Here is a 141,979-nt window from a genome sequence, read left to right as displayed (position 1 = left end):
CCCACTGAAGCTGAGGGGAGTCTTTCTGCTCTCTTCACCCTATTTTGCATCAGACCTTTACACAGTGCAGCTGATAGAGAGTATAACCAGCTCTTTGCGCTGACTGGCACCATTTTATTTGATAAATAATTAGCCTGCAGCTTCTTGTCAAAATCTGGAAGTACTTTAAACTAAAAATGTAGCAGTTAATGGTTGATTCTGCTTTTAACTGGTTTTGAATGCCAAAAACCACCCTGGGACTTTTTAATGAAGGCTATTCCATGAATACAGGATGTTCTTGCCAAAGCTCTGCACCAGATAGCTGAGCAGTCTTCGTTTCCTTTTTCCTCTGAAGTGGGACTCCCACACGCCACCACTGTAAACACAGAGCTTGCCTCCATAAACATGATTTCTGATGCTTAGCACAGCAAGGAGTCACATCTACTGTATGTAAACTGCAGCAAGCTTCTCACATTTTGAGTAGCAGCCCTAAAAATAGCTGTTTATGGACAACACCAGATGGATATTAGGTATTACCACAGTCATGGGCAATGATTATATTTCTTTGTAAAGAAGCTCAGCTTCATACCATCCAATAGGGTTGGTGCAATTTAATTTGCTGCCTTAAGCTGTAATAGCTGCTTTTTCATAAATCAGAAGATGGATTAGTGAAAATCAATTTATTACAGAACACAGAAATCAGCATCAGCCAAAATAAACCAAACTGCTGTAAGTACTTCATTGGTGTTACTTTCTGTTAAACAAATATCACTGAAGCATCCAAACCCTGTTCTGTTTGTAAAGATCGCTGTTGTAAAGATGTGTAAAACACATCTGAAAGCAGCTCTGCATTCAGTATCTGTGTATAAAGCAGCACATCCATCTGTGCACATGCACAGCTGACTCTGTGTGATTACAGCATCATGACAGCATTAACCCTGGCTGCAGTAATTGACAGGGCAAGCATTCTGGTTTGTTATTTTTATGACTACCATAATGAGTGATTTCCTGTGGATTTCATCAATGTTCTTAATTTTTTTTTCTGAGCCCACATCATTCCCTCAGATGGTTAGCTTGCTTTAACAGCTCAGCTTTCCCCACTGAAGCCAGCTGTGCTTTACAAATCACTCTCTCTTACATCTACAAGATACCAGAAAATGGGTAATTTCCATTGTATTTATTTGCTTTTATAAACAAAAAAATGGTTTTCTGTATGACCACAATGTCTGTATAAAAACACTGCATTTGGAACCATTTTATAACTGTAAAAATGCATCAAGTTTTTCCAGTTTGAAAATAATACTTCTAGCATTTGGATATTTCATATCTGAAAATGGATGCATAATGTATTCATTTCTATTCACCAATCTAATGTTCGGAATATTTTCATATTCAAGGCAATGTCTTGGGAGAGTTTGCTGGTGCATTTGCCTGAAAAATTCCATAAGCACATGCTCCCATGATTATTTTTCACTGCTTTTGACAGTGATGTAGTATAGTAAAGGCCCTCATTTAGGATCTGCAAGATCTGCAACAAATGTCTGCAAAAAGAGGAAGTAATATCTCTATAGACAAAATACAGAAACACTTTTCCTTTTTTTTTTTTTCTGTTCATTGTCTCCTTTCTCTCTCACTCTCACAACTCAACCTCTCCCATAAGGGAACTGAAAAAAAAGTTAGGAGTTCAGGTTTGGTTTGGATAAAATCCTGAAATGTGGGTATGTCTCTGAATTACCTCATCGTCTTGGTTTGAGCCCTTAGCTGAACTTTGTCCCAAAATCTACCTCCAACAAACCAGTTAAAAGTTTAGTATAGACTTAAAAAACATAGAATCAAAATTTACCTTGATATAAACGTTTGGTTTTGACTTTTTTTTTATTGAACAAAATACATATTTGTATTTAAAATTATAGGAAATTGAGTTTTGGAATTCACTTCCCCCCCCCCTAGTTTAAGGAATGACCTCGCAGTTCCTTGCATCTGCTAGATGGGTAGCCTCATTCATATCATATATATAATTCTACTGTATTGGCTCCAAAATAAAGTTATATCCTAAATAAGTGTTTAGGATAAACCTAACACATGTCACACTTTCTGCTTCTTAAAGCTTTGTCTGAGAAAGCAGCAGCCCATGGGAACAGTGTCTCTTTAACCTGAATCACCAAGTAGGGTGCTTCCACAGCTTGATAAAGGCTGCTCCAAACCCCACAGAGAAGAGCAGTGGATGAGGTAACCAGGATGAACATCAGGAGCTCAAGCCCAAGCACAAGATGCACGTGAGCCCCAGGCACCTGCAGGCCCCTGTGCTCCTCTGTGACCATCAGCCCCACCAGCCTTTCCCTCTGGGCTGGAAGATCTCAGTCTGCTGAGCTCTGGAAATAGACTGTATCTGCTGCCTTACTGTTGTTGGTAAATCAGCCATGGCTCAGGCTCAAAATTATAGAATTGTAGAGTGGCTTGGGTTGCAGGGCACCTTGAAGATCATCTAGTTCCATCCCCTCTGCTGTGGGCAGGGACATCTTCCACTGGACTGGGCTGCTTGGAGCCCCATCCAACCTTTTGGATTGGAAATGACCTTTTATTATGTGGATTCAAACCACAGCAAACCACACTTCCTCTGCTCTCCCTGTCAGTGGGAAGAGCCAAGCATTAAAACTGTATTTGTAACAGTAGAAGGTGCAGGAGTTCCCCTTCTGGAGGAAGGAGAAGCCTCCATCGACTGTCCATCGGAACTTCAGTAGATGGCACTGTCACACCAACGGTCACTTCTGGGCACAGGAGGGGACCACGTACAGGTCATACTGTCACAGATTGACTGTGCTTTTCTTCAAATAAACTACCTTTTTTTCCCCTCTCTAGATGACATCTGATTACATCTATTTGGTTTTTCAGAGTAATAATCCAACTATTTAAAATATATATAATGGAACAGCTGACCACTGAGCAATTTGTTGACACATGTTCTGTTAGGTGGTATGGAGCAAGACTAAACAACACATTTTTCCTTTATAAATCCCTAGAAAAACAACGTGTCCATTACTCTTCTTTTTTTCTTTTTAAGTTTTCATATTTAAAATAGGTACGTAATTCTATTTTCAGCTGTGAAGCGTTCTGATTTCTGCTGTTACATGGATTTTCTTTTTTTCCCCTCAGTCTTCTTTATGGACATAGAACTTTATGGGGTGGTTATGAGAGGGGATATCTCCACTCCAAATTTTGAAAGTAATGCCCTTTAAAAACCCTGTTTAATCTCTCTAGACATCTGATCCAGAACTTACACTTTTATGTGTGTTTCCCATGTACGTGACATTAACACTGCCTTAATCTGACTTTACACTTGCCAAATTTGTAATCTATCAAAAAATGGTAACCCTCAGAGCAACCACAATTCCTTAGGGAAAAGCAGTGTTAGCTAGTCCGGACTCATATTCTTGTCAGATTTCTCCTGTAGCTATTGTATTTATTTTCTTTTCTGCTAAATTGTATGAGAACCCTGGCACATCACCCAGAAATTCTGTCCAGCATCTGGATTGTATAGTCAACCACAGGAAATCTCATGGAGGGGCAACAGAGTTTTGTTCTGTTGTGTAGTTCTGCTGGGATCACCATCATCTTGGTATGGGATTTAGACTAATTTCCCGTGACTTGATCTCTGGCATGCTGGGGCTTTTGTCTAAAAATCTGTCAACCATGCTGATTTTTCTTGGTAATCAAATGATTGCCCATTTCTTCCTGTTAACCAGTGACTTGGCTGTGAATTTGGAACAATTTCCTGACAAAGCACTCTGTGGACTTTCACGACTGAAAAAAGAAAGGCACCAATTTAAATTAACTCTTTGTTTTCCCATATATGTGGACACAGCCACATTCCAGTATCAGCTAGAAAGATGTCACATCTGTAGTAAAGCTATCACCACCAGAGGTGTCATCTATATGCTGGGTGGCAGATCTGCCAGCTTTTCTAGGAAACCTGTGAAACTGAGTCAACAATCTGCAAATCACAAATCGCTCCATTTCTCCAACATCACCCTTACTTGCAAAGCTGTAATTACTAGGATGTGGCTTTCCAGTACAACGCTGACAAGCAGCAAAATAATTACTCCTGCTGCTTCCCTCCTCCATGTCTTCTTTTTTTTTTTTCTTTTCTTTTGAGATTAAGCCTGAACTTTAAGGAATATATAAAAAATCGGAGACATTAAATGGAGTATCTGTGATGCAGAATAGTCAGATGTTTTCTACAACATCCTAGAGCAAGAACAGTGACATCAAATGACCTAAAGAAGAGATCATGAGCTCAGAAACTTCTTTCATTCAGTAATTTAAATTGGTGTACTAAAAATACCGCCTCACCACAGATTTTGCTTCATTGGTAGCTGATCATATAATTACAGAAATTAAAACGCCTAAAGAGTGGATTTTCATTTTAGCAAGTGTTGTTGTTGTTCTAGGCCTAAAAAAAAAAATCAACACAAAATTTAAAAAAAAAAAAAAAAGAACAACAACAACAAAAACCCTTATTAATAAATTAAACCCGTTCGCAATTCTGTAGGTCTTTGCTGTCAAGCCCTTCAGGAACACCCTGTCCGAGCTTCCATCAGCCACGAGCGCTGCTCCCGGCCGGTTCCCGGCAGGAGAGGCCGGGCCCAGAGCCCTCCCTCATCCCAGCGCCCGCAGCTCCCACCGCTGCCCCAAGGCCGAGGGATCACGCGGGGCCCGAGTCGCAGCCCGTCCCGGAGCTGCCCCTCGGAACACAAAACCAGCTTTCAGGGGAATGCCGCAGGCTCCGGCTTTTCCCAGCGTGGGAATCACGAGCGCCTGCCCGCCCTCCCGGCCCGGCGGCCGGGGGAGGAGGGAGCGGGGAGGGGGCCGGGGGGCGGCGGGCAGCCCCTGGCACTGCTGACGTGCTGCGGGGACGGGCTCGGCTGGCAGGGCTGCGGCTCCAGCAGCCAGCGCCTCTCCTGCCGCAGCCACCTCCCTCCGAGCTTCCCGTGCCTCCTCCGTGCCTCCCTCCGTCCCTCCTCCGTGCCTCCCTCCGTCCCTCCTCTGTGCCTCCTGCGCCGGCACAGCCGCGGCTCCCTCATCTGCGCCCCCGGCCCTGGGCGAGGCAGAGGCAGAGGCAGGGGATGGCGGGGGTCGCTGCCCGGCTGCTCGGGGCACTGTGCCTCGCCGCCTGCCTGCGCCCGGCGCTCGGGAGGGACGCCGGAGCGCAGTGGACCCTGGAGAAGGTGGGTCGCGTTTGCCTTTCCCAGGCGCTTCTCGCCTCTCCCTTGGTGCGGGCAGGGGTCAGCGGCTGGGCGGGGGGACAGCCTCACCCCTCCTGCCCTGGCCTCCAGCGCGAATTCGGGCTGGGGTCACCCTTGGCGCGGTCCCGCAGGTGAGGGTGGGTGCCATGGCTTGCCTCTTAGCCCGAGCTTGGTGGCTGCAGAGAACAAATCTTCACGCGTTTGGCTTTGTCATCTCGCACCGCCTGGGTCCAGGCAGCAAGAGCGATAAGCTTTGTCAGGGGCAGATACTGAATTTAAGGGGAAACCTCTTAAACAGGACAAGACGGATCGAAATCTGAAATTATATTCCTTATAACATTCTACTGCACTCCAGCTTTCATTGTGATTATGGTGAGTCAGAGGACAGTAACTTAGTTGGAGAAGACAAATAGCTCTTTCAGCAGCAATGCAGACGAACCTAGGAAAAACAAGTACGCATGGCGCTGATAGCCGGTACAAATTTGTTTTGAAAAGATGTAATGCATGTAATACATGTTGTAGACCCATACTATGTTGTGTCTAATTTAGAGCGGTGTGTGAACTAGTGAAAAAAGGAATCTTGAGATAAGGTTTAATTAAACAGTGGTAAGCCTTAAACCACAGATTTCTCAATGTAGCAGCTCTTAGTATTCCATTATGAAACATTAACATAGTTTTCTTCATAAAGAATTAAACCACATGAAACATAGGAGAGAATGTAACTGCAAATCACATTGGACTAAACATTTCAGGAATTTCCAAACAGAAAATATACTTCTAGGGCCCTTCCCCAAGTGTTTGTAGAAGAGCTGAAGTCAAAGTTCAGCAAGAAGCAACTGAATTCCACTACTCTAGTGCACCATTCTCTTCACCAACAGATCGGAGTCCAGGACATGCTGGTAAAATGAAGCTTCCCTCACACCTTTCACTCCACATTCCCCTTAGTCATTCCCTTTCTCCTTGATTTTATTCATCCCCCATTCAAGGAAATGTTGGCTTGTTTATCTGTTTGTTAATGAGATACTGTGTCATTCTGTTCTATTAATTGTACCTTACAAAACATACATGTATGTGTGAATAGCTCACTATATAATATATATTGCTCATGTACAGACTATATATCAGTAACATAATACATCTGTAACTACGCACAATACACGTATATGTACATATACTGTATATACATAGGAACACACGGGGCTAAATCTTTAGTCGCACTGGTCAATGAACAGTCATGTAGTCCCAGTGCCCCTTTTTCAGCCCCCTTGAGCCCCAGCACTTCATTCTTTAGTTGGTTTCATTCTGACCAGTCAATCTCCTTGCCAGTGCTGTCAGTAGTGTCATCCAGCCACAGAACCATCACATCTGAGCTCCTCTGCCTGTGCACACACTAAGCAAGAACAGCTTCCTCTTCCTCATCAAATTCTTGTCCTTCAACAACTTTTGTTCTTTCTCCCTGGAGGGATGTGTGAGCCAGAAATTCAAAGTCCTACAGGTAAGCCTGGGCTACTTGTAGAACTTGAAGTTTTGCAGTTTTATTTGGCTTAGTACAACAGGCTTAGTGACAACCCTGTCAAGAATATATTCTTCCACCTCCCTGCTGTGGCAAAATAGGGATTGACCAACACTGTAAAGAATCACTGTAAAGAATGAGTCACATACAAATCTTATTTTTCTTCTCTTTTATTTCATAACCACTTTTGTAACTCCTCTTACTTCCCAAATTTGAAGATATCTCCATTATTAGAAGTGGAAATTGATTCCTCTCTTCTCAAGTATTTTCATGCATTTCTACTTTAATAATGTTCCTTTGCAAAGTGCTTCGATGACCCCAATTGCCAGGCATACTCTTCACTTGTTCAACTGCAGACAGATCTTCTGAACTTCCTTAATTGAATTGTCCTCCTACACTTTTCTGAAGTACATAGCTTTAGCTTTTCAGTCTCCCCTTACAGCCTGCTTCTCCTAAACCAAACCACTCCTTGACATTTTCTCGTCTGTGCCTCTTTTACACTGGTTTAAGTTCTGCCACATTAAACTTGTAGTATTTCAAAAGACTGTTTTACAACTTCCATGGTACAATTTCAAAACTTTCAAAAGTTCATCTTTATATCAGATGAAATGCAATTTTTCCTTAATTTATGTCTGAATTTGCTAGCATTAAAAATGTAATTTGCCCATCCTAAATTTTGGTGTCCTTACAGTCTTAAAATTTAGCTTTAAAGACTGTATTAAAATTGGCACAATGAGATTCAGTGTCTTTGTGTCACTCCTCTACTAAATTTCACTAAGTAGAATTAGAGAAAAGGTTCACACGGAGATAAACAGCTAGGAAAAAGAGAAGGGTAGAAGTAAATGTTTGCAGTGAAGTCTAGAAAATACTCACGCTCATACTTTCTTGTACAAACACAAATGAAATAGAAAAGAAGACAAATAGCGAGGCAACCCCCGTTTTTTAACAATATTAATCACCTAGGGTAATAAGATAACAGGTAATAAGATATCTGACTTTTGAGGTCAGTTCACGTTCTGGCCAGGTTTTAGGTGTTATTTCAGACACATGTGAAATGACACACATGAGTAGAAAAGGAGAGTGGATTATTTTTTGTTAACACATACAATGGTAGGGTTAGACTACTAATTTATGACAATTTATTTATGATGCAGGAGCAGCCTAAAAGCAGGTCAGCTGTTAAACAGTTTGAAGAAAGAAAAATAATAAAAAATACCATTGTCCTACAGTATAAACTATGATGTGCTCATGTTCCTGTTTCTCTCCTTTTGCTCATCTCAGAAAGGATGGCATAGGCAAAGTACACTGAAGGACAGCAAGTCTTATTGGTCATGTAAGGCATATTTTTCATTAGAAGGAACACAGGAGTAGGGGGAAGACCCTGTGATATAAATGAGGAATGGATATGATAGTGCCTGAAATAGGAATCTATAAAAACAGTAGTGGCACAGGAAGTTTCTGAGGAGACAAATGCTAGAGATTGGATAGGTTCATACCTGCTGTATAAAGGGGCATTTGAGATGTCCTTGGCAATCCCACCCGGCATTCAGCTCCCACTCCAGAGCGCTTGGGGCTCTTGCACATCAAAGATGTGCATTTGCCAGCTACATGAGGATGTCTCAAGCACTCTGGGTCACCTGATAGAGCCCCAGAGGCCTGTGCTTGGGCAACAGAAAGGAAGTCACTGGGGAGGTAGGTCACATACCAGTGGCTGTCACAGCAGACGGGCTGTCGGGCTGTTGGTTCTGAGGTTAACCCATGTGTCACCAAGCTGACAATGCCCCAGTTAGCCCCAAACAAGCCACAGCATTCTGTGCAGTCACACTCATGTGGCCAGAGGCCACAATGACACAGCTCACTCCCTCTGGGATTAAGTTACCTTGAGCATTTCTTTGTAGTACTGCATCTTATAATATAGACACATTTAGCATAAAGCTAAATATTATTGCTACTAGAAACAAAGCTTCTGGTCTTTGTCTCAATAGAAACCTCAGTTGAAGGTGGCATGGTTGCAGACATGACATGTAGAATTAAGATACTAGGAAACAGAGGACCCATTCATAGGCTGAGGTTTTACAGCTAGCTGGTAGGTGAAACTTTCTGCCATACTTTTAATACTAGCATATTTTGCATGGAAATGAAAGATTTCACTTTTCTGAGTGAAAAGAGTTTTTTAAAAGTTACTTTTTTTTGGGAGCAAATCAAAGTAGCCAAATATACCACTTTTACTGTAATTCTGAAGGAAAGTATGGTTTAAAAGTTCTATTAATAGTTAGAGCGTTTTTTCTTCTCTCTACCTTCTACAGTATTCTCACCAACCAAGAATTTTAAGTTCTGATGCTATTCAAAAAGTTGTGGCCAACACAGATATTTCTGAAATGTGGGAGAATGATTTGCACCCTATCCTGATAGAAAGATACCCGGGATCAGAAGGAAGTTACATTGTGAGACAGGTAAGACAACACTTCCTGACAACCCCTAAGAACATCTTCATTATATATTATAATTATTATTTATGTTCTGGTAACACCTTCGGTGACCCCCCACCAAAGAGACAGTCCCACTAAAGTGACAGTCACATTCCTTTCATTCACTAGGATGAACTCTGTCATTGTTCAGGTCTAGACCGCATAGTGCCTACATGACATGGCTTGCACATTAGCTGACACTGTTTCTCAGGGCTGCATAGCATGATGAAAAAGAAGTATTTTTTTTTTAAAAAATCATGTTTTAAATTAAAAAGTTTGCTCCAGGTTTGGTACCCAAAGTGCAACACAATGGGTGTCCTTTCCCTCAGATGAGCAGGTTTTTGGTCACTGTTTCAAACCTGAGACCACGCATGGGATGAAATAAAAGACACCCTGCCACTTTTTTCTGGAGAGGCCCTGTGCTGTGCTGTTACAGTGCTGTGGTTGGGTGCTGTTGCTTCAGATGGGTGTATCCACACAAAAAGGGATCACAGAGGGGCCCAAAGGGGCAGGAAGATGAAATGGTCAGCACAACAAAGTGCAGCCCTGGTCCACGAACCACACCAGCTCCACTGGCCCAAGCACAGCAGTGTCCTAGTGCTGGGCTAACAAACCCAGGCTGCAGCTGGCCCCAAGGCAGGAAAGACTCCAGCACATTGTCTTTGAGCCACAAGAAATTACTACACAACTGGGTTGGTGCCCTGTCAGCACCTCTGCTCTGCACTCACAGCATCCATCTTCAGGACAGTGTCCATGCTGGCTCTGGATCACATTAGGCAAGCAGGAGACAGACAATGGTACAGCTGAGTTTACTAAAGACATTCACATCATCTCACTAGCCTTCACCTGCCCTTCAGACACTGGCTCAAGAGCTCTAGGACAGTCCCAACTACAACAAATTTATTTGCTACTCTGCAATTGGTAGATTGGGAAAATGTAGCCTTTTTATGCATTGTGTGTGTGTGTGCACATCTCTGTAGATTTAGTTTTGTGGTTTCTTTAGCGATACTCTGGAAGGCAGCCAAATGAAAGGGGGAAAAGGAAGAAAAACAAAAAACCAGCTGAGCCTAAGCTAGAAAACCACAGATCACGTTCAAAATAGGATCATCCTGTTACAAGGAAACAGCATGTATTAAAAAGAAGAGTCCTCTGTCGTCAAGACACAATAATGGAGTTTGAAATGGTTGACATTTCTTTTTTGAGACACAAAAAGCATCGGACTCCCATAAGGGGAAAGGCTACTGGGAGCTCCATCCAAGCTTATAGTCCCCTTGATCCTTAACAGACATTCTTTACTCTGCCTACTGATAGCTGATGGACCACGCAACGTTGTAAAAGCTTTCAGAGGGTGACCACAAACAAAATGGAAGTTTGTTCTAGCATTAAAATCTATGGCAATATTCCTACTGAATACTGACTTCCCTAGTAGCAGACCAAGTCTTCAAAATCTATTTTCCCCTCAGAGGCTTTTCCTAATGTTTACTTAAAGAGAGAGGAATCTGCCTTGAAGCAGCTCTCTAGGGACCCATAAAAACAAGTTGCTCAACAGAGAAACAGAGATGTCCCTATAATATGAGTTAGCCAGAACTCTGGTTGAAGTATAACTGGTGTTGTTAGAGGTATTGTCTTCAGGCAGGAAGATAGCTAAAATTAATGATTTGCCTTATGGATGGTCTTAATTCTTACCTTTACATGAGCTATGCTTACAGAATTTCATTTTCAAAACACTGTTCTGAGATGTTTCATCCTTTCTTTAATTTAAAGGAATCTACCTGTTATGGCCTTGTAAACAATTTATATCACTTGAAAGGCAGATTTCTCACAGAAGCTTGAAATCCCAACCGCCTCACACCAACTAATCAACCCAAACAGGTTTTTTGGTTTTTTTTCCTTATACTGGTTTGGCATCTCTGTGTGGTAATTGCCTAAACAGCCACAACAAGGTCTCTGCAGCCAGTTCTGACTTTTAATTTAAGGGCACATCTGAGTTAAGCTTTGAATATCTTAACATTGAATCTGCTCTAGTTACACCTGAAAAACACACTGGCCTGAAAACTTCATCAAGATCTTAATGTGTCGTAATAATTGGCAATAATTCAAAACACCTTCACACTCTAAAGAGAATGGTCAAAAGGAAGAAATAAAAAGCAAATGAGGCAGTGAAAGGCTCAGGTAGCAAAGTTACACAGTGGTATTACATTTTTTGCTATAAAGTTTCAAACACCTTGAACTTAAGGTTAGGAGCCACTATTAATTGGCTAATGACAATTCGTCTGAAACATCTTTCTGAAGCAAGAAATATTAATCTGATTGATTTTTATAATTGCAGCATATCGAGCACCGTCTTCAAATGTTAAAGGCTGGTTGGGAAATTGCGGAAGATACATTTCAGAGTTACACACCATATGGCTATAAAACATTCTCAAACATTATTGGCACTCTTGACCCCTCTGCAAAACGCCATCTCGTACTCGCTTGCCACTACGATTCCAAGTTCTTTGGACAGCACTGGCAGGACAGAGTGTTTGTGGGAGCAACTGATTCAGCTGTGCCTTGTGCTATGATGTTGGAGCTGGCACGTGCCCTGGATAACAAGCTTCAGTTAATCAAGGTAGTTTTTTTGGTTTCATTTTCATTTGCCTTTCCAACAGCAACAGGCCTCAGGGCATTTCCACATTCTTTTCCATAGCCTGCATGCTGGGTTCTCTGATTGCTATGCTTGTAATAAATCTCCCATTGACTCCAAGAACAAACAGAGATCAGTATCTACTACTCTAAAGTACATTATTACATTAACATTTCTTATAAAAAGGGTGGATATCTAGAAGTTATCTATATAAACATATATAAAAATAACAAATGATACATGAATAATAGATGTTTCATTGACTTGGAAAGATATAAAGCTGCTTTCTATCTAAAAGGCACGGAACCTGACTCAGAAGTCCCGATCATATCCAGTAACATCTAGTGTCATTGAAAAGTTTTGTTGCATTCTGAATCTCTCAGTTGTATTCTGCTTTGGGACACTGATGAACTAATTGTTGTGCAGAAGAGTCACACTCAGGTCCCCGAATCCCACAAGGATTTCAAGTTTTTCTTCTTTTTTTTTATGAATTTGAATAGTTTACTTATGAAAGGAGTATAATGTTATCAGTCTGTGTCACCTGTGCTATGAAAATCTGCTTCAAAGGACAGCAATTGCTAGGCACAAAAATCTGTTGAGCCTACAAACTCGAGAAGCTTGTAGGATTACAAATTTGTAGGATTACGGATTCACGAGTGCCATCTACTGGTTCAGTTTTCACTATTCACAGAAAAATAGTTCTCATATGTTTACAGAGCTTTTACAGGAAAAGGTCTCTCAGATGTGAGAGACACTCTACAAAGTACCAGGAGTACACTCAGCTCAGGTATTAGGATTACTTGTAGACAGTAGTTTCCAGAAACTGATTTGGTGCCTTCTGATATGTGAATATTTAAGAATGGGAAGATTAAGAATATGCCAATATTTTTAATCACAAAACAGAACACTCCTGTAATACATAGGCTTTCATTCAGAAGCTTCATTTATAATAAATTTTGCCTGGTCATTATTTATGATACAGGCTGCACAGTGACTTTAAAGACTGGCCTTTTTTCACTATGAATACACTATTTTACAATGAAAATTGGTTTTTATCATTTAAGATGACGGCATTTGACAAAAAGGCAACTACGTACTTTGCATAGGCCACCAGTTGTACAGTCTGTTAACAAAATATACTTTTGGATCCATCTGCTTAATACATTAGCTATGATGTTTTTGCCCTGCTTATGGTAGCACAACAGACTTTGCTATGTTTTCAGCCACATCTATTTATACTTTGACTTGAAGCTGTGATTTTTATCTTGATGTTTCTCCAATTATACAAGTAAGTTTAACATTAATGGGCAAATACATCTCTCCACATTATTAAAATGTGTTAAGCAGTAATAATAACAGAAGTATTACTTTCTAAAACTCAGATAGGACTGATAGAGTTTCCTACAGAATGTAATGCAAAATGACTGCTGCCCACAGCGCTCTGTCATGTGCAAAGGACAAAGGGCAGCAAACCATTGGCATTAGAGAAATCAATATACCACTGTGAGCACAATCAATACCATCTTGCCTGTGTGAGCAACATTCTATAGAAGCTTTTCACTACTGTTTATATTACATCAGCTCCAGCCATTTGGGAGTTGTAGCCCATACAGGACACGACTGCTGCCAGTGACCCCACCTTTTTAACCACATCCTGCAATTTTACTTGAAGTAGTGTTAATTCATTGAGGGGTTAAAATATTTATGGCAACTGTCAAGACCACAGTTCCCAAAACTGTTCATTTAGTGGAACCAGACTGGGATTTGCTGTGCTGTGGATTATTAGGAAATTCTGACAGTTCAAACAAGGCTTCAGATAGTAGACTCCCTCTAGATTGGGAAGAAATTTCATACAAATGTCTTTTTTGTGACATTAAATACATTTATCCTATATATTCTTACGTTTTAGTGCTGTTATATTTTTGGTTGTTGAAAGGGAAAGATATCTGACATACCTACTCTCTTAGCTTTGCTTTAGCATAAAGTTGCCTCAGTGATTGCAAATTCCCCTGAATGAAAAGAAGGGGCTCAAAGTGCCATCAACTTGTCAAACACATAATTCACCTCCACTGATGCACAGCTGTAGCAATTACATTAATCCTTGTGATGCAATCAAATAATGTTATTAGCACTCCCATCAGGTGTTGTTACTGACACATCTCCTTCATTATTTGAGATAAGGTTGCTGCAACCTGGTTTTGCAGGTCTCAACACTCAGCCCATGTCTGAAGTCCAAAGTCAGAAATGAAACTTTTATCCAGAACCAAACTTACATGAGACTGGAGAATGTGCCACTGTGTTATATCAATAACAATTACCTTGACTGATCACTACCACTATTACACCGTAGTAACAGCCAAAGGAAGGTTTGCATAGGGAACCTTGAAAATGCACCCTCATTTGTGTTACTTACATGATTACAGTATTTGCCCTTTATTTAATGCTCTGGCCAGAATCAGTTATTTCACTTTTAACTTCCCCCAACAGGCAAGCTCAATGTCAAGACCAGACCTTTCACTTCAGCTCATTTTTTTTGATGGTGAGGAAGCCTTTGTTCGGTGGTCCCCTTCCGATTCCCTCTATGGATCTCAGCACTTGGCTCAGAAAATGGTATCGACTCCACATCCACCTGGTTCAACAACCACGAACCAGCTGCAGGGCATAGTGAGTGGCTTTCACCTCCTTAATGAACAAGAGTAAATGGCATTTTTAAAAATATTTAATTAGTAGGTAACTGGCCAAATTCCCAAGAAACCATGACCCCACTGAAATTAAAGGAAGAAGCTTCTGGAAACATGAAATATGATAAGAGAACTGGCAAGAGCTTTTCAGGTGATTAGACCTGCTGCATGCCAGTACAAGGAGGACTCATATCAAAATACACAATTTATTAGAATATAAACTAGGATACCCACCTTCTTCAGGAAGAGATAATTCAAAGTGACAAGGAAAGAGCACAAACAGTATTGGCCTCTGAACAAATCTCAGTACTCAGTACTAAGCTACAGCAACCTCTGTTTTCCTTTGATTCCTACTAACGTTCTGGTCTGTTCCTTTTGACTTTCCCTGTTTACTGCTGAGGCACTTCTGTCACTGCTTCTTGTGACTCATAAAATGTCTTTCCCTTGACAGACTTGGTTGTTCTCAGGGGAAGAAGCAATTTCCTCTTCTTTCTCCCCACCTACCGTCATTTTTCTTTTAAAGAGATATAACGCACAAATTGCACACTGAGCTATGCAGCCTGCTTCAGCTAGAGGAACAGAGGAATAGCCTATCTTTTCCCTCCTTGGAAAGACAGCAAAATGTATCAGATCGGAATCAGGTTCTGCTAGTGAACTCTTCTCAGGCACCACAGTAGAAAAGTCAGATCTTTGGCCAAGGCTAGCAAAGACCTGCTCGTGACCTATACAGGAAACCAAGAGTTTCATTGCTGCTGCTGATGTTGTAGGAAAGTTCTGTACTAAAGATTCTTCCTTCTCCAGGACCTGTTTGTACTGCTGGATTTAATTGGTGCACCAAACCCAGTCTTTCCCAATTATTTTCCAAACACTCTTCGATGGTTTCAGAGGCTTCAAGCAATTGGTAAGCAGAAGGATATGGGCTTTGAATGAATTTCAAAACCTAGTGAGTAGTTTCTGAATGAATTAAGCCCTGTAAACCAGATTTTTAGATTAATTTTATGGTTTACAGTAACAATCTTTGATAATATAAATGTGAAATCGTAAACCTATATGAAGATTTTGATACTTAGTTAATAAAACAACTGAAGGAAGACTCTCAGACATTTGGAAGCAACAAAGCAGATTCTATTACTGATTGTCACTCTGTGACACTTGGCAACTGCTTCATTTCCATGTTTTAGTTCTCACTTCTGTAAAATGATGGTAATAGCACCAATCCTGAGGTCTTCCAAGTATTAAACAAATGCAAAAGACAGTCACCACTGCCTTTTTCTTCTCTGACAGAAAATGAGAGGAAAAATAATTCCAATGTGCTAACATGCCTCACTGTCCAAAAATTGTAATAATCACTTTCATTGTGCATTACAGAGCAAAAGCTACACAACATGAATCTGCTGAAGAATCACCCTGTTCAAAGTCAGTATTTCAAGAGTACTTTACATCGAGGCTTGGTTGAGGATGATCACGTTCCATTTTTACTAAGAGGTACCAGAAATTCTTATATTTTGAAGTATATGTTCAGTAAGAAATTTAGTAAATGAGCAAGTGTATATGCTCCTGTTTTTCAAGCTTATTTGCCCCAACTTGAGGCTTATGAATCCAACTTTAGAGATCTGATGTAACACCTAATGAAAAAAATCGATTCCTTAGTGCTATGCAGCTGAAAAATCAGAGGAAAAGCAGGTAAACAGGAAAGAGGCTGAGAAAAAAAAAATGCTCCTCCCCAAAAGCAATCAGGAAGCAGAAGACTGATTTAATTCCTGAAAGTTGCAGTACGTGTAGGTGCCTTGATGTGTATATATACATACACATACAGATATATATATACAGTGAAACAGTCCTTTTAAGTGCAAGTTCCTTTATCTGAGGGCAACACTGTCTCTATTATAGAGTAAAAATAAGACACCCTATTTTACAGTTTATGTAGAGAACTAAAAGAATGCTTCAAAAATGTTCAGTCTTAACACTTTCACCAAAACATGGTAATCGGTTTTCAGTTTGAGGAGCTGCAGTGATTTCTCTTTCTTTCGCTCCTAAACAATGCAAAGAATCTCAAAATAAAAAAAAATAATTAAAAAAAAATAAAATAAAAAACAACAAAAAGGAGCTACAGATTAATTAAAAAAAAAAGAAAAGAGGGGAAGTATTCAAAGGAAAGGAAGGTGGCAGCTTTACACAACACACGCTAATGATGGGATGCAGTCACAAGCATCAAAACAAGAGAAGGCAAAAGGAAGCTGCAGTGACACACCCTAAAAAGCAAGTTTATTGAGTAGTAACCTGACTGTTGCTAAATGGTGAATTATCAGTCGGCTTAACAGAACTTCTCCAATATTTCTTCTCCAAATTTCACTTTCCTTTTTATAGGGGTTCCAGTCCTCCACCTGATTCCATCCCCTTTTCCTGCAGTATGGCATACCATGGAGGACACAGAAGAAAACCTTGACAAAGCCACTATCGACAATCTCAACAAAATCCTGCAAGTGTTTGTGCTGGAGTATCTCAACCTGTGACAGACAAAACATCAACAAATAGTACTCCATTCACACCACTCTTTGCCCACCTTGACACTTGCTATTTAATTGCATTGGAGAGTATCAAGGTGAAGAAGAATATGATAGTTTTTGCTAGACTGATTATTGATTGAGCTGTTCCTGGCCCATTGGTCCATTAGCTAAATAAGATACCATTAAATAAGATCTAGTTCAGCCTGGAAAGAATTTGATCTTTCCATGTTTTATCTCTGAATAAAAAAACTCCAGAATTTTTCCAGATTGTTTTCACTGGTTTTTGTCACGTGTTGTGATCCCAGGAGGGAATGCCTCATGACTTAATTGTATGATACAGTTTTTACAAGGTGTGATCAACTTCTGCACTGTTCAGCTATGGAAATTTACACCATCTTATCAAGAGGCAAAAATCACACCACAGCAGCCTTCTACTTTGGGCGGAACTAAACCACCTCGGCTGGTATGAGTTGCTAGAACTCCTGACACACAGATGTCCCTCTCCTTCCCCTACAAAGGTGCTGCAGGGGTTTTTCTCTGCAGACAGCTGACCACCACTAAAACAGAGCAATAACCCAAATTCAGTTTTGCACCTGTAATTTGTTGGATACTTTTTGATGGAGAAGGGTGATGGGGGATGATGCTAACAGGAAGGTATGTGGGGGTTTCCCTGTGCTCTCACTGCAGCATAGGAGATACAAACAAAAGATCAGGTGGTGTGTGGGAGCAATGACCCAGTACACACCATTCAGTCACATGAGAATCATTTGCAATTTGACCCAAGAAACCTCCAAAATATCACCCACCTGCTGTTTTTAATACAGACCACAACAAAAATAATCATACAAGGAAAGTGATCACTTTAGAAACTATAGTTTATCTAAATACAACTTTCAAGGCAAAGTGCTATCAAAAATAAAATGTTATTAAAAGCAAGACAATAGTTTAGGCACCAGAAAGATACCAACTTAACAACCCTGTGCTTTTACATTCCTAACTGGAATTATTCAGTAGGTTTAGTGTAACACTGGCAAAAAGAAAGCCTGGAATGAGATCAGTGAAAGCCAGAAGAATAATATTCAGAAGGTACTGGCAGAATTACGGTTTCCACTGGTGAGAGAAGGATTGGAGCATTTAAAAAAATTATTTAAAAAATATCAAGCTGATAGAAGATGAACTGATAGAAAAACAGTCAGCATTTTACTGCTCCAGACTTCTTCCCTACAAAGTTCTACCCTGGGCAAAGAGATTTAAAAAGGAGGTAAGCCATGGAGTTGTAGGCTTGTCAGATTTGGCCTGTATTTTACCATTTTCCTAAAGCAAACATTTTGGAGCCTAAGACAATTCTTATATCCTTATCATAAAATTGTTAAGAAAAAGTTATTTGCAGCAATGAAAATTTGTAAAATTTCACTATTACGGGATAGCCTGAAAATTAAATTTAATTTGATTTTGGTAGTTCAAGATGAAACAAAAGCATTTTGTGTTTTCATGTCACTTTAATATTGATGAGAAACGTTTGTCTTACCTTCAACTTGTGAAACAGAATACTATGAAAATTCTAAAAAAATAGATGTCTTTATTTTCGGGTATTACTGTACATCTGTGTAAACATAATGAAAACTTCTTGAACTCTTTGCAATCATCTTCTCCTCTACTTCAGCCCCCATGAGAAAATAGTCTAAAAAACTACATTAAATCTTCTGAAGTTTGAATACTTTCAGCAGTGTAAGGCACCTTCCACACCCTCCTAAGTGGTGAAGAAAGGTAACGGAATGGTTAAATACAGAAATATTAAACATAAATTCGTGTGGCTGATTTGTTTTGGTGAACTATTGTGGTACTTCATATTTTGCAGGACCTCTGAAAAATGCAGTACACATTTGCAGTGTGGACTGCTACTCTGCTCTTAGAGAATTTGAAAGTTAACTTAAAACACACTTTATTGTGAAATGTTGGATTAGAGGATTGTTGTAACTGGGAAAAGCCTGGGTTTTTTTTAAATCTCTATTAAGACTTAGTTCAAACCATAATTTAACCGTGTAGTACACCAAATCATGTGAATTTTGTCACTTAATTTTTACTGCCTGAGCATGCAGCTCTCAAGTTATATTTACTCAGTCCAAGGAAATGAGATACAGGTTGCTGAAATATGATTCAATACTTCTCAAAATGTGAAGAAAACATGAAAATGCTTGCTTTTTTTTTTTTCTTCCCCTTTCCCCTGGGTTTTGTGTTTGGGGTTTTTGTTGGTAGAGGAAAAAAGGGCCATCTCCTAACTGGATGTTAGCCCTGGAAAAGTTTACTTAAAGAGGGGAGGGTCATCATCTTAGCAATTTATATGATCCATCATTCATTTAAAAAATAATTGCTGGAAGGAAAACTTACATCAACCCATGTGAATCCAAGAATCTAAGCTCTCAAAAGCACAAGAAGTAATCAGTAAGGCAGATGGTATAAGGTGGGTTCTCAAGGCAGGGGAGAACAAGCACGTAGACAAAGTCAAAGCTATTTCATAAAATGCCCAGAAAACAAAAAATACAAGTGAAGAAACCAGGACTGGTATCTCTTCTGCTCCCAGTTTCAACACTGAATGAGACTAAATATCCAGATCCGCTGGGTCTGGAAAAGCACAGGACAGATAATCACTTCAGAATTCAGAGAGAGGCTTTGTGTTGAAGAACCTATGGCCAGATAGTTTCTCCTTCCCTGCTGGCTGGTGGCAGCAAGGGTTAGAAATCAATAGAGGACTTCAATTAATCTGATCAGCAGAATTGCTGCACAGGTTCTCTCCTTGAAATGGATTTGTCACATCTCAGCCAAGGGGAAGGGAATAAAATTCAGTTTACCAGCCACAAAAGGCTGTCACTGGCTTTGTGTGCCAAAGGTGTCTGTGGTTACCACCTGGGTTAAGGGAATCAGAACAGAATGAACTCATGAGCCATCACTCAACATGTAAAGCTGAAAAAAAACCCCAAAAAAACCAAAAAGCGTATCATGGTAGTTATTCGTCTTGTAATAGGGGTTCTGGCTCCTTTTGTATCAGGACAAGACAGTTTCTCACAAGAATCTGAAGCCAAATAATGGTACACACCCCTCAAACTCTCTAAATCTGGATGCATTTACTTAAAAGTGATGTGATCCTGTGTGATCACAGCTGGAACAACTTAAGGGAGTAGCAATGCCAAATCCTCTAGCAGACAGAAATGACAGCAAGTACCAGTCCTCTCTAGCTGGGACAGCATTCCTAGCGTTAGGAATGAAGATGATATAAATTATCAATTCTTATCCACCATGGATCAAATAAACATTTAGATTGTGACCACGTAACAGCAAAATACAGTTAGAAAAGACAAAATGTATAAAAACCCATTTTCTATAGAATTATTCCAAGGACCCAATCTACACTGGTAGTAGGTCCAGCAAAACAGTTCTGAAGTTTGACATACCTGCTCATTGAGATGGAAGTATCACCTGAGAGCATCACTCAAACAATATATATAGAACAAAAACTATAAAATCTTGTATACACAAATTACCACTTTTTCCTTCTCATTTACCAATTACACTGATTTTATTTTCTTCATATAAAAGGAGACATTTTACTCTGTGCTGATTTAACAAATACTCTTAATATATTCATAACAATAAAGCAGCTAAAAAGCTGTTCTAGTATCTAAAAGAATATTTATCATCTGCACATATTGTAAACAATCAGTCAAAAAAACTATTTTTGTTAAAGTGAATATACTGCACTCAGAATTCTGGGATTCTCATCACCGTCCCTTCTCATTTTAAATCAGAGATCAGCTTCATTTTTTAATAAAATGGAGATTTAATTTTCTACTGAAAACAAGTAGCATGCATTCAATATTATACAATGTATTGAAAATATCAGAAAAAGGGCATGTGTTTGATTATGAAACTGGAGTAAGGAACAATTCTTAACCAGGCCACACAAGAGTAGTGTATTGTAAACATTCTGCTGGCTCTAAGGTGTTGCAGATGCTGTAGAAAGTGCAGTCTAGTTCAGCACCCAAGAGGTAACAGAGAATCTGTTCAAGTGTTCTGTACTTCAGTGAATTTCCGTGCAGCAATGGCACATGTAATAGACTCACAGAAAGACAAGATAATGGACCAGAGGTGATTACTGAGTTAATGCTGACCTCATAGAAACAGAGCCAATTGTTGTAACTTCATTGCAATCTTTAAATGAAAGTTTGCCAGGTCATTACATTTTCTAACAGAGCAATGGAATTTCCACTCTCGTTGCAAATGAAGTACAGAACTAGATTCTCTACTTGTAGCTTACATGGACAGCATCCAAGTGGCAGCCTGGACACCACCCTCAGCCTAAAACATCCCCAAAAGATACATCTCCATCATGCAGAATGTCACCCTGCTTTTGCAAGAATGACTCTGTCCTCCAAGGACTGGCTCAAGAAACACTGGTCATGGAGCAGGGTGGGGGGAAAGAAAAAAAGCGGAATGTAGTGTTCTTACACAGAAAAACAAATCTTCAGCCAGTGAAGAGGCCACAGATCTTTAAAATTCAATAGAAGATTGTTTTCTCCACTTAGATCTGCATGAGAAAGATTTCTTCATCAAAGCCATTATCTTCAGTTAACAAAGTATCTTTGGAATCCCTGAGATACTACAGCTCCGTATAACCACCTCACAGAAGTGGAGAGACTGACTCAGCACACAGATGAACAAGGTGGAAGCCAATATAAAGCACCCTGAGTTGCAAGTGGAACAACAGCAATGGGCAACCTAGATGGCCAAAAGATGCAGAAGAAAGGGCAGAGGAGCCATTGTAACATGGATACTGCACAGGGGAGCAGACAAAAAAATTAAAGTATTTCTAAAAGGCCTTTCCCTGTTGTCAGGGCAGAGAAGGAAGACAGCAATGAGAGGGAAGAGCTCTCTGAGAAAGGCCCTGGAGAAATGCAGACACCTCAGTGTAGAGTAGGACAGCAGCGCAAAAGCAGAGACAAGTGAAGTGGTCTCGTTCCATGTGTGCCCCAAAGGTTAAGCACTCCAGCCGTGACTACAAACTCTCAGTGATCACTGACCTGTACTCTGGATATAAACCAGGAATATAAATAAATTACTTTTCCCCTGAAACTACAAAAAAAAATTACAAAGAGGAAAATACAAAGTCACAAACAAATCATAGAATACGTCGTCAAAAATGAAATACTGGCTTCAGAAACAACAGTCATCTGTTCTGTATCCAAATAGGGTTTAATTGTAAAAAAGAGGTGCTTTGTAAAATCTTCAGTTTTAAGTATTTTATTTCCCAGTATATTGCTAAATAATTCTGCAGTTAAACCAAAAAGTAAAAAATATCAGAGATGAGTATGGAATACTTACAACTAGAAAATGGTTGCTGAACCATGTGAATTTCTATAAAAGCATCAATAAAAACGTAAAAACACAGTCTCACAGAATCAATTATAACCTGAAATGCCAGATTGTCTTCACAATGGCCACAACATGAATATTGATGGATTCTTGCAATCAAAAACTAATTGTGATTTGGCCCAAACATGGCATAATACAGCAATCAAACATATCTGAAAATTGGGACTTGTATTTCTGCCATTTCTTATTCTCTGAGCTATTCAGCATCCAGTAATTCTCATTAGAAAAAAAAAAAAAGCTACCTGGTCACTATTTTATTCTCTTACGGAGTTGTGCTGTATCTCAATACATTCTTGGATAGATAAAGAAAAGTGGATAAAAAAGATGAGTAGAAATAGACACCCTATAAAAACTACTTGTAAAGTACTGTAAGTCTGCAAAATATCTGTGGCATTACACAGGCTACTGCTGATGCGAAGGAAAAAAATGCTATTTAACCACTTCATGAATATGAACAATGCACTTGTTCCCAGCCATTTAGAATGATTTGACATTCCAAATGTTTATAAAAATTGGGTAATAAAATAATTAAGTCAATACCCTTAAGTATAATAAATAATGGTGTTTATTACGGTCGGGGCTGACCACGAGCATTTGTTCCATATCTGCTTGGGACATTTGCAAAACCAGTTCTGAATCCTTGAGCTGCTCCCATTCCCGGTATTCCAAGTCCTTGGCTGAGTACACTGTTGTAGGGTGCAGATCCATGATTAAAGCCCAATCCATAGGGCTTTGTCTGAGTGTTTAAAAGGATGACTGGACTCACATTTTTGCCTGGCGTGTTAAAAGAAAATTCTGGTGGTGGACTGCTGGGCTTAGCTGGAGTGGAGGTAACAGGGTTCAAATTGTCAGCAGCTTTCAAAGATGGCATTGGAATAATGTGATGATCCGAAAGGTTCAGAATATTGTTTGCAATAGGCACAGACGATAAGGTAGGTCTGATCCAGTCATCTTTGAAAATCTGAACAGTCAAGGTAGAGACCAATGTGTACAATCTGTTAGTGACATGGGCAAGTACCATTTGCTCATTCGCATCTCTCCGAATTCGGACATGGACCGATCCAGCCTAGAAAGTGATAAAAACAAATTGGCTGTTAATGGTTACTCTAAGAAAGATTCCCCACATGCATTCAAGAGGAGGTAAATTATCCTGCAGAGAATTACACAAAGGCCTTTTGCAGAGGAAACTACTGACTAAATTAAGAACCTTATTACAGGATACATTCTGATCTTTCCTGATACGTTGCTCTCTTATGAACATATCAAGATCAGCGTTCAGGAAAAGTGAGTCTTAGAACCAAACTATACAACACAACACATCCTGGCAGGACAGGCAACAACTGGGGGAGAAAAATGGCTCAAAAGAACAAAGTGCAAGTTTAGGCATAAGTGCGAAAACAGTAAACTGAAAGCTATTTTTACATCAGAAAGAATGAACTGCTGCCTTTTTTGTTGTTTAAAGAAAGATAGCATACTGGAAGGAATCAGTGAAGAAATATTTTTAAGAGCCTTAATTTTCCAACTGTCACAAAATACCTACATCAACTTAGGAATAACCAAGCTCTGTGTGATTATTCTTTATCACAGAAATTACCCTTTCATTTCTTTCAGTTTACAGAATTATTGGTACACAACTGTAGTTATTTTGTTCCACCTTCTCCCCTAGAAATGCTGAAAACATATGATTCTACTGTCTACTGCAGACCTTTGGTGCTTGAAGGGTTATAGTTACTTCTGTCTTCCCAGACAATTTACACTAACACATCATTTTGAAAAATGTTTCTTTCTATTGTTTGTCATTTTCTTCACTCCAAAATACAAAATAAATTCTACAGTTACAAAAATGCATGCTTTAAGCCAGAACTGCAGGATACATTAATAACATTAACCAACAACAAAGCTTTAAAAAAATGTAAAGGACAGGGGAAGAGAAGTTTTGCAATAAACACAAGGACTGTGGAGTACTGACTCCATCACATTTTTTGATAGTTAATATTTAAAAAAAAAAAATCTTACTTTATGTAAATTAAAAAATTAAAGTAGTGTCTGACAACTTTGTTTTCAAAGGCTAGAAAGATAATAGAGACATAACTTACCAAAGTGCCAAAACCTAATGTCCAGAAATGTTCATTTCGAACTTCCAACACACCATCCAAAGTCGAAACCTAATTTTACACAAACACCCACAAATATAAAAATAAATCAGAAGTTTCAAATCCCCTTAGAAAAGTAGTTTTATACGTAACTGAATAACAAATAATTTTCAGTAGTGAAATAAAAGCTCCATACACAGGACAGATGATGTCTGTTAATGTCACTAATGCTTATCTAATGCACTTTTGCTACCCTTAAACATCCAGATCCATCAAAGAAGTTTTAAGGAATGTATTTCAAGCAACTCTTGCTGCCAAATTGCAGTATGTTCTCAATTTGCTATGCTGTAATTCAACAGCTGCCTGTACTCCTTCACCTCCTTCAACTCACATTTATAAACCACTTCAGTAGTAGATGAAATTAAAATCAAAACAGCCTGCACTACTTAAACAGATTTGCAGCAGATACCTAAATGACACTATTCATCTTGGAAAGCAAGGTTCGTATTTTCTACATGCAGCTAAAAAAAATACTAAAAAAAAAAGTAGCAAACTTCTTGGACTAGTCAGAAAAATTCTTCACATTCCTGAATGCTTATTAGCTGTACATACTGTGCTATGTATTATACACTGACTTACCTCTCTAAGAAGTTTATCTAACTGGCCAATCACATGAGGCGGGGTTGTCTTCAAAAAGAGGAAGAAAAGAAAATACAAGTTATAATAAAGATTAACTGGCCCTGTTCAAGTAAGAGAGCCTTTAAGTCTGGTCTACCCACACAAGAGACCAATGGCATTTTCATTAAATTCTTATGACTTGGTGATGCACATCTGCACAACTGTTAACATTCTTGTAGCACATCACAAATTCCCATGGGAACACTTCCTATTTGCAAGCTTAAAACAGATTTCAAGGTCTGTTTTTAAAATGAGGCCATTTAACAAAACCAAAACCACAAAATCTGGTTTTTTGTGAGGCTGCCTTACCTGGAGTAGTACTTTCCCACTGTAGACACTCATGGGATACATGGTACCAAATGTCATCAAAGCAATTGCTATAGCAGAGGCTGTGTCCACAGCAAAGTAATTGCTAGGGAGAAAGAGCAATTTTAAAGAAACACTGGTAATTTACATTTTTGAAAGGCAGAACAGCTTACTTATGATTCTTTTTTCATTCTTTTAAATTATACATACTCACAGAATTTTACACATACTAATCTCACTTGAACTCTCATTCATCTTGGACAACAGACAGATGCATTCAGAGAGTTGCCATGCGAATCACACAAAATGCAGCCCTAGATCAGATCATTCCTTTCATGAAACAATTTATTTTCCCCACAGACTGGATACAAGAAGAGCTACTGTTTTAAGACGACAACTACACGTACTTGATTTCAATGAGCATGTATGTAATGCAAAGAGCCAGAGCTCCAGCAATATCAATCAAGACAAAAGGGTTCATCCGTGGCAGAAAGATGCTACTCAATCCTGGGATGATTCCACAAATACTGCAACAAAACAGAAAAAGCAGTTGTCAGCCAGCTCTTCATCACTACTTTTAAATTCCCAAATTACACCCATTATTTAGCATTTGCCTTCTAACACACCTTGCTGTCATAGCATATGATGAGTACTGTAAAGGTCCCACCAATTCTGTTCAAAGGCTGCTGTCAGCAAAAATTAACCAAGTGTTTTTTTCTGGGAACACAGCTCTATGATATAGCTGCACCAGCTGTCTGCAACACAGGCACTGCATGGGTTCCATGTTGGTATTACACAGGTGTACGTAGTGAGAGGTTTACATGTCACCAGTCTTCACTCCATCTGCCACCATGGCGTGCCAAAGTGTGCTAAAGCCAAAGCTAACTAATCCATGGAGTCTGAGAGGAGGAAGAAGACCAGCTAGTTGAATAAGAGAAGGCCAAAAAAATGCATGAGAGAATGCTGGAAAAATTATTTCTTATAGCTATTTCCTGTCAATGGGAATATGAAGAGAGAAACGAGTTTCTGTACTTCCCAGTGAATGTAAGTGCATGTCATGTCCTGAAAATTTCAAGGTAAAGACAACATGAAATGTTTTGTTGCTATGGTTAAAGCCAACCTATGTTTAGACATCACGTGCTGGCCTGCTCCTGTAAGAATTTTAATCAACATAATTATATACAGGTGCAGATATTTTTTAATCAGCACTGCTTCACATAACACATCTGAAATAGCTGTATACACCCTAATTTTTTTTTCATACTGGCTTAACAGTATATAGGTTATCTCAAAACCCAGTAGCAATTATATTACTCTTGATCTGGGACCCCTTCAAGTTATCCATCGGTGTCCTTCCCCTTAAAACTGTATTTCTACACTGATAAGAGGAAAGCTGTGCTACTGTCTGTGATTAATATCCAGCTGTTTTTTTGGGGGGGGTTTTGTGGGGGGGTTGTTTTTTTGGTTTTTTTTTTGTTTGTTTTTTTTTTACAATAAAACTTGGGCAACCTAATTATTAGTCTTCCCAAAATATTTCACAGATTTTGGTCATGATGATGTAACATCTTATACCCATAAAAAAATCAATTCTTCTGTTATCAAGTAAGCATTCTCTCCTTTCCTTAACTGTAAAAAAGATCACAAGATGCAGAAACAGATGGGTTTTGAAGCACACTTAACATGTTTTACAACTTGGTTTAACATTTTTCTTTTGATGCTGACAGATAGTTGGAAGAACATGTATGGATGAAAATAAACTTCCCTGACATCTGACAAAACTATTTGCAAACAATGTTATCTTGCATTCAGATATCCAATACAAGCAAGACAGTTAACAGACAAGATGAATGAGCAACAGTGCTTACATCCCTGGAAGACACAGACTTTCCAGTTTTCCTGCTGGACAGATGAAGAGTTTCCATAGCTATGGTTCAGTGAGTAACCTGTCTCATATATCACATTTAAACTCAATCTTCTGAATCTTTGTCCAGCCCACAAAGTAAAGAAACATCATTTATTACAAAATATATCACTCAGTAATGCATGTTGTGAAATGCAGTTCAAGTCTGTACAGGATAATGTTAGTTCTCCTATTCTCATCCAAAGAGAATTACATACAATGTACTGAACACATACATTGAAAAGAATAGATACCCAGAAATATGTATTTCTGTTAGACTGATGTATCTGGGAAATATGGGAGACAACATTTGCTCCAGAGTTCATACATGAGACCTACAGTAAGTAAAGCTATTTTAAAAGCTCTAATACAAGTTTATCCCTCAATACCCCTCCAAATTGACACTATACACACAAAACCAACACTGCCTTCCGGAAGCTAATGACTTTGAAAAACAGTATAAAGCTTTACCTTCTACTAAGATCTGCAACATGTTCCTGAAGCCAACTTGTGCTGGCAGCTGCAAAAGAAAGAAGGTAATAAAGTTACCACAATTTTAAGTATCATTTTAAAGTTACTACATTTTAAAGTACACGTAAGTTCTGTTTTAAGGGAAGAGTCTAATAATTACACTGTGAATGAGTAAATATATCTCAACAGATACCCTGGCACTTGAAAAAAGCCCCAAGTCTGTCTTTTCCAGGAAGGAAGTACAACATCCATCTCTCATAATAATCTGAACTGATTAGATACAAATATAATTGCAGGTCATAACAATTATCTTTTATATAATATAGTGTATAATATTTATAACTATGCACAATTTACAACTGCACGAATGACTGCAAACCTACTTCACAATAAAAAAGGTTGAAGAGCTTTTAAAAAGAACTGTTGCATTAACTTATTTTTAACCCATTAATACATCCATAAGATGTGTTGAAAGTTCTGGTATCTGTCACATGACCTTCACTGGTTGAATTCAAAAGATTGAAAATAAAGGATACTGCAGCATTAAAATAATACTTGGTTTATCATATTAATGACCTCATACTACTCAGAGCTTATAAGAAAGTTGGAGTTGAAAATCAGATGGCAATTCTACTGCACAAAGTTACATTAACAGAGGTAATAGTAATATACAGCCACTAGGTTAAGAAAGTTAGCAGACAAGTTATACCTTGATAAAAATAGGAACATTAACATTTTTTTCTCAATTCTTGTTACAGTCTAATTTATCACATACCTTCAGAGACATAAGCAAAAGGCTTATTCTTAATGGAAAGCATTGTAAATAAGTTGAAAAAGAGAGCCACGAAAGTACCAACCAGCAGCCGTCCCCTAGGGAGAGGAAAAAAGGTGTCTTAAATTTCCTATCATCACAGAACATGTCATCAAGCTCTAACTACCAACGAGAGTATCAAAATGCTTTGCTTGGTTTCATTCACTGAGGCTGAAAACAAGTAGGATAAACTAGTGTAATACTTAATAACCAGCAGTGTATTATCCTTGTAAGGGTTAAATGAGATCACTGAACTTTGTACATTATTGTTACCACGTAATGATCATCATGTTGAGTAACAGCTCTTAACAAATTGCATATATGCACACACATGTATTTGCCCTTTGAAGATACATTGTCCCCTCAGCAGCACAGCTAAGAAGGTTTGCTTTCTATGGAATTATGCCATATACCCTCAGCCTTTTCCTAGAACTACTTCAACGTATGTCCCATTTCCCATTCCTTTGCTCCATAACACCTTCTTTTCCTCTCCCTGTGTTCTTTACAGTCTGAATCCTCTTTGCAAAACTTTCAGTTCCCTGTTGACCAGAGATCCTTCCCCCCAACATACCAGGCCTTCCATGAGGCCACAAGAAATAAAATGAACTGAACTAGGAAAAGCAGCAATACATAGTTAGATCACTGCTTGAGAGAACATGAGCGTTAAATTTCAATTGTACCTTGAGAGGAATGGTTTGCAGTATAGTTTGCACATGGTTTGAAACAAATGCACCAAGGCAGCAAAAGCAATTTGAAAGTACTTGCATAACTAATATATGCTAGATTAGAATCATAAAAGGACAGTAACACATTTTACATGTCAAAATAATCTCTTACGTGTGTATCTCAGGCTGTTCCAGAAACCGCTCCACACTACAAGAATAATTGAAAATTGGAGTTATATTCATACAGTAAAGCCTTGATACCTGAAACATGTTTTTACAGTTCCATAGCATTAGCTGCCATTTATAAACAAAAACTGATTGATAGATAGAGTACTGCAAAAAATTGCTTAAATAAACACAGCAACTTTTATAAGCAATGAAAGCATTTAACACTGAATCAAAGCAGATGTGATTTAGATTTCTCAAATATTTCCAAACTGTGCCACATATGTGCTAGCTACCATGAATGCTGCCTACACAATAAAAATATGCTTGTAAATGAACATGCAAAAAAAAATTGCTACTGGCACCACCACCAGTGTTGGTGACCACAACAAACTAAGTCTGAAATTCCTGACTCACAGCCTCACACTAAGCAAGGTCGAATAAAGTAGACATTGGATACTGTGGTGGAGATAGAGATCTTTTTTCACGCACCAGTGAGTTAACAAATGAGCTTCAGCAGTAACAGAAAAACCTGTTAAGTTTGTGGAATTTCCTAAAATTGATGTCGGAAAACTTGGAGGTTTTGACAGAGGGTGATTCATTCCAGTGCACTGTGAGTTCAATACACTGACCTTACAGTATAAAGTTGCTAAGTTGTTAATACAGCCCTTTACACAGAAAATTGAGCACTTGAATAGAAAAAGGGAAGGTACATTGCTGCAGTTTTAAATTCCCGATGTTAACAAAAGCCTCCTCATCTTTAACGACTAAAATAATGTTTCAGGCTAACCTCCTGAAATACAAACGCTTCCAAGCATAAGATGGTATGGCAAATTAATACTTGAGTGAACTTTGAGGGAGTGAAGAAGTTGATGCTTTAAACATTCAGACCCTTGATACACTATGAAGCTGCTATGACTTCAACAACTAACAGAAGTAAAAACAAAAAAGTTTTGCTCATTAATGAACTTAAGAAAGTCAAGACACATAAGGAAATGCATTTAATTAATTACATAACCTTTTAGAAAAAGTATTCTTAAAACCATTAATTCTTTCCCTAGAGAGCTTTTTAGACACATTTATCAATTCCCATCTTTACATCTAAAGCCTACATGTAGTGTAATAAATGTAAGCAAGCAGTAAGGTTTAGCAATATATTTTTTAAATCTTTAAGTTTTTTCTAAAGTCTCTTTCTACATACAGCAGTCGTAGAATGCATGTGCTTTTGGTTGATCTGGACTACATCTTCATGTGTTAAAAAATTAAAGAAAACAGTACATAACCCTACCTTTCTTTCAGTATAAAAAGAGCACCAAGCTGTGCCAGAACTGTAGATGCAAATACAGCTAGAACTTCAAACCTTTCAAACCTGAAATTTGAGAATTAAGTTTAGAAACACTGAACATTGAACAACGCATCCAACAGAATCTTATCTGTGCAAGAACCAGCAGGATACACCTACTCTTTCCAATTCATTTAATTGCAGACAGATGGGAAGAAACTGGAAGTTTTATGGAATAGGCATTATTTTCAGGGGTTTTTTAACACTCCACTCATCACAGGCACCCTAAAATTAAGCATTTCTTAATTCTTCTTCCTGTCTGTCCCTTACTCTGTAATTTACAACAAGTCTCGGCCCTCCTCATTTTTAGGCTTTTTCACATACAGAGTATTACTGATGGCTGTTCAGGGATCCAGGCAATGACAACGAGCAATGTATGAAATGCTGTATCAAACACTACACCTTGTTATTGTACTTACCCAAATGAATAGACTGGGCTGGGTTTCTTCATCATTACCCAATAGCTTATTAGACATGTTACCAAACTGAAAAAAGGGGGAGAATTAGACTGTGATAAATAACAGCAGCCTTTACAAATTGCACAATCTACAAAGACACACTTGAGCCACCAGAACTCAACAAATGAGCACAGCCACATCTTGCCCTGAACTCAACCTGCACCACTGTCACAATGATGTTCTAAATGCTCCTCATGTGCTTTCTGAACTTGCCTAGAAATGCTGTAACATGAGAAAGGCTGTTTAAATGAGAAGGAAGCTGATAAGCAAGACAGAAAAGTGAAAGAAAAACCAAAGAAATCTCTCCATTAAAATCTTCTTTTAGATATACCATGAATTACATTTAGTACTCTGGAGTAAGTCTCAGGCCACACCAAGTATTGCCTTTCTTTTTCACAGTGTAATTTCTCTATGTATAGGCCAAAACAGATTAACTTTCTTTGGCTGCATTCACCTACACAAGCTCTAATCTCTGTCATTCATTGACAGCCACAGGTCTCTCCTGCTATCTTCTGTCCAAAGTGTTCTCATACAGAACATCTAGAATTCCAATTATTTTGGAACTACCATGGTAGTAGTCAGAATGTTTCAAGTATGAGTATAGTTTCCTTTGCCTATTTTTCCTCTACTGAACAATTTTTTCTCTATTGAACTTTTTTTTCAGTTGGAATCCACATGGGTTCAGTGCCATCTGTGCTTTCATGCAGTCCTTTTGTGATTGATAACAACGTTAAATCAGACTGGATCAGGAACTCGTCCCTACAACTGATGAACAATCACATCCTCACAACTTGATTCTCAGCTGTGTAGAATAAAAGTAAGAGCACAGGAAGTAATCCCGTTCATATACAAAGCCATAAATTCATAATCTCAGGAAGACTAATATATACAACCAGGAAAATGACAAAAAGAAAGCAAGCAGAAAGTGATTTTTGCAGCAGAACTACTGAGCATTGTTCTCCCTTACAGCAAATCAAAACTCTTGAAAGAGATTGCTGAGTTAGAATAATTTTCTAGTCCAACCCCTAATTAACCTAAGACAGGAGTGCCAGGGGTGTTCTACCTTCTTCTAAAACAAAAAGAAAAAAGTTTTAGTACATTCCCATATGAACGGGAAGTACAACATCAACATTTTCCCCAATTTCCCCAAGGTGAAAAAGGCATTTTGAGTCAAGACAACAAAAATTCTGTAGATCCAAAATTCTAAGATAAATACAAGATTCATTAAAGTTATATCTTAATTCTAATGCAGTCACAGATCAATTTTTTTTTTGTGCCTATCCCAACAAGTCATTTTTGTTTCTGCATGTTTGCTGATGTTATTTTTGAATGTTTTACTGTAAGTCAGATAAGTTATAGTATGTAGTGGGCATCCATATGACTGAGAAAGTTGATCCATACCTTTTATAAGGTAGTGAGATAGCAAGGAAGATAATGTAGGCTAATATTTTAAAAAGATATACATTTTATTTCCTAATCACTGCTACCATTCTGTATCTTAGGTAAGAACTAAATGTATTTCACGTCTGTATTATCAATATTACCGGAAGTGTTTAGAACTATCACACTAAAAGTTTTTTTTAATATAATTTTGTTAGAAAACAAGAAAAATACTGAAAATATCTAATGATCTTATGTGCAGACTGCTTGGTATCCAGCTTGTGAAATATTTTTGAAATAGAATTATTATTACATGCTTCTTGTTTACTGAAGTTAAAACTGAGGGTTACTTCACAATCAGTGACTATGGCATTAGGAAAATGTTCTGAGAGAACAACCAGAAACAGCTTTGTGCTATATTGTTTTATGTTGTCACACATCTGCACAGAGAAATCCGTAACTGAACTGATGAGTTAGTTACTAGTCGTTCTCAATACAGCTATGGTGGGTTCTACAATCTGTTTACTGTGTGCAATTTTATACTCACTTAAGCTGTATTTAAACCAGTTATTGTTTCTATACAGATGACTAACTTACATGTCTTTGAACTCGTAAGTAAATTTTAAATGTATAGAAATATACAGACAAAATGAACAATAAGACAAAAAGGGAAAAAAACTCACCTGAAAAGGTCAAAGATTGTCAAATATGTGTAAGCAGTTAAAGCTGTAAAGAAAAGTAAATATTAAAACTTAATACTTGATTTTTCAATGCAAAAATCACTTGTATTCCAAGTCCCTTTTGTGCAGCTCTTCTCAATCTTCTACCTATATAAACTGCCTCGCTGTTATTCTAAAAGCACCAATATACTTTATGTCATAAGAAGGTTGATTATACAATCCTAATTCAACTAAAGCATGTAATAAAGCCCAGATACAACAGGCATCCCACTTGTGACTAAATTGTGACTAGGAATTTAAGTACTGGAAAGTCAGGAGATCTTCCAGAAACACATCACTTACCAAAGTAAGAGATCTCTTATGTGAGATTTTGCAGTGAGAAGTAGGTTGAACTGAATGTTTTACTTGTTTTGCATCTCTAACCTATCCTGAAACTGCAAGAAAACCTGTACCAAAAATTAAAAAACTAAAAAAGCATTCCATTCTCAGGGATGGGAAGCACATCAAATCCCCATACAAAAGCAGGAGGCACACAAAACTGCATTAGGTCCAGCTGATCTGGAGTCCATTTCCCCACAGCAGCCCTCACTGAGCTGTGCTCTGCAGTGGCAGCTACACAGGTTTTGGAAACACTCCACTGTTTTGGATACTGCTGGGCATTCCTCAGAGGGAAAGAAGTCTTAAGCCTTTTCCACACTACAAACATACTCATTCAACTACAAGTGAGGGTCTCTGCATATCACTGGTGCTACTTATACAAGCAACATGTTTGAGGACTCCTAACTCAAAAGTCTACTGGCTTTCAGCCTTAAAAATGAAGAAGCTACTGCAGGAAGCAAATGCTCAGCTGGAGTAAAGAACTGTGCACACTTTGAAGGACTTGCACCCATCCAAACTCGTCTGTGAAAAATGCTTCTAAGCTGACTGCGGCAGATCAAAAGGAAGCACTTTCTGAACCTGGCTGAGCAAATCCCTAACTCCATCAAGTACTGGATTTGGCTTTTTCAGGCAGCTGAAACTTCACAAGCTAAGAAACACATGGTAGTTTGTTGTAGAGCCACCTACCTATGCTGTTTGTAGAGCTGCACCACATGAGCAGGAAGCCAATACATATTAAATTTATAGCACCAAACAGTAAAATCTTCCAGGACTGTTGATGAAAATAAATATGTATTTTACACCTTCCAAAATGCACAAGACAGAAATATATCTATCTGGTCTTAAAGAACAACATTGCAATATTTGGTCATGCAAAACCAGAACTGGCTTCTCCTCCCTCCCAAAAATTCACCACTCATTTCAGAACAGCAAGCCCTTACTCTATTTTATACTTTACAGATTATTTTAAAACTCATTTATGAATGCCACCATGCTTAAAATACCTTTTTGGTCTAATAAAACCTCCACCCATCTATAATATTTGCATTGCACGTGACTTTTGAAGACCAACTTGTGCAACTTTATATTAGTGGGTTCCCTTTTTTGTGCGGAAACTTCAGTCCCAAAAATATCTGAACACATTCAGTTCACAGTTCTACTGAACCCATCAGACAGAAGAATAATTCTGGAGAACACTAATTCACAGTGACAATGCAGAGAAGCAACACAGCTTCAAAGATTTTTTTTTTAGCACAGCTAAAAAAACTCAAAGAAAAATTTCTTAATATACTTAAGCTAATAGGGTATTTTAACTTACTACAGCTAATGTATTTTTATTATAATTATGATTCCTTTTAAGCAATACTTACCCTTCTGTCTGCTGCAACCAACCTGAATTCGTGTGTTAACTTTCCAACCACTGATCTCTGTGATTTGCGGAACAAGTGTATTGTCCCCTTAAAAAAAACCAAACCAATAGTTTAATTAAAAACTTCACTTAAACCATAATTAAAATTAGCAAAAAGGGAATCTTCATTTATGAACCATTTTCACAATTACATCAAAGACTCAGGTGAATTTTTTCTTATACAGAAATATCACAAACTTTAAACTCAACAATATTTTGGTAACCATTTCACATGGTTATTATATTAGAAAATGACAAATGACTTAGAATCAAGCTTCATTTAGACATAATTCAGAACTCAGGTTTACTGGAAAAGGCACTAAAATATCATTTAAAGAGCAGGTTTTAACTTTTATTTAGATGAAACTACTACAAGACAGTCTGAAAACACAAACATTTTTCTTCATCAAAACACACTTCCCATCCAAAGGCAACGGATTTATTAAACAGGAAAATATTGTTTATAGCTCTATAAAGGAGAACTCACCACAGAAGTAAATACAATGCTGGTGATGAGGACACTAGGCCAATAGCAAAACGAGACATACCAACAATCTTGGCTCTGACTTCATCTAAAGGGGTGCTACATGACTGTCCTGCAAGTGTGACAGGGAGCAGACTACCAGAGAAATTCACCTGCCATGACACTTGTCTCCCTCTCCTCAGAGGGTCTAAGCTTCTACTTGGCTGTCCTCCCTTCTGCTCTCCCCACAAAGAAGTAAGCTTTCCACATGAAAAGCCCTTCTGATTTGCAATAGAAATTCGTGGACTTGTAATAGATGGTCTGTCATCTGCAGCAGTTTGGGGCCAGATTAAATAATGCTTGATTTTAAGCTATTGTACCTTAGCTGCCAGCAGAAGGCCAAAAGACATACTAATGGGCTCTTCACCAAAATAAATACAATTAACTTTCAGATATTTTGTCAACACAGCTGCATTTCACATTATCTGAGAAATACAAGTGTGCCATGAATTAAACTTTAAGCACTACTACAGACACCAAGTTTAGCTCATCTGGCACAAAACATTGGCACTTACTCTTTTCTTTACTAGCAAATCATCACGTGATTATTTTAATTCTCAATAAACACATGCAGGATGCCAGAACACCTCGGAAAGCTTTTCTAACAGGCAGTGGCCTGCTTATGAAAGCTGCTGTGTTACAGAATCACAAAGAATCACAGAATATCCTGAGATGGAAGGGACCCACAAGGATCATCAAAGTCCAACTCCTGGCCCTGCACAGGACACCCTGAGAGTCACCCCAGGTGCCTCAGGGCATTGTCCAAGAGCTTCCTGAACTCAGTCAGGCTCAGTGCTGTGACCACTTCGCCGGGGAATCTGATCCACGGCCCAACCACCCTCTGGGTGAAGAAACTTTTCCTAATATCCAACCCAAACCTCCCCTGACACAACTTCAGCTCATTCCCTCAGGTCCTGTCACTGTCACCACAGAGGAGAGATCAGTGCCTGCCCCTCCTCTGCCCCTCACAAGGAAGGTGTAGCTGCAGTGAGGTCTCCCCTCAGTCTCCTCCAGGTGACATCAAACACTCCTTTCATGGCTTTCCCTCCAGACCCTTTACATCCCCGTAGCCTGTGCACCCGCTGCTTTCCCACACTGTTGGCACCGTGTCCATTGCCCAGCCGCACCTCCCTGTTTACAAAGGAAGCCGTGCAGCAGAGCTCTCTGTATTCTGTGCCACAGGCGGCTTCGTCCGAACTCAGGCCACAGGCCACCGCTGGAAGCGAGCTCCAGCCCAGCACGTGTTGCACGCTGCCATTAAAGCATCCCTAGATCCTACAGTAGTGCCGAGAGAGGGCTCGGTGCCGGGCAGGGCGGCTGACCTACACCTCAGCCCCCGAGGCGCTACAAGAGCTCCAGAAGACGTGTTCCTGCAGCGAGCGGCGCCGTCTGCTCCAACAGGTGACAGCACCTGTTATTGACACCGATGTCACTTTAGCGGCGCTCAGCAAGAAAAGGGAACATTTAGCCGCCCCGATGAACACGCACACGCGGCGGTCGTTCCCAAAATAACGGGGTTTTGTCTTTGAGAAGCGAGCCGCAGAGTGACAGCCCCGACACTGGGGAACGAGGGCACTGTAACCTGTTTGTCCTGCGGCGAGTCCCAGCCCCCTGACCGTTGTGCCGATGAAGGAGAACTCCGAGGCTCAGACGCAGCCCGGCGACGTCGCTCGAGAGGCAGCTCCGGCCCAGGGGCCCCCCACGGCCCCGGCACCCCCCCAGGTCCCGGCCGCGGCCCGCTGACCGCACTCAGGGGCGGGCGGAGAGCCCCGAGGAGGAAACACGGCACGAGAAACGACGCTCCGCGCTGCCCCGGGCCCGCCATGGGCCGCGCCTGCCCGGACGCCCCGCGGCGCCGCCGGCCCGGCGAGGGAGCGGGCACTTCCAGCAGCCTCCTCGCCCCGCGTGCCACACGCGACTTTCCTTCCCCCTTCCCTCCTTGCCCGCAGCAGGGGCCACTCACCATATTACTCCCCGCAGCGGAAGAGACGGCGCCATGCGAGGCCGGAAGGGGCGGGAGAGGTTCCCGTCGCCGCGGCAACCAGCGGGCCCGGCGGGACACGTGGCGGAAGCGGCGGCCCCGTCCCGATCCCGCGGGATGTGCGGCCCAACCCGCCCTTCCCTCACTCCTCCCCGGCCGGCGGCGGGCGGAGGGGGCGCCCTGCCTTGAGACATAAAGGTCTCGTCTGCCGCCTCTGCCGGTCGTCTGGCCGCTGTCTGCGGGGGTCCAAGGAAGGGGCTCCGACGGGTGGTCACCATCACAGACTCAGTCCAGCCTGTGACCAAACACCACCATGTCAACTAGACCATAGCACTGAGTGCCACGTCCAGCCTTTCCTTTAAACTCCTCCAGGGATGGTGACACCACCACTTCCCGGGCACCACCCCCCGCCAGCCCAATATCTAACCACCCTTTCTGTGAAGAAATTCTTCCTAGTATTCAACCTAAACCTGCCATGGCACAGCTTAAGACTGTCGTAGTCCTAGACCTGTCATGGTCTGTCACGATACTCCACTACAGCAATTCCACAAGGATGGGTTCGCTTCCCAGTACGAGCATTGCTCCGTGCCCGCCGCCAGCCCTCGCCTTGCCGCGGTGCTCGGCGCTAAGGGCGCTCAGGACACAGCCTGCAAAAGGCATTTCTTTTCCCCACCAAAACCCCCAAAGGACAGCAGCTCTCCAATCTCCAGGAATTACGTTGAAAATTTAGCCACGTTGTTGTGCGCTGAGATTGTTAGAAGCGCTCCCGTTGCTCTGAATATGATAAACATTTGAAGGAAGCATCACAGTGCAGAGGAGGGATTTATCTGCACGCCGTCTAACCCCATCCCAGAACCTGCTGCTATCCAAAGCAGACTGTGAGAGAGGATTCTGCTGCTGACTACTGCTACCGAGGCTCTGGAACACCGACACGCGAGGGCTGCGAGGTGACAGCAGTGCCAAGTGTGGGGGGCCAGCAGATCGCTCCACTGTGCCCGAAGTTCCCCCATCAGAAGGAACGTGTACGGCAGCACCGCTTTGCATGGAAAGGACAACGAAAGGCAGAAGTCATCTCGGAAGTTCGGACGGCTCGTAAGAAAAACTGTGCTGCAAAGCACCTGCATGGAATTGAATGTCCCGAAAGATTTATTCACAAAACTGCTTCTTTATTATTATTTGCAAAGTAAGTGGAAAAGAGAGGAATAAAAATTGAAGTGAGGTGTTTTATTAAGACAGATTATTGTGCCTAGGAAGGAACTTGGAACAGCCTTCTATAACACTGCCTCAGTCTTTGTTCTTTAGAAGAGTCTATTCATTTCTCCAGTACCCATAGTTAAACTAGTTTAAAATGTTCTGTAGAACATACCAAAATGCTTACCTGTGGGTGAAGTGGTAGGTCTGTACATCAAATTAAACCAGGAACAAGCCAGTCTTTAACCTGCTTCACAGTTAAGTGGGCTTCACAATTAGCTTGTGTGTATTTTTCCTGTTCCTGTGCATTTGCAGAGCAGGTGATTTTATTACTGATTAAAAAAAAAAGATAAAATAAGTTTTATTTTCCAGATTTTGAGTGTATCTGGTCCTTAGAGGACACAGTATCATTCATTAAGAACAACTATCAGATTGATCAGGTAACTGTACTCTAATGTCTCAGACCTAATTCTCAGCTCTTGGCTGTAATCAGTAGGTTTTTTTACGAGTGTACGGAAGTAGTTTTGGAAACTATTTGCAGAAAATAGATTTGTGCTTTATAGAATCTGGATGACAGGCAAGAAATTCAAACTGCAGCTGCTGCCTCCATTCACATTTAATGAAGAAATCAGAACTCGGGCAAAACATTGTATAATTTGCTCCACAATGTTGTTTGGTTACTTCATTATTGACATAGTGTTGGGCTTTTTGATTTATTTGATGTCACAGGGTATTTCTTCCCAGAAGAGGCCAATAGTTAGTTGTTAGAAAGTGTACTTGCAGATGTGTCTTCACAGCAGTAAAATTCTACAATAGCACAGCTAATACTTGCATTCTGCATGTAACAAAACCAAGTCTTCAGGGATGTCTTACAACTGAGGCAAGTTTGAGGCCTTTTAGAAATTGCTAAAATGAGATTTGAAAATAACAGAAGTTACAGACTTAGAAAGAAAACATTGTTCTTACAGTATACACTTGCCAAAAAAGCCAAATTTTCAAAACTATATGGTAAAAACATAACACTTTGTTCAACAGGTTCTTTGTAGGCTGATATTCTGAAAATCGTGGGTTTTTTAAATATAGCTACAACACAGCACCTGAAGTAATCCCACAAGTATGGAGAGATGAATTTTAGTTAAATTGTATTTTTCTGCCTTCACCACTACATGTATTTTCTGTTTTATCATGATGCATAGAATAAAAAATAACTTAGAAAAAGTTGCATAACACTCTTCTCTAGATCCATATGAACCCTTGTAGGAAACAGGCTGGATTTCATAAGTTCATGACATATTTGGAAATTTACAGAAAGATGGCATGATGGGGAAAACAAAAACAAACAAAAAAACCCAACTACAACAAACAAAAACCCACCCCAAAACAAAACAAAACCCACCCACCCAAGCAAGCAGGGGAAAAAAAAGTTTTAACTTACTTTTTTTTTTTCACCGTTCTCTGGCAAACTTAGAGCACTAAAGTACAGAAATAAATAGATTTCCATCTGATATACACTAGTATCTAACACCAGGCATGCAGCCTTGTCTCCCCACCTTGGATGGAATAAGAACAATTTAATGAGTCCAAGATAAACTTCAGTCCAGGGTACGTATGCTGTCAAAAACAAATCTCTGTGGATTTCAAAATAGCAAATGGTGGGATATATTTTTTCATGCTCTTCTTTCTTCACTAATTTATCTGATTATCTTCTCTACAAGAATATTTGAATGTCTGTAACCTATACACAAAATTGCCAATAGAAATAATTTTAGTTGTTCAAAATCTACCTCCAAGCAGTAGTACTTCAGCCAAAGAGAGGTACCTTGGACAGACACCAGTGATGTCTTCCTGTCCTAAGGAATTATTCCTTGACAGAAGCAGGAATAGCTCATATGCTTCTGTCCAAAACACTGGGGTTTCTTCCTCCTTGCCGTATTGATTTTTATTTGGTTGGTTTGTTTTAGCAGTGATTTGACATGATGATGTGTGGAAGGCAGTGGTCATGGCTGTTTTTTGGGACACCTGTAATGCTGCCAGATGTATAATATTAAAATGAGTCTTTAAAAAGCAAAATGTGATTAGTTTTATCTTCAGGATGTGACAGTAATAATAGAACAAAGCCGTGGCTGTAAGCAGTCCAGATGCAGCCTCAAGACAAAGAATTACAAATGGTAAGGAAACTGGCCTAAGTAAAGAAATTACATTGTTAATTCAGAATTAACAGCAGCACTCTCCCGAAAGCAAAAGAAAAGCCATTTTGAAGCCAAGTAAATTTGCTCCAAATTTTTCAGGACTTCGCCATGACCTCCGGAATTAGTTATGTGAAACCTCCTGGTTTTCACCATGGTCTAGCAAGACTAGGATAAGCACACACTTTCAGTTTAAGCACATTTATTTAGGAAGTAGCACTTCTGTTTACATGAGTTTTAAGAACTTGAGTTATGTTCTTTAGAAACTGATTTATTTACATATTTATTGTTCCATCATCTGGTATACAACACCTGATGTTTTTAATTTTTTTTTAAAACCAGCAGCAATTTAATAGGTTTCAAGTTTAATGAAAAGGCTTTTAGTTTTGCACATTTAACCTGATAAACAGACAAGAAAACAGTAATAACAGGACAAATGAAACATTTTATTGTGAGCTAAAGCTATGTGACTGCTCGTCATGCTTTTTTTACATTGCTTATTAGTAAAATGGTGTTTAACATTTCAGAAAACATTCTTAAAAGAACAATGAAACAAAAGTGCTTCTAAACAACAAAATACAAAAATTTATCCAATACCAGACTAGAGTTGTCAAATGTATTTTATGGGGGTGGGGTATGGTGTTTTGTCTCCACCTTTGGTTTTCATCAATTGAATACAGATTTCTGAAAAATACTGATTAGCCCTTCACATGACTAAAAATTGGAATCATGTGGCAAAAACACTTTCTGTGTTTCCAGTCCTTTTGACAGGTGTGCGACTATGAGACAAAGTACTTTCTTCCCCACTTCTAATGGGAGAAAACCCTGCACAACTGAGAGGCCACACCCAGGACCATGCCTGTATTAACAACAACAAAGAACGCTGATCTTTTATCCTCAAAGCCACTTCTCTGAAGAAAGGATTTTTTAAGAAGTGTATCTTATGAAGGTAAGGAAAGTCTTACAGCAAGACCAGGTTCATCACCATAGTTTCCAGAAGTAATGTCAAGCATTTTCAAATCAGAACATCAGACTTTGAAGAATCTGTAGTGTTGAGCCAGTATATTGAATCCACCAGAGGAGTGTATACCTTGCCAATTATTGCTGAACTCAGGAGGTAGTTATTGACAAGGTAAGAATTTCCACTCTAAGACAGTTAATGATTTACACAAGAAGCAGGAAAAACAGAATACACATTTCCCTGTATTTTACAAGATGATTTTGTACTTGCAGGGAGTCACAGCTTAACTCCCTCATCCTGTGGAATTATAATTACTATAATTAAAATATATTGAAAACTATTATTAAATAAAAAATTCTAAAAGAAAATAGCTGATCAATTGGTCATCTCTTAGGATGTCTGCAGCTCATCCTAAGCACAAAAATTCACAAAGGTCAGTGAAACAACATTCTTCAGCACTAAATAGCAGCTCAAGAGAAACTAATAATAAAATTGCCTCTAATTAGCACAATGACTGAGATAACTAGTTGCATTCACTACCTGCTTGCTATGCTTCATTCCATTTTTGATATCTGGTAGAAACGCCAACAACTTAAAGCATCACGAAAGCTTGAGGCCCCCGCAGAAATGAATGAAGAACTGGTCAGGTAGAGCAGCACTGGCCACCTCCCAAAGCTGCCACATGCAGAAGCATCACTGAAGCGCTGGAGAAACTAGAGAAGCACGTCCTAGGAACAACTATGCATCATCCATGTCTTGGGTAGGAAAGCACTATGAAAATCTAGGGCACAAAGTCTCACCACAGGTGATTAAGCAAACCCTAAGGAGTATGCTGCTTTCCAGTTGCATGTGTCTCAGTTCTATCTGCGAGTATATCTGACTTCAGTATTCCCAGTACAAAGTATTTAAATTTCACAAGAGGGACCTGACAGCAGTGCCAAGCAGTGCTAAACCCCACTTGTTTAGAATAGAAAAGATACTATTTATTCTACACCAGAAGGTAAGGTTAATTGAGTTATATGTATAAAAACTGTCAGTTTAAAAACATTTGAGAGAAGGGAACAGTAAAACCAGCAATAGCCTCTAATTTAGTGCAGTGACAACATACCTTCTCAGGTTACAGATCCCATTCTTATTCATTTTAAAGCGTTATTATCACATTTTGTTACCTACGTGAAGTTGCAGGGCCATATTCAACAGAGCTGTATTAGTGACTGGCTTTGAGTCCGTAAGGTATCTCAGGGGCACAATGCCTATTTATGATACAACAAACGCTGTAAAGTCTAAGAAACTAACAGAACAGATATTTATTTGTACATAAATATCCTAGTTTAAGGCTTATCTTTACTATTCTGTGTTAGTTTTGTCTTAGCATACACAGAGAACCTGTACAGGTTTGCTGTAGTCCACAGAAAAGTCAACATTAGTAATGGGAGCATCATAACATGTAACTAATTCTCATTTTAAGGAGAAAGAGCAATCTACATACTATTTCAGTATGTTGAAAGAAAAAAAAATGTGGCTCTTGCTTAATAAAGAGCAGGAACCTGCTTAATAAAAGCAAAAAGATGTATGAAGAAGGTTGTTAGGAAAACACAAGGGTTTGAGGTTGGTTTTATTTTCTCCCTCCAGTAACTGCTACACTTGAAAGTCAGTAAAACACACTTGCAGAGAGCCAGACAAGCTGCTTAGTACTCATGTCCAAAAAGTGGGTCAAGTCGTTCATTCACTAGCAGTGGGCAGATTCACAGAAAAAAAAGGGGGAGAAAGAAAAAAAAAAAAGGAAAAAAATGGTTCAGAGAGCTAATGGAATGGTAGTCTTCATAAAGGTTAAAAGCACCCCAGCTGCTGTCCTGTTTATCCTGATTCAAGACATTATATTAGAACATAACCCGATTTCATGGAAAATATAGTTGTAAAGTTCTATGTAAGTACTATAGACTTAGAAAATAAAGGTAATTTGAGGTTGATCAGGGGGCTTTTTTTGGGGGGGGGGAAGGTTTGGTGGTGTTTTTCCGTTGTTGTGGTTGTTTTTCCCCAGATGTGCTCTTACATACAGTTAATCCAACATATAGATGGAATCAATGAGCTAAGACTTAGTACATGTAAAACAAGGAGTAAGATGCAAGATAATACCTTAAGTGGAATGCCTTAAAAGACACTATTCAGAAAATAGCTTAAGACAAGACATTTAAAGGAGACTGATGAACCAAAAAGCACCTGGCCATGGGCTAAGAATCCAGCAGCTGTGGGGAAAACTGATGTTGCAGAACAAAATTTTCTAATTTTTACTGTGTTCCAGCATTAATTTATAGGGCTGTAGTTCAGCCACTAAGCAGAAAACAAACAGGCATAATAGAAGACCAAAAAGCAGCTGTACCAGTCACACAGATTCTCCTGACCTAAACTGGTTGTACAAACTGGTGAAAGGGCTGATCCCTTTTCTTTTTATGTAGCAGCTGGTGATTCTGACTCTGTGCTACATACTGGCGCTACTTTAGGAGATGGGGACTTCAATCTCAACATTTCAAGTACCTATCCCATGCCAGTGAGTATGCATTTGAAATAAATAACCAGTAAAATCTTCAAAATTAAGTGGACAAAGCCAAGAGTTTTATAGCAATCATTTAGGAACACTCAAAACCAGAAGTGTTATCTTCAAAGTTCTCATTTGCAAAAGATCTCAAAGAATGTTTACCAAAGCTCTATCAATAAAACCAAGGCCCTTTCTTAACTGCAGCTGTTTGGCAGATGCTAACAACAGCAATATTCATACTTGACACTATGAAGAATATTACAAATGTGGATCAAGTCAGCCAGGAATCTCCAACAACAGAGATGGTCTACTGAAGGCAGAACTAAGGCAAAGCAAGACGTGAGATTTAAGAATCTGAAATCTTTTAGCATTTCTCCAGAAAAGTGAATCAGGGGAACTGAAGTCACATTTCATTTACGTAAGATGTACATTTGAGAGAGAGTCCTATCCTTAGAAGGCTAAAAGTGGTTTGGTTAGACTATTACAAAAGGCAGAGTAGTGGAACACAATCTTCTCTTATTTGATTGCTTTTAATCTTAAGATCAGTTAAAAGCATCTCTGGTTGAAAAAAAAATAAGAACCCCAAACATATTGCATATGTACATCTCAAAGGTTTGACAGAGTTTCTGCTATTTATACTCAATACCACACCGTGAGCACAGTCCTCTCAGAGTATAACTATACCTACAACTGCATCTAACAGCTAGGGTTGGGGTTTTTTTTTTTTCATATATACATATAATATATTATTTATAGTCAACTTTCAGGTAAGTAGTTCCAAAAAAATAAGTTAAATGAAAAATTATAAACAATTTTTCTGTTAAGACCAAAAGCAAATGACATTTACAACTTATTTTCATTAAAACAACAGTAAACAATATGCATTTTTGCAGTATCACTAAGTTGGGAGAAGTGTGAAAAAAATCCCAAACCAACAAAAGCATACAAAAAAAAGCCCCCAAAACCAAAAAAACACCCCAAAAACACAACCCAACAACCCACAAACCTGCTTTAACAAGGAACTAGTGTTCTTCCTGGCAAACATCTGTGTTTAATCTGTGTAGAATTTGTAAACAAGATGTTGGGCCTTCAGAAGTAAAGGCAAAAATGCTTTCCTTTATTATGGTATTTAAAGGCTATCATGTACGAGGTTTTTTTTAATAGCTTGTCATTTATATAATAAAAAAAAGTATTTGTACAAAGATGCACTTTCTTTTTAAAAAAGCAGATCAGTTGAGTGTTTCATACTTTAATATATAAACCAAAACATATGAAAGCTATAAAAACATTAATGTGTGCCATGTATTAAACATGTAGCCTTGTATTTTAATGCTTACATGTGGAGATTAAAAAAATTATCACAATGGAAATTTTACTTTCAATTATCAGACTAAAATACAGAGTAGAAACACATCATTTCTGAAACTCAACAATTAGCATCACTTACTCTCTCAAACATCAGCTGGGCTTCAAGTTGTACACTGTAAGCATAAGCTAACATTCTACCAATGAAAGCGTTACAAAATGCATTAAGAGAAAATACTGCCAGTAAGTGAATATCTCAGTCTGTTTTTTTATTTAGTAGTTTTTCTTTTAAAAGGCAGTTTGAATTGGTTTTGTAAGTTGGGGGTTTTTTTGCTGTTCTACTATCAAAGGTCTTCTTTAAACCAGTCCTGCGAACAATTCAGTCACATTACAACAAAACAAAAAGACAAATAATAACAGACCAGCTATATCAAACATTTTAATTATCGTAATTCCCCAATGCTGTTCTTCCACTCTGCACAGGGAAATTGTTTTATTTGGCACATTAAGGATAAAAAAGTCAAAAAAATTAACTGAAGTTTACAAACCTCCAATTGAACATCATTGTTCCAAGTTCATTGTTCATCAATGTCATGGCAAAATTAAAAACAAAAAAACCACACACACAACATAGGGAAAGGTCCTCCAATGATCAATATCATCAGAGCCTTGTAGCAGAAACAATATACATATATTAATGTTCAAACCAGAATTGGATTGCTAGGAACCTTATCTCAAGTCCTGTTGTGCTCTTACTTACAGTGTGTCAATCCTCACTAAATGGCAAGGAGGCTTGGATGAACACATTTCACATTGTATAATTTTCTCTTAATCTCAAGTTTTTATGCAGATACTTAGATATCTGTAAAGTCCTGTAAACTCTGGCTGCTCTCCAGGCAGCAGTGTGTTCACTTCAAGTAGTGTCTCACACTGTGGTATCTCCAAAGTCCTTGTTCCAGCGAATGTACGCTTCCAGGGTCTGCGGGCTCAAACTGCGCTTTATCTTCTTCAAAGATTCTGTGAAATCCGACAGTTTGATATTTCTCATCTGAACAGAAAAGAAAAGGCATCAGGGTCACAACTGGTTTATGTACTTTGGTTTATTCAAGAAGTACTTGAGTATTCACATTAAACAAAACACATTCTACGAGTGCTGCATCTTGATGTAAGAACAAAATCTTTTTACAGCGAGAACAGTCATTTACTGCAACAAGCCCCCAAGAATGTGGTAGAGTCTCCCTTGCTGGAGGTTTTGAAGGTATGACTGGGCAGGGTGCTATATAATCATCGAAGTTCCCTTTCCCACAAAAGGATGGACCATGTGATCTTTCAAGGTCCCTTCCAACCCAGGGTGTTCTATTATTCTATGACCTGATAAGACTACCAGTATTTACCATTTTTAATGAACTAACACTTGCTAATATCAAGATCTGTCTTGATACTTAATAGCTCATGAGACTGTGTCATTACTTCCTGTTTCAGTGGGCGGTGTGAGCTGCTGCATATGAGGACATCACAACACATTATCACAGATGCTGTTATTCTCCTGCAACAAATACTTCCAGCTTATAGCTTTAGCCACAACCTCAGGCTAAACACAAAAAGCAACTGAGAAATTACGTTTTGCTTCATTTTCCCCTGTGTAACCACAGTTTGCACACACACCTAAACTGAAACTTTCGTACACAGGACCAATCGCTTCGTTTTTTTGTTACGTTTACAACTGCAGTTTGTGGTCAGGAGCTTAATCTTTTTCTTTATGATGATCCATGTGAATGAATGCAAGTATTATACATATACATGCACAAATCTGTTTTAGGTTCTCCCTAAGTCAACCTGCTTTATGTAAAGATGGGGTGGAGGGGGTAGAAGTAGTTTCATGTAACACTTCTGGGAATGTTCTTGTGAAGTAGCACTGTGAGAAAATAAAAGCCAGGCCTCTGACATCATCAGCTAGGTAACAAATACTGCAGTTCAGTGTGAAGGAAAAGACAGGACAGTCAGCTGAAATGAAGAACAAAATACTTACTAACAGAAAAAGAAGTGCTCTGAAGCCTGAAAGCCAACAAACTATCCACGAACCTCAGATATCTGAGGACAGATTTTTTCAATCACTATTCTAAAGAATTTTCTTTAATGAAGAAATGATTAAAAAGGATAATACTCCCCCAAATTATGCTATTTTGTAGGATACTACACAAAAAAAGGACCTTAAAAGTTTCTAGTGAGAAAACCATCTATTGACAGGGGAAAATACAGCTGCTAGAACAGCTTACCTCACTGGCAGACATGTTCTTCACCTGTTCTGGTTTTAATTCTGTAAAAATAAAGACAGATGGGTGAGTTTTACTAGAAAACTTTCATCATTTCTGACAACTAAAACAGGTTAAAAGCACTTCTATTCTGAAAAAGAACCCCTGCAGCTAAAAATTACACCTTTCTGCCTCAACAGTCTCCTATATAGGAAGGTACATGGTGTTTTTGCCTCCTTCTTCCCCATTTATCAGCTCCTCAACCAGGCTGCTCCCACACTCAGTTACTGCAGATGCAGTACAAAGGGGTAGCAGAATTATTCCTTCTTCCTAAAGCATGGAAAACAGCACACAAGCCAACAGAGCTACCTTCTCCCATATTATTCGTGGTATCCACAACCTCCCCTACTAAATTTCAGGAAGCAGAAGGGACAGTCAGCCAAGAACACTGAAATAAAATCAGGCAGGGCACATCAGAGTGCTTCTTGCCCTATGCTGCACTCATGGGATCTAAACATTCTTGTATCATCCACCAATTTTTTTTAGAAGAAGAATTTAGGCAGGACTGGCAAGGATGGTACCACAAAACATTTTCAAAAATATACTGTTTTATATGGAATACAGGAGCAAAAGAAAGAAATGTGTTGCACGATGTTACAAGGTCTCTTCTTGAAATGGACTTGTGTGTGAAGCAAGTTGTTAGCAAAGTAAAGCCTGCATACCTAAATGCATACATTATTAATTTCACCACTCTAAATAAATGTATTCAGATTCTTAGGAGACATGATGTCTCTTAGGAGAGTCATTTAATGCAGTTCTGTTTCCCAGTTATTATGCAGGACTGTGAAAGATGTGCTTTACAAACTCAGCAGCTGAAAGAAAGTGGGTAAAAAACATTACATTCCAACAGCTGCTTTCAAAAGAGACAGTGCACTGGCAAAAATGCAGGCTACAGGATTAAAAAAATAGTAACACAAACACAGCCACAAAACACATGAACAGACCTCTTCTCCCCATAAATAATTGAAGAGAGTTGCAACAATTTTTATTTACACATAATAGGCTGGTATTACAGATCACTTCTGCTCTGCCTGCCTTTAGTACCTTTCTGTCAAATAGGACAATGTGTCTACTAACAGAAAACTAACACCAAATCTTCACAACCTTTCTACACAAAAATCCCACAATTGTTCTCCACTAAACAAGATCAGTTCCCTCAGATACGGCTACTGGACACATAACTAGCTAGTTAAACAGAACAAAGAGAGGGAAAAAAGTATTCACTTTAAAACTGGGTTTTTCCTAGTTGTATATGTCAAAAAAAGAACAAATATAAGTAAAACTCTAGCTCATTCACAGTTGCCATCTGGATCAAAATTCAACATTAAGAGTTAAAAATATAAAAAGCTATGCCATTCAAACTGCATCTAGAAAAACCCCACAAAATTGCTTGTTTCAGTTTTCCTTCCCTTGGACTTGAAAGAGATTTGACCCATTTATAAAGACAAGTAATGCAATCAGCAATCGCTATTCAAGTAATAACTTAGCTACAACAGAACTGACACCAGCCTCAGAATAACACTAGTTAAAAACCCTACAAATCAGTGAGAAACACTTCACACTGCTTTTCTCCTATGACACAACAATTTTCTGTTTCATATGGTGAGATGCTGAAGGTTTTTGTGTAAGCAAATCTTATGAAGATGCTATTATGAGGAACAGATGAAAATACAATGTAAAAAGTTAAATTTCAGAGGTTTGAGAATTATAAACATGTAAGAAAATATATCTCTGATGTCAAAACCTCAATCAAAATCTCCGCAGCTTACCTCGAATGGGGCCCAGTGCTGCATCCTTCGCTAATGCAGTTAGGTCACTTCCAGAGTATCCATCTGTCATTCTTTGTCAAAGGAAAAAGTAGGGTCAAGGAGGAAGGAAAAAAATCAAAAACCTGCTTCAAACCACATCAATTTAATTGCAGATAATCAAAATTTTACTTAATCAGAAGAAGTACTACTTTGATTTTATTTTGCAAGTTTAATAAATCAGAAGTGCATCCACTATAAGTGATCCATATTACACTATAAGTGATCTTTCACCGTTTAAATTTAAAGTACAGATATTCAAGTCCCAAATAACATTCTAGAAACAGAAGAAAGGTAGCAACTATGATTTGTAGATGAAAACTGATCCCAAGCACATTTATTATTTCTGTTACAAGAATTCTGTGCCAGTAGTTGATCAACATTTGTCAATTACGGTAAAACCAAGACCTCAACTGTCCTGTACTCTTTCAAACCAGTCAGTAAAATGAGAGAAACCAATACCACATGTTTAATATGATACAAAGTGAACTGAAAGGAAGGTAAATTCTGCTACCCACTAGGGTTTGTGTTTTAAACTGTGGGAGCTGTTCCAGAATCAGGCTTAATATCCAAGTTAACCAATGAAATACTCTGGAGAATGAAGGCCTCCACTGAACCAGGAAGCCACCAATACAAAATGCCAGCCAAGTGAAAATGAGTAGCACAGGCTACCTAAAGCAAAGTTTAAAAACAAAACCACCACCCTTATAGAGCAGTGGCTAGCCGCAGCAACAAGAGCTTAGTCTTCTGGAGATCATGAAGGCTGTTATAGTTTACAGAAAAAGTTACAGAGGAGCAAAGGAAAACAAAATCATAATGGAGGTTAAATACTTCCCTCTTTAAAACAAAGAAAGATGGCAAAAGAAGCAGGCAGGATACTCAACTTTTACATTTTCTTTAAATCCATTTAAAAAGGTGTACTTAAATTGCCTTTGTAATTTGGTTCTTTTATTTGCAGTTAGAATACAGGAGAATGAGTGTGGTTTTCCTCCAGTTAGCTATTACTGCAGCCTAAATGTGACCTGAGCTAGCAATCTGCAAGCACAGAGGAAATATATCCACAGCTGGGTAACACATCAACTTCTGCAACATTACTAAGAGGCTGACAAATGCTGTATCCAAGACTGTACTTACCTCTGGTGTACTACCACAAAGAGAAACAGACTGAAGTACATCCACCTGCCTATCTTTGCTATTTCATGCTCTGCTTTCACTCCTTCCTGCCCTGCCTGCTTTTTAGTCTAATCTCCTCCACACCCATTTTGAGATTTAGGTGACTAAGAGCAGTACTGTGCCAATCTCAATGATAAAAAACATAAAAACTGTTTCATAACAGAAGGGAAAAATTAACCCACATTTTCCTAATCAAATTTGAAAGTGAAAAGAAACTAAAATTATCCAGTTCTTGCTCTGCTATGTTGGTAATACATTCAACAAGCCTAGCAAGGCACCAGCAACAAGAACTTGCCTTTTATTTGAAATTAATGCCACATGCAAAACTGGTGCTATCTTTTTGCATCAGGGAGGAGAACTGGACTCCTTGAGGGACAGGTGGGAAGAAGCATCCTCCTCCCTCTTCCTCAAAGGAAAGAGCTGATGAGCATGTTTCAACAACATAAACCTGACTGGGTGTGTCCTGCACATGTATATATAAAAACACTTTCATAGAGCCTGACAGGGAACCATCTTCCCCAAATGCACGCAATTCATGCTGCTGTCGGATGATTTACATCAGTTACACTTGGAATGAAGTAAACAGTCTGAATGAATGCAGTAGAGGAATTTATTAATTTAGTATGGTTACAAAATACTTACCTAGCTAGTTGAGCCAACTCTTTTTGGGTTAATGGACTTCCTTGCTTGCTTAGAAGATTTTTTAGTAAAATTAATCTTGTCTGAAAAGAAGATAAAATTATCAGATGTAAAACTTGTTTTCATGGAACACTTAAAATTGTGCTGCAAGAACAGAACTACGCTTTTGTCAGGTTTGCTTTTGTGCTTCACCAGTTTAAACTTGCCTGTAGTGCTTGTGCAATTAGGCTGTACAGTATCATCTCTCAGGAGCAGAGACAAGGACTGGGTAAAAACAAGATCAAGAGCCTAACTACTGATATCAAGAATAAGTCATTAGAATCTTCATCAAAAGTCCTATTGAACTAAAAAACATTAGGAAAATTACTTTTATCTCTTGCAACAGAACACTCTCCTTCAGCCAAACAAACATGTTCCTGTAAGTCCTACTTCAGACTTGGCCACATCTGCCAGTTTGTAAGCAACTCCTCACTAGTCAAGAAATACTGAGTAGCTACCACCAGATTTGCTAGTAGTATGACTGGAAAGAAAAAAGGCAAAAACTTAAAATAGTTCCCAGAATTAATGCACAGTGTATATGATCAAGGTGAGCCAGAAGTAAGTTCACAGAATTGTAACCATCCACAAGGGCAAGTTTAAGAATTACCTCTAAGTGTCTTGAAAATATGAGTGGAAAACAATACTTACTTCCTCGTTTGGTAAAGACACATATACCCGTTTGGTGAATCGTCTGAAAAAAACCCAAACATGTGTACATTGTTCACACTATTCTGTAACTACATAGCACATACAAATCTAACATTTGGTTTGGTTAGGTGACAAAATTTCACTTCCATCATCAAATTCTAGGAAGTAGAATTGGAGATTTTGAAAAAAACACCAACAATCCAACAAAAAATATGTACAAGCCACTGGTACCGCATTATTCTTATCTGAAGTTATAAGACTCCTCTCAGAGGGGAAACACTCTAAAGGTAGAAATACAACTGATTACTAGCAATGAAATGAAGCATCTCTTAATTTTTACACAAAAGAAGTCTTTGGAATCATTTCTTCAGACAGTGCTGACACATCTAATTTCCTCAATCAAGAATGAAAAGAGAGTAATGTATGAGTACTTTTAACAAAAAAGTCCTAAGGCAAAACCCCAGCAAGATCTGTAATTGCATGGGATGTCAGAAGACAATATTCACAGAGAAGAAATACTGGATTTCTTGTCAATCTGGAGTACTGATCAAATTTTCTCCTTTATTCTGCCATTAAGATTCAAATAACAAAAAAGTAAAGTATTAAATTCAAGAAATTTAAAAAACACTGACTTGATCTCAACAGGTACTACTGTTTCAGACAATTCCGAGACAATCATGATTGTGCAGATGCATCTTAAAAGAAAATAGTAAAGCCCCTCTTTGAGAGGTTAAATAATTTAGCCTTGCTGAACAGCTTTTGCTTATTACAAAACTTCACCAAGATAGTAGGCAAAACCTGTTCTGCATAATGAGTATCATCCTACTGTATATTCAGAAAAAGAGATGTTTTGATACCTGAGAACAGCATCATCAAGCTCCTGAGGCCTGTTTGTTGCTCCCATCACAAGTATTCTGTCCTCTCCAGAAGACTGCACCTATATAATGGAGGTAAGACAGCTTTCAATTTACACAGTCTACATCAAGCAAAAATATAACAAAACCAGTTAGAGACTTGCCATGTATTCAGTACACTGATGGGATCTTAATACATATACATGTTTTGGGTTTTTTCCCATTAAGATAAGTTTAAAATATTCCTCGGACAAATGTAAAGTCAAACCAGGAAAAGGTAGAAAGAAAAAACCCAAAAAAGTCTTTCTGGAAAAAACTGAGACTATAAAACTATGAAAGGCACTCATAAGTTTTGTCACCAGGAGATAATTATGTTGAAAAAGTCAGAGACTTTCTGCTGTTCTGGGGTTTTAACACCAAACATTGTTTTGAAGCCTATAGGGTGAGAATCAAAACTTTAGTTTAAAGTATAGAGAGAACCACAAAATCAGAACAGAGATCCATCTAATGCAGGCCTTGCATGAATCCAGTAATCAAAATACACTATAAAATAACCATAATAGCAGAAAGACACAGCAATTCACTCATACCCAAAAATATGGAAACTTGGAGCTTCCAAACTTCAGGGAAAGCATTGAGCTATCAGAGACATTATTATTCACTTAGTGTTCAATTCATAGATTTAGATTCACTGCTACCATACCATGTTCAAAAGGTTCCCCAAAAATACTGTATGACATGGCTACATCTTAAATATTAAGTCAACAAACTTTGCATTTTATTTTTTTCCCTTTTCATTTTAAGGGAAAACTCTGCATGTGTGTGTAATAATTTCTGCATATCACTGTCAAATTGTCTTGATTCATCCATTTTGGAGTTTTTCCCAACCTTGCTGTCTCTCCATATCGTTATCTGCTCTTCCCGTGCCTCATTACTACTGCTTTACCACTGCAGCAATATTCCATTGCACTAATGGAACACAAACTAAAATTATTCAATACAAGAACAGTGCTGTGATAGAAAAATATTCTGATACTCATTTGTGTTTGTGTCCCACAATGAAATCCAGTTCCTACTCCTGGGTATTGTATTCATGCCATTAAATACTTCTTACTGGATTCTGTCTTCTCTAGCTTTTGATGCCAAGAAAAAAGTTATAGTTCAATAAAAGGTGTACTAACACAGAAATTAGTATTTCTGATGTGTCAGAGCTGTGTATGCATGAGATACCTATATGTACGTATATAATCTGAACTAGTCTGTTTGAAATCCTCATCCCCCAAGTGTCCCCTCTTGAGAGTGCATGCTTGTGACACATATTCCTTTGAAAGAAAAAAAATTTTAAAAGCCATTTAATCTTGTTTTGCTTTGCCAGAATAAAGAGAAGTGATTCATCAAGCCATGCAATTGCAAACATGGATTCAACACTCCATGACCCTCAAATGTCCCTCTTGTCCTGTTAGAACAGTTGTCCTCACAGCTCCTTTACTGCTGCCCTCTGTTATCCTTTCTTCTCTGTCCATAATCTTCCAACGCATTATTACAGCTCATCTCCAGACTGCTACCTTTTAGCACAGACCTCATCTTCCAAAATACAACAGGAAGCAGGCAGGAAATTAAAAACAACCAAAAAAAGCTGTTTGACAATTATGGTGAGGTGGGAGGGAGGCTGAGCTAAGCCCCAGCAACCAAACCTCTTGTATAATTCACCTGTAGGTTGTACTGGTACCCACTACATTAGCCAATTTTAGCTAAATCAAACAATACCAGGACTAAATACTTACACCATCAAATTCTATTAAAAATTCTGTTTTTAGACGCCTGCTAGCATCATGTTCACCTTCCCGTCTTTCACACAAAAGGCTATCAACTTCATCTAAAAAATGAAGAAATACATCTTAATTAAGCATACAACATCAAAGTCTTTGTATTTGCCTAAGTTCCTTTGCTAATATAGGGCTCCATTAAGAAAGACCAGATCTTTATTCTTTAGGAGACAGACAGATCTTAGGAAAGTTTAAAAACTTGTGTGATGTGTTGGCCTATGAATACGTAATGCAAAGCACAGATAAGAGGAACAAAAATATTCTTTCTGATGATAAACTGCTACTCAGAACAAGAAAAATGCATTTCCATGTTTGAAGTTTAATAAACTTAGTCTGTAAAGGCGGTACAGTATTTTTCTTTTTGAGAGCACCTCTTCCCACTATCACCACCAACTAAACGATGTAACAGTAATGTAACATACTTTTTATGCACTACTGATTGGCCAGCAGGTCATATCTGAGACACCTGTCCTGCGCTACAGAATTATCCAAAACAGTTACTTACTTTGGTAAGTAAGATTATGCAAGAAAGTAAATAAAAGTGAACATTTAAGGTCTTACCAATAAAAATGATAGAAGGTTGAAGTTCTCTGGCTACTGCAAATAGTGCACGCACCAGTTTCTCCCCTTCACCCACCTAAAATAACAATAAACTGGTTTTAGAGGAAGTTAAAAATTTTTTACTATGAGACAGCTAACAGAAGGATCTATAGAAAATCTTACTGGTAACCAACCTCACTCAGTCCATTGATACATATTCAGATTATCACTGGTTCAGTATGTACAACAGTGTGGTTTACATCTTAAAAGAAACACTACAACTTCTCTTATGATCACAACTGAGTTAACTGTCAGGAGATTTTGGTTCCTAAACTACCAGAGTGAAAGAGAGCTGGGACCCAACTAATTCACTTTTCAAAGACAAAAAAGCCCCACAACCACTCATCTGCATTACTGCCAGTGCCACAGCTGAGCTGAAAAAATCTTAGACATTGATTCACCATAAGCACAGAACAATTTTTTTTTTTATTTCACAAGTCACTTTTTATAAACTATGTTCATTATAGGCTAACAGTTCACCAAGGACTCATCATAAGTCTCTGGCTTTCTTAAGCCCCAGTTAAAGCATGGGTGTTTCCAAATCAATGTAATTTACAGCCACTACTTACATATTTTGAAGTCAGGCTCGCTGCGCTGATATTAAAGAAAGTAGCATTTGATTCTGCAGCAACTGCTTTGGCCTAGGAAAGGGGGGGAAAACAGAAGTACTTTTAAAAACTATCATACTGAAGATAGTTCTCTGCATCTGACAGACAGCTTTGAAAGGGAGAACATTGTAAAAATGGTACAGAAAACTTCTGTCCAGGTCACTTACAAATGAGAATGGCTATGCAGTCAAACCAATAGAGAAATTTCGAGACTCCCATAGACTTCTCTAATCCCATTAGCTCCATAGCCAACTACAACTTGCTTTTGGAAGCATAAAAGTCTCCATTTCCTTTCAATTTCTCCTGAATAGACATCTAAGCCAGTTTTAACTCATTTAGGGTGGTAATTTAAGGCATCAGTTGGATCAAATCGCATAAAAAATTATGGTGTTTTTCCCCCCTCCCTTATCTATGCAAAAGCTATTTTCAGAGGAAAGCCAGAGAAAACAATCAGTCAGAATGCTCATTCAGACTACCCTCCTCTTTAACAGTTTCACTGCATTCAAGAAATTACGATTCCCTGGTTATAGAGTCTAATTTTAGTGATTAGCAATTATATTCCAGTATGTCAAACATAACAGATGAGCCTACAGGAGCTGCTCTACATTCACCCTCCTGCACTCCAGAGCTGATGCAGCTCCAGTGTCAGCAGAGTGTGCAGCTGCAGCCACACCACGTGATCAGGACGATGCACCCGGCTCAGCTGTATCAGGACACTCGATGCTCCCCGGCTGATGCACAGCCACGGTGCTCCACTTCCTGAATCTAGCACATCAGCCTGAGGAAAAAAGCTGTGGCCAGGCAGTTCCACAGCTCTTGCACAGCAGTGTGCAAGTGAGACAATCCCTTTATTGCTACTGTGCTCTCTCTCCATTTCCAAAATGTACTTCTAGTATGTTTCAGTGGAGAGCAGGTAATTTCTGATTAAACACTGCTGTACAAAACAATTAACCCATTTCCTTTTGCTCTCTCTGAAAATGAAACCTGGACTTGCTGGCTTAAGTTGTAAAACATTACTTGTCATAATGAAAATGATTAAAGAGAGAACAGTTTAGAAATTCCCTCCATAAAATCCAGGATCAAGAACAATTTTGCATTTTTATATACACAACACTGTAATACGTATTCTTTAAGAATGTACAGTTTATTAGTCCAAACCCCAGACTGAAAGCCACCCCTAGTGGCTACATTTTAAGCCCACCACCTAATGCATGAAGTAATTTTCTCACCAACATTGTCTTCCCATTTCCTGGTGGGCCAAACAGCAATAAACCACGTGCGGGAGCTCTCAGACCTGTAAATAACTGAAAAGGACATCACAATAAGTTATCATCGAAGACTTGAATAAAATGTGGCTTTACCTTTGTAAGAGAATGGTTTAAGACTGAGGACACTGGCTAGCACTGACAGTAACAGCAGCAGTGAGTGCCGCAACAGTACAGGCTTTGAGAGAACTACACTCTGTTACTAACTTGACCTAATGCACACCACTATTGTTTCCCACACAGCAGCTAAATTATGTTGTAATTGTTCTGTGCCTGGATGCACTGTGAAAGCAGTTTAAAACACTTTCCACAAGACAGACTAGCCTATCAAGTTTAAAGCATCAATTCCAGTTAAAAAGGGAGTAATCCAGGTATACAGTAGGAGACCTAGAGTAGTGTTCTTACTGAGTCCATATGGGAGAACTCCTTCATTTTTCCTTATTAAATGAAACTTGAGAAGACAAGCTTTCAACAAAATTATTTAAAATATTACTTAACAACCACCTACTCTATGCTACTGATAGTCATCTCTCTCTCACTTTGCACTAGATTCTTTTTTCTTACTCTATAAAACTGCCCCCACCATATGTAGCATCATAGCAAGCAAGTCTACAAATTCTCAGAGAATACATAACTTTTAGTTATTACTCTTTCCTGTTTTCTCTAGCACTTTGTCTGTATCCCTTCCCTCAAAAGTTTCACAGTTTCTCTTTTGGTCTCACACTCACCCCTCCCTTCCAGCTTCCAGTAATACCAATAAACAAGCAAAAGCAATAGGAGGGTATCTCATATACATCCCATGCGTAAACAGCACTGTGGGCAGGCATTTCTTTCCGCAATATCCATGACAGCAAACAGCTCCATTACCAGTGCTGTATTTCTGTCATGACTGACCAACACGTGTTTTCTCTATTATTTCATCACCCATGGCAATTTGGTTGTTCTTGACTCTGATCCCTAAAAGTAGTTACCCAGCTATTCACTGAGTGAACACTCCAGTGTTTCTGCTTTCCATGCTGCCTACCACCATGTGCATTCTTTGACTTCTTTTGTTTGAAATAATTCTTGGAGAGTTCCACCATTTTCACACAGCCCAGATCAAATTAAATCTATAACTCTTCATCACCTACAGTTCAGCTGCACTGACACTTATTACTGAGAAAACAAAAACTTGAAAAGCTTCATGTAACAGGCTAACTATACTGAACATGGTCTGAACTAACTGCTAGCATTTCATCAGGATCTTACCACTGAGATGGCTGCAGCCAATGTTTCCTGCTCATGTACCTCAATTTTTGCTCTCCTACTAAAATACCATTGGCTTGTTAAATATGAATTTGAGTTCAAAACTCATTTAGATTAAGACTGAACTAGTGTCAATTTACTAAGCATCCCCCTACAGTTGCCACATCTACCGTGTTCACTTACAAGGAATAAAACCAACCCCCTCTACTTCCAAGGAAAGTTTAAAAATTCATGGGACTCTCTGTCCTTATTACATCTCAACGTAAACCAAGGCCAGGCCCATTGCTAGCTACAGTAATATGAGAAAACCTTACTAAAGATACCACATAACTGGAAAACCTACTCCAAACCTCACATCTCCAAGTCCTTCCCACTCAGCTCACAGTATTGGTGTCACTGAACAACACACTTGACATACTACTGCACTGTAGTAACAGAGATGCTATAATGACATCTTCCTTCTGCATAACAACATCTGAGCACACACATTTGTTGCCAAAGCTTTGTTCTCCTTACAGCTTGTATTTCTGTGATGTTCTGCCAGGTTTAGGGATTCTTTCCCATGCTGCTTCAAAACCAGTAGCTGCATTTAAGGGGAAAACAACAGAGCAACTCTAGTCACCTGTACATTTAACAAATGAGACCCACAAGCAAACAAAAAGTACAAACTGCAATTTTTCTTCAATAATCATAGAATCATAAAGTGGGCCTGAGTTGAAAGGGACTTTGAAGAGCATCTACTTCCAAATTCCCTGTCATGGGCAGGGACATTTTCCACTAAACCACACTGCTCAAAGTCCCTTCCAATCCAGCTTTCAACAACTCCAGGATGGGACATCCACACCTTCTCTGGACAGCCTGTTCAAGTGTCTCATCAGCCTCACAGTGATTAATTTCTTCCTAATATCCAAATCTAAACCTACTCTCAGTTTGAAGCCATTTTCCCTTGTTCTGTCACCACCTGCCCTTGTAAACAGCTCCTCACCAGTTTTCTTTTGTATCTCCTTCAGGTACCGAAATAACGTATTAAGGTCAGCCTGGGGCCCTCTCTTCTCCAAGCTTAACAACCCCAATTCTCAGCCTTTCCTTTCAGGACAGGTACTCCAGCCCTCTGATCATCTAGCTGTTCCTCCTCTGGGCTTGCTCCAACAGGTTCATGCCCTTCCTGTGTTGGGGACCCCAGAAGTGGACAGAGCACTCCAGGTGGGGTCTTACGAGAGCACTGCAGGAAATCATTGCACACAATTTCCTCAAAAGCACTGCAACTTTTAGTAAGTACAGCTTTAGAAAATGACCAATTTAATTATTTCTTAGAAGTAGCTCAGAAAATTCCAGCAGTATGCAAGCTAGGCCTGAATCTAGGCAGCCACAGTAGCTGAGATACCATCTATGATAAATAAAAGCCTAAATGATCAACTTCCACACAGCAAAGTAAAGAGGAAACCTGCCTTCAAATGTCATGTATCTCAGTGTACTTGTTTGTTCACTACACTTCTTTACATCCTCTCCATCTGTGAATAAACTATTCAGTGTTTAACCAACATCCTCACAGAGAGGTTGACCACAAAAACAATAATGTTCTTCCAATCAGCTAGACCTAATTTACCTATACAAATCTCATTTCACCCTTCCAGCTGTGGGTTTTGTCCTTTACATGGCCATAGAGGGTTGGACACACAGCTATAGCTATCTGGAACAGTCAGCCTGACACACAGTGAGAAATTTTGTTTGTTTGCTTCTGCTGTTTGTTTGTTTTATGGGGTTGTGGGGGTCTTGTGGTTTTTTGTTTGTTGGTTTTCAGGGGATTGTGGTTTGCTGATTTGGTTTGGACTTGGGTTTTTTGGGGATTTCTTTTTTTTTTCTTGCTCCACTCACTTTCTGCAACATTGATTAACCAGAAGATAAGGAATTTCATGGTAGCATTTTAACACATAAATCCTTTTCCAAGATGATTAGGACCCCACAGCTACCCCTAGCAATCCTAACCAGTAAAAAGAGGATCCAGGAATCGTCATTTCATGTGTGAAGCACAGTACATTTCTTTCATCCTGTCACAGATTGATAACAATACCCAGTTGCTTACCTCAGGCCTAAGAGAAGGAAGGATAACAATTTCTTGCAAAGCTTGCTTAGCCAGTTCCTGCCCTGCGATATCATCGAATTTGACAGCTGGCCCACTAACAAAGAAATGGAATACTAATTAGTCTAACAATGAGATACTCTTTTTTCAGCTGCAGCTGACTAATTTAATGCATTTGACTATTTATACAGAATCCTTTTGAGAAAATCTACAACTTATATTGTGAAGTGATTTAAAACATCCTTTTGCCAAAGTAACAATTAAAAAAACCCATCCAAAAAACCTCAAAAACCCCCAATGAAGTAGAAGTACTAATTTCAGTCCAAGTGGACTAAGATTGTACTGAATGCAAAACTGATTTACTGGATTGAAAAGCCTACTTTTCTTCATGCTTACCTATCAACAACTTCATTTAGGATAAGATTAGCGAGATTGCTGTCCACATTTCTAAATATCTTTGTGTCTTTCTTTTTTCGAGGAGCAGTGGTAGGAGTAGAAGGCTTATTTGTTCTGCTATTTTTAGGAGCAGCCTGGAGAGGGGCGAAGAAAAGAAAATCAAAACCCCCAGATTAATACTTTGAAAGTGTAGTGTTAAACAAAGTAAGATCTACATTTCATTTGCTTCAGTAAAACAGCATGTTAACAAATACCCAATATACTAATGCTGTATTTTGCTATAAATCATACTATCATATTAGTCAACCACAAGTAGAGTATCTTAGGCTCCAGTGGTGAAGGGTCTTTGGTTTGAGGTTTTTTTGTTTGATAATTCATTTATTTAACAACATTTTCCCCAGCATACTCTGGAAATAAGCATCACAAACCATCTCAGGTCCTCAATACCTACAAGCAAGAATTCCTACTGCTGTCATACCTTGTAACAGGCCACATAAAGCTGTCTTATTATATTATAGCAGCAATAATGTTTTAACAGAACTATTATGTTTAGTCCATTCTACTCTTTATTCTACTTTACTGGGTAATAAGGATGAAAGGGAAAAAGATGGGTCAACAAAAACGCTGTATTTTTCTGTATTCTTACTATAGGACTTACTTCTGTGTTTCAGCCCCAGCCTAACCATAATTTGCTTTTCAATGCGCTTGCAAAAGCACCTGTGCATGCATGCAATGCTTTGGAAGAGAAGAACATGTAGGAAGAAAAATCTTCTAGTTCTGGAGTAAGAGATTTTTCCCTCCATCTTTTACATGCTAGAAGTAACATTTATTTTTCTTCTAGGTAACTTTCACTCAGCTTCCCACGCAATTTTAAAAACAAGTAGAATTTATTACGGTGTTTATACTTAAAATCTTTTTGCCCATGCACCCACCTGATGCCCTCCAATTTCTAAATTCCACTCTGCAGCACACCACAAGAGGCCTGGCTAAAAATGTGGAGTTTCAGGTTTTTCAAAAAACTTTCTGCTGCTGCAACACTGCAATTACGGCATTAAATCCAAAGCTTCTTCTGGAATTTACAGTTAATTTTTCAAGTGCATACTTCCATATTTATCCTCACTATACCTTGTGAGCTGAAGGTGTAGGATTAGGTGTTGGTCTAGACACAGATGATGATACCCCACTGTAGCTGGGTGTTCTGTGGTGACCCGAAAGGCCAGTGGATCCGGTTTTTGCAGCAGTCTTTGAACGAGGAAGGGAATTACTCGTGTGTGTTAAGGGATCCTTCTTTTTTGGAACTGCTCCACTTTCTATAAAGAAAACCAGTGGCATAAGAACACTTGCAGCAATCATACTTTTACCATCAAATGCAACTAGAAGATAGAATTGTTGAAACAATAGTACGGCATTATAGAAAAGTCATGCACATTTCTGAAGAGGTTTAGTGTTTTTAAGGGGATATTGACTGCTGTTTTCACTTACAGTTAAAATTCTAATTTTTAGAAGCTCTCAAAATGAACCCTAGTTAGCCATCTTAGAAAAAATAAATATAACTTAGTCCTGTTACCAAGGGAAGAACACCATCTACTCCTTAGTATGCCAAGTCTTCTGGCTTGTGTTCTGCTGTCTTCTTTCCCCAGAACTCTTAAAAATAATCATTACAGTAACCCCAAATTTCCAGCCTGTAGATTCAGAATATTGATTCTTTAAGTGATGTTAGCAGGCTAGTTAATTGGATGTCAGCTAACGTTATCTAGGCACCTTCCACACAGAGGCTTCACCAAAGCATTTCAACGTGGAAAAATTACAGTAGTAGTTATACTTGCAAGTGACTGTCAGGTGTTTTTTCTTTCAGCTTGCTTTCACTTTAGGAATCTCGAGGTGTAAGTAAATTCTCAATGGACAACTCTGAAGCAGCTAACCTTCCTACATTAAAAATTAAGTCTTAAAATATATTTAAACATCACTAGACGTTCCACTCACACTACTTATTCACCTCCATGATGAAGCAGTAAAGTCTCAAATTAGGTGACAGATAAACTTGAAATACTGGCCACAGGCCACCAAACTACAAAAAGCCATTTTGATCCAGAGGAAACAAAATAGCACTTGATGTCTATGTTCTCTGTATGGGATACACAATGAAATAAAGTTCCTTGGCACAGAAATGGCACGTGAAAAACATCAAAACAGAGATTAAGAGGTAAGAAGGTGATACAGCAAGCAGGCACATTGGTCAGGCTGGTTAACAATTAGGGCATAGCTTTAGATTAGGGTATTTTCTGTGGTGGCAATACACTATTGGAAACTGTCCAGTACAGTACTGTTGTCTGAGATGAAAACTATAAATACTGTCTTATTTTATATCCTTTAAAAATGATTAAGGAGTCTTTTGATTAGGTAAGAAAAATAGGGCATCAGAAGTAAGGAAAGTCAAAACAGATTTCAGCTACAAGTGTCTTCACTAGGATTGCAGAAACCTGCAACTCAATTTGACCTGCTAGTCTTAAGGAACAAGCCAAAGAACTCTGATTTTTAGGGAAATTAGTGACTCGACAAAGGATTAACTTATAACATTGCAGTTCAATGAAAAATACTTTAAGTAAAAAGCCTTGTAATTTTAAATGTTGTGTTTAAAAAAACTCCAAGAATACTTCAGTCAAACAGTATTATGGAAGGATCCATTAATTACTACACTGTTCTCAGCCTCTTTTAACATACTACCAGGACCAAATCTCTACACAGCCTGCAGGTATCCTTAACAGTTCAGTGAAAAAGTTTCTAAAGGCCTCCTTCAGTCACAAATCTACCCCTTTTTTAGAGCTACAGAAACTCTGCAGGGGTCACAATAAACAATGCAGATACATCAATATGCAAGAAACAAGGCAACTCGAAGAATATAAATAACTGTATTTACCTGTAATATGCTTTTTGTTAAAAACAAATGAACGAACAAAAAACAGAACAACAAAAACCACCAAAACTGGCTACTGACTAAACCACCCACAGCTCCAGAGCTGGATACATTTACTTAGTCATTCCTGCACAGGAATTTCCAAGTCAAATACTCTTTAAAATTAGGCATACTTAGTAACTTTCAAGTTCAGAAAGCAGTATATGAATCTATTAACACAACCAGCTCCTCAGCACTTTGACTGGTCCAATTTAATCAAAAGGTGGCACTCAGTTTGGTTGGGGTTTTTTTAGCCCACCTCAACCTCATTTGCACAGCTGGCTTGAAGTCAACATGGGAAGGCTTCAAAAATCTAAGTTTTTCTCCATGTCCTTCACCCTAACTTGCTGCTCAATTATCTCACTCTCCCAGAACTACTCCCACACATTCAGAACGATACACAGATAACTTCAATTTTGAGAGTCATAAAATTACACAGGTACGGAGTATTTCAGGAAGCTGGAAACAGAAGGGAGGAAAGAAGGGAAAAGAGACAAGGTTTAACAGAAATTATGATTTCCTCTAACTGCACCTCCAGGACTCAGGACCAGTAAGTTTTGCACATTTTGCATTTTGTTGTCAGTCCTGATGGGTAGCACATAAAGAAGCACTGATGAACAGCTCCTGAATGTAGTTGTTTGTTGAATGTCAATTCCAGAGGGAAGCTTCATTTTACATACAAATTTTCAATGAAGTAACAAATAAAAATGTTATCAAATCGTTCAGAATTACAGTTTATCTAAAGCTTACCTATTTCTAAAGCATGAGGTGTGTAAGTGAACACCGCAAGTCAGACAGCTCCTACTGTTCCATTATGCAAGATACATATTTTGCCACAACAAATGCAAAGACCCCCAAACACATTTCTTACCCATTTTCATTTGTTATCTACTGAAAGACTGGAAATACGCAGCAAGTGACTTTAATGTCTTCATAATATCTCCAGCAGCCTTTTGCCAAATGTTTCACTGTTCTGTTTAAACAGTAAGGAAGTACCTAACACGTGTTCTAATCACAAAGAGACAGCATGGAATTTTTTCAAGTGCGTTTGAAACACTGAACAGTTCAACTATCTACTTCATATATACTTACAGGATAGCAATTGATGCTTAATCAGTTTGATTTTACTCTCTAATTCTGGACAGAATAATTTACTTTATAGCTCCAGGCTAACACCACTGGATTACACAGACATAATAGCTGTCTGGTCCTGAAAGCATCCCTGCAATTTTAATCTGCCATCCAAATACACACACAACACAAATTAAAAACAAGCAAGCAGCAAAATTTTGTCTGGGGCTCTCTATTGGTTAAATTGTGATAAGCTGCAGACACAGGGGCTCAATTTCAGACTCTCTTACAGAGAGAAATGTTAAAAGTTTATATTATATAATATAGATACTTATTACACTGGTTGGAAAGAGAGTACAAATATGTTTGTGTGTATGTATGTATAAATCTAAGAGAAGCTTGATTATATAAAATACCTGGAAATGCAAAAACATACTTAAAATTATCCAGCTGTAGCTCATTTACTTAATATAACAACATCCTTTATATTTCTAAAAAGCAAAACCATTACATTTTCTTCTCTGCATTTAAACCCGATTAAAGCACGTGTCAATAAACAAGCTTCTACTAGCCTCTAACTTCTCATGCATCCAAAAGAAAGTTTAAATTCAAATTAACAGCAGCAATTCCTGTACTGCAGCAGAACAATTTCCAGCCTTTAGTTGTGACTTCTTAGAAATCATCAGGGAATATTCCTCAAATTCCCTACACATGCGTACTGACAAGTAATATAAAGGGACTAAAACAAGTTATTGTACACAGTCTGTGGACACCAAGTTGGAAGAAAAATCCACCAGTCTAGAATTATCCATAACTTTATGTATGTAGTTTCTGAACAGACAGAGCCACATCAGTCAATGATCTGCTTTTGTCAAATTCTGCAGTTAAAAACAATTTTATTGCTACTCGTTCTTCTACTCGGGGAACTCCTTTGGAAACTTCAGTATTAAAAATACAACTTTTGCACCATGGCAAACATTGCCAATATATGTTTACTATTAAAGACAAGCCAGCAACTCCTCCCATGTGAGAACTGAGATAAAATACTAGCTAGCTGCACAGTATTCATGTTGAGGTAATAGAAACGTAATGCTTTCTCTGGCCATCCATCATGCTGAGATTTACATGTAAAATGGTATACACTGGCATTACTGTAATACTCCAAGTATTGTATGACTAGTAAATGGGTTCATAAAACTCAAACTCTGCCTTTGACAAGACTGGCATAATCTCCTTCCCTAGCTTGTTTAAAAAAAAAGGAAAACAACAATCCACAATGCAAAGGAAAACAAGCACATTTGAGAGGAAAAAAATACAGGTAAATTGTTTTACATCTAAATTAAGACTGCTATGAGAAGAAGGATGAATATAAAATTAATATTATTTCCAAGTAAAAGTTTGGCTACTTGTTATTACTCTTCAGACAGGTTACTGCATAGCCCTCTGCAACTGAAGGGCAAATGATACTACTGCTATGAGGTCTTAAAAAAATCTCAGTATAAATCTGGAAGATAAGCTTTCAATAAAATCTCTAGCTACTAATGTAAGTTTGGAAACCACAAATGCTGAAGACGGGGATAGGCAGTCATTTGTGTTAGAATCAAGTAAATTGGTGAGGAAGGCTGACACAAATAGTATCTTGAGAGAACAAAATCTCAAATCACACTTTGGAAACATAGAAAATGTGCAACATAGCTGTGAGAATAGACTCTTACACAAATTTATGAAGCAAAAACATCTGTAAAGACTTTGGCCTTTAAGGGCAATTAAAACAAAGCAATGTAATTTTAGACCAAATGATGGGCAAAAAGACACTTGTTTTATGTTAAAACTAAGAATGACCATGTTTCATATGTCACAAAATCCTGACCTTTTTAAAAGCCCAACCTGATTAGGCAACAGGGCAGGTAAAACCTTCCATAGACAGAAAACTAAGCTTATGCCAGAGCCCTGTGACTCAATACCTCCACCTTCTCAGGCAGAGACAACAGTCCCCTTATCTGAAGTAGCCTGCAAACTGATTTTGTAGTTTTCTAAGAAATTCTGTCATCTACTTTGTGTTTTTAAATTATTAGAGTTATCCACATGAAAATACTGTTTTACATATATAAAGGAAGAACAACAGCAAGATAATTAACAGATTGAAGCATAACCACCTTTTTACACTGCTTATACGAAAAAAAGTATTACAAGTATGTTCTTGCAAAAAACCTCCCTTGCCCCACACCCTAAAAAGAGAAAAAGCAAGCACAAGAGCATAGGCACCAGCCATTTAGGAAATCCAGATTCCTGTTAATAGCCTGACTTTCATGGTATTGTACCAGGGATCCCAGAGCTGCAAACACTCTGTACACTTCGGGTAATCCTCAGACTTTCACAACTTTACACCTTGTTTATGAACAAAAAAGTTTATTTCTGCTATTTTAGCAAGTTTGGTTCAGTACTCTGGGCAAACATTAAAACAACATTCTTTGACAAAAATGCAAGAGCTGCTGTCATTTCCCCCTCGTTTCAATTGCATGTCACTTTCTTGATGTAAAAACCCCCTGAAATTTAAAGTTGCTTAATGCATATTCACAATATCATAAAGGAAGAGCTAATTAACGTAGGCTCTATATTATACAACATATAACCTATATATCCAACACTGACACTTTCTAAAACAGGTTTAATGTAATTTCTTGAAGAATATTACACGAGAAGTATTTTCTAAAATGTTGCTTTAGTAAATAGATTTGAATTCTACGACAGTCATTGTAAGAGAAAACTGAATGCTACAGAATTAAACAATGTTGTCAAAGCCATGGAAAGGATGGAATGTAATTTACACAAAGCCTTTAAAAACCAAAATATAAATAATTTTATTTTAAAGCTGGTGGGGCCAGAATGTAGCATTGCATTATTTTGCCTTGCAATACACCAGGAAGTGAGAGACATCCCCTCAATAGGTGCTGGTAAAACCAAACCCACCTGACTGGAGATGTCCATTGCGGCATGCCAGGTTAGTACTGTCATTATAGACCTCCATTTGCGGCTTGGAAATTTGCAAAACTGCCTGCAGCTTCTCTACATAGTAGAACAGAAGGGGAGGGAGGAAAAAGGACAAAATAAACAAACAAAACCCAAAAATGAACCAAGAAAATATATGTATGTTGAACACAGAAATGTCAAGTTCGGCTTTATTATAGTTAAAGATAAAAGGAGTATTTCTATCTATTCTACACATTTAGCAAATGTGTAAGAAAATTCTGTTAGTATGAGCATGACTGAAAACAGCTTTTAAACTCACCCTTTATGGCTGAGTTAATTACAACAACCTTTCCAGTCTAGTGATTGCAGTCATTTCTCAAAAACAATGTTCAGGATTAACTCTATTTAATTTAATAAATATTTATGTTGATAACACATTTCTGAAAGTCCTCCTCAAGGTGCTACTTTTGACCAGGTGCAAGGAGTCCTCACTTCTCTGCAGAATAAATGTTCTACTTAGGTAGTAACAGCCAGTTAGCATTTTACAGAAACCTTCAAACTTCAAGCAGAACACCATAGACAGATTACAACTATGTCTTTTGAGATCTCTATTTAGATATTTAATTGCCTTGAAATTAAGTCAATAAAATTATCATGCAAATTGTGTTCTTTAGGAAGATTAACTTCAGAAGCACCTGAATACAATATTTATAAAGCTAAAGATTAAGGAGAAAGAAATTAAGTAATGAGAAGTAATGAAAAACAGCCAACCCATACATCAAAGAGGCGTAAGGCTGCAAACACACAAGAAAAGTTAAGCACTACTTGTTCTCTGCAGCTCAGCTATGACTCCTCTTTTCCCACTGCAGTTAAAAACCTCTAGGCCATACTTTTGGGGCCCTTTACTGCCTCTCCCACCTTTATTTCACACACACACACACCTCTTGTTTTAAAAACCAACCAAACCATAGTCTGTAACGAAGCAAGGCATACACTGTCAAGCTCCCTCATTCCCTCTCATTTTTTTTTTCCCCTCTGCTCACTCTTGATACCACTACCAAGAAGCTGCAAGAAAAGAGATGCCAAGTAGAGAAGCGATGTCCTCTGGTAATATGAAAGCATATATTGCAAAAGCAGACAAATTCTACTGAAAATGTACACAATTAAGATCATAAATGACTCACTTCTTCCTCCTGCCTGGAGTAAGAAGTGCCATTCAGAGCCTGCAGATGATACAACCAACAAACATGAGCACTTCCTTCCTTAGGCTTCTTGACCTGTTACAGATTTTTCTCTAATCTTTCTGCTTTGTTCCTTTCTTCTTCTTCCTGCTCCTGATCACTCACTGCTTAGCTTTCCTGAATAGTATCTTTACACTCAAAGTGATGGCTTAATAACATTTAGGCTGAACAAGATGTGGTTTAGAATGAAAACCTGGCAGTCACGGGCCAATGTGAAAAGCTGAAGTTCAAGATTAGTACTTGCACACAAGGTTCACTTCATCTTAAATGGAAAGCTTTGAAGAGTCAGACTAAAACAAAAAGAGTCAGTTCACACAAGAACAGCCTACAAACAACCATAAGCTCTGCAACTTCCAAAAAATTACCCTCATAAGCTTTCCTCTCCAGAAGGGTAAGGAAAGTCCTTTTAGTATGACTGGCTGCAGAGAGTGTACTACTTCAGTGGACACAGCACTACCAAAGGTGGCAGCAGAATGGTCTACTCCCTGCCCAGTGAATGGGATAGACTTAATAAACAAGACTTTTAAGATATTAGATAATCAGCTGAGTTTTGGAGAACATTTCTGAGCTTAACAAAAAAGACTTTCTAGTGAGCATCACATAATAACATCAATCAGCCTGTGCAGGAATTCAATAAATGCTATTTGCTTCAATGCTACAATTTGACACTGGGTACTACAATTATCAATGCTTAGCTAGAACCACACATGCAGGAACTCCAGAATTCCAACGAAAGAAAAAGGAAAAAACATAATCCAACTGTTGTCCAGTTTCAATTCAGAGTCCTCTTATAACATTACCTTTTAAAATACCATTTTATTATTGCACATCAAAATTCAAAAAGCAAATATATCACCTTTCTTTAGGGACAGTATAGTTGTAGGATCTCTGGAATATCAAAAATAAATTGAGCTTTTAAATATTATTTCAGGGAATTACAGAATACCATCATCTTCCATTTAAATGCTTTCTCCCTATTTTTCCAGACACTGACAGAAAGTTTACAGATTCTCATTCATTATTTCACCTTTATGATGCAACATAAACCTACCATAACCATACACTGACATAAACCTACCAAAAGCAAAAGCACTGCAGCCACTGTCTTATTCAGGCAACACCAGAGCTCGAGTTCAAGGAAACTAATTCCTACTAAAAAAATTGCTACCCTGTAACATAAGCCTGAAGCAAAAAGCACAATCTCCTCCAAGAAAGTGAAATATTCCAAAAGGTGTCCATTGAAGACTGTATCTATACAGGCAGAATAGAGGAATATTAATACCCTCCAAAGAGGATACAGATGACAGTTATGTGACACATACACACTTCAACCAAAATACTGAAGCTACACTAAATACACAGAAAGGCACTTGTCATGACAGAAATCTGTGCCCCTACAGAAAGTCTTTCTGAAATGAGAGAACACAGATAGGTAAAACACACAGACAGCATTAGAATTGAATAGTGTTGCATTGGCCATTACAGCCATCTATCTTTAGGAACAACAAGCTGCCAAGGTCTGTGTATTGACCATAGGAAAAAAATACCCTCCTGTCACTCTAAATACATCAAATTTAATGACTCTAACATGGGTGGTCAGTCATCCAGGAGAGACCTGGTGTGTGAAGACCATCAAGGCAAGGTTTAACCACACAACAAACACACCCTAAACCATGTCAAAAATGGGGGGCCCACCACCAAATCAAATGGAAGAACCTTCACGTCCCCTGACAGCCAGCACAACCCAGTATTGTCAATGGACTGTCAAAGTGATCAAGTCCCCTTGAGGTGACCTGAAACACAACAGCAGTCACTTCAGCATTTAGACTATGTCAAAGTACAGCTTTAAACAGAGTGAGAAAAACAATGTAGACTCAGGATGAAAACAGGGCTGAAAGTAGAAAACCCATCATCCACGGTGGGTAGCTCCATCCTCTTCCAACATGAAAAGGCATCAGTGGTGCGATGACACAGTGGTAACACGTGGGTGTGATCAGACATCACACTCATCACACTCTCACCAGTGGTGTCAAACACCCCCATCAGTGGGGTCATGCAACTGAAACTTACACTGATGTACCAACACTTAAAAAAACCCCCAAAAACAGCCCAAAACAACAATACTGAGCACTTCCAAGGGACAGTTGTAACCACCATGATTTAACTTTCATTTTCTATGTAGTACCAATGTAACCTGCTTGGCTGGATGGCATTTGAGTTAGGCAGTCTGCAATCACATCTCCATCTAGTAAGCAGGATGAAATATTTGGTATTATTGTCTGGTTTGTTTTATCCCTTCAGCTAATAGCAATAAAGGATTTGCCTTTTTTGACTTAAGAAGAAAGGGAGAAATTCCACAAGCTAGCAGACAACACTCTCATGAGCTCAATTCATAGGAAAAATCACTTCATTAAACTGTAATAGCTTCAAGAGCCTCATGCTTAATTCAACTACAAAAAGATCTTCATGCCACACAAAAACTTCCAAATATCTGTTACTATAAGTAACAGGCTAAAAGTGTGTTTAAAATGGCACATGGAATTCAACTCTAGATTACCTTAAATTTCTACAAAACCCATAAATGACAGCAAAAAATAATAAAGATGCTGTCAATACTTCAGAGTTGGTTAGATGGCATAAAAATATTACTCAAATAGAACCTAATGATCAAACTTGTGGGGATTTAAAGGCATTGAAATATCTCTCCAAACCACATCTTTGCCTTCCTAAAGGGCACATGACTTCACTTGCTCCTTTTCATCCAAATTTCGCTTTTAGGTACATTGTATGAAACACATCCTCAGTAAAAATCAACAAGAACCTGGGCAGAACAAAGTACTAAACTGCTAACTTAAAAATAAAAAGAAAACATTATTTTACATTGACTAACATAATACACACTATTCTATCCATTTACCTTTCAATCTGCACTCTGAATGAAGCAAACAAATAGCATGTGATCACACATTCTGGTAGTGGACATGAATATACTTCAACTTTAGGGGTTTTTTGTGAATTTTACCCTTTGTTTCCTTTCAATCAGATCACAGCAAGTAAGCAACTTATCAACATTGCAAGCGCTACTAAAGCGATACAAGCAAGGATGAAGCACTACCCACAAAATACAAACACTGTTTCTTCAAGCTTTGAGGAACAGCAGATCTTTTTCTAGACAGAAATTCTAATTACTTGCCATCAGGATGTGTGCAACAAGCCATACCTTATATTAGCATGTAATCACTTTCACTCTATTGTTCCCTAGTTCATATTACCGCTAGAAGTCAGCCTATAACCCCAGTAAGTGGAAAATATCTTTCCCCATTGTCTTGGTTTAGATACAAAACCCATGACACCCATATACTAAAACTGTACCAAGAAATAACCATATCAAGGCATAGAAGACAGATGCCTCTTGCACCTCCTGCCCCCATCTTTTTTTTTTTTTTTTTTTCAAAAAATACTAAAGACATTAGGAACTCAAGGGAAACAAAAGGGGCTTGCTTCCTTGAGGTCGTCACAACTTCCCTGCCCATGACCACTTAGGACCACAGAACCACGAAGTATAAGAGGAGAAAAGAGCCCAAGTTTTCCCATCTGCTCTGTATGCTCCTAAAAGAATAAGTAGGTAGAACTCTACACAAGAGAGGGTAAGATTTAAGCTGAAATAGGCAAGTTAAAATCAAGTACATTTGTTAGTGTACCCTTAAAGAGCAAGTAAAAAAAAAATCCTTATTTTAATTTTACTGACTGAACTCAAAGAATTTTCAAAGTTTTAAATTTAGAGGATGCACTACACAGAGCCACAGGTCTGCTGTTTGATGGGAGGATCTTTACACTCTTAAGAGTTTATATGCAACACTTAATTTTAATGGAGCTGAAGTTATACAACACTATGCTTCTGAAAAAAGTGACATTACCTTCTAATTTTAAAATAGAACCCTACTAGAAAAGAATCAAGAAAATTAGAATTTCACAACCTTATGGTCTACGTGATGTTAAAGAATTATTATTATCATCATCATCATTATATACCAATAACAAGGAAAATGCTTAATATAAGTGACAGCAAGATCAACAGATTATGAAGTAGTTACACTTACAGGAAGCACACTTTGCACTCATGATCAGCAATATATCACAAACTTCACTACAGTACTAACAGAAGAATCCTGAACTCCATCAGGAGTTAATCAAGACTTCCTCATTTTATGAGTCAAGTGTACTATGATATAAAGATTTCTCAGTTACTTTTATACCTGAAAGTGGGTCATGAAATTCCATTTTCAAAATCCATCAACAGCACTTACTCTCAACTAAAAATTAAAGAGATCCTACAAAGTTAATGACTCCTTCACTTTAAAAATCAAAGTAGTATTTTACAAGAATACATTAAATAAAGTTGTGCAAATAATTAGAAACTTTCCAAAGTCAGGAATTGTAACTGGTACCTAAAAGCTGCAACCGATCCTTGGCCATTGCCAAATTTGTCATCATTTTAGACTGGAGACGTCGAGCCCGTTCACACTGATCACCTTACAAAGAAAAATCCATGTTAAAATACAATATAGTAAATTAACTTCAAGTGCTAGAATACTCATACCCAGCCTTCCCTCTTCCTCCCCCCACCTCTTATCTCTCCCCTCCACTACAGAACTTCATTACAAAACTAAGGAAAAAATCTAAAGATCCCTATTTAATCAAGAATTTAAAGTTAGTTGACACTATCTGCTTTACAGTAGTGCTTATGGAGTGATAGGAACCCAAACACTGCTTTGCATATTGTCTAACATTTCACACTGATCTAATGTGTCCTGCATTTCTCAGAACAGAAATCAAATAAAAAAAGGTTTTAAAAAAGCTTGAAAAGTGACTGAGAGGCAAGTACAATTTGAAAGAATTCATTTTGACAAAATTAAGAGATTTAAATTCAGTTGACTGTGTCCCTTTACATTTCAAAACATACAGAAGTAGACATTAACACCACCACTTCTTAAGAAATATTGTCTGTTCAAGTCAAGTTTTTTTTTAAACTGTGCAATTTATACAGGTTCTATCAAACGCCACTGCTACTGCCCCGTAAGTAAGATCACCAAATAATTTTAAACACAGCTGAGGAACAAAATGTAAGTCTGCAAAAACACTTACAGGTTTATGTTGGGGCAAAGGTGATTTGGGTTGTTATTATTGTAATTATAATATTATTTTCAGGACAGAAATTCTCAAAAAGTCCTTCACCTACACCTGTATTTCTATGGTACATACCTGTTTCTACACTAAAGATTAAAATATTTCCACACAGAGAGACAGCTTTCTTCCTTTGTTGGAAATGTTCAGTTACTTAGGCCAAACTTATTCAGTAGCACAATGTCAGGCCATTCCAAATTGGGAGGTTTCTTTTTAGATTATACGGAAGAGAATATAAAATTCTGCATAAGTGAGAACATGAACTGTCAACTTCAGCAAAAATCAAATCAAAACTCAGTATTTTGGCACTCCCATTACATAAGAAATAATGTGTTTTACTTAACAGTGTTCATGAACTCCTTATGATTTTGCAGAGTCTGAAAGTATTTGGAGCAAGATTTGCATGTGATATGGACCACAATATTAAGGTGGAACAGAGAAATGGACCAGAGTTCACCTACAGCTAAAATGAGAATAAGAATGAATCTTATGAAATAATTCATACAGCAGACTGCTCCTAGCCCCTACCATGTTTAGTAATATTGATTTCTCACTTCAAAGAAGCCATAACCCAAAATCAGTTCCACAAAACTCAAAACTGGCTTACCTTGACCAATTACTAAGACAGCTATTCCTTTTTCCAGTTCTTCAATTCCTTTCTTATACCATTCAACAGCTTGTTCCTTTTGTCCTGCTTAAAAAGGAAGTGAGCCCATTATTTTCTTGAACGAATTAAAGCTTAGGAATGGTTTTACATAATGCTAGATAAAACAAATAAGAGAGAGAAGGAGATATTTGAACAAAATCTTGTGAATTGAAGAAAGTCTTAAAGGGACACCGTCAACGTCACATCTATTTAAATATCAAATAAGGTTTTGTATTAAAAACAGGTACTACACCAGCCTCACATCACTTTTGCCTGTTTTAAGAATAATTCTTCATCTGCCTTAAAAAAAAAAAAAAAAAAAAAAAAAAATCAATCTCCCCCGTCCCACTGCCCCCCCAAAAAAGTTGCAAAAGCTCACCTACACGTATTCACTCCCAACAGAAAAGGTGAAATAAACAGGTTTTACTTCTGAAACATCAACTAGAGATGTGCCTCTTAATCTTCCAGCGATAGCCAATAATAACACTAGCAATAGCCAAAGTAACACTAGAAGCACAGAAACTCAATAAGAAAAGCAACAAGTCTAAGACACTACATGACAGAGATGAGAGACACTTCTCTGGCTAACTTTGTACAGTGCAGGTCATTTGCCATGAGGGTATTTCTTTGTTTCTGCTGTTGTGAAACTGCTGTGTTAGAGGTGTGTGTCAACTTTCACGTGAAGCACAAGTAGAGTTACAGCACAACTCTGCACCAACCACGTCCGCAGAAACACAACCATGAACATGCCCATGCCTGACCTAAGCTATGTGACACCAGGACCCCAAGCCAACCCCCAAAGACATATTAATATCTACTTCATATTTCTCCCTTTCTATAAATACTCTGCATTATAAACATAATTGCCTGCATATGGAAAAATACTTTTGCAACATAATTATATCACACCAAGCATGCATTTCCACAGAGAAATGTAACAGATTAGTTATTAGAACTTAAAACTTGATCAGCATTAACAAGCCACTAATGGTAGAAAAAACCAAAAATGCCTACAGTGAAACTTCAGATACCATTTACCGTAGTTTCAGATGACACAGTGTTTCACAAAACTATTCCTAAGTGCCAGTAACCAGTGGTTGTGTGCTTCTACACTCAAATCTTTTGATAATTTCACTCCCAAACCTATTTTGTAGCAAATTTCAGTGGTAGTAAAAATATTTCAATGCATTTCAAGAATCCTCTCCAGGGTTTTCTCTTGCTCCTCTTCAGTTAAAAAAAAAATATCTTTAATAACAACATTTGGCAAACTCCCTTGTGCAGGTAATTTCATGCTTTGCTCTTCTTACCACCACAAACCACAGAGCACTTGCCTGTAGTCATGAACACCACACACCTTGGAAGTCATCCCATTACCGCCCTTTCTTCCCCAGCCTCATTTATCCTGACTGTTAAGGACAAAGCTGGATAAATTAAATCACTCAAGGTGAGTGACTTCAATCCTCTCTTCAGACTCTCTCTTTAAGCTTCTTCTCCCCACCACCCACAGAAACAGTTCCACCTGCAGTGTAAATCATAAATCTAATACTGATTATAGCTAAACAAAAATGTGATTTGAGATTACCCCAGCTACCTCTGCTGACAAAGCCTGAATTGCTTTGTTATTCTTTGGGGCAGCTGCAAACATGCCAAGGTCATCATTAAAATTTTACTTCCAGCTTTTAACTGGAGAAAGTTTTAAAAGCACAATACCACACCAAGCTGTTTGCAAAGGTTGTGCTCCAACTCCACACAGAACAGTTGACTAGTTCTCAGTGCTTATGACATTAAAAATACAATAAATGTCACATTCCTTGGAAGTTGCTGATTTGCTATATTGGCTCTGGCAGAACAGAACTCATTTTCCTCAAACAGCCCAAATGGCACTGTGTCTTGGACTTGTAACTGAAACACCTGATAAAACAAAAATGCTTTGGGTATTGCTGAACAGCACAACCTCAAGGTTTTCTTTTTCCCATCTAGATCCCCAGTAAGTCGGCTGAGGGTGCACAGGAAGCTGGGAGAGGACAACAGCAGGATGACTGACCCAAACTGGCCAACAGAATATTTTGCATCACGCAATATAATGCTCATCAATAAAAACACGGAAAGATGAATAACTGGATGGGGGCTGTCTTCCAAGGCAATCATTGCTTCGAAAGATTTCCCACTTTTTTTTTTCCCCCCTCACTTTTGGTCCACCTGTGCTCTACCCTGTCCCACTGAGAAGAGTAAACAAGCAGCTGTGTGGATGCTTAACTGCTGGCAGGGGTCAACACACCACATGTGCCTTCTTAGGAAAAGATATTAGGCTTAATTGTGAAAATACCAAAACAAGAATAACTGCCCCACTAACTCAGAAACATAAAAAATTACCAGAAGTGCTATCAAAATTACTGAAGTATTTATAGCTCCCACAAACAGCAAAAAGACCAAATAACTAACAGGCTATTAAACAATTCAGAAAATCCAACCATTTCACACAGTATGTCTAACACGGGGGTTTTTCTCTTTGAAGCTATAAAAAGCTTGTTTACACATCAAAAAAAAAAAATTCAAAGATAGACAGGTATTCTGGTAAAATCAGATAAGCAAATAACAAATCTATGCATTAAAGGGAGCTCTTTCCCAGTGGAATGTGTATTGCAATTGCAGGGCTGTAATTGTGCAAATGCTCATCTTACTAAATGTATGGCCTGTGCAGCTAATTCATGTATACTCACCCTACAGATATCTATTATTAAAAGTATTTAAGGGCTTACCCTGCAAACCACCAACAGTTAAAGGTCACAACAGTGGAATAGGTGCTTGATAAGGTAAGACTGCTACTCCTCAGAGAGCAACCATCAACACCACCAAAGCTTTCGGCTGCCTCACCTTCTTTCATGCTTTGCTCCTATGACCCTCGGTGCTCTCTCGCTGCACATCTGTGCTGAACCAACCCTGCTGAACGTGATGCAGGTTCTTCTTCTCTCCCAGAGCATTACCACTGCCACTCCCAAATTGTCAACGCAAAGGAGGACACATCCCACGCTTTTATGGCGCTCTCAGCATGCGGCTTCTATTGAAGGCCTACTCCCATATTTTTAATCTCCTCCTCTAGGGTAGCAGTTTCATTAAAGCTCAACTGAAAGTTTAGAGTAAAGCATTCTGACTTTTCCAGAGAATTTTAAAAACCAGCACAGCATGCCCCCAAGGCCTACCTTTTGCATGCTGACAGAATCATGCTGCTGCATTCAGAATAAATGATTAAATTCAGTATTCAGTGTTTCGGTTGGTTGGGGTTTTTTTAATGCTCTACAAAAAATAATCATTAAAAAATCCTCGCTCCTCTGTTTTATTTCATTGAACCCCAAACGTCCTCTTTAAGGTCTTCTCCTCACACAGTGGGTAGGTTATTAGCTATTTTAACAATATGCATGTCAAACAGTTTAAAAAAACCGGTTTTTTAGAAACTACCAAAATACAAGTAAGTACTTATTTCCTTAAAAGTCACACCACTCCAAATGGACATTTTGAGGGCCAAGAAGCCTCGCTTCAGCAGTCACATCATTTGCCAGGCAGTGCATTATAGGATGCACCCTCATTATTGTCCCTGGTGCTTTTGTTGTCCGGCTGGCTTGGTGAATGCTAGTTACAGTCACATACCCGCCTGCAATTTTTAATCGCCTCACTCACACCTCTGCGGCGAAAATTCTTTAAGTTTTTGGGGAGAAATACAAGCACCTGTATCGCAAGGGGAACGAGCCCGGGCCGCAGCTTTATGATCCGACCCGCACCCGCGGGCTGTGCGGCAGGGACGGAGCCGGTCGGGGACCAAAGCCCCCGCCACCGCATGCGGGCACGGCACGGCTCCAGCCCCGCGCACACCGTCCGCGGCCCGCGTTTCTCTCGGCAAAGGGTTTTGTTTGCTCTTAGCCGAAAGCTGTTCCACGGCACAGGGCCTTCCCGCCCCCTCCCGCACCCCGGGGCGGCCGCGGGCGCTCCCTCCCTACCTACCTGTCTCGTCCTCGTCGATGCGCAGGGCCATGGAGATGCACTCGAAGGCCCGTTTGTGGCACGCCCGCACCGTCTCGGGCGCCCCGCCGGGCTCGGGCGCGTCGCCGGCCCCGGCCCTGCTGCCCTTGGCGGCCATGAGGGCGCCGCGGGAGAGGCGCTCGCAGAGCCAGGCGAAGAGCAGCCCGAGCTGGAAGGCGACGAAGCGGAGCAGGGCGAAGGCGGCGAAGAGCGGGTACGAGAAGTAGTACAGGTTCCGCTTGTGCGGGGACGCCGCCGCCGCCGCCCCCGCCGGCGGCACGGGGGGCGCCGGCCCGGGCGGCGAGGAGGGAGAGACGCCGGCGGTCGGAGGCGCGGAACCGGAGCCGGCTGAGCCCTTCTTCTTCCCTCGGCCGCCCGGAGAATTCATTCACCGCCGTCGCCATAACCCGCTGCCAGGGACTGACAACAACCGGCCATGGCGATGGCGGCGGCGGCGACGCCCCTTTCGGCCGGCCCAGGGGGAGGGACGGAGGGCGGGGTGCGGGCGGCCCCGGCCAGAGGCGGGGAGAGGTGGCACCGCCCCCGGCACCACGGGAGCCGACGGCGCCTACAGCGCCCGGCCTGCCCCGCTCCCACCGCCCGAGGGCGGGCTCTCGGAGACGCTCTGCGCTGGGCCTGCAGAGCACAGGATCAATGTGGTTGGAAAAGACCTCTGCGATGATCGAGTCTAGCCTTTGACCGAAGTAAAACTGGATCGTAGCACTGAGTACCACGTCCGGAGGGTTCTTGAACACGATCAGGGACGGTGGCTGTAACACCTCCTCGGGCAGTCCATTCCAGTGTTAAACAACCCCTTCTGTGAAGAAATTCCTCCTACAGTCCATCCTGGACCACCGCTGGCACAGCCTGAGGCTATGTCCCCTTGTCCTTTCCCTGGCTGCCCGGAGAAGAGGCCGCCTCCCACCTGGCTCCTTTCGGGGAGTCGTAGAGAGCGCAACTCGACAGTGAAAGCCCCAGCCCGCTCCAGCCCTGGCCGAGGCCGTTCAGTGCGGCCCATGGAACGCACCGAGTGGACGGGCGATGAATAATTTAATAGGCTTAGTTCTCCTGACTGGGGCTGTGAGCCGCCCCGCAGGCACAATGCAGCGCGGGTTCCTGGCGCCGCTCCCGCCTGGAGTCATTGCTGGTGGCACACAGGCAGAGCCCGGGGAATTCCCTCGCACGGAGAGGCGTGGAGCAGCCAGTGACCCACGGTGTCCCTGCTCCCAGCGCCGTGGAGCTGCCCCCGGGAGAGTGCTTCGGTGCTTTGTCTGCTCCGGAGCTCTGTAATGGGAATGACAGGCTGTCTCCCCACATGCAGGGAGCTAATGGGATTCACTATGCATTATAGATACATCGCTCTGGAAAAAAAAAAAATCTTTACTCCACTCTCCTTACCAAAAGCGATCACGCAGTTGTCCAAGCCCTTGTCAATTATTTGCCCAGCCATAATATTTATTTATTTATTTGTGTCTCTACCAGAGATAAGTCCACCAGCTCCCTACTCCTTTTGATTATTTCAAACCTTAAAAATGCTTTGGTACCTTTGGTCTACCAACTTAGGGGAGGCATCCATAGATCAGCTCTTCTGTGCCTTCACCACTTTAGCAAACACCTCCCTCTCTGCTTCGATCTTCCCACCTTTGTGGTTGCATTGTCCGTTGGCTGATCTTTTTCGCCCTTGTTTTGCTTTGTCACATACCCTCTGTTCTCCAAAAAAAATATTGAGTGATAATAGATTATGACAGATCATCTCTCTGCTGCACCCCTGAACTGCACCCAGGAGCCGAGACAGTCCCAAAACTGTAGACAGATAATTCAGTGCACAAGCAAGTTTCCCCCAGCTTATAGCAAGAAATGCCGGTTGGACAAATTAAAAGGATATGCCACACTAAAATCACTAGTGTCTGCACTATTTTATTCATTCTTCCAAAATTACCATAAAACTACTGGGGTTTTTTCTTTTTTATGCCTCATAAAGTTACTTCCAGTTGCCCCATGTAATCTGTATTTATTTTCTTTATGACAGAGTGGAGTGGTTTTCTTTTAATTACAGAACAGCACACAGTATACAGTTTTCTTACTATATAAAATACAGGATTTTATCACATATAAAATAACATACAAATGTATAACAACTATTCATGACCTAGAGCATTATTAGACATGTGAACATATCAGTGCTGAAAAAAAAGCAGTGATGTACATCAAGTATTTTTCTTCTGTGTTTTGTAAGAAGGATTATGTACTTCTGTTATGAAAATGTTATCAAGTATGTTCCAGCCCACTCATCAGTGGAGAAATTCTTTTTTTAGTATACATAACTGTCCTTTAAAAAATCTCATTTACTGATATAAAGGTTTAACAGATTTTGTAATATCAAAGAAATTCAAGAACCTTCAAGCAGTGTTAACACGAAGTTGCATTGAAAAATGTCTATTGTCTTTTTTATCCCACTACTATCTAAAGTATCATCCCATTCCTGAGCAAAATAGAAAAGACAGTGAAGGAATAAGTTTACTAACAAGGACAGATTGAATGACAATAGAAGACAACGTATCTCAATCAATCATGACTAGTGAGTTTATTCAGTTATTTTTACTTTTTTAAAAATTTAGAATGACACCTTTATGAATCATGTGACTGTATCGTGACAATAAAAAAATGCACTTTTTAGGGGCATAACAACACGTTAAGCCAAAACACAGCTTCAAAAGCAGAAATTGGTGACAAATTGTGATAAAGTCTTAATGTTTTTAGTGAAAACCTACAGAACCTGTTCACTATTGTGGCTATTAAATATTTTAGTGCTCTGCAAGTTGAATTTCCCTACCCTCCTGTGTTAAGATTGCCCTAGCAATCATTGGACTTGTCCAATGAATGTCCAGTGAACCGTTCTAATTAATAATCTGGAAAAGATTAATGCTAGTTTGAAAAAAAAAAAGCACAAACCCTTAAACCACATCAGAGCAGTGGGTGGCTTTCTGTTGGTTAGTGAGATGTCCTGGCTCAGCAAGGGTTCTGATGAACACCAGCAGGGGGTGGAAGAAGTGAAGCCACCTTCTCTGGAGTGGGCAACTGTTGACTCTACTCTGAAGATTGAGGACTTGTGAAATACAGGAGATACAATCTGGTGTCTCAGCAAAAGAATCTGAGCAGACCAGCATTACAGTCAAAGGAACTAGAAAGGTGCAACTACCCTGACACCATGATTTACCACTGCACAAAAAGGTAAGTTGGAAAACCTTCTTTCTTTCCCAACACGACCTCTAAAGGCAAATCTCTAAAATGTCATTACTAGAACATGATGAAAAATTCAGATAGAGGCTCAAAATTGACTGAAAAGCTTATAGCTCTTCACATTAAGAATTTGTTTGTATTCCTGTTCTAAGATTTAGTACAGAAATCTTTGTACTAAACCTCTCTTTCACCTCACCTCTTCAGCGTCAGGTAAGTTTGCCAGTACTAGGTACCAAAATAGACACAAAGGACACAGTTCTGCTCTAATTCCACGTTCTTCAGTTCAAATCTGTGACTGACTGTACTAGTTTTTGAGCCTGCTTCTTATCACACTGGTAACATTGTCAGTTCTGCAAACATTATTTCAAATTCATTTATGTACACACACTTCATTATTACCACTACTAGATGATTGTATCAGAGCAAAATCTATTGAAAACATGGCATTTTCTGTTATTTCTCCATTTCACTATTCTTTTAGGAGCATCAACTAGATGATTCATGATCATCGTCACTGTCATCATCAGGAAGAAGACAGAAAAAGAAGTATACCTATTTTTGTAAAACAACAAAAGAAAGTCTATTTTCTTAAAAAACCCAAACAAACAAACACACACCTCAATCAAACCAAAACATCCCCAAACCCCCCAAAACCCCAAACCTACAGGAATTAAACTACTTTGTCAATTTGAACCCAAAAATATTCTTAAGGCGTTTTAATTCCCTAGCACAAACCACATTACCAGACAAAGAATTCAGAGAATCATTAGGGTTGGAAGGAATCTCTGGAGATCATCTAGTCCAGGCCCCTGGCCAAGGCAGGGTTATCAGAAGCAGGTGACACAGGAATGCACCCAGGCAGGTTTAGAAGCAGGTGGTCTCCTCTAGAAAAGGAGACTTCTTCATGTGACCTCCCTGGGCAGCCTCTCCAGTGCTCTGCCACCTTCAGTGTCAAGAAGCTCTTCTTCAAATTTAATTCCTAATGAAAAGAAAACAAAGCAATCAGGCACACACGTTCAAACACTGGTACAATTTGTAACAGCACAACAGCTACAGAAGCAGCAGAAAAAAAAAATCTTCAATTTCCTGACAGCTTCAGGTCAGGACGGGATGACTGAAGCTGATCCCTGGTGAAAGCTGAGCAGCTGCGATTTTGTTAACAGAGAGAAAACAAACGTCCAGCACGCACCTTTGTGCAAACCACACTCTACGCAGCCCTGGGAAGTTATTTAACTAACAAAATCCCACTTTCAGACCCAAATTAACTTCAGCTATGTTGTTTTTCGTGAACACCACAGTGACCTCCTCAGACACCAAGCCGCATTGATTCCGAGCACACTTCTGCACCCCCAAACCCCGGGCTAATTTGGAAGAGAGCACACCCCTCGAGCGTAACTCCCGACAGGACTGGAGACCAAACCCGTCCCCGCCCCCGCGCTCCGCCCCGCCCTCCCCGCGGCCGGGGCTGGGCGGGGTCCGCGCAGGCGCACTCCGCCGGGGGCCGGCCGCGCGACCGCTCCACTGACGTCAAAACAATTGGCGACAGCGGCTCCGGTTGGTGCGGAGCGGTTCCCGGTGTCCCGCCGATCCCGGTGTCCCACCCAGCCTCGACCGGCCGGCGGTGAGAGCCCTGCGGCGGGGCCGCCTCTGCCCCGCGGGGCGCCCGGGGCACGGCCGGGGGCCGAGCCCGCACGTGGCCCGCGGTTGTGGCGCGGCCCCAGCCCGGCCCTGCCCGCGGGGGCTCTCGGGGCGCTGTGGCGTGGGATGGAGCGGTGGGCACGGCAGGGACGGACGGCAGGGAGGAGGGAAAGGGATGTCTCCGGCTTCCCGGGGGAATGCGTGCTGTATTTTCTAATCCCAGTACTGCTCTCTTTAGCGGTCGTAACGCGAAACTTAAAGGCACTTATCGGTTCTGCGTGGGGGAGAAACCAGTTCAAGTTTGGCGCGGGGGGGAGCACGGAGCAACTCCCTCTGCTTTCTAGTAACTGTGCCTTGGTAACCAGTAGTAACCAAGTGATGCAATATCACTTAACTCGCATGGGCTTCATCTCAGCCTGCTGACCAGTTTTTTTTATTGCTTTCCAAGATCTTCCTGTACATCCATCAAATATCACTTTTCGAATCATGGAGGGAGAACAGATTATGGAGGGACAACCACAGGTATTACAAGAAATGTTTTGTGTGCATTATGGTATATATGTGTAAAAGGAGCATTTTAGCTTTGCTAACCATGTGTTATTTTACAGGTTCCGGAAAATCCTCATTCCGAATACGGCCTCACTGAAAACGTAGAGGTAACAAAGATTTTGTTGCCGTGGAAGTCACGTTTGTAATTGGGGAAAAAAGTTGACTCATGAGTCTAACTTCAGAAAATGTAATATTCTCAGTGGAGCTAAGCAATACCTGTCCCTTGTGGAAATGGCTGTAAATATAATTTCTGTTGTGGTGCTTCTATTATACTAAATGGTACTGAAGTAAATAATGAGGCTTTTAATGAGATGGGGGTTTTAAAAGTTTTTTATGATTATTATCTGTTCTATTGCTATCTCTGAGAGATAGAGGTATATATTAGGGCACAAAAAAGCCATCCACATTAGGCTCAGCCTGTGCTGAGTAGACTGGGACAATCACTTCCTAACTCTATGGAATTTATGTACTCTTTTTATTAAAGAAAAGCCTTCAGTCTCTCTCTTTATTTTAAATTCCTACTCTCTGCTTAGCTTTTGTAGAAACTATTCTTAAACATCTTCTGAAATTCATCTCTCTGATACCTGCTTGTCTCTATGCCTCAGCTTCCATGGTTCCTGCAGATGCATAACACATTGGTCCCGTGTCAGTAGATTAATGTACATTGCACTGAATACATTTCAGTGTATTTACATACTGGCTGTGGGAGAGTATCAGTTTTCAACTACAGTTAATGGTGTAAGATGATTCAGCACTTTTTGATCAAAAAGTACCTGGAAGCATTTTGCATGTGTTTTCTTTAAAGTGTCCATGTCTACTTGAGTAGAGCACAGTCACAAAGTACTTTACTTTAGCAGAGTCCCCTTTGTCAGGCTTCACCTGAATTCCTTGTGTCTTTAGCATTTTGTTTTAGAAGCATATGTGTAGAGGAACCATTAACTGAGACTCTCATTAGCAGTCATTCCTGTCTTAGTGGTGTAGAATTCAAATCAGTGAATGCAAAAGCAGAAATAACAATTACTGGGATTGGATGTCTTCTCTTTTAGAAAACTTACAACTTCTAAACATTGTTTCCCCAAAACATAGGAATTTAATAGAAGGTTCCTCTGGATGAGGTTTTTGTGCAAGGAAAAATATGCATTTAAGTATTCTCAAAAGATGTAAAGAAATTATTGCCATCGAATTGCAGAGATGGGTACTTGGCACACACACTTCAAAGTAGATGTGGCTGCTATTACCAATGTTCATTCACTTTTTTTTCTTTCAGAGGATAGTAGAAAATGAGAAACTAAATGCTGAGAAAACATCAAAGCAGAAGGTGGATCTTCAGTCATTACCCACACGTGCCTACTTGGATCAGACAGTTGTACCTATCTTGCTACAGGGACTTGCTGTTCTTGCAAAAGAGAGGTAAGATGCTTCCGTGTTCCTTCTCTTCCTAGGAAAATGCAGGTCTCAAACTTGGGCAGTGCAGCACCTCTGAGGCCTCACACACCAAATACGGTTTTGCTCTTTGTAAGATCATTGTTACAACAGGTTTATGAACCTGTGAATTACTGTGACTGACCATGCAGGATGGGTTAATCTCTTAGGCAGGCATGGCATGGTAGGAGTTATTGATTGAATTCATGATCTCCCAATGAGGTATGTTGCTGCAGAAGTTTTAGAGGGAAAAATGGGAGGGGATTTGTTACTGATTTAATCACATAATTCACCCTACAGAAGCAAGGCAAGAGGATGTTCTAGTTCTGAAGATTTTTGTAGTGTGGGATTCTAAAGAGTTCTGCTTGACATTTAAGAGAAGGAAAGACAAATCAGGCATGACATACATCTTTGTCAGAGATTAAAACACTTTCTAAAGGGTGAGGCTGAGCCTGCACTGTCAACACAGTAAGATGCAGACTGATGGTTTATCCTCTGAGTAAATATACCATTGAGGTGCCCCAGATCTCTTTACCAGTCGGTACAGAAAGGTATCCTTCAATAACAGCAAACAGGTGTTCATCTTAACCAAACTAATTTCTACCCTTTTGGTGTATCCTCTCTAGTGGCAAATCGTACTGCATGTAACCATCTCTCAGATTGAAATAATACAATCAAAAGCTGGTATAGATGACCATAATTGCATCATGGCACCTGCAGTCAGAAAAACCATCAACAGTGTATGAACTTCAAAAGGAGCTGGGAATTTAAACTGCAGTCTGCAGACAGCTAATTAAGCAAAGTTAGGCACCTAGGAAAGTCCACCCCGTGTGCACACCTGAGGGATGTGCAGATCTTCAGCTGACATGTGTGGGAGTTCTGCTGCAGACTCTATGTAAAATACAGCCCAAAGTTAATACCCACTCTTACACTCTGGATACTTGTGTGACAGGCAAACTTTTTCCTTCCCTTTCTCTTTGCCTTGCCTTGCCTTGCCTTTTTTCCATTTTCTTTATGGGGGCTTATCACAGGAGTGAAATTGGATCATTGATAGGAGGGGTTGGGGAACATACAGGTAAAAATGTGAATAGTATGAACCTGCCAGGTCAAACTGGCTGTTCAGCTGAGCATAAGAAACCCTCAGGAGTGAAAAAGCTGAACTGTCAGCTCTGCTGTATAATCTACTGCTTAGAATTGAACAGGAAAGTAACGCGTGGATGCTAAGTTCTTTTTCAAAGGAATATAGAAATGTCCAAGGAACAGCCCAGTACATCTGATGATCGTGCCTGGGATTCAGTAGAAATTACCATCCAGGATAGTGAGCAAATGGATAAATGACATATTTAGGAGGAGGTCAACACAATTTTTGTCAGGTCTTTTAAGTGTCTTGGAGTTTATTGATGGAATCAGCAAGAGCAATGCATAAAGAGGAATGCAGATGATGCAGTCTGTTTAAATTTCCAAAAAGTTTTTCACATAGTTATTCACTAACAGCTTTTAAACAGTTACTGTTGGAATTAAGGGAAATGCCTTTATATGGATGAGGAGCTGATGGGAAGATATGAGAGAGGGGGTAGAAGTAAATGCTGAATTTTCATGATAAAATGTTCCAGTGCAACATGCCTCAACACTAGAATAATAGAGAAGATCACTTAAAACAATTTGAAGGAGTGGCTGACAAAAGTTGTTAATGAGACTGAGTTTTACAGAATAGATTAGGGAGTTTTGTGTTTCCATTTCTGTTTGTTTTCTAAGTTGATCAATTGTAAATAATTGCACAGGAACTTCATAGAACTCCAAAGACTGCCATGAAAAATTTAAACTGACAGTGACATTGAATCCAAATAAACATAAAATTGTGGACCTCGGAGGGTAGTGAAAAACACTGCTGAAAAAATGTTAGATTCTGAGCTGAAAATTATCCTTCTGGAAACACGTATATGTCATGTATACATGTATATGTCAATGCACTGCTTTAATCAAAAATTTTGAATGGTTGGACTTGAAAATTGAAGGAGTAAAACCAACTTAAAATTAAAGGGGTAAAACACAAGCATAATGTCACTATTTAAATTTGTGATGTTCTTGTGTTTTTAATATTATGTCTAATTCCCCTGTATTCTGGTAGAATGTGAAAAAGTGAGAGTGGCAAGGTGGTCAGAAGTATGGAATGCTATGGAATGTACATGGAGTGACTGAATAGATGATATCTAGAAAAGAGGCTTCTGTGGATGCACATATTAGGAGCCTGTTAAATCACAGAAGCACAGAGATGATGGATTGGGATGGACTGTTTATTATCTCTTCTGATACAGTAATCAAATTAAATCAAGCAGATAGCAAATTTATAACAAAAGGGCTGATGCTTCACAGGTCACATAATTAAGCTATTTTTTTTTTTTTTTTTTGCTTTCAGTTGAGGATACTAACATTTTATTTGTGGTCAAAGCTGTAGAGGAATCTACCCAGGACTATTAAGGGTACTAGCACTATTAAGGGTACTAGCTCAGAGATTGGTACATGCTTGGAAGCCAAAAGGATGGTCCTGAGAAGTATCTGCATTTTTTGTTGTTGTTTTTGTGCTCTTTATAGGCGTATTTGCTCACTGCCAGACCTTTGGTTTGACCTGCTGTGGAATAAGTGTGTCATTTATTCTGTGAACAGAATCCAGATTAGCAGGATTCACATGGTATAGCTGGAGGAGTTCTTTCTAAAAAAACTACAGACTAAGGCCAGTGATCAGAAGTGTTTATTATTGACTACTTGCAAGTTACAGCTCTTCTCAAACTTGAAGATTTGTTGTGTTTGTTTCAATTGCCAGAAACCATGAAAACAACTCTTAATACACTAAGCTACACAATAACCACTTGAAAAAAAAAAAAAAAAGCAAAAAAGCAGAGTTTGTTTTACTTTAAATAGCACTAGTTAAAGAAATAGGCAAATGCATGGTATATCCAATGATGTACATACAGTGTTTATGCTTACAGACTGTGGTTTTAGGTATGTAACTGTTCTAGCAACTTAGTAACATTGAACCAGCAGGGACTAAGACCCCTTTTAAAAAACCTTCTCATTAGACATGAACTGGAAATTGACAGAGTCACTCTAGGTAGTTGGTCATCCCTAAATCAGTGCTTAGAAGTGTTTGGGAGGAGTTATGTTGCTTTTAAGGGAAGGTGACTGGTCCTTCAGCTACCTAATCTCATATAATAAAAAATAATTGCTTTTGATTTACTTTTTTTCTTTGCAGACCGCCCAATCCCATTGAATTTCTAGCAGCATATCTTTTAAAAAACAAGTCACAATTTGAGGACCGAAATTAACTCCATAAAAATGAGGACATTTTGGCTGCTAGACTGAAATGCTCATTTGCCGCAATTTGTTTTCTGCTGTAAAAATCCTTTGGCCACGTTGTTGTCTTTCTTAACTGCACAATTTGCTTTATCTTTTGAGTTTATTTAATAAAGAACACTTTACATTTAATTGTTCTCTTGTTTTAAACTAGCTATTAAGAGACTTTCAAAATAAAGTACTGAAACTGCACTACTGGATGAAAATCTGAATAATTCCATGGGGCTACATCCTCTGAATGCGTGACATAAAGAATTACAAGAATCACATGGCTGATAATTTATATAACTTAATTCGGTTTTATTTCATTATTACTTATTTTATTTATAGCACCCTCCAGTGCAACATGCCTAAACAGAAAGCAAACAAATGCAGAACAATTAAAATTTATTAAGTAGAGAGGAGAGAACTTGCTTCAGAACACCAGGAAATGGATTTAGTTGAAAGAAACAATGAGATCCAGCAGCTGAATGGATCACTTACAGACAGCCTCCGGTGTCTCACATAGGTGCATTAATGAGGTGTTCGGCATTTGACAGCGATCTCCCATGACTGGATTCAGCTGAAACGCAGAATGAATTTGGAAGTGACATATAAGAGTTCTGTAACTCAGTTCTCTGTACTGCTACCCTTAGCTGAATTGTCTAAAAACTTGCAGGGATTGAGGTCTTGCTCTTAGTCTTAGTAGGAAGGTTCTCACTATTTTACCTGTATCTTAGTATCTTAAATCAGAAGCAGTGAATTAATAGTCTAAGAGCAGTAAGAGTGGGGGACTCATGAAAGAAGCCTGCAAATCCCAAATCAAGCCTAAAAGCTGTCTTTTGGAAAATGTACCAAAATTTGGAAGGAGATTACTAATTCTGTTGCATTGTGGTGAACACAGTCTCCACCAAACAGTGACACTAAAAAGATACTGAAAGGATTTTAACAACAGTGTTTTGACTTTCTGGAATAAGTAATAACATTTAAGTGAAGATAAGGAAACACCATAAGGGCTTGGTACTGCTATTTTTATTGCTAAAATGGCATTCCAACATTTCCTAAGAAACAACTTTGTAAGACTGAGAACTGTTAAATGCAAAGGGAATCTCTTCTGTTCCCCAGCTTCTATGTTGAGAATTTGTGCAAGACCAAACAAAAAGAAGCTGTTTCACTTTTAATCCTCCCCACACAGAGCAATTTTCCTAGATTGTTGTACCTGAATTCAGAGTAAAATCCGATTTCTTACTGACAGTAACACCTGTGAAAGCAGCTGCACAAAACCTGAAACACTCTGGCTTTCTGTACAGCCCTTGCATCAACCTGGAATCTCAAAGCATCAGTCCCAGTGCTAAGGGAAGCTGTCCCTGCCAGCAGCGTGCCATCTACTCAGTGCTGACGTCACTGCTATCTGGTGTCATCCGCTATTATTTTCCCAACTAGGCTAGAGATTTAATTCAAGAGAATGAAAAAGCCATGTTCACACAGTGAAGATATTAGAAGATTTACTACAGCAGCTTTTCTGGGCAGCCTCTTCTAAGAAATAAATTGAAATGTGACTAGAAGCAGTGGACTCACCAGCTCTAAGAATTATATCTTAGCGATTCCTGTGAAGGTATGACAAGTCAGCAAGCACAACCATTTTCCTTTACTTGTTAAATTGGCTTCACCAATTGAAATCTTCTGCATAGAAGATACTCTTTAACAGGAATAAGTAGCAAGTTGCTACCTGTATTATCTAGTTCTCAGTTACAAAAGTAATGATAAAGTCTAAATTTTAAAAGCGTTTACTTGTTTTAAACTCTTCACTACAAAACAATGAAAATTCTGTGAAGAGACTTAACAGATGCTTGCTATCCCACTTTAATCTAGAAAGTGCTACTGTTTTTCCACAGGAACTAACATTTCTGAAAGCATCAAAATAAATTGTATATAATTTTGAAATACAAATACATTTAGAGAAAAAGCTTGAAGAAGTACTTGAAAATGACAAGTTTAGATGAATGACAGGCCACTGCTAAGTAGCTGAAAGCCATTGTCTCTTTCTCTAATTATTTTTTTAGTGTTCCCTACCCCAGGTAACTGAGTATATGCTCCAAATGGCAGTAAAAATGAGTAGAAAATAAAATGGAATACCTAGTTTACTTGACAACATGCCTTTCAAGATGATTATTTTAGATCTCCAATATCCAGAAGTTACTATTCAGTAACCGCGAAAGAATTACATATGAGTCATATGCAGTATTTTGAAGTGTGCCTTTTTAACTGCTTCCACTGAGAACATTGTCTTTTACCTGGAAGGGAACAATGACAGAAGAAAGGAGTTCCCACTAAAAGCAATTCTGATCAAAGGATTCTACATCCTTCTATTCTGAAGCCTGTTACCACCTAAAATTACAGTTTGACTTGCCAAATCCTTTTTTTTTTTTTAATCCTCTGATTTATCAAGGACTTTCTCCAAAATCAGTATGTCTTTGAGCAATCCATTTTCTGAGGCGCTGTCACCATTGCAAAAGCAGTCTGATCAAAAGAACTTTTCTCTCTCCGCCAGACTTTCTAGAAATAAAAGACCTCCTTTCAAACAAATGAAAAATCTGAAAAATTCTGAAAGATACAAGCAGTTGAAACCTGTAGGTTGGACAGGAAACATGAGAAAAATTCCTATGCCTACCACGCTTCATAGAGTGGAGGTTTTGATATATTCTTATCATTGTACTAATTACATAACAAATTATTCTTAGCCAAGCCTTAGCTTGTGTTCCCTATTCCCTTTCATAGTCAGGATTCATTTTAAGAGTGGCTACATAGCCTAGATCACAGAAATGCAGAATGCCAGCTGTTACAGAGTGGCATTTTACCTGAGGATGGAAAGTCTATCAGCACTGTTTCTGTCAATGTTCCCATTCAAATAGAGATTTAAGCAAGGACTTCAAATGTAAATGTACCATGAATAATTACAGGGCAGTTTACATCAGTGCTAGTACAACACTGACTAGGAATGTGTCATATTCCTATTCCAAATGTACTTTTAGCTCTCTTCTCCAAGTTTGTTTTGCAACTGTTTGTAACAGACCTGTTTTCCAAGAGGAGCCTAAATTGATAAAAGGCTGCTGGGTGGTTGAGAAGTATTTACAAGTTGGATAATCACCCACTGATATTATCTCAGATGCTCTTATGTTCCACAGGAAGTGGAGGTATTTCCCTTGTAAGGATTGTGAAGCTGGGGCTGAGGCGGGGGTGTCTGCTTTTAACAGTAGAAGGAAGGAGTGGTAGGAACAGCAGGTTCCTCAGATGCAGAACAACAGTTTGTAAATAGAAAAACCTGAAGTAACAGTGAACAGCTTCCTGAGAAGGGAGGGGACAGGAAGTGGACATTGTGAAAAACACAATAGGAAAGAACCACATGCAAGAAGACAATGAGAGCAAAAACCAAGAAAGCCACAGACCGTGAAAGCTGGGCCAGCTGAAAATGTCCCATCCCAGCTGGTCACAGGGTGTTGCTGAAGGAAAACCCTGCATGCTAACGACACTTGCCAGTGCCTTCACACTTTTCTTCCAGGTAAAGAACAAACTGCCAGCAGACACAAGTGGAGCAGAGGTCTGTGCTTTAAGGGTGTGCATACCTGGGGGATTGTCCCTGCATTGTGTCAGCTCTCTCCTGAGCATCAGAGAAAAATGACTGGAATAACAGCTGGAAACTGTTAAGTGCTCCTGTTACTGTTCCCCACACAAACAGCACTTGAAAGAATTCCAGATGAAGCAGGAGCATCTCCCAGCCTAACCCCTGCTTCACATCATTCCACTGAAAGCTCAGCATAGCTTCTCAGTTTGTGGCTGGAACATTTCCATGCTCTGTGTCCCGAGCACCAGGAAACCCAGCACTGTCATAAGGTGGGATCCCACCCTGTGGGAAGGGGCCACCAAGGATCAAGTCCAACTCCTGGCCCTGCACAGGACACCTCAAGACTCACACCATGTGCCTGAGAGCGTTTCCCAAACATTTCTTGATGAGTTGATTGCTTTTCTGTTTCTGCCTCTTCATTTGCACGTGGTACTGAGGGAGCACATCACCAGCCCTTATACAAACACTTCATGATCAGGAGAGGAGAGTTACCAACAGGAACCCACAAATCACTAAATGCTGCTCCAATGGTATTATGACCCCTTGTGATAGGGTACAAATTAATACCCTACTGTCACCCTTAGCAGTGGAAATGGCAGAAGTTCCTTTTGTAGTGTTATGGCTGACAAGCTTTGGCAGGAGCAAGCAACAACTGGAGGACGTTCTCCAGCTTCCGTGGGCTCTGAATTGACAGTGCTAATGGATAACAGAGAAGGGCAGAGATTCACCTGGCTGTCACAGTGTTTGTGGCACATACCACAATTAAGAATTAGCAAAAGGAAAGCCTGGGCTTTCTGCGACCTGCTTACACTGAGTTGTGGTGCTCTTCTGCATCTACATGGATGCTGTGTTCATGTTACATCCAGTAAAAACTTCATCCTAATCTGTGCCTAGTCTAGGAGAGATAAAACTACACACAAGGAAAGAGAGGTTAATGAGGAAAGGGAGAAGGAAGCTTAGAGAAGAAGCATGAGGAGAAAAGGAATCCAGCCTGTTATATAGCAACAACAAGAAGAAATATATTTAAGGAATTTTAAAAGGCAAGCTGAAGAGGAAAAAACCACTACTAAAGAAAGGTTCTACACCCAGAAGAAAATGCTTATAAAATGTTTTTACTTACTAAACCATCTGGATTACAAATCAGAAGTTCTTATATTTTAATTTAATTGAAAGGGAAATGCTTAGAGAAAATGAAAGCTGTTCCTCTAAGTGATAGAAAATAATACCAGATAATTAAAAATTATGTTTTATAATCAAACGTTCCTCCTAGCAGCCTCTTCTAACTGTTGGTGATGGACTGTGGGACAATAGTGTATCAATAACTTGAATATACCCCGGTGTGATACAATCACATGTATTTTTCTCCATGCAGTAAAATTTATCCTCTGCATTTAGTTAATTTTATTGAAGGATTAGTTTATTAAAGGATCAAAGCAGGAACTACGCTTAGTCCTGAAGTTTATGTAAACGATTTGAGAGGTGTAAATGGGTATCACAACTATCAAAATAATTTTATGTTAAAACAGTCAGGTAGGGTAGTTCTTCCAGTCTAGGTACCAGTCATAGTCTGCATTAACCTTTTTGAAGACACTGTTTGTAAAATAACAATAGAATGCTGTAAGGATATGTACAGCAGTGAAGGCTTCATAAAACATTAGACATTTGCTGGGATAATCGGGCCCCATTTCCTCATGGCTACCTATTAGAAATATATTAATTGGAGCCCGCAGTCCTTACTGCCCCTCAGCTGCACTGGCAAGGCAGTGTCATGGGGGCACAGGAGGATCCTCACTGATAAGAAGGAGACCAGCCACGCGTCCAGCATGAGCCTTTTTGATCTCCAAGACATACTGTGAATAATGCCTTCGTCCCCCACTTCGTTTTACAGTAAAAAAATCAGAACCAAAGCAAAACCAAGCAAAAACAAAACAACCCCCCAACCTCTGTATTTTGCACGTATTTAAAATTGCCTGGAGGACTTTTCGAAGAATTAGACGACAAAGGGGAAGGAGGAGAATGTATTTCCTGACCTGGCCCACACGTGCTCCACCTCACAAAGCCCCAGTCTGCCTTTAAGGCCTTAATGGCCGCAGCCCCTCATCTCTCCTGGCGTGGTTTCCCCTCTGCTGGTTGCATCTCTCACGTCAGCGGCTGAAATTGCTTTTTCCCTTCCCCCTTTTGTACCGGCCATACTCCCCTTTTCAGTTCTGCCTCGTTAGCTATTTTGAGCCACGCTTGATGTCTCCATGGCAGCAGTCCATTCACCCAGATAATAAAAAAATAAAATAAAAATTAAAGGGGTGGGGAAGTATTAAGCTGAGAAGAACCGGAGACTTCCACGCAGCTGTACTCCCACGGCCCTCGCTCCGAGCCACGCTGCCACAGGCGTCACGGCACGGGCAGGGAGGCGTAGGGAAGGATCCCAGCTCGGAAACACGGTGCCTCAGCGCAAAAAAATTCACGTTCCCAAAGAAGCCTTTGGGAAAGGGTGCTCCGTTCCTCGAGCCCTCAGCATCCCTGCTGCGCGCAGCGGCCGTGCCGGGCGCGGGAAGCAGCGGAGAGCGGGGCGCTCCCGCGGGTCACCCCGGGGGTCTCCCGGCCCCCCCGCCCCGCTCCCCTCACCTGACCCGCGCCCGGAATCTGCCCCGCCACCACGGAGACACGGCCCGGCCAATCAGCGCGCACGGCACCCATCGCCACGACAACGCGCCGGCCAATCCGCAGCGGGCTCTCCCGTCTGACCCCGCCCCCTCCATCCTCCCCCGCGGGGCGGTGCCGCACTTGTCAAAGCGGTGGGCGTGGCCAACGGAGGGCGAGCGGCCAATCACGTTGAGGCTTTTGCTTTGGTGCCCAATGGGGGCGCGGTGCCCGCGCGGCCCTTAGTCCACGGGAGCCGAGCAGGGCCAAACCCAGCTGCGGCCGCGGCCTCCTTCTCTCCGCGCCCCCCCACCCGCCGGCGCGGAGTTGGCGGCGGCGGCCTCGGGCTCTGTCCCCGCGTCCCCCCTCCGCGACCCCGCCCGGCCCCGCGCCCCCGGCTCGCGCCGCTCCGGCAGCGCCGCCTCCGCCCGCGGGGCCCGGGCCGTGCCGGGGGAGGAGGGGGAGCAGCGCCGCCGCCGCCGCCGCCGCCGCCGCCGCCGCGGGCGGGCCCGTCCCCCAGCGCCCCCCCCGAACACCATAGGCGGCTCCGGCTCCAAGATGTCCAACCGGGTGCTCTGCCGGGAGGCCAGCCACGCCGGCAGCTGGTACACGGCCTCAGGTACCGCCGCCGGGAGCGGGGAGCGGGCGGCGGGGGCTGAATCAGCACTTTGGGGCCGCCGGGGCCGGTACCGGGCGCGGGGAGGGGCCGCCGGCTCCGCCCCCGCCGGCACATGGCGGGTGGGGGGGCCGGGGGCTGCCGGGCCCGGCCGCCGGCGGGGAGCGGGCAGAGCCGGAGCGGGAGAGCCGCGGAGCGCCCCGAACACACCTGCGGCCGCCGCTGTCCCTCTCCTCCGGCCCGGGCGCTGCAGCGGCGCCTCTCGGCGGACACCGGCGTTCGGTCGTCGCCGGGGATGGATCGGGCCCCCCGGCTGCGCCTCGTGTGCCCGCCCTGCCCGGCAGCCGCGCCTCGCCGCAGCTCCGTGTGTCACGGCGGCGGGGCCGGAGCCAGCCCCGGGCTGTGCTTCGGACCGAGTGCTGCTGCTCTCTCTCACAGCACACGGGCGGATTTCAATGTTTTCAGCTGCTCCTGGGTTTTTGGGGGTTTTCTATTTGTTTGTTAATTTGATGAGAAAATACCGCCTCTCTGGGGTTAGACGGCAGGGGGAAAGGTGTGAAAATAGGGAGGTTTATTTCGCTTCTTGTCGACGTGTGAAAATAGGGAGATTTCTTTTCCTTTTTGTAGTCCAAGAAAACCTATTTTTCGTTCCCGAGCGCTTTCCTCAGTAGCAGTAAAAAGTTACTAAGCAATAGTGCAGAGTGGCTCTGTCCATTTAAACATGTGGTACTTGCAGAAGAATAGAAGCAAAACGTGGTGCATTGGATGGCGAGCTACTGCTCCCCTCGCCCACGCCAGAAAAAAGGCAGAAGCACGTAATAATGGCTTGATAGCATATCTGTTTGGAGATAAGTTTTGTTCTGTTTGGGGGCAGAACCGCTTTTGTGTAAAGGATGCACATTTGTCTTTTCAGAGCTGTTAATAAGATTTGTAAGGGATGTTCTTTTACTGGCCTCGGGAGTAAAGATGATTACCAAACTGCAGGTGAATGAGCTTAGATGAACAAGAGGCTGTCGTAATGAGCAGTTCGGAGGGATAGGGGCTACAACTGAAAATAAACCAAACAATGAAGTGTTGCATTCAGGGTCCTAAATTAGCATCTAAGAAGAATTGGATGTGAAAAGTCATACGCTTCTCTCGGCTAAAATAGATGTGGTTTCCCCTCTCCTCCATAAATTGATAAATGAGGTACGAGGCAAAAAATGTGAGGGAAGAAAAGAAATACAGGGAGGAGGGTAACACAGGAAGAGGCGGATTGTGTGATAAGTAGCTGGGCTTCAAATGGTTGGGTAGGCATTTTCGAGACAACAATAGAGGATGCTTGTTTTGCTTCTGAGCTTAATATTCTAAACATAATTCTTGTGTCTATTGCAAAACTGGCCTTAGATCTTCGTGCAGCTTGCATCCATATTTATTTCCAATGATCTAGAAAGGTGCATAGTACTCCATTTACAGAAAATATACAAAATCACATCAAAGGTATAGATTTAACCATGTGCAAAGGCATCAAAACATCAGAGCTTCGTGGTAATCACCTTGGTCCTGCAATTTATGTTTTCATTTATGAGTAAGGCAGAAAACTGATCTGCGATGTGGAATGACTGCTTGACCTTACAGACAAATTTTGTAGTTTGTTTGATGTTGGACTTCATATCAAGTTATTACTGGGTACTTGCAAATAAGAATTTTAATATTTTAAAAAATAATTTAAGAGGCGTGGATACTATGTTTGGCTGTTTTATTTCTATAAAAATTCAGTGCATAATTTAGTTAGACTACACTGGTAAGTGTGTGTGTGACTAGTTTGGTCAGTACTAGTTGTTTGTAGTAGGACATCCAAAAGCATTTTAGTCCCATTGCTTTTGGGCAGCCCTCTGGCAGTTGCTTATTGAGGAGATGTGGGATGGTTGCCCAGACACACTGCATGAAAAAAAATCCCAAACTGAATCATGTTGTAATAATGAATTATGACAGCTGTGCTTGTGACAAGTTAAATTGTTACAGTGTGTATGGTGGGGGTAAGTGGTTGATGTTGCATAATCTGGGGATTTTGGAAATACGTTTTTCCTTAAATGAGCGAGGAGTATTATGTGACTTGCTATAGAATTCTCTTCTGCTGTTTGCGCTGTGTATGTGAGAGCAGGAATTGTGCCTGTTCAGCAAGACAAGGACTACCTATTATTTATTGCTTGAAAGCTAGGGTTTGTGTGCCATTTAGGAAGGTCCATCAAAACTTGAGACAAAACAAATGGGGCCCAACAGGCTATGTGTTCATCATAGATTTATCTTAAAATCTTCTGTATTTCAGGCCAGACGCACATGTCAGCTGCAATGTCAAACTCCTCATAGGCTCCTCAATTATACTACTTGAAGAAAGTGGATTTTACCATGTGTTTTTAGCCTGCATAGCTTCAAGGCTGGAGCTGAGGCAGGGATTAGTTTGAATTGTGATAGTTCTTCAATGTGTTCCCATGGTTCTCCGGGGATTATCTTTTCAAGTCCTCCTCCCTCCTCCGTTCTTCACGCTACTGTCTCAGCCCAGAAGCGACTTGCTGTGTTATATATAAACTGGTTAGCGTTTAAGCTTCCTCCAAACTGCTCTCTTGCTATAGAGCTGAGTTTGATTACACAGCGTGTGTGGATGGCCTGGCTACCCTCATCCTGCGCTGTAGTTAAGATGACCCATCTGAAAGGCTAATGAGAAATGTGATTTTTGACAGATACGCTTAAAATCTTTACATCTGAAAGCATTTTTAAAGGGGGTGGGTGAGGATAAGATTTTTAAGTGGTATTTTATCCTGAGGTGCCTGGTACCTAGGGCTAAAACATCAACACACCATCCAGGATGACGCATGGCATCCTAGACTTGGGAGGTGGTTTATGCAAAAGTGAAGCACCCATTGCTATTTAAAAAAAAAAAGAAATCTCTAGAATCTGACTCTAGAAGTCAGCTCTGGGAAAGAAGGGCCAAAGCCAGCTGAAGGGGAAGAAGACAAAGGATGGATCCAGAATGCAGACCAGCTTTTGTGGTCAGAGGATATTCTTAAATTGGGTTAGCTGTCTCCTCTCCACTCCAGGAGTGGAAGCAGTATCAGAAGTGAATCCACAACCAAGAGGAGCTACTACTCTTCATGGATGGTCAATGCAATGTGTGTAAGAGGGTTTGGAAGAAATGCCACTTCTTGTCTTTAAAGGCTGCTTATTTCCATGGGACAGCGATTGCATCAGCTGAAAATAGACCCTCCATGGTTTTCTCCAGCCATGGGATATGCACTGCTTAGGTTCTGCCTTGGAAAATATAAACATGCACTCCATTCTAGTATGAATAGGCCACCCACTTGTATGATGCTAATGAATGCTGTAGAGCAGGTGGGACTGGCTGTGCAATTATGCACATCCAGGCATGTTCACATGTTAGAATGTTTCATCTGAGTAAACAAGTCTGTATTAAGGGAAAGTTAGGTCCCAGGAAGAAAGCTCACTGCTTCCTATTCAGTAAAGCTGAGAAGGGGGCAAGAAGTGGAGATGAACTCCACCATGATGTTAGCGTTTGGCTTCCCATGTGTTCTTCATTGTGTGCCGTTGTAACAGCAACAAAAAAAAAAATTCTAAAACTTAAGTTCTTTAAGAAATTTCAGCTGGTGAGGTCAGTATGAAAATTTTAACCAAAATGTTTGTCATCTCTTTTCCTCTAGAATTCCTGGTATGGGGAAGTTAATGTTCATTCCACATCAGTCAATGCAGTATCTTAATGAACTTCAAGTGTAACCTCTGGAACATTTGATTGGCAGCAAACAGAACAATGAAGTCTGGTCAGTTGTTCCTCCACCTACTTAGCAGCACACATGCATTTGAGTATGGGAAGCTTTACAGCCAAGCTTCCAAACTGAAACTGTGCTATACCCATTGCTGATAGTAGGCCACTGGTCTAAACAACTTGGTTCTTTACTAGAAGAGCTTGACCTGCACTCTGCTTTTAAAAAAAGTCAATGGTATATGACATGCCATTGCTTTTGTGAACTAACAGCTTGGTGTATGCTGGCCACTGAAAACATTTGCAAAATGTAGATAAAGGCAAACAATGTAAATAAAAATATCCCACAGCACTGCTGTCATGTAGATTGTTAAAAAAAAAAAAAAAATTCACTGTTGTGTGGTGAAAAATAGTACACTCAATTTATTTTTGGAAGAAAGACCTAGTCGTGGTGTATTAATTCAACCACCTAGTATCCAGACCTCTTGAGAAATTGACTTTTAACCAGCAGGTGGAAGAGGAAGATTAAAGACAACGCAGACTCGTTCCTAGATACCAAAGGAGCAGATGTAATGCAATGGAAATGATATGCTATCCTGAGCATGGACTGTATGCAGGATAGGAATGTTTATTCTTTGATGTGAGTAGATTCAGTAAGTGCTGGGCAGTTGCTGCTGTGGAAAATCAATCCAGATGCTCCTAAAATGGAAATAAACATTAGCTGTGTGCATCCTTTTTCCCTCTGTAGCATGTCATGACAAGTGGGATGTCACATTACGGTGCTGAACGTGGCTTATAGGCTCACAGCTGGCCCTTCTTGCCTGGCCCCAGGAAGTGCTAACTGAATACTGTACTGCTCCTTATTAATGCGTGTGATAAGAGTTCTTGTTTCAACTTTTCCCCAGTCAGTGGCATGGTGATACAGGTAAAACATGAAGCTTTTTAGTAGACTCTTCCAGGTCACAGGAGTAAAAATCAAATTGAGAGTGCGTGTGAATAACAATACTGTGTGATGTGAAACTTGCCCTGCAAAACAAGTTTGTTGTTATATTAGTTCGGGCTTATTTCTCTGCTTTCCCAAACCATAGTGGCCAGAGGTGTGCTGTTTGCCTGTGCCAGCTTGTTTAAACTGGGAGAACCTTAATTTCCATAAGATTATTAATGCAAATGCGAGTGGGCAGAGTAATTGCTGTGTCGGCTTGAAAAACCATTGTGCTCATTGTCTTCAAAGCTCTTTTTTTATGATGAGCCAAGCAAATGGCCAGTAAATATTTGAAGAGACTTTAAACTTAATGGTGCACTTGTGTTTAGAGTTTTCTGCTGCCCTAGCTTGTAAGCAAAAGGACCCCAAAGGATATAGCCACTGACATCTTGTTGCTGCCATTTGTAAGGATTAAGCTTCTCGCTTGTTTGGGCAAGAAATGCCAGAACTCTCGAATAACTGGCTGTAGTATGGCCAGCGATGTTTTGACCTTGTCTTTTGGGCAGAAGACTGCACGATGGTGTGTGTACATCAGCAGGAAAGTATAATGCTTTGAAGAACTTCAGCAGATCAGAAAATAAATGAAAAGGCAATTGCGTGCCATGAATGATCAGTTTAGAAGTTGCGTATCCCTCAAAGTTGGCCGCTATTTTTGTGCATTTGCAGCCTCTTCTATTCCTTTGTAATCCCCGGTAAGATCAGTAGTAATGCTTTTTTACTGCCTTTGTACCAAATAGTGTTTTTTCTGATGTCAAAACCCACTTACTCTGTTAGTAGCTCTGTGAGGTAGGCAGCTTCAAGGTGCAATAGCAGTGTGATTCTGAGACAGTAAAACTGCTCTCATTTGTGCCTTCTGGGGTTTGGGGTCCCTGAGGAGTGATGTGAGAATGACTGTTTGTTTAATGATGGTGCTGTAATCCCAGCATTTGTATGCGTGTTGGCATGAGCTGGAACTTCTCATCAGCGTTAGAGAAAGTGTGTACATCAGTCACAGCCGTCTCTGCGTTGCCGTGATTTTGCCGAATATGTGTAATCCGTTCCCCAGGCCTGCTGCCCACAGTTTCTGAGGGCAGCTGCTGCTGCTGGGTTCACTGATCCTGAGTGTCTGTATCCCACTTTAATGTCGGGTGGAATCTCTTCTCTGTAGTGTGTTAGATATGGGTCTCTGCAGCAGCTGAAGTGGTCGGAAGGGAGTATCATGTGTAACTCTGTGTGGACTAGGAATGCAGACAAGGGCTTGAGGAAGATGTTCTCTGTGTCATACAAGAGTCTATAAAAGTCGTTTACTGTGGCATGCCAAGAACCCTGGCACAGTCCCCAAAACTGGAATAACTCATCACAGCTCGTTCATAAATGTAATGTAGAAGTAACGAATTATTGTGTTGTTTGTAGATGGCCATGGACAAATGGATCCAGGAAAACATGGAAAAAGCATGTGAATGTGACTGAAATGATATGTGGTTTAGTGGTGGCGGTGCTAGGCCTATGGTTGGCCTCTATGATCTTAAAGGTCTTTTCCAGCTTGAATAAGTCTCTGATCTCTTGTAGTGAACAGAGCTTTCTGCAGTAGCAGGATAATTAATGTACTGATCATGAAATCTTAATGTTGTGACATTAGCTGAAGCATTACAAATACAGCTGTTAACTTAAGTTCTTACCTTGCAATCTGTGAACAACTAATCATAGTGTCTTATGAATTCATCAAGTATTTGCTTTGCAATGTTAAATACCAAATGTAATAACTCTCTCCCTTTGGTCGTTTATCTTTTTTTAGGCTTTTTATGGGGAAACTGGATGTGTCATTACTGACTCTTTTATGAATTAAACATGGAACACAGCATTAATATGCAGACTGTATTATTTAGCATTGTATACTGAAAAAAGTGTACTGGAATAATTTGAAATACAATTTCTAGGCTATTATTTCTAGCTGAATCACTTAAATACTGTCAAAATCAATATACTTGAAAAGAATGTAGATTCAACTTTCACTGTGCAGTTGGAATTGGAAAAGAGTTTTATATTTGGTGTAGTTCTGGTGTCATTAAAATAGAGCTGCAAGTATCACTTAGTGAATGCTTTCACAAATTTTATTTACTTTTAGTGTGTATTAGAGCCAAAATCATTCTCAGAGGTATGGAACAGAATGTAATTTGTTTGGATTTCTGAATGACCTGAGTACTAAGGTTTTCTATGAAACTAGGTAGATACATGTTAGTTGATGTTCTTAATGAGTGATGCTATAGTTTGTTCTTTTTTTTTAATTCCTGCCAACTTTCAGTAAAGGAAAATCAAGAACTAGTGGAATACTGGAGAACTGGGGCATGCAAGTAAGAACTGCCACCAGAGCAGATTTCTGTGTCTGTTTCAGTGTTTCTGTGAAGGCTTCAGTTTTATTTTCCCCCATTCAAGCATTACTTGCAGTTTTAGTTGCCTCTTACAATGTGTATAAATAGGAATTAATGTGGCATTGGTGGAATCTCTATTTGCATCTTAATTTTCTCCCCGGTTCTTGTTTACATAGGTAAATTTCTGCATTGCCTATAGTCTGATTTCGCTATTTTATCAATATTGGGGAAGAGTATAGCTAGCAGTGGAGAATATGCCCATTAATATGAGTTGTTGGAAATTACTTTCTATTTCTGACAAATCCTGGTCTTTGCATAGCTAAAACTTGTTCTTTATTCAAAGATTTGGCTTTTGTTACATTAAAAAACAGTTTTGGGTTTTGTTGGTTGTTTTTTTTTTTTCAGGTGCAGTCTGTGTTTTTTGAAAAATCCTTACACTTTCTGCAATTTTAACTGTTAGTTCTCTGTCCCATTTCAGATTTGAGTTTGCCTAACAATTTAATTGTTTCAGATTCACCTCAGAATCGTGAAGAAAGGAGTTCCCTTAGTTCCAGTTACTAAACTAATTGTATGCCAGCCCCCAGGGTTTCACTATTACTTTGATTTTTCTAACACTCTACAGGAATAAAGACTTACCCACTTCTTACCACACATGTAATATTTATTAGAGGCATTTTTAAGGTGTAGACTTTTTTCATCAATGGGTAAAAAGGTAATTAAAAAGTGGAAGACTCAAAAAAAAGAGTGGTGGCACCTATAGGTAGGAGACATTCTTGGGCAAGTAAAAGCTGTCAAGACTGGGGACTGCAGTGTTACTGTTGTTCTGTTCCAGCATTACTTGCCTTGCTGCAAGTGCTGTACACATGCAGCCAAGGGGGACTTGAGCAGTTTTCCCTGGTGCCTCTCTGAATTTTGATTGAGGTATATGCTCTTCCAGTAAAAAAAAACATTCACTGAGACTGAGGATTCAGAGCAAACACTGAGTCTTCCCTACCAATTTGAAAAAGCGTGCTTTGTATGTGTAATGGTGGCTGCAGGAAAAGGAGCAAAATGCCATTACATTGTGTTGACACTTGGCATATAAGCACTTCAAACTCACCGACAAGGTGAGGTTGGCTGTGGAAAGAATGTGCTGGTTTGACTTAAGCTACAAAGCCTGGACCATGACGGCTGTAAATTGGGGTGATGAACTTAGCTGAGTCACTACCAGATGTCTTTGTGTTATTATTCCCTGGGTGACAATGGCATGCAAGTAATGTGGAAGGATTCTTTCTTACTCACTCTAGGGCTTTGTGATGGGATAATGTTGATTGTTAAAATAGGTTGTCCTTTTAGTCAAGATAATTGAATGAATGCTGCCTATAGTAATTTCCATGAATTTGCCTAGTGGTGACTTAGCCTGTGCTTATAATTTTAAACCTTGGCATAACTTCTAGTGGTTTTCCAAACAAAACAGGATGTGAAATAGCGACAGATAATGTCAGAAATCTTTAGTTACACACCTGTGTTTATTTATACCTGACTTCATAGGATTGAAATGCAGATCCTAATGTTATGTACTTCAGTGAAGCTCATATTTTGCTGCTAAACCTTTTGGTGAATGGAAGGTCTCATTTTACAGTATTAATTCTAAAGTATATTGATTGTTGCGTCCAGAAGTTGCATCCCTAAGGTTTTCTGCCCTTCTGTCCGGGTTAGCCTTTAAAACCCCTGTTGCTCTTATCCTAACGACTTTCTCAAGATGAGCTTTCCACCTGAGGCTTGAGGAGCCGGGACGTATTTTACTTCCCACCACAACAACAAGAGGATACATGGGTGGCAGTGCTGTTCACTGTCCATGCTGCTCAGCTAAGGAGATGCATATTTACTGGATTGTCTTGAGGATTGTTTTTCCAGTTAAGCTTCATTTAAATATGAACAAAACTTACTTCTTTATGAAGTTGTTACTCATCTACTATAATACAATTCCATATGGCAGAGCACAGCTACTGTGATAGTGTGGGCTTATTTATATTTTGTATAACCAATTCAAATATTTTGACTTTAGCCTTAAGCATCCTCATGTCTGAGAAATTTGGAAAAAGCTTCTCTGAACAGTTCAAGAAAAAGTTGGTGCTAATTTGGTAACAAGAAAATTACAGTTCTAGAGTATCCCCCTTAAAGTATTAGTAAGCATAGGAAGCTGCAGGTAGGCTACACTTTTGTCAATTCATGTGTGTGCTGTTTGATTTTTTTTTTTCTTTAACTAAAAGGTCATGGATATGTTGTACTCTCCATTCTCTCTCTCTGTTAGTCCTCTGGAGAGAGAAATTTGATAGCATATTTTATTAAAATAGTGCAGATAAGTATAAGTTGAAATGAAAGTTTACATTAGGTCAAACATTAGGCACCTTATACTTGGCATTAAAGGGAAAAAATCTGAAAGCAGATGTGTTACTTGGTCCTTAAGTAAACACTGACAGAAGTTTCATCCCTTGGGTCTTACAGATCTGTTATTTTACTGCCTCTAGGAAAAAAATTTACTTTGTTAGAGTGTGTGTCTGTAATAGCAGACTAAGCAAATCTGGGCATCTTACTCTGCTACTACACTGTAAGATGGGAAGTTTTAGTCAGATTTGACCAATCATGAAATTTTAGGATATTACCAGATGTTCTGACCTTTGTCTTTCAACTGTTCAGCAGGTTACCTGATTTATCTCAACCAAGGGCAAATCGCCTTAACCACATCTTTAGTGAAAAATCCCTGCTAAAGAAGGGATGGAGAAGGGCTAAGCACAGTGCCTTGCAGGAGAAGAGCTCCCCTTCGCTTAACAAGTTCTGTCCCTTTTGCAGTTGTGCTGCCTGTGGATCCTCTTCTTTCAGGAAAACAGGTCAGGTGGGGCAAAATAGTGTTTAAGTCTGGGTAGTCAGTGGCGGGGGAAAAAAGTGTCCTTCGAAAGAGCTTCATTCAGAAAGTATTTTGTCTTCCTACATATTTTGGGAGAATTAGGAAGTAAACAATTTTTTTTAGGTGATTTGTTTCTTCACTTAAAAAAAGAATAACTCAAAACACAAGTAAATGTGGTAATGCTGTAAAAGAGTGCTGTTTTGTTAGTCTCCTATTATCTTAGAAGGAGGGTAGAAATATAAATCTATTTATTTTTATTTAGCTTCTCCAATAGCCTGCATTTTCTAAGATGTCATTATGCTTCTCTATTGCGCATCAGCTGCTTGTAATTTCCCCAAGCAACAGAAGCAGCAGAGCAGAATTGGTATGTGGTAGAATTTTTGTAACAGTTTCTTCATTCCACAAAGTCACTGTATTACATGAGTGACAGCTAATCAGTGTCACTCTTTCACCTCGTTAGAGTTGTAGACAGTAACTAAAGTGTAATAGAAGGCTTAGGAAAATGGTGCTGCATTTGTTCATTTCCTTCATGTAAGAGGGTAGGGCTCTTCACAGCTACAGAAGTTGTCCTTTTTCAAGAAACACATGGATTTAAGTTTTTATATAAAACTAGTGGCTTCAATACCTCTACCCTTCACCCCTGCGTTTTCTAGGGAAAGCTTTTTGACTATCCCTGGTCAGGGACTGATTGGATTCTGCAAAAGTTGACATCTTTTCTCTCATTCTCTGTGGTTCTTGTCAGCCTTTTGGAGAACTGTCAGCTCTTGTCAGGGCTGTTTGGAACGTATCTGTGAAATGGCTTCAGATACTTAATTTGGTTTTGACTTACACTGGCGGTTGGTAGTTCAACACCTGCGTGGGGGAGATACAAAGATCTACAACGTGCATGGAAGAAGAAAAGCAGCTTGCTGCACCATACTTTACAGATAAACTCTGCTGGCATAAAGTTCTGCCAAAAGCATAGTGTCAGCTGAAAAAAGCGCATCTATTTTCTTTGTTAATGGTATGTCACTTGTAACAATAGCAGCTGAATGAGTTTTACTTGAAAGCTTGTGTAGTGGTCTTTGATATGAAGGAATGTTGTAATGTATTTGCCAGGCTTCCTTCCTGAAGGATAGCTTAACATCAGAAAGTTTTCTAGTGATGGAAAATAATCGAAATGTGGTTTGTTTGCTACTTTTTTTTTAATGTTGTATTTCTAGAAGGCTTTTTTATCATCTGTCAGGTGATTGAATTAAGAATATTTGCTACTTGCTGGGGTACTGAACTTAGTTTAAAAAAATTTAAATTCTGGATTGGCCAGTTATTGAAGTTAATGTCGACGAAGTGATCATGTACTTGTAGTATATGTTGATGGATCAGAAGTTGTTAAGGTGGTAGGACAAGCATAATGTCTTCTCACTTTTAACTTTTTCTTGTGTGTTTACAGATTTTTCCGGGTTACAGTGTTTTGTATTATGCTCTTGTACTTGCTTAATAAAGGATTTGTTACCATAGTCATTGGCTACCATGCAAGTGTCAGGCCTTTGTATTATGTCATCTTCTCATATTGGTCTTTCTTGATAAAGATCGTAACTTTTTACTTCTGACTTCTGCAAATGTGTTTATGAGGGGAAACAATTATCTGTTAGTGATTCTTTTGAAACCAGCAGCCATTCTTTCAAATGGTGAAGTGGTGTGTTCATTAGTCCTCATAGAGCAAGAAACAATAAATGTGTGTTTGGATGGGGAGTAAATGAACTTCCCAGACCAGGAGGTTGAAACTTTTCTACTGTAACCTTCAACATTACAGGGTTGGGGGTTTCTTGTTGTTGTTGCACTGGATATTTTGGGAGGGATATTTTTTCTGTTGGTTTGTTTTTGGATTTAAATCCAGCTTTTAATGTTCAAGATGACTTTTAAATCTGCTGGACTTTCAAGCTTTATTTGTAAATTTTTGAGATGTATTTTTAGGTTCTTTTATGGCTTCAGTATTTCCATGTCTCTTCACAGGACCCCAGCTGAATGCACAGCTAGAAGCTTGGCTTTCTCAAGTACAGTCCACAAAAAGACCTGCAAGAGCCATTATTGCACCGTAAGTCTGAAACTGAAGTTCAGTACATCTAATACTTGATTGGTTAAATGCTCTTTTTTCCCCAAGTGATTGTGAGAACTGGTAAAAGCTAGTATTTAACTGAAAGAAGTGTTATGTGGTTTCTAAATAAATATTTTGTATATAGACTAGAATGGCAGAAATCTGTGCACATTTGGGTGGATGATCAGCTGGCTTTTACTGATGGACTGCACACATGATATTTGTTTGTGATCCAGTAAAATGGGTGAGAGTTATATTAGTGAGAAAAATGACAAAACCCCTCCAATAACAGGAAAAAACCCCCAAAACAAAATAAGCAAAACTCCCGCATCCCTCGCACCCCCTAAATAAAATTTAGCAAATCTTTAAAAAGCAATTAAACCAAAAAGTAATTAAACACTATTCAACTATCCAAAATGGTTTCCTTTTGTTTGAGCTTTTTTTGTTTGGTTTTTTAGTTTGGTTTTGTTTGAGCTATTTGTCCACAGCTGAAATAGGGATCATCTGAACTATTTAGGCAGAATTCAATTTCCTGAAGATAGCTGAGACATATAATGACAAAAGTACAATTACTTGGATGACCAACATGAGTTGGAAGGAAACACTAGAAAAAGTACCTAGATAAGATGTTTTTCCCTGTGCTAACATAGCATTGTCATAATGTTTGAAGTATTGCATAGTAGTATTGAGTGTGCAGAAGACATTGTCCCACATCTGCCTTAGTCCTTCTTGCAGGAATGTCGGGAACGAGGCCTTTCAGCTGTAGATTATGTGGTTTGGTTCTTTCTCCAGAATTGTTGGGGGTCTTCCTGTGATCTCACCATATTGGGTTTTTTTAACTGTGGCCTTTTTTTGCCACCTGTGAAGTGGGATGTGTCTGTCTAATATTTTTGTGGAGGGTGGAAGAGGCCTATATCAGAGGGAACATTTCAGCAGGCTCTTTTGACTTTGTCTAGTAACATTCCTTGCCCGTTTGTGAGGTCTCGGTCTCTTGTTTCTCCTGTTAGCATGTATGTTAATTCCTTTCTGAGCTCTTTAGAATGAGTGGGGTAAGTGATGTTGAAGTAAAGTCCCAAGCTCATTTTGAAGGTAACTTGCTCCGGGTATCAGTCTGTGGATGAATATAGATGTATCTGAGCATACATACATATAAATACATAAAAAAATCCTTCAGTGCTATCAATGGGAACTTGTATCTTCAAAGATCTTGTATACCTCAGGGCTTGCAGCATGCCTCATTCTCAGTGTCATTGTGTGAAGCTGTGCTGTAGGCATACTGCTGAGTGACCAGGAGCCATTTTCTGCCACTTGACCTGGACTCTAGGAACAAATGTTCTCTGAAATGAATGCTTTTAGCAGTGTAAAGAGAATTTTCACCTGTTTTAATTGTCTTGAAGAGAATGGGTCTTCAGATTTGAAGGCGGTATTTAAAAGAACTAGCCAAAATAATTATAAATTGTTTTGGACCACACACAGGAACAGAGGTCAAGAAAGGACCAGGCCAGACTGATAGGAAATGGTGAAACATGTAGTCATTCTCTGCAGTAAAAGCTAGCATGCTGCCTTCCACTCCTTTCCCTGTGCTTGTTCATTCTGTTGCTAAGTTATTCTTCAGTGACAGAGCATTTTTATTCTCTACTGTGACGTGCAGTTCTCTCTTTGCCAAGACCCCTCTACTGTCATTATATTCAGTTACTGGAGTATGGGTAGAAGAGCTTTCTCCAGTAGTTTGCCACTCCCTTATTCCCTGGCTGCACTGTTGGCGTTATGATGAGCTTCTGGTAACAGGCGGTTGTGCAGTCTGCATACATCATTTATGGATAAGGGAAGGTCCTTTGACCTGGGGGTTTCCTGACTGTTCAATGGTCACTGATCGTTTTTCAGCGGGTCAGTAAATGGTCACTGCCAGTTCTTCAACAAATACATGTCTTGTGTGATCAGTACTGCAGCAGTGCTTTCCTACTCTTTCAGGAGTTTCGGATCATCTTGCAATTTTTAGTTCACTGGGGACAAAAAATAAATCCTGAGAGATTAACACTGAATGTCAACATATTTAAGATGTTAAGCAAAATTTAAATATTAATGTTTTGTACACTTTGATTTGCAGCCATGCAGGATATACCTATTGTGGATCTTGTGCAGCCCATGCTTACAAACAAGTGGATCCCAATATCACGTGAGTATTACCGCTTTCTGTACAAAGCCTAAGGCGCTGAGGTTGCAATTATCTAATAAGTGGAATGTTCTTGTTACATTCTTACATCTTGAAGTACTCACATTTTAACTTTGTATTCTTTTTAGCCTTCTATGCATCCCTTCTGCTTTAATATCATAAATGTTGAAATTGGATATTGCAAAAGGGGGAGAAAAAGAATATTGTTAAAATAAGTGGCAACTAGCTTTTTACAAAAGGGAGGGATTAAAGGTTTTTGCAGTTTATTATTGATGTTCCACTGCTTTTATAAAAGCCCAAGCTGGTTTTGTTGGGGTTTTTGGATTTTGCTTTGTTTTTTTGTTTTGTTATTGTTGGGAGGTTTTGTTTGTTTTATTAAGTCTGTTAAAATACTTCACCATGATTCCGCATTGGTTTTTTAGTGCAGGATTATGGGCTGAATACTTCCAGGACTCTCTTCTGCTGTGGAGGAAGTGACCAGTGTGTTTATATAATATGTGGAGACAGTGAAAGTTAATTGTTCCAATAATTGTACATGGACTTTGTTTCTAACAAGTTTAAAAAAAGAAAAAATTAAAGAAAAACCCAACATGCTGTTGTAGTCTGTGCCTGGCTCTGAAAATATGAATCCAGTTATTTCTGGGTAAAGGAATGTAATTCTTGTTATGTTCTGCTGACTGCAACTTTGGTTTTTTTTAATGACAACAAGTTAAAATGTCTCTGGTATTTACACAAAGTATGTATTTTGAAGTGCTAAATAAGAACTGGCTTACCATTTGTTTGTAATATAATATGCTGTAATACTCTTCAAAGACAATGATTTTAGTTCTTTCTAAACTATTGCAAGTGATGTGAAAATAGCTCACAGTATGACAGATACCTAGTTTCTCTAAAATTTCTGGAACAAGCTGCATTCCTTAGGTTCCCTGATAAGGAGTTGGTGGAACGTGCTGGATCATTTGCTATTTTACTGCATGGAATGTTTAGAATTCATCTTTGAGCTAAACTATTGCATATTTGGATATTTGTTTTTATTAGCTTTGCAGGAAGTTTGTGTTTTAGTATACCTTGTTATAGCACTCCCTGTGTAAGGATTAAAAAAAAAAACCCCTCCGAACTTTACGTATCTCCCACCCCTTTAATTCAGTGCCAGAAACAAGACAATATAATCTTGAATCTGAAAAGCTGAATTGCCTATATTTTTGTTTTCTTTTTTTTTTGTAATGGCAGGAGACCCTTAACATCTAATCAAGAGCCAGCAACTGAGGACTTGATGAAATAATGATGTCATGATGACATGTAAAAGGTTGCAGTATCAGCTAAAGTTATGAACGTGCAGGTCCAAGTCTCTGTTGTTGATGCAACAGGAAAAAAACCGTAACATATAACAACATAAACCTAGCATTTGAGAAGGACTTAAAATTTAATTTAGTGAAACCTAAGTAAGGCTAATCAAGTAAATAAATGAAAAACTCTGAATGGATGATGAACCCATAATTGTTATTTGATCCTGTATTTACTGAAGGTTGTGAGTAGCTGAAGGTTGTGTTGATTCAAGGAGAGAATTCAAAAATCTGTTCTAAGCAGCTGTAATGCATCATTCAGCCTCCAAATGAGTGAAGTCAGACAAATTTCTAGCTGATGAGTGCCCTCTGATATATAGCCTGCTTAAGTGATTTAAGGCCAGAGCATTATTGATCTGATCTCATGATAATTCCTGAGATACCAAGCAAGGTTGGGCCATGGATTGATCTGTAATCTTACTGGTTATAGAGTAAAACTATTGTAGCCATGAGAAAGTATCACTTTGTATGGTTTTGTTAAACTTGTTACTCCAAGCTGAGTTGCTATTCAATTGCAGTTGTCTAAATTGTGGCTTTCTGTGTTAATTGTTGTAGCCGAAAAATTTTCATTCTTGGGCCTTCCCATCACGTGCCCCTCTCCCGATGTGCACTTTCCAGTGTGGACATTTACAGAACACCTCTGTATGATCTTCGAATTGACCAAAAGAGTAAGTGCATTATAAAGCTTGCACTTCACTGAGTCTTGGGTATTGACTGTGGTACTGCAGTGCTGAGGATTTTCTTCTTCTCGGGCACTTCCTTGCTGTGAGTGCCATACAAGTGCAAATCTGGTGTGAGTGCAACTAAAACTAACTTCTGAATGATCCTGGCTGTTTCAGACTTGGTCACGTTATAACCATAGTGTCTCCCTTCTGGCAAGAATTCTAAATTTTTGCTTATCAATTTTGAGTTTGTGCTTCAGGGTTTTAAATCTAAAAAAGTGTTACACCAAATAATAACTCACTAAACATCTTCTCCATTCTCCTGTGAAGTGTTCTGGCTGGAAAGAAAGGTTCTTTAGTTGGTTTGAGTATGATTTCTGATAGGGGAATAACAGAGAAACAAAAAATAGCTTTTATTTGGATTGCATGTGACTTTTTAACTTGCAAACTTAGAAACTGTTAGTCCATGAAATGCCAGTCTTTTGAACTAAGTGCAATGAAGATAAATTTGTTATTTTGGCTTTTATGTATTTTGAGCTATACCTAAGTGATATAGTATTTTTTCAGAAGGGCCAATTAGTGCAGATCTGTTTCATTGTAACTGCAATTAAGCAAGCTAATTCAGGCTTTCTATGTAGTGCCTGCAGTAATTTCCTTAGGTAAGAAATGTTTTGCTTTCTGTCGAACTCCTTTATGGAGTTGAGAAGGAGGCACAGCCCTGTATCAAATTCTTCATCCAGTGGAGAATTTTCAAAATGTGGAGATGACTACACTCAAGTATGTTTGAGAGTAGAAAAGATAACTTACAAATGTGGATTACTTAATCAATTGTAGCTGTCTCTAGATTTCATGAATCAGTTAATAACAAATTCAGTGAAATAGTAACAAATTGAGAAATGGCTCATCTGATGAATTTTTATTTTTTTAAACATATAATGGGCAGTTTATGAAAATAAAAATTCATTGGGCAAATGCATGTACATTTTCAAATGTGTTTTATTTGTGTAATTAAATTTTGTATCATAACTGAAAATCTTTTTCAATATACTAATAAGGTCACTGAATTAGCACATTTTGTAAACTGAATCAATTATGTTTATATTTTAATGACTTGAACATAATTTTAGTTCTGAATTTATTTAGAAACAAGTCATTTATGATGATAGCCCTTGGAGGCAAATAATTTTTTATAGTGGGTATGTTCTGATAAAGGTACACTGTAGCTTGCTTTTTGCATTTGAAGTAGTTTTCAAAAATAAGCAAAAAAAAAAAAAAAAAGTAGTAAAAGTTGATCTTTAATTCATTTCAGTTTATGGAGAATTATGGAAGACTGGAATGTTTGAACGCATGTCCCTACAGACAGACGAAGATGAACACAGTATTGAAATGCATTTGCCTTATACTGCTAAAGCCATGGAAAGGTACTAGGGCTAATTACTTCTACAAAAACAAACTGTATGTGCATTAAATGTTTGAGCTGCTGTGAGGTGCAATAGGAAAAAAACAATACATTTTATAGCATGGAAGACCCTATGGTGTATATAGTGCTCATATTGCCCCATCTCCCAATAAAAATTTTGGTAAGGAGAGGGTCAGAGGCTAGGATAAGTTGGTCTAATTGAAATAATGAGCAGAGCAAGCACCTAAATGATGAAGTTATAACACCTCTTAGAAACAGGTTGACTTAATAGAGTTAATATTAGATATGTTTTCATGAAATTTATTCAATAGCTGATTTTTTTTCCCCACTTTTCAAGGCATCTCTGAAAGAAGTTCAGACAGTTTTCTGTGGGATTTTAAGTTTGTTTGGAGCCTTAATACTGATTTTGAAATCAGGGGTGTGTTTATAGCTGCTGTTTCAGATGTTCACTTTAAATAAAAATTGTCAGTCTGTGTTGGGGTTTCTTCCCTAACATGTGCCCCATCCCCCCCGTTTGTGGATTTTTTTTTTTTAATAATTTCCATTGTGTTTTGAATTTTCCCTAGAGTATCAGTATATACCTGGGTACTGTGTTGAGCATTTTCATGTACGTTTCATATACTTGGGAGAATTACCCTACATGCAGCAACTATACAGGGAAAATTCAATTCTTACTTCATTGCTGATTTCACTGTGTCTTTTCTTTTTGTTTGCCTGGAACTTTTACTTTGCAGCAGAGAGAAATATTTTTTTTTGGGGGGGGGGGGGGGTGGTGTTTCCTGAAATTGAAGTATTTTGAGGTTCTAAAGCAACATCCTAGTGTGATCTTACCAAATTACTATCCTCAAATCACTAGCAACCTTTTAAACCATTCTGCAGTTTCAGTTAGCAAGCCCTGAAAAATCTTCACGTGTTACTTGAATTACAACCTTTTTTCTTTTGCTTATAAGCCATAAGGATGAGTTTACTATTATTCCTGTGTTGGTCGGAGCACTGAGTGAGTCAAAAGAGCAGGAATTTGGAAAACTCTTCAGTAAATACCTAGCTGATCCTAGTAATCTCTTTGTGGTTTCTTCTGACTTTTGCCATTGGGGTAAGTTTCATATCTCATCATAAGACTATATTGAATATTTTGTAGCTATTCTCAAATAATGTATTTTATTAAACATTGAGCATTTTAACTTCTGGTAAATTTATTTTTGCAACTTACATGCCGTCATAAAATTTTAAAAGTCTTTAAAATCTGGAATAATGGGTGAAAAATATTAATGTGGTAATGTGTTTTCAATGTAGTGGAGGAAATAAATGGTGAAGGTGTGTGGATTTATATACATCTCTTTACTGTTGCAGTGAAATAATTGTCTGAAGTTGCTTGCTGTTTTTACTTTTAAGTACCTCAAAACAACTTTCAAAACTAATTAGCTAAAAAGTCACTGGGCATGGCCACATTCCTCTGACAGAAATAAGTTTTGCATATTTTACTGCTGGGTATGATAGCAGACAGATTATTTATGTCAATTCACCAGTGCTACCCCAGTTCATCTTGGTGGCAGAGATATAAAGACTCCAGAAGCCTTGACTTCTGTCCTGCTTTATCACTTAATTTTTCTTTTAAGTGTGATAGTAGCTGGAAAAGGGACTGCTTCAGAAAGATATGTGACACAACAGACCTTCTTCCTTTTTTCCATTGTCATCTTTGGTCAACTTAACTAAGTGCATGTTTCACTCATCCTTGAATTGTGGAGTAGGTGGAAGTGTATTTAAGAATGACCTGGTCCTATTGTGGCTAATGACCCATCTGGAACTGCTCATTGAATTATCATGATTTTTTTTTATTTTAAGCTTCATTTACTGTGGGTGGTGTTGTGCAAGCAGAAGTAGCCTGACTCCATGGCTGACTTTGTCAAGAGGGATAGCGAAATGAAATGTTGCTTTACTTCTTAATTTACAGAATTAGATTCTAAGGCAATAAGAGGCAATTAGTGAGTGATACTTCTGTGTCAGTTTTACACAGTAGATTTCTCTTTAGGAATATAGCCACCCATCATGTATTTTTTTGACTTTACTTCTGGGCTGCTACTCCATGATTGCCCTAGAATTTCCTCAATGGAGCTAAAAAGTATAGAATAAATGAAGATTACTACTTTACAAGTATTATACTTTCAGATATTTAGTAAGTATTAGGGAGTGTTTTAGCTACAATTTTTCCCTTTTTTATTTTATACATGATTTTTGTTTCAAGGTCAGAGGTTCCGTTACAGTTACTATGATGAATCCCAAGGAGAAATTTATAGATCCATTGAGCACCTAGATAAAATGGTAAGTTTTCAGATTTGGTGGAACTAACTAACAAATTTCTCCTGTACATTCCATTTCTTTGAATACTTGAGAAATTCCTCTAACAAAATATTACAGATCAGCTATTTTATTGAATGTATCATTTTCCTTTGTTTACCACAGTAAGAATTCAGCTGTTGGTTTTAGCTAGTATCCTCCCTTTTACTGACTGTGCACAATTGTATTGTGGTTATAAACTAGTAAGCATAATTAATGAGAATAAATGCATGTTCACCTACCTAAAATGCCCTAATGTACCATTATTTCTGTCCACATACCCTCTTATGTTTTTGAAAAACAAAAAAAATATGCATGGAGAATTGTGGTAGTTCCAGCTTGATAGCTGTGATACTTGCATATTGAAACAGCATTGTGATTGTGCAAAGGTTTCAGCTACATCCCTTTGGAGGAGGAGAGGCATTGCACTGGTCAGGAAAATGAAAGCCACCGTTTCCTTGGGAGTAGCCTTCCCCCTGCCCCTTACTCAATAGTAGGTGGTGGGGAAAAAGCGGTAGACCATATTTCATTTTGGGTTTGGCCCCAGGCTGAAAGGAATGCTAAATACATAAAGGTCCAATTGCCAATGCTGTTGCATTTTCTTTGCAGTCACAGGAGCCAAGCATTTCTTTTTAAAATAATAAAAAAAAAAACCCCAACAACTTCATGTTCAAGACTATACTTAAGGCACAGAACAGAAGTAATTCCTCTGGAAATATGTAACCTTAAAGTTTGTTTTAAAAGTGTTTGCATTGTTTATGTAACTTCTGTAGAATCTGTTAGAAGAGAGAGCTGTTCTTATTCATGGCATGTGAATTTTTTCCTTGTCTTGAAGGAATAAATCCTATCTACTGGAGAGATCTCTAGACTTTTTTACTTAGAGTATACATATTAACCTTTGTTTTTCTGCTATTCATCACTGGAATGCAAATAATAAGAGTAAATAATTTGCCTTCATTCTATTTATCCCATTTGTACTAATTCTTGTAGTCAGTTGAGAGGCTTCTCTATAAAGAAAAGTGTTTTTCTACAGAATCCCAGAATTAGCAGCTTTGAGTGTTTTTGCAGGAGAGCAGATTATGATGCATTAGCGAACATTAGTTTCCTCTTGTTAATTTCTGGCTCAAAGCTTGAAGAAAGACTGGACTTTGGCATTTAATTACTTTTAGGCAATGCATTGCTCCACCAACTCTTCCTTTTGGTAGTTATTCAGCTAAATGGAAGTGACGTTTTTTGTAACATGGAAAATCATATCTACTGTTTAATAACTATGAAAATACTTTTTCAGTATTAAATTTAACTGGAAAACTTAACATGCTGTATAGCAGCATACTGTGGTTATTTTTTGCTTGTTTGTACCATGCTGTACCTGGACACATGACTCCATATTCAGACGCTATATGGAGGAGGTTTTGCTTTGGGTGATTTTCAAAGGTGTCTTGTTAGCAATATCACAAAGATCCCCGGTCACAGTTTTCCAGTTTTTGGAAGTTTGTTCAATTTTATGTCCCACTTGGCTACTTCTTGTTTCCTTAGATAAGTATTGGATTTTTTTCATGTGATTTGTTGTGGTAAACAAACTTGTACTGTTGAACCAGTAGGCCTCTGCACAGACAAAATAGCATTAAGATAGAGACAAAACTGTTCTAAAACTGGCTTAATTTTATTGTCCCTAACTAGGAAAGCGGTCAACTGAGCAGATTGTAAGCAGGAGAGTATTCTGGGACAAGATGAAATCAATTTTCCTTAGAAACACCTTTGTGAGAGGATAATGGCCTCTTCCTTAATTGGACTGGATCTTACATATAGATGCATTTTCTCATCTAGTGCATAAAAACTGCTGAACACTATAGGCATTGAAGTTTAGAGTAATTAGACTCCAGCACAAAACAAATACAGAGTAGTAAATATTGCTGGGCAGACATCAGTTTCTCCATGGTAATTGTTGATCTGGCCACTGTCACCACAGCACACTTTGTGATGTAATGGCAAAAGGAGGAAATAGCCTTGTGGTTAGAAAGGGGACCTAAGGGGAGAATCCTCTAATGAAGAGTTATAACTGAGCAGCTGATGTGCAATAGTTTGTATATCATAATCTGAAACACACTATCTTTTACATAAAAGTGAGGAAAGTATTTTGTAAGACATTGTTGAAGACTAATAGTTTCTGATTGGCTAACCAGGAAATGCAAGCTGCTCACTTCAATCTTCCCTGCCACATTGCTCATTTTATATGAGCATATGTTTGGTACGGGATACTTTGCACCTTACTTGAGTCAACGGGAAGATTGTGTTACCCTGAATGCTGATGAGGGAAAGTGCAGGCACTGAGGAGTGCTGTGTGGGAATAGCCAGTACTTGTCCAGGAAAAATGCTCAGCACTGATGGCTTCTCAGGTACCTGCTGAATTCTAGTGGCTTCTGCAGTACTGCTGCAGTGTGCCAGGACCTTCCACACTGCTCCAGCATGGGAAGGCTTCTTAGGCTGGGCATAATGTAAGATCATGAGTCTCTGCCTGGGTGCCAAAGTCCCTGTTCTCTTTTGTGCTCAGACAGCAATTTTCCTGGTGGTTATTTGTTGTGTAATGTGAGTGACATGCACAAAGATAGTTGGGCTGGATTGTACTAAGATGAAGTTTTTCTACTCCCATTAGAGTGCTATTAGTTTAGATCTTTAAGTGTGAAGAAACAGCTGAAATAACTGATAACAAAGTTTAACATGACCAGCCAAAGCATTATTGCCATGTAGTATAAAATGAGCCTTTGGTTGTTGGAGGGAGTTTTTGTTTGTTTGTTTCGGGATATGTGTGTGGGGTTATTATTTTTAAAGTGTTATTATTTTTTGTAGGCTTGTAGATACTTGATCCTATTAAGGGATGGGATTTAAAAATGTAATTTTGAAATAATTTTAAGTATACTGTGCTAGGGTATTGTAGATGCTATTAGCAGTACCTGGGTAACTGAGGTAAAATTTCTATGTGATGCCATAATTACCATGTGGTAAACGGTGGAACTGTGCTTACAACTTCTATCATGTGGATTTTGTTATGTGTTTTAACTCTATTCTAAGCCATCCCTGGCTGAGTTGTTTCTAATACTGAAAATTACTACCTTCATACCTTTGCTTTTTATGAAACACAACTTGGCAAAAATGTTTCCTCTGTTCTTCAACACCGTTTTAGACTGAGAAACAAGCTTGATAGTCTTTGCTCCTCTGCCACAACCATTTTTAAATCCAAAAGACTGAAAAATTCAGTCCAACCTAATGCTTATAGAACATCTGTTCGTACCAATTCCCTATAGATTTTCTCCAGTCTCTGATGTATGGAACTCTGTTAGCATTTTCTGGGATGAACTGTGTAGCTGTAAATGTTTTGCAGTGCTGGACTGTGCATTGAAAGAAGCTTACTAGGCATTCTCATAAATCCATGTCCATTCGTTTGAGACAAAGGCTCAAATGCTTCTGCCCAGTATGTTCCAGTGACTTAAAACTGTTAAACTAGTCCCTCAACTGAGCAGCCATTTTCATTTTTTAAAAGGTCATGAAAGGGTTTTACAGATAAAATACATCCTCATGAACTGTTCAGTATCTCAGTAAGTGCCTTATGTGTGTTTAGTTTCACTTGAGTATGTAGTCAAGTTTAGTTCTGCTTTCTTTCACTGTGTATTGACATGTACATTCTGCAAGTAAGTGGATGGTTGAAAGATGTGCTTTGGAAACTTTGGAAATGTAATGGTATCTATGTAATCCCTGCTAGTTAGAGAATAGCTACTATTATTTTTGGCACTCATTTAGGCTCTGTAGATCTAGAGTGATTAACAGCTGTAGTTACTGGCCAGGGGTTTAAACACCCTCTCTGTGACTCCACTGAGAACTGAGCTCTTACAACCAATTGGCCAGCTTAGTTTGGGGATTTTTTTTCCATATAAAATATTGCTTTATTAATTCATCCTATGTCTGTTTCTATTTAAAAGTGCACAAGGGTAGTGATTATTGTTGCTGTTTTATAGTTCTCCCAGCTCTCCTGGGAATCTTCTGCTCCTCCATTGTAAGCTGTGATCCAGCCTGAATGATTAGCTGGTATCTGCCAGATCAGCCAATGCCCTTGCAGAGTGTTCTGGAGATTTCACTCTTGAGGTGGAGACTTCAGACTGACTGCTTCCTGCATTGTGGCTTCTCCTTTTACCACCCAAAAGTAGGGGAAAGAGCTGGGACAGATGTAAAAATCCAGAAGAAATTATCTCCTTTTCTGGTATCAGCCTCCAGTTATTTCCATGCAAAGTATATGTTTTTTTCTAGTCTCCTAAGGAAGAACTTACTGTTTGACTAACAGAAGCAGCCTAACTATGTATTTTATTGAGTTAGCGAATGTTTGGAGCTCATTCCCCTGGTGAATAATTTTCAGAGAAAGGACAAAAAGAAGAGGATGGAGTCTAAAACAGGCAAAAGAACAAACCCATGATGAAACTGAGACAATAATTGATTTAGACTCGTTTTAAATTACTTTCATGGTGTTTGATCTGCTTTATGGGATGGGGTAAGAGTAGGCTGTATCTGGAGTTGTAGGATTCTTTCTGCTTTTAAGAATGCAACTTCTTGTGTATGTGGAAGGTTTTGTTTTCCACACATGTGCGGGTATTCTTAGCATGACTCCATGGGATCATGGGTCTTGCTCTCAATGGAAGGAAGGATTCATGCGACTGTTTAATGTTAAGTGGAAGCACCATCTCCTGGTTCTTACATTTTTGTTGTGCACCAGCTTGATAGTGCTTTAAACAGTGTCTGGATCTGATTTTTATGCTCTGAGCAACTGCCCAGATCAACTGCCTTGCATGCCTGATGTGTCCAGGGTAAATAACACTTGTTATGCACATGAATTGCATGTGTACAGTGTTGGTTTTATCTCGGGTTTTTGGGCATCCAGAAGTTCCAGGCAAGTTCTTGGCCCTGAACTTTGTTACCAGGGAGAGCAGATGGAGGCACAACTTTTTCCTGCTTTGCCCTTTCAGTAAATTTGTTTGGTTGTAGCTGTACCAAATCTTACGGAAGCAGGGCAGTCTTGGATGGTGAAGATCTACTAGTCTGCAGGAGGAGCTTTTTTAACACGAACTTCACCGGTATTTGCAAAGATAACTTCATAGATCTGTGGATTATTGACAGCTTTGGAAGAGCTCCTGCACTTTTAGTTTGGCGAGGAATGGCAACAAGATGACTACAAGCTAGAGCTCACATGCTGAGATTCCCCTGATATCCTTGGTACAAAGTAGAGGTTTTTCCTCCTGCTCTGTTGTAACAAATAGATGATGTATAAACACCTGCTTGTGAATGTGTAATATAATTATTGCTATCAATTCTTTTTCAGGGTATGAGCATTATAGAGCAGCTAGATCCTGTATCTTTTAGCAATTACTTGAAGAAATACCATAATACAATATGTGGAAGGCATCCTATTGGAGTGCTATTAAATGTAAGTAACTTGATTTTTTGAAGAATGTAACTTCTGGAAAAATGCTTGCATTCATAAATCAATATTGCTGCAGTATTCCTTAGTTCTAAAATGTCAAGCTTTGAATTAATTTTTTTAAGTGTTCTCAATTTGGTCCCTGATTTTCATGTCTTGCATATAGACAAATGTAAGCTCTTGAAAGGGCTGAGGATTTTCAGTTCCCTAAGGGAGATGAGATACCACATTCCTTTTGAATTTCAATGAAATGCAATCATTCACTTTCTCTTGACCCTAAATAAATGAAAAAATAAATCCATCTCTCAGAAGAAGTATGTACTTACTCTTTTGAATCAGTACTTATGAATATGTATTTATTTTCTCTATATTGTTATTAGCTAGCTATTGTGAGTGCCTTGTGATGTCTGGCAGTGTTTTTGTGTTTTGCGAATATCATGAGAGATGGCCTCTGTAGGTATTAGTGCAGAGTACCATTAACTCATAAATTAACAGCAATTAAAATTCAGATTACTTTCTGCTTACTGTATTCCGCTTTGGTGATGCGGTGCAGACATAAACCTGGCTTAACTTAGTTGTCTAAATTTGGTCACAGCTGCTTTACAGCCCTGGTGGAGTGCTGCAGATTTGCCGTATTGCTTGGGTGAATCTCACTGTATTTTTACTGTCATTCAAATCTGAAACAGAAAACATGTTAACTTTTTTAAAAGGGAATACTTAATTCAGTGGGAATGTAGTCTGAATGGAGAACATAGAGAGGAACCTTTTAAAGTGGAGTCCATGAAAGTTTGTATGAGCAATATCAATACTGGGATGCATGTAGCGAAGTTCAGTACTATGACAACTCTGCAAATATATCCCACTCTTCCCCTCAGATAATTATTAGTTTTGCTGTGAATCACAGCTAAATTCTGTTCATCACTTTTGCCAATTGTCACCCTTTAATAAATTATCCTTTTATCTTCTTTTTCCTTAATGGAAGAAACAGAATCTGAAAAGTGTTAGTAGTGTTAGGTTTTTTTTCTGTTGCATCTGTGTCTCTGTATAAATTCCCCATGGAACTGAAAGCATTGTTTCTAAAGGAGGTATCATGAAAGGGTCAGTGTTGCTTTAGAGAACTGCATGGATGTACACAGTGCAATGGGGGAAGCATCAGTGGATGAAACAGCACAGAAATGGGCTAGGTCCTCTGTTTACTGGGAGGTGCTTGTATAATGAGCTTATGAGAGATGGTGCTAGGACCTTGGAGACCTTGGAAATGTAATTTCACTGGTACCCTTTTTTAAACAGCTCTTTTTCTCTCCTCAGGCTATCAATGAGCTCCAGAAGAATGGAATGAATATGAGCTTTTCATTTTTGAATTACGCTCAGTCAAGCCAGTGTCGAAACTGGCAAGACAGCTCAGTGAGTTACGCAGCTGGAGCACTGATGGTCCACTGAACTGCTGAATGCTCAGGGATGGCACCTGCACACACTCTGTATACGGGGTCCCAGCCTAGCCCTTACAAAGATACAGTCCCTGGTCTTTGGGTATACTGAAACCTCAAACTAATAGAACTCTGTTCTTTTCTAGTAGGTGTAGTCCTTCCTTAGTTTCAACTCATTTAAAAATGCTTTCTTGTTTAGGACAATGGAAGGAAGATTGGTATCAGAGCTTTTTGTGAGAGTGTTTTTTTCTTTGGAAAAGATAATGGCTATGAAGGTGTGGTGGTAGACTGTCCTTAAAAATACAACATGTAAAGCATTTATTACCATATCCTAAATTTGCACTCTTTGCAGACCTGTGCACATATACTCAGCTTTCAGAATAGTTTTGCAAGTTGTAAGCGGAAAAAGGGGGGAAAAAGGGGGTGGAAGCTTTTTAATAAAAGATAAAAAAGGAAAACAACGCATTTATAAATGATTCTGTATTAGAATATAATAAAACTCCAGTATAGTCAGTTACTACCCGTGATGTACAACAGATATCTTCTATTTTAGTTGCTAATAAAGGGCTACACAAACCAAAATAGTCTGATTTAAACTTATTGCTTTGTGTTCTGTATGTGGCTGCTTGTCATTAACATTCTTTATCTTCAGTTCTTATGCTTGATAATTCAGCCATTCTGTAAAATACTTTAGAGTGTATTTTGTATTCAACATTTGTTGACTACATCATTTACAAATTTTTTTTTTATCTTAAACCTGCACTATGACTTCAGCTGTGCAAAAGAATTTGGAAAACTTTTTGTATAGTCTAATCTTTTTTCTTTCACAATTAATCTATTAAGTAGTATCTTTTTGGATGTGATACAAATTTGTATCAGCAGTACACTTTTAATGATTTTTATGCTCAGTTTGATTATTCAAGTGAAATAGACAAAGTATTTTTGTTTGAAGTTACTAATAATTGAAAACAAGCAGTAACTTGAAAATGATCATTCTTAGAGTATCTGTCTGGGATTCATAGGCCACAGAAGCCATACAATGCTAATCTCAAGCAATTATTCATCAAAAATTATTTGGAAGGGGAAGGTAAGGCTTTTTTTTTTTTCCATTTTTATTTTTTATTCTTTGACCATGGGTAGAATTGTTTCATGTTTTTTAAACATCCCATGTTAAAAGCTCTTGAACTTTCTTGCAGCCAAAACAATGATCTAATTATTTGTTGTCATTCCCAAAGACTTCCTTTTGTTCTAGTAAGACATGCAAAGTAGGCTGCAGTATTGGCTCATTATCTAAATGGAGATTTTATTCCTTGATATTTCACCTGCTATCAAGAAACCTCCTGGTACATTCAGCTTTTCTAAGTGGCAGAGGGGAATTTCAGAATTCAATTTAGATTATCTCTGAAACTTGTGAGAATTGCTGCGTTCAAAGTCTTAGCTGAAAGCATACCAGACATCTTGATATTCCTATTAAAATACCCTCTGCTTGCATCACTTCTATTTATACCTTACCAGAGTTGGCCACCATTTTAATAATAGCAGGTGAATGCTCCATTTATAAAATGAACTACTTTGCAGATGTTCAAATTCCATCCCAAATGCCAAATTCCTGTGCATGCCTGTTCTTTTAGTTGCCTTACTGCTCTGCCTTGTTCTTGGAAAGTCTCAGCAGCAGACAGGGAAAACAGCTTTCAGATTACTGTTGACAGACCAGCAAGAAGGCTGTGCAGGTAAAGCTGAATTGGTAGCCAGTCTTTGTAAATACTTGTCTGACTGTGCCTTATTAACAAAGTAGTTTGATCATGAAGTTTTTTTAAAAAAATCTTTGGTCAATACAAGTTTAATTAGGGTTTGGGTTTCTTTCACTCTTATGCCAAATGCTTAACATCATTATTGAATACAGTTAATTGGAACAGTTAAGTATATACTTTCTCCCTAAGGTAAACATAGTAATTAGCTTCTGAATACAAATGCCTAAGTTGCATCTTAGTTCTGTACGATAGTTTTAATGAAAAAAGCCCATAACTGGAACAGCTTTGAGGAAATTGGTCAGCCATTTTGCTCAGCGTAATGTTATTAAATATCTTATATTGAAAGCACTTCACATGTAAACTGTACAATGTATTTCAAAATAAAGTTTCTAATTAAAATGGGAATTTCTGTGCCTACTAGTAATAACCAGCAATGACAGTTCAGAAACCCACTCAGACCAAAATTTAAAGCTTTGTGGAACCTGTTCTAACTTAAAAAGCCTTTGGAAAGCTTTCTCTTTTTTTTAGCAGGAAATACCTGATTTCAAATAACTCTGATTTTTTTTTTTTTTTTCCCCTTTCAGTGGGTTTGGAAGGAGTTGACTTGAGTGCTCTGTTTCTTGGTGTGTTGGTTTAAGATGTGTCAGGAGAAAAAGTGGAATCTTCTGAAAAATCTTCACTCAAGACGATTATTTTAGCTTTACCACACGTTTTATTCTCATTTAAATATACATTTTTATGTAGCATGTTGGGACAAAGAGTTGTCTTTAGACAATACTGAATATTAAGTCCTGTTCACTTTTCTGGAGGTTTCTTCTATGCGTAGAATGCCTGAGCTTTGACCACTCTTTTGGTGCAGGCAATCCTGCCAGGGACATGATTCCCGTTTTAAAATTTTGGCATTTTAGAGAAATGTTCACTCTGTGAAAATGGTGAGTAAAGTACTCCTCTTTTTCTGTTCTCACGTTGTTCACAAATGAGCTTTATGTATTTTGTTTCCCTTAAATGCTGCCTAAAAAGTTCTTTGCAAGTACTGTCTACTGAGTTCATGGTTCTTCAGTTCAATGTTTTTGTCACTGAAGTGGCACAGTAAGTCTTCCATGGTTTTGTGTTGAGATCAGCAGAAGTAGGAGGAAGCAGAGGCAGAAACAGCATCGTTCTGTGAGGCAGTGAATGGCTCAGTGGACATTGGAAGCCACCTCCTGCTTTGAAACCCTCGTGGCATGGAGTGAGTTGGGTGTAGCTGCTCCAACTCTCAGGCTTTGTCAAATTATAATGACAGTTTGGCTGTGTTTTTAAAGATGAGAAAAAGCCACTTGAGTGGCTTTGATCCAGTGCTCTCATTTAAGCTGGGCTTCTGCTCCAGTGCAGTTCTCCTTTCTCATTGCTTTCAGAAATGTTGAGTTTGCCCTTGCTTTTTTAGACAGCGCTTTCTGTCACTGGTTCCCAGTCAGGGGCTTGTTGCTGTGCCTAACGAGTCTTGCATATTGTTTTAGGCTTTACTTTTTGGACTGACATGTCAAGTAGTGAAATGGGGGGAGGGGGGAGGAGGGTGTATATTTGACACCTGCACGCAGTCTCACAGTACTTCAACATGTTTCTTTAGCTGTAGAGTTTTTCCATTTCCTGTTCCTAATTTTCCCTTTAATCCCTCAGAAAAAAAAAAAAAAAAAAAAAAAAAAAAACCAAAAAAAAAAACCCAAAAAAAAACACTCTTCTCTGCATCAAAGGAAGCTTGGCTCTGAAATCATCAGTTACCATGATTTGCAGTTGCTATTTCCTCAGACTGAGTTGTGCTAATTAACATCTGATCCTCTCTCAAAAATGGCCAGAACTGTTGTGTTTCTGGAGAAATATTTAAAATCCCTTTGCCTTCCTACATCAGTGGCAAAACTTCCTGAAAGTTAACCTTGAAAAGATATTTAGTGTGACTAAGTACGAATTTGGGGGTCCAGTGTAGTGCATGTCAGAGCTGTCAGATGTTTTGGGTTGGGACCCACAGTGTAGCCAGATGGCCTTTTCAATAGATGGTTGCAAAACATGACTTGGAATTAGTCTGTAGGGGTGAAATTACTTTATTCTCTCAGGAATGCACAATCTATTGTCTCTAAAGTTTGTTTTATTTCTTCTTTTTTTTTCTTATTTTTTCTCATTGCCTAATTCTGAAAACAATTTGTCCCTATGGACAACTTCCAGATAACTGATGTCATTTGGAGGTTATCTTATGCCAGGATTGGCTGAAAACTCAGTGCTTGTTTCTTCATGTCTTTTCTGGTGCCTATTTAGTATGTGCATTCTCTGCTGCTGGGGTCTGAGGCATCTCTCCCATTGCTTATGCCCCAGGAATGAAAATGCTGTGGTACTGATATGTCCAAATTACGAAAGCAGTTATGTCTGTTTGTTTGTTTTCTTTCAGGTTGCAGGAGGGTATGTTGGTAGAGGGTTGGATTTCTTTGGAAAGGGCAGAGAAATGAGGAGAAGATGGGGAAGAAAATGGTTGCTTTTTAAGTTTGATGTCAGCAACTATTCTTCTATCCTGTTTTGGGGAGCTGACATGCTGCCAAGCACTGCCCAGTGCAGCTGTCAGTCAGGTGCAGTGGTGGCCAGCCTGTTACTGCTACTTCAAAGAGAAGACATGCTGGAGGTATCTTGTCAAGTGGAGCTCAGTTTGTTGAAATTCAGGGATGAGAAATCCTATGCTGAAATCCTTAAGTTGTAAAGGTAAATAGAGGTATCTCTGCCTTTTTGCAAAGGTGACAGATGGACCTCCACCCTCCCCAGGTTTCTGAGGTGACATGTTTGGTTCTTGGTGGATTTAAGAGAAGATAATTGAAGTAATTTTCTCAATCCTGTCATCTTGATTGATATAAAAATGTATTCCCTATAAACACTTCTAGATACCTTTTTCAAAGCTTGTGGAGCCCAAGTTATTTTATTGTTAATGTCAAACAAAAACATATTTTAATTCTAGTAGTTGTATTTAAATCCCATTAAAAGAATTAGCCAGGGCTTCATATTCTGCAGTGAGTGAAGCCAGTAAGGAAACTTTAGACTTAAAATGGTCTAATATCCGCTCCGTATATGATGAAGACCTAAATGACAGAAAGAAAAAACCATTGTGTTAAACATCAAATTAGGAACTCTACAAAGCTAAACTTCTCAGATTTCTTTTTTTCCTCTAGTGAGTTTTTAAAAAGTGAGAAATTATTTTCCTGAGCCTGTGGCTGTATCTTAACAAGAGTGAAAACTGCAGTGCTCTTGGGTGAAGGCCCTTTTTTGTTAAAAGGTGTTTCTTTTTCTGCTGAACTCTTGCAGCAGAAAGTGGAGTGTTTGCATCTTAGTGCCTGGGCTGCAGAGGCTGGTCTGGGCTCCTGATCTGTGTGGGCAGGTAGGGAAAACCATCCCCCGGGTTTTGTTGGCTGAAATTTAAACTACTTTTCATTTGTCTCCAAAATTGTTACAAGGATTTTGAAGAGTGAGCCTTTAAGCTCAACTATGATTAATAAGTGTTGAACTCATGCATATTTTATACTGGTAAAATTTATTTTCCTTTATGATCACAGTCCAAAAAGCTGGCGTTACACATTCAGGAAGAGATCTGCTGTAAATGGGTGGTCTGGAAACGCAGTCTGGCCTCACAACTGCTTTCAGGAAGAAAGCACATTTCTGCATTGTAAGGAATGGTTTTCTGTTTGCAGAGCTGTGATGTAACCAACGCTGTTTGCTTTCAGGCTGCTCTGAAATAAACTGACTTGGTTGTTATAGCTCTGCAATGGGCTCAGCATTGCATCCATCAGATGGGCAGCAGGGCAATGGGATGCGTTACTGACAAGCGCCCCACATATTTCCAAGACAACTTCAAAGCACTGGGCTGCTGGGGGAAGAGAATTCCATTTAAATGGCAAACAGGTATGTTGTGGCAGGTGTAAATCTACTTTATGGGGACTATGCAAGTAGCCTCATGCTCATTTAAAGAAAAAAATGAAGCCGAATGACTCAGGAAGACTTAAAAAAATGTAGAAGGAGCCCAGGCAGGTGTGTGTGAGAGTGGAGGAGCGGGGAGAAGCCGCGGCGGCAGGGCAGGGCTGGCCGGCGCTAGGTGTCAGTGTGGGAGCGCGCCCGCCCGCCGCCGACCACAGCCCCGGCGCGGCAGGAGCGGCTGCTGGGACCTGCAAAATACCAGATACAGCCTTGTCTTTTCTAGTCCGTCCTGAGCTTCGTGGCCATATCCAAAAGCCCCTTTTCCAACAGCCTCCGTGTTTTAAATGCAAATCCTTATTTATATGTTCGTTTGGAGGTCGTCACCTGCTGAGTTGCCTCTGTCACAAACCACAGGAAAAATGGTAACAGCGTCTGTTATGTACAAATGTTTCAGTTGACGAAGCTCATAACCAAACACTCCAAGAGAAGCAATGGAACAGCTCCCGCTGTGTCTGTGGGCCCAGACCTTCCTGCTCTGCTGTAACCAGTCCGTGTTTTGTGAGTCCTGCACAAATTGCTGCACTTGGGCTGTGTGGTGTTTCAGGAAGGGTGTTCTTCAATTCAGGACAACGTGGCAGCCTAGGTTAGAGCTGTGTGGGGGAAGGGCTTCTTCCAAGTGCAAAGTGGCACTGCAGTTGGAAGGTGTTCGACACGTGCTCCTGCCACTGTAAAACGTGGTGGCAAAGGTCCAAAGGGTTTTGGCAACATAGGCTCACCGGGGCAGCTGGAGCTGTTGCCCTGCCCGAGCTGGGGGCAGCAGGAGGGATGTGGGTGTCCTCTGTGGCATCACCCACCCTTGCACCCCATGACCTTGGTCCATGTGTTTGGTGCAGCCTGGCAAGTGGAGGCTTCCCCCCATGGAGATGGGGGACACCCATTGAGCCATCTATCTTTGAGCATCCTACCTCTGCCCAGATATTTATTTTTTCAAAGCTTAAAAAAACAGCTCTGCATCTGACTGGTCTCTCTCTGAAGTCAATAGGAGACATATCAAACTTCATATTCTTAAGGAGATTTGGAACCACTCAAGAAAGTGGTGAGGGAGCCACTTCTCAGCTGTTGTAGCCTGGGGAGAGAATGTGGGAGGAGGATGCTGGCAGCCCATGCAGTAGAACAAAAGCAGAGATGAAGAAGATGCACTCAAATTGTATCTGGAGATAAATGTCCATGCTGTATAGCCCTAAGCAGAAGGTTTGTTTATCTGATCTTCAGTTAATTTTATAAGATTATTCTGTTCATTAAAAAAGGAATAGGAGTCAAGCTGCTGGGGTTTTTTAATTTTTTAGAACACATCAGATTTTCTTGACATATGAGCTTTTCCATGACTAGAGTTTCTTTTAGGTAACCTCATCTTTATCTGAGAGATAAATCTCAGGCCAGATCCAGCTTAATTTATACTCACAGCATTCCAGAATGAAGTCAGAAGGTGAGGGTCTAAAAAGTCACGCTGGAAAAGATGAAAATAGAAAAAAAAAGAACATCCACTTCTTTTCCCCCCAACTGTCTCTAACTGGAACAGAGTTGGCCCATCAAAGAAATTTTGAAGTTCATATTTTTCCTTTCAATGCTGTGTTGTTTTTATCACTGGGGAGCATCTGGGCCCTAACAGCTGCTGCTGTGCTGGAGTGTGCCATCTGTACTTCATAGGAGGAAAGGTAAAACAGAAGTAAGAGACAGTGTGTCTTGGACTCTCCAGCATCTTGCTATACTGAGAGAAACAAAACCTTAGGGGAAAGCCCAGCTTGACCAGGGCCAGAAAGTGCGTTTAGACTTGCATGAGTTGGAAGGACAGACCTGTGAAGGGAATGTAAAGCACAGGGAAATACCACCACACCTCCAGGCAGCCTGTCCCAGCCTTTAGCTGGTCTCACAGGAGAAGCTTTTTTTTGTGTCTGGAGACAAAATTTGCCCTGAAACGACTTTACTGCCCATCACAGTGAATCCTTGTGAAGAAAATGCCTTCATCATCTCTTAGTATCTAACACTGGAAGTCAGGAATGGAATCCCCCTGAGCCCTCACTTCACCAGGCTGAATGAACCCAATCTCTTCAGCCTTTCTTCATATGTCAAGGTCTCTAATCCTGTAACGATCTCAGGGCACTTAACTGCTCCCCACCCCTAAACCTGCTGGGCTGCCCTCAGTTTTTTTAATGTTGTTCTTGACCATGAGGGTAATAGTGGGCACAGTGTCCAGATATGATGTGGGATAGTTGTAACCCTTGACGTGCTGGGTTCAGTCTCACTGAAACAGCACAGTCAGGTACTGGTAGAGTCACTGCTATGGGATATTTTTCAACACAAGCTTTCAAAATGCTGTGTAAGGATGTTTTAGGAGTAGCTCTTTGTTTTGGTGCTCCTGAGATTTTTTCAGAGTATGTCAAAGCTGCTTCAGCCCTCTCAGCTACAGATCAGAAGAATTAAGTCTTATTTTAGCTGCCCTCTTCCTTTTGGCATGGCAGACAAATACCTCACCTTCTGCAATGTGTAACTAGGAGGAAATCTACTGGGGCAAAAAGACCCCCTTAAAGAGTTAGAGGGGTACATCAATTTTGCAAGTAAATGAAAGGTGATTAAATCTTCCAAGCTTCTCTCATGTCTACACCTCATGAAAGGAATTAATCTTTTTCTAAACTATGCTATAAATGAAACACTATGTTTTTCTTGGATATTGACACAAAAATAAACCCTGATTCTAATATTGATAATTTTATCCAAAGGCCTATGCCAGCTGGGAAATTGCTCTGCTAGATCCCTGGTGCTGGGGTTGCATGTTCTGTATGAGAGTGCACTGGCCTTCTTGCCCAACTCTGTACTTGACCAAATGCTGAACTTCCATCCAAGCAAGGATCTATGCCTGAGGTTCCTCATCTTTATAGAAACCATGGTACTTGAATTCCTTTTGATAGCAGAAAGATATTGGTGACCTCTGTATCTGTTTTTTACATGGAATCACAAATTTAGCTATGTTGGAAAGGACCTTTGAGATCATCGAGTCCAACCTATGACCTAACACCACCTTGCCAACTAAACCATGGCGCTCAGTACCACACCCAGTCCTTTTTTGAACATCTCCAGGGATGGAGATATTTTAAAAACATCCCACCTCTTTGGGCAGCCCCTTCCAGTGCCCAATCACTCTTTCAGTGAATTTTTTCCTACCGTTCGGAATAAACTTCCCCTGGCGCAGCTTAAGGCTGTGTCCTCTCATTCTGTCTTAGGGTGCCTGGGAGAAGAGACTGACCTCCACCTGACTACAACCTTTTGTCAGGCAGCTATGGAGAGTGATAAGGTCCCCCCTGGGCCTCCTTTTTTCCAGGCTAAACAGCCCTAGTTCCCTCAGTTGTTCTCCACAGGACTTGTGTTCCAGACTCTTCACCAGCCTTGTTGCCCTTGCAGGCATTTGGAGTGATAGCAGTGTTACATCATGTGACATTTGGGAGGTCCACCACCCATCTCTCATTCAGGATGCCCTAGCTTAAATTGCTTGTGGTAGATGTTTCTCCACTGAGAAAACATGGAAAACCTTAGGTGTGGTGATCTCCAGCCCCCAGCATGGTCCTGTCAGGGCTTTGATGCCATTCCTGGGAGGCATTTGGGTTGAGCTCTCTTCTCTTCAATTTAATCCCTTTTGCTTTCTGATCCCAGCAGGCTTGTTAAACTCTTCCACCTCCTTTGCAGCTGCTGGTTTTGATTGTGAAAACCTTATTGTATTTCTTCTCATTTTTCTCTTCCCTGTCAGGAGCAGCCCAAATTCTCTCCATCCTTTTCTACACCATGACTAGTTGCTCTTTTCCTCTAGGCTGCTGGTCAATGCTTCCTCAAACTGGAGCATCCAGAATGACTCATTTATGCTGAGACCAGACTGATGCCAAGTGTGGGGGAGTATAACTTCATGTTTTCACATTTGTCACCACTGCACGGCGTGACCCAGGATGATGCTCCCGCTTCCTTAGCAACAAGTCACTGTGACATGCACTGACACCTAAATCCAACAGAACAACTGTGTATACAAGTGCTGCCTTGTTAAATGTCTGTTCTTCTAAAAACCCATGTCAGGTTTGCACTTTTTCTTGTCCTTATCAAACTGTCTTCTGTTTTTCAGATACTTTCTCCAGTTTGGCTAGGTCATTTTGAATTCCTAGGCTGTCTCCTGTATACTAGAAGTCCTTCTACCCTAGCCATCATCTTCAAATTTATCAATAGTATTTCAGGAGCTCAATATCCATTACTGAAGATAGAGTGCAGTACCATAGACTAGCTTCAGTGAAATCCATACTTTAAGCACCCTTCTAGTTGGACCAGAAATTTACTGACAGTGACTCTTATAAGCAAGTTTTCTAACCAACTGAACTGTGGTTAAAATGGTGTCATGTTGACTCAAGTCACTTCCCCCTATGATACCCCATGTAAAAAAATACTAAAGCTTTACTGTAGTCAAAGTGCATCTATTGCTTATGTAGAATGACAGTTTCTATTTTTATCCTCTCAAAGAAGGAACCTGCAAAGGTTTGAAATGTTAGTTCCTCATTAATCTGTATTTGCCATCACTCATCCGCTTGGCACCTTTCATGTGTTTGTAAGTAGCCTGGTTTGCTCTTGCAGTGTTTTTATGGGTACTAAAGTTCAGCCAACTGGTCTGTAGTTGTCTGCTTCTCTGTCCCTCCTTTATTAAGCTCATCACTCTATTTGCCCTTGATCAGTTTTGTGGGACCTTGGTCACCCACCCCAAATTCTCAGGTGACCCCAGTCAGCTCTCAGGTAGTTTCTGCCAGGGATGGAAATACCTATGGGCAATTTCATTAGATGCAACCAGTTTGAAAATGTTTAATTTATCAAAATGATCTTTTAAAATAAGTTGAGAGAGCTTACTCTTTTTAGTACCCTGAAATCTCAGTCTTTTGATGGCAGTTCTGTCAGCTGTCCAATCACATCTTGACCCCTCCAGTGGAAACAGAAAAAAAAAAAATTAGACCAATTTTACATTGATAAATGTAAGTGATAGAAACATGGGAAGGAAAGGACAGCCTGGTTCAGCAAGTCCCATCTCTATGAAGTGTAACATCATGCAGAGACTACACAAATCTCTGCACCTAACAAGCCTGCTTTAGCATATTTCTGGTGCCAAGGGGGATCGGTGCAAGACTTGGTCTTGTGATCTCTTGGTGCAAAGTTTGGCTGGTGGTGGAACAGCGAGGAGAAAAATACAAACGCTCCAGGAGGGAGCCTGGGGTAATGGCAATGCCCATCGTTTAAACAATGCTAACTTTTATACAGATTCTTCTTCTCAGTTCAAAGGAAAAGACACTTTATTCAGTGCTTCACTCTTTCTTGCAGCAATCCATGACTTGCCTATGGCTTTATGATGGCTGTACAGTTTTTAGTTCTCCAGTTTTTTAACGCAGCATCATCCCAAATCAGATGCCCTCAGAAACATCCCCAAGCTGTAAAAATGGGTTAATCATCCAACGATCTCGTTTCAAATTCAGTAAAGTATTATACAAGCATTCACAAATTATGATATCTAAAAATAAGAGTAGCTTTACGTGTCTTCATGTTTCTTCATGATTCTTACATGTTTCTTCAACCAATGTACAAAGCAAAAATGTTTTGGAATGTTACATTATTGTTATATTTTTTCAATAATGGTTGTCCTTTAGTGAGTGTTAATCTCTGACAGATGGCTCTGTCCATCTGGCACTACTGAAGAGCGTAAAAATCTAATTTATGTGGAAAATTTGTTTAAAATTGTGTATTAATTAGAAGCAACTAAAACAACTGATCTTTTCGTCCTGGGAGAGCATGATGGTGCCAAAGCACCACTAATAAATTCCACGGCCAAGAAGTGGGAGACAGTTTGCAGACAGAACTCATGGCATGAATACTTTTTCTCCTGCCTTAGTTGTGAAATGTTTCTAAGGACAAAAAAGATCTTATGAACAAAGAGGAGTGTCCCTCACAGGCAAATTCACACAGGTTCTGGCTCATGCTGAAGGAAGGTGTGGTATCAGCCTGTTCTTCTTTCTCGGGGATGAGGGAGGTCACCCCTCGTGGAAAGGCAGACTTGGAGATTCTGGATCTGTGTGCCTGGCTCAGTACAACACCTGAAGGAATGTTGATGGACAACATTTCTGCTGCTTCCCCCCAGATTAGCAACTTTATCCTCACCCTGCTTGCTGAAAAGCCTGCACCTCTTGCCAGCTGCCTCAGTGGTTTGGGGTGCTGGGGGCATTGCCAGGAGAAGGCAGTGGGGGAAAGCTGAGCACAGAGTCTGCAGCATGGGAGAAGAGGAAGGAGGAGGAGGAGGTGAGGGCCCTCTGGAAAGTCTGCAGCGTGGCTCAAGCAGGGAGGTGGATCCATGTGAAAGCAGGTTTTAGTAATCCGGCTGGCCATGGAGGAGTGTTACTTGAGCAGGCATCAGCTTCAGAAAAATTAAAAAGGCCGGAGAGGCCCTGCAACTAACAGTTGCACAGAAATTTCTTCACAGCATGATCCCAATCCCATGGTGACCTGTTTGGTGAATACACTTGAATTTTTTGGGACCTTGACTGGCTTGCTGCATTGCTCAGGGAATCTGAAAAGTTATTTGGATGTCATGTCATACTCAGAGAATAAGGGACACTTTGACAAGATAAATAGTCATCTGTTATATTTTATTCTTTTAACATCACCAAGTACTCAATTTGAAGAGAAACATGATTCTTAAACTTGTCCTGAAATAATGAAAAAACCAATCCATTCTTCTAATGTTGGTTCAGGCAAGTTCTTTCTGTCTGCAATGGGCAAGATGATTGTCTTGTCTTGGACCATAAAAGGGTTGAGTATTGTTTTGTGCCGAAGTAAAAATATTTCATCCTGAAGATCAGAACAGATTACTTAGTATTCCTCCAGAAAGCAGATTTATATTGAGAATGGCAACAAGGTTTTCTTAGCAATAGTAATTTTTTTTCTACAAAAACAGCGTTCTTAAAGTAAATCCTTAGACAAGACTGTTTTGCATTAAAAACATGCTTTCTCTTTCATGACTTCCAGGTCAGGTTAGCCTCTTCAATGTGTGTGGAAAATTCTTAGGTGATTTATTAAAAAGGAAACTAATCAGACTTTTGCTATGCAATAGCAATCTATTAACATGCATGATTTCATTAAACATGTATTTTTCTGGTGGTGTTATAATCATGAAGTATCTGACACCAGAAGCATCATTTCTATTAAATTTCAGTTGCATAATTTTGAAGGCTGTAAACCACTCTTCATTTCCTTTTAAATGCTCTATTATGATTCCCTACAGCAAGAGGTAATATTTCCAAAGTTCAAAGCCAAGCTTTAGTCCGCATTGGATGCTGGGGGAAAGCCATCAGGATGCTTGGTCTGTCAACCTGGGAAGCTGAAAGTGGATCCTTGGTCCACCATACTCTGCCTGCACAACTGTCTCTGAAGTCCTGAGTGTGTTACTGCAAAGCTGCAGCAGTCAGCGAGGGCTACTGACTTTAAAACCTGAAGCTCATGCATTTGATACAGGAGACAGATGAGGTTTGCAACCCTTTAAAGAGGATTGGAAACCAGGAATACTATGGGTTAGGGTGCCTCCACAATTTGCCTTCAAGAGGCATATTGAGAAAGGTCAAGACCTTGTCCCTTCCTCCAGACTGTGGTCACCCAAACTCAAGTCCTCTTTTGAGGGTCAGTGCTAATGTGCTGCCTTTCAGAACCAAATGAGTTCTTTGTATCCTTCAAAAGCAGAAAAAGAAAAAGGGCATTGGTGGTAATACTTAAATTTTATATTAGTGGTTTGAACATGTGCTCAGGAAATGTGACACATGCCTTTTAAGCTTTTCTCAGCTGGAGGATGTTCAAAACCACATCAGAGACAACCAGCAAGAAAGAGCTGAGGGATGAGAGTGCTCTCAGGGCAGAGGGCAGATCTGCTTACACATTGCACTCCAGTCTTTGGACGAAAAGCAAGAATAATTCTGGGAACACAGACTGGAGCTTTGCTGGCCTTCTGAGCTATAATTCCTCTATCCTGGTCTCTTCTGCTGTGCTTGGAGAGCTGCATTTTTACTACCTCTGTCCAAGGGTCCTGGCCCTGTGACAGATACTTAAAATTATTACCTTGGAATAAAACTGGCCTGATAGAAACCTCACAGAGGCAGGGCACAGGTGTTGAGTGCTGGTTTTTGAGTCTGGCCACATACTCACAGCCTGTATTTTATCTTTATCAGCTTTATGATAAAAACTACTAGCACTTCACCTCCACTGAAACCCATGTCCTGAGGTCAGTGTCTCGATGCTAAAACACACATGGTGGTCACAGCATTGGCAAGCTTTCATTCCCCACACACTGAATTGAAAGCTGACTTGCAGTTCTTGTCTCAGGAAATGCCAGCTCGAAAGGGTTCCAAAGCACCCAGATGCTTTAGGAGAGTGGCCCCGTCAGAAAATGTCCCATGTGAAAGCTGCACTGTCAGCTTTTTGCACCTTCCCAAGTGTAAAGCCGACACAAACCTTGTGTTGTTGTGGGGCCAAACCCCTCTCAGGGTTTCCCATGGCCCTTGCTGGTCAGGCTGAAAGCCACACTATCTGTGCTGGTGGGAGAGGTCTGAGCCCATCCCTGGAGAGGCACACATTGCCTGAATCTAAATAACTGAAGCAGAAGAGAATTACATCCAACAGCTATTTAGAATGAAATTCACAAACAGATCTACCCTTCTACTGCCAAGGGTGTGCTCTGTGGAACCAAAGCATCTTATTGTAATTATCATGCTACCAGAGGGTCTCTTAGAGCCCTGATTCCCACAGCCCAGCAAACACAGAACAATCCCAGAAGTGATTAAAAGTAGTAATTCAGATTCTAGCTGTCATGAGCTAGAGAGAAGCTTGAAATTGTTACTTGTTTTTTATTAAAGGATTCAAATAAGCAAAATGTCATGGGTATTTTTTTAAATGTAATTATTTTAAAACTAATGCCTTTATATAAAGAAAGAGCCTGAAGTGTGACTTTTGTACAGTGTAGTTGGCAATCCTGTGAGTAGGACTACCCTGCATTTGTTAGGTCACTTTGCATGTGCTCCACCATATGCACATATTAGAAATTAGGATCCTGATCTCCATTTGCCAGCTAAACCTCCAGATACCTGGCTGTTTGGATCTGTTCTTGAGATGCTACCCAATATTAGTTAGTATTTGCATTGCAGCATCTGGTGCTCTGTGGTGTCCCTGTAGAAAGAAACACTTTTCCAGAGGTAACATTCACAATCGGGCTTGTCACCAGGGGCTTGACATCCACAGCACCACAGGTTAGTTTTGACCTCTGTTCTTTCCTGTAGTTGGAGCCTTTTGAAATCTTTGGAAGAGCTGCCCAGAATAAAGTACAGGTAAAAAAGAGCTGCCCAAGAAACTGCTGAACTTCTGCTTTGGTTGTTCTGCTATGACAGGAGCTATTTCAAATAGACTGAGATAAGTGGCCAACAAGTAGCACCATGTGGAAATATTGCTCCTCCCATGACAGAGGGATTTTTATGCTCTCATTCAGCTTTGCAAGAAAGACTAGATGTACAGACATGGGAAGGCAGTGGGAAAGTCACAGAGCAACCAAAGCCCTCCATCTGTAACACACTGGTTCCTCTTACCCCTAATCATAAAAGGAATAGGCAAGATTTGTTTTGTCCTTCCTCCCCATTTCTTCCTTTTTGCAGAGAAAGCAAGTTAACTGAGCCAGTCTGATCAGGGAGCAGTTAAAAAAAAAAAAAAAAAAAAAAGAAAACAAGATCGGTAAAGTTTATAAAAACTGAATGCATGCTTCTTTCCCAAAAGAAAAGAAATGGATTTTGAGAAGATAACCAGTTCTTGACATGGGAAGCTCATTCCCCAAAGCCAATACTTGAGCCAAGAGGTCAGGTCTTGTATCTTGCTGTTTGCTATTAAGTTTGCGTGTTACTAGGCTGGAGGGTTTTTGGTTTATGCTGTGACTATGAGGGAGTGCAAGCTTTCAGCCACACAAACAAATCCTTAGGCTTTAGCACAAGCTCAGCTTGTCAGTACAAAACAACATTTAATTAACCTAGAAACTGTTACCCAGGAGTTTGTCTGAGCAACAAATGATCAAAGAAGATGTCTCTCCCCCATTTCATTGGTCTGGTTTTACTCCCTACAAAGGGATGTTTTGCACTCTGAGCGTGGAGGGGGGATGTTCTTCTTTGAAGTTGTTTTCAAGTGCTTTTGGCAAAGGTGGTAAGAAGCATGATGTTTTTAATCTTCTCTTTGCAAAAAAATTACCAGCTGCAGAGGCCAAAACCTTTCCCCTAGAACTGCAGAAGAGTGCAAAGGCTGCTCCTCCAATTGGTGGTGAACTTCTTCCTGATAAACCTCCTCTACTATTTTACCGGCTTTTTTAGGGGCTAAGTAAAGGCCCTCTTGCTCAAGCATGGCAAGTGACGAATCCAAGGACATGCTGCCCAATGGGACTGCAGTAAGCTGGGACAAGAAACTGGAAGAGAGCTGAGCCTAAGAAAAATTGTTGAAGTTTTGCTCTTGGCAGCACTTTCAGCCCCAGCCAAACCAGAAAGAAAGCTGAGCGGGAGCTTAACAGAGCTCAGATCCCTGCTTAGCATGCTGTTCCCAAAGTGAAAGGCAGCAGGCTTCAAATGGAACTTTTAAGTGTCACACAGTCTTATTGAATTCTGTTTCCTGATCCAGAGGGAAAGGAGCAGCAGCAGGGAGAAAAGGGGATACCATCCTCTTCAGTGGTGTCACAGACTGATTAAGCTGATTAAAGTCATGCTGTATGCATGAACTTGGAGGACCTGCAGCAAAGACACACCACGGCATATGGCTCAGTGGGTAACTATTTACATAGAACCCCACACAAGGGCTCATAATGTATTAAATCCAGCCTTCTAGCAGGAGCAAAAAAGACAAACACACACAAAAACCCCACAAAATTGACTTTTTTAGTGTTTTTAGAAGAGATTTGTGAAAAAATAAAGATGCTGTTTGATAAGAAATTAAAAAGGGACTGAGGATAATATGCTTATTGGAATCCCAGAGGTACTTTAAGGGCATACTGTTAGAAATTGAGAGTAAATGCATCACTCAAATGATTAAAAACTCTGAAAGACTTTTGACTTAAGGCAAATAAGTCAGTGTTGTTAACCAGCAGAAGCTAACTGAAGTTTGAAAAAAAAAAAAAAAAAAAAAAAAAAGGGAAAAGGTTATTCCAAGCAAGGGATAAAGATGATGTCTGTCAAGGTAAATGTGAAAACATAAAAAGGTTGGACCAGATGAAAGATTTTCAAGAGCAAGTCACCCGAGGCAAAAGCTAATATTGAATGTTTTTAAACACAGCAGAAGCAGGATGTGTTTGTAAGCACAGCAGAAGCAAGAAATGGTTAGGTTATGTAATGAAAGCTCATTAGCACACCCAGAGAGGAGCACAAAGGGTGGGGGGTATATAACACCCTGCCCAGGTCCTCCCAGGCCCATCACAGGGACCATCAGACCACCAAAGGTCCATCTCCAGAAGCCAGAGGATCACAGATGCCCAAGGGTAGTGGGAATCCAAATCAAGGATCCCCAATGAATGAGGGAGGGTCTTCTCCCAGCTCCTCCCAGGGCCGTCCCCAGTGGACTTCAGCCCCAGCGTCCAGACTTGAAAACCATCACAAAGTGTCACTGGGAGCAGCTCTCCAGACCTCCTTTTGATCTTTGAGGGTCACACTTTGAGCTCTAGGACACATTATGGGAAAAGCAGTTTGGAATTATTCATGCCTTACGACAAGACGCCTAGAGGAGAAACCCAAGGAGGCTAAAGACAGGGATTTCTGTGACTTTGATGCTTTGTGTGCCCATACCTACTGGGAATGCATTTCCATTCTCACTACTGGCTTGACCTGGGGTATGGAGCTGTGGCAGACTCACCCCCTTGAGCTGTCAGACCTAGCAGGATGTATTCCACCCTAACAAACCAGCCAGAAGTCTGTGGGAGTAACAAGATATTGAGTAACATGAAATGAGCAAGCAGGACAGTTAGTGGGCCCTGGCAATAAGGTTAGCAGGGAAGTTTTGGTGCTCATTGTGTTGGACTTTAGCCTTCCTTTACGGCAAGAAAACTTCCTAAAACTAAAGAATGAGTAAATGAGACTTCAGAAGTGCTGATATAGATAGTGTCTGGTTAGCAGGGCCAGAAGATATCCAGACCAGGTTTCTGAATAAAGCTATAACTCAGATATTGAGTCATGAAGCTATTGCTTGGATATGTAATCCATCTAAGCATAATACCTCAGCTGTGGTGCCACAGGAATGGAAGATGATAGATGTGACATTGATTTTTAATCCAGGAAACAGATCAACAATCCTGACTTCCACTCGGGGTCATGGCACAGACCAAGACTAGTAGTCACAGAGATAAATGTGGCATGTTGGGAAAGGTCTCATACTGTGTAGAGAAAAGCTACAATGCATGTTGGATTCCTCTGAAGCTTTTCAAAAGGAATTAAATTGCCAGGGGCTTAGAAGAAAGATAATTTGTGTATCAATAACTAGCTGAATAATGGAATACAAAATTTTCTCAATGGAGAAAGGACTTCAGTGGAATCCCTTAGGAATCAGTGGTGGAGACTGTGCTTTTCAGCATACACATAAATAATCATATGTGTGTGAACAGTGAGGCAACAAAGTTTGCTGATTAAAAAATCTACTCAGATGTACTATGCCTGTTTGAGTTCAGTCAAGGTTTTCAAGTCACATAATGATTTACTAGCACATCTGTAATTGTAAAAATGGACAAAGTTACAAAAAGTCTAAGACTTAACTGAAATTTCACCCAGGTGCAAATAAAATAGCAGCTACAATCTGGATTTATAATCTCATCTATGTAGTTTTCAAGTAAAATAGTACTACAAT

The 141,979-nt window shown here is 39.7% G+C and overlaps 5 protein-coding genes across 11 annotated transcripts; 3 read left to right on the top strand and 2 right to left on the bottom strand.

Annotated features, from left to right (window-relative positions):
- The first annotated feature begins 4,974 nt into the window (after window positions 1–4,974).
- Window positions 4,975–17,278, top strand: QPCT (glutaminyl-peptide cyclotransferase). Its single transcript, XM_066178561.1, has 7 exons — window positions 4,975–5,204; window positions 9,042–9,188; window positions 11,533–11,814; window positions 14,317–14,493; window positions 15,312–15,411; window positions 15,879–15,995; window positions 16,878–17,278. Exons 1-7 carry the CDS (start codon window positions 5,103–5,105, stop codon window positions 17,021–17,023), a joined length of 1,071 nt encoding a protein of 356 aa, XP_066034658.1. The 5' UTR covers window positions 4,975–5,102; the 3' UTR covers window positions 17,024–17,278.
- Window positions 17,279–22,296: 5,018 nt separating this feature from the next.
- SLC30A6 (solute carrier family 30 member 6) lies at window positions 22,297–37,742 on the bottom strand. 3 transcript variants are annotated; one of them, XM_066178557.1, is made up of 14 exons: window positions 37,666–37,742; window positions 35,142–35,228; window positions 34,459–34,543; window positions 33,397–33,439; window positions 31,295–31,360; window positions 30,822–30,902; window positions 29,541–29,576; window positions 28,668–28,762; window positions 27,893–27,941; window positions 25,929–26,048; window positions 25,525–25,627; window positions 25,177–25,224; window positions 24,541–24,609; window positions 22,297–23,510 (listed from the first exon to the last, which is right to left on the bottom strand). In XM_066178557.1, the coding sequence occupies exons 1-14, from the start codon at window positions 37,666–37,668 to the stop codon at window positions 23,013–23,015; spliced, it is 1,383 nt and encodes a 460-aa protein (XP_066034654.1). In that variant the 5' UTR covers window positions 37,669–37,742; the 3' UTR covers window positions 22,297–23,012. The 3 variants fall into 3 exon arrangements, with proteins under 3 accessions (XP_066034654.1, XP_066034655.1, XP_066034657.1); XM_066178558.1 differs by lacking the exon at window positions 37,666–37,742 and adding an exon at window positions 37,285–37,303; XM_066178560.1 differs by lacking the exon at window positions 37,666–37,742 and adding an exon at window positions 35,667–35,685.
- Window positions 37,743–41,245: 3,503 nt separating this feature from the next.
- Window positions 41,246–79,884, bottom strand: SPAST (spastin). Of its 4 annotated transcripts, none has more exons than XM_066178553.1 (17): window positions 79,414–79,884; window positions 75,379–75,465; window positions 74,036–74,119; window positions 68,347–68,442; window positions 62,478–62,662; window positions 61,353–61,486; window positions 60,960–61,053; window positions 57,596–57,670; window positions 56,328–56,399; window positions 55,720–55,795; window positions 55,117–55,208; window positions 53,336–53,415; window positions 52,479–52,521; window positions 51,795–51,874; window positions 49,944–50,014; window positions 48,139–48,179; window positions 41,246–46,910 (listed from the first exon to the last, which is right to left on the bottom strand). In XM_066178553.1, the coding sequence occupies exons 1-17, from the start codon at window positions 79,817–79,819 to the stop codon at window positions 46,788–46,790; spliced, it is 1,839 nt and encodes a 612-aa protein (XP_066034650.1). In that variant the 5' UTR covers window positions 79,820–79,884; the 3' UTR covers window positions 41,246–46,787. The 4 variants fall into 4 exon arrangements, with proteins under 4 accessions (XP_066034650.1, XP_066034651.1, XP_066034652.1 ...); XM_066178554.1 differs by having other exon boundaries at window positions 75,379–75,462; XM_066178555.1 differs by lacking the exon at window positions 68,347–68,442.
- Window positions 79,885–84,207: 4,323 nt separating this feature from the next.
- On the top strand, window positions 84,208–89,763 carry DPY30 (dpy-30 histone methyltransferase complex regulatory subunit). Of its 2 annotated transcripts, none has more exons than XM_066178551.1 (5): window positions 84,208–84,292; window positions 84,758–84,831; window positions 84,918–84,965; window positions 86,126–86,268; window positions 89,531–89,763. In XM_066178551.1, exons 2-5 carry the CDS (start codon window positions 84,796–84,798, stop codon window positions 89,601–89,603), a joined length of 300 nt encoding a protein of 99 aa, XP_066034648.1. In that variant the 5' UTR covers window positions 84,208–84,292; window positions 84,758–84,795; the 3' UTR covers window positions 89,604–89,763. The 2 variants fall into 2 exon arrangements, with proteins under 2 accessions (XP_066034648.1, XP_066034649.1); XM_066178552.1 differs by lacking the exon at window positions 84,208–84,292 and adding an exon at window positions 84,334–84,443.
- A 6,512-nt stretch (window positions 89,764–96,275) lies between these two features.
- On the top strand, window positions 96,276–124,420 carry MEMO1 (mediator of cell motility 1). The gene is made up of 9 exons (XM_066178549.1): window positions 96,276–96,488; window positions 108,449–108,530; window positions 110,638–110,706; window positions 112,602–112,714; window positions 114,018–114,129; window positions 115,079–115,221; window positions 116,371–116,447; window positions 121,825–121,929; window positions 123,232–124,420. Exons 1-9 carry the CDS (start codon window positions 96,428–96,430, stop codon window positions 123,361–123,363), a joined length of 894 nt encoding a protein of 297 aa, XP_066034646.1. The 5' UTR covers window positions 96,276–96,427; the 3' UTR covers window positions 123,364–124,420.
- Window positions 124,421–141,979: the final 17,559 nt, after the last annotated feature.

Source organism: Chamaea fasciata, unplaced genomic scaffold, assembly GCF_029207755.1.
Source record: "Chamaea fasciata isolate MVZ Bird 193981 ecotype frontalis unplaced genomic scaffold, bChaFas1.0.hap1 SCAF_3, whole genome shotgun sequence".
Taxonomy (NCBI): Eukaryota; Metazoa; Chordata; class Aves; order Passeriformes; family Sylviidae; genus Chamaea; species Chamaea fasciata.
Note: the sequence above shows the minus strand (reverse complement) of the source record. Positions and strands in the feature narration are given on the sequence as shown.

Excerpts from the sequence above, each read along its gene's own strand:
- DPY30 (XM_066178551.1), top strand. The coding sequence starts at position 84,796 with ATGGAGGGAGAACAGATTATGGAGGGACAACCACAG. Across the intron at positions 84,832-84,917 it reads TTATGGAGGGACAACCACAG|GTTCCGGAAAATCCTCATTC; the intron begins GTATTACAAGAA and ends GTTATTTTACAG. Across the intron at positions 86,269-89,530 it reads GCTGTTCTTGCAAAAGAGAG|ACCGCCCAATCCCATTGAAT; the intron begins GTAAGATGCTTC and ends TTTTCTTTGCAG.
- SLC30A6 (XM_066178557.1), bottom strand. Across the intron at positions 34,544-35,141 it reads TGGTTGCAGCAGACAGAAGG|TCCTGGAAGATTTTACTGTT; the intron begins GTAAGTATTGCT and ends TTTCATCAACAG. Across the intron at positions 29,577-30,821 it reads CTTTTTATACTGAAAGAAAG|TGTGGAGCGGTTTCTGGAAC; the intron begins GTAGGGTTATGT and ends TTATTCTTGTAG.
- SPAST (XM_066178553.1), bottom strand. The coding sequence starts at position 79,819 with ATGAATTCTCCGGGCGGCCGAGGGAAGAAGAAGGGCTCAGCCGGCTCC. Across the intron at positions 55,796-56,327 it reads CGAGCCTGACTTCAAAATAT|GTGGGTGAAGGGGAGAAACT; the intron begins GTAAGTAGTGGC and ends TTGTTATTTTAG. Across the intron at positions 55,209-55,719 it reads ACCTTCTATCATTTTTATTG|ATGAAGTTGATAGCCTTTTG; the intron begins GTAAGACCTTAA and ends TTCATTTTTTAG.
- QPCT (XM_066178561.1), top strand. The coding sequence starts at position 5,103 with ATGGCGGGGGTCGCTGCCCGGCTGCTCGGGGCACTGTGCCTCGCCGCC. Across the intron at positions 11,815-14,316 it reads ACAAGCTTCAGTTAATCAAG|GCAAGCTCAATGTCAAGACC; the intron begins GTAGTTTTTTTG and ends TTCCCCCAACAG. Across the intron at positions 15,412-15,878 it reads TCAGAGGCTTCAAGCAATTG|AGCAAAAGCTACACAACATG; the intron begins GTAAGCAGAAGG and ends TGTGCATTACAG.
- MEMO1 (XM_066178549.1), top strand. The coding sequence starts at position 96,428 with ATGTCCAACCGGGTGCTCTGCCGGGAGGCCAGCCACGCCGGCAGCTGG. Across the intron at positions 114,130-115,078 it reads ACTGCTAAAGCCATGGAAAG|CCATAAGGATGAGTTTACTA; the intron begins GTACTAGGGCTA and ends TTTGCTTATAAG. Across the intron at positions 115,222-116,370 it reads TTCTGACTTTTGCCATTGGG|GTCAGAGGTTCCGTTACAGT; the intron begins GTAAGTTTCATA and ends TTTTGTTTCAAG.